This window comes from Phoenix dactylifera, chromosome 14 (assembly GCF_051530095.1).
Source record: "Phoenix dactylifera cultivar Ajwa chromosome 14, Ajwa_hap1_PhDact_Kaust_v1.1, whole genome shotgun sequence".
NCBI lineage: Eukaryota > Viridiplantae > Streptophyta > Magnoliopsida > Arecales > Arecaceae > Phoenix > Phoenix dactylifera.
In genome coordinates this window covers 22,490,702-22,634,880 of record NC_143203.1, presented here as the reverse complement: position 1 = coordinate 22,634,880, position 144,179 = coordinate 22,490,702, and the positions used below count along the sequence as shown (strand labels likewise).

Genomic DNA, 144,179 nt, shown 5'->3' with positions numbered 1-144,179 from the left:
TATATATGTATGTATGTATGTATGTATGTATATATATTGCGGACTAGAAAATATCTGATTGTGGTCCCTCCAATAAAGACGTTTACATGCATTTGAGCAGTTGAAGTCAGTGGACTGCTGCTTGTGATGCTATGATACCATGTTTAATTGCTGTCTAATTGTTCATGCATCTATGCAGGGAGTGAGATATCTTTCTTCAAGAATGGAGTCTGCCAAGGCATTGCCTTCCCAGACCTGTTTGGTGGAAGATACTACCCTGCTGCTTCTATGTACACACTCCCTAACCAGCCTAACTGTGAAGTGAGATTTAACTTTGGGCCTGATTTTGAGTTCTTTCCTCAAGATTTTGGCGAACGTCCATTACCAAGGCCGATGATTGAGGTTCCCTATCACGGATATGATGGTAAGATTGAAGGCCCTCCAGAAAATAGTGTCGCAGAGAAAACAAATTAACCATCTTTTCTTGCAGTTTTTTGTTTTACTCGTGGAAGAGAGGCTATGAGCTGAAATATGTAATCTTTAGTTCAGTACTTATGGGTGACTGAACATTAAATTAGTGCTAATATCTGTTTTTCTTTATTGTAATTAGTCAAGTTTGTTCATGAGTGTAACTTATTTTACTTGGGAAACGATGTGCGTATCTTCCATAGTGAATCCACTCCAAAAGAAGCATGAGGTATTTGCCCCGACATCTGAAACGTGCCATAACAAAGAAGGATGAGCATGTTGTGCTCACTGAGACCCATGGCCAGCACTGGACATGTTTGTCTCACTGGTTACAGTCTTTGACATGTCAAAAAAATGGGGAGCCCATATAATTCTTTCTTACTGCTTTATTACAGCTGAAGTGAGGTGGTTTACAATCTAAAAGGATTGGCTCTGGATCTGGTGTATTGGCATGTAGCAAGCCTTGAGATATGAGGTATATCTCTGCTTGGAGCATACTCAAAATTATAGTTCTCTTGCTGCAAATTACAAGCGATGGCTGCAGGACTCTGAATTCCATACCAAAGCATAAGAACAGCATGGTCAATAGTTTCCATGATCTCGAGGATTTTTTCTTAAAAAAATGATTTTTACTGTGGACGGGTATCTCCTGAAACACACAAGAGAGTTTTGCGGCTTGAGTTGATGTGGAAAGGGAAAAGAAATTGGACTTGGAATTCCCAACCAAATTGCAAATGCTGCGGTCCAGGCTGCTGAGGATGCCATGTTTTCAGCTCTAGCTCTCAGAAAGATCAAATCAATGATCAATGCAGGCTAAGCAGCAGAAGCAGCAAATGGAACTAGAACAGTGTGAAGGAATCTTAAAGAAAAATGTCATGGCTGCATATAGGAGGAGAAGGAAGACGATATAATGAAGTTGAGGATTCCAGCAGGTACTTGATGGAAGGGTCCTTGTCCAGGTTAGAGACATCTTACACCAAGAGAAGAGGCCGAGTTCTCTCCCTATCATTTTTGGAGTGCTTGTACGTTAATCAGCAGTTCTCAGGCCTTAGCTATGACAATGTTTATCTATTAGCCTTTTTACTATGCACAGATGGTCAACTAGTTACAAGTAGGATACAGCCATCCAATTGCCAATTTATCGAAAAATGTGGAGACATAAAATACAACCACCAACTAGTGAAACAAGCACATCAGCTGCTGCATGGCCCTCAAAAAATGAGATACCATTCAAGGTACCAAATGTGTATTTAATATGCGACTCCATATTAAGGCAAAAATTGTAACAATTCAGGACCGATCCAGAATAGCTAGTCGGAAAATATTATTTGGGTTACTTGATCCTGTATAAGTATTCAAGATCTACCTACTAAATAACCGATGTGAGACTAAATACATGCCTGCACGAGTTCTCAAAAAAATGTCAGTTGTTTGCCCCTATAATCTCATCCAGGTTGAACCACATGCTTCACTTAGAAACTTTAAGTAGGAGAGCATTTTTCTGGGTCTGATGATCCCTGTGTCTACCAACTAACCAACCCCCATCTTTTGGTCTGCCAATTGTTGGATGTAGAGAAAAGTCATATGATTGCTCAAGCGTATCATCTCATCCTAAGAGTTGTCAGATCATTGAGACCAATTTGTATTGATATAAATATGCCTGGCAGTTGAGAAATTGGAGCCACTTGATACCAGCTCAATATTCCTAATGTATCAGAGAAACCATGACCATAATCATAATCAAAACTATCACACAAGCAAAAAAGTCTTACTGAAATTCTGAAATGGAAACTATAACATATATACATGATGCAATGGTAGGAACTCCAATCCTAGACCCCCGAACTGTGTCTTTCTTTAACAAAAGAGTAACATATATAACACTGCAATGCAAACTAGTCACCATGAGTTTTCTATTTTTATCTTGAACTTGAATTTAGTACAATTAGATGATCAAACTTTCAAAATTTTATAATTGAAACCCAAGCTATGACTTTTGTTTGATGCCCATGACGAAGATGCTTACGTGCTGTCAAAAAAATTGCTAAAGCGGCAAAAGTGGCTATTGTGAATTTTTTTTTTTTCTTTTCTGATTTGTGGTTTTTTTTTTTCGGCACATGATCCATTCCATCACAACCACCTAACCGATATCAATTGTAAAATTTTAAAAGTTCGATGATTGGATTGTACTAAATCAAAGTTTAGAATAAAGATGGAAGACTTGCACAAGCTAAAAATTTTTGGCTTTTTTTTTTTTTTTTTGACAATAGATCTCGCATTACAAAATCAATTTATGTTGCACAATGACCCAAGAAAAGTAGTTTAAAAAAGCCATAATTATCCCAACCTAATTCTAACAGATAAGAGCACAGTCACGCAAAGCCTTGTTGGTGCGGGCCCGAAAATCCCCGGACTCAGCCCTAAACCAACCCCCGGCCCAAGAATAATGGACCGGGGCTGTATCTTTCATCCACCGTTTGATCGCGTAATGGCCGCTTCAAGAGCCGTGCATGGAGTTCGGAGTACTTTGAGATCTGTGCGGATCTCGATCCAATGGTCGACGTTGCGAAAGAACATGGATCGCCCTTTCGCGCGAAAGATGCACCCCGAACCCAAAAGTATCCGGAGGAATCCGTAAATTTGTAAGGTATCCAAAGGGATCGGTTCTGGCAACGGAGGCCCAAATTGTCGCCCTCCTGCCCGATCCCCACCAAACCTGCGTGAATCCATGGCCAACGACTCTTCATCCTCATGATGATCGCCAAAATATAATAAAACCACAGAAATACGAAGCCCACCAAACAATCTTCCCTCAGAAAACCAACGACCCACCTCCCACCAATGGCGGCCGCTGCCTCCGCCGCCGCCTCCTCCAACCTCCGCTTCCCCTCCAACCCCCACCGCTCGTCCCGCTTCCAACCCCCATCCTCCGCCGTCCGATTCCTCTCCCCCGCCATCCCTCCCCGCCTCCGGATCTCCCTGTCCCGCCCCGCCCGGCGCCCCCTCCTCGCTGGATCCGGGGGGACCGGCGGCGGCGGGCTCGGGAACACCGGCGGCGGCGGCGGCGGAGAGGATGGGGACTCGAGCGGGAAGAACCAGACGGAGGCGCTCCTCGCGCTGACGGAGCTTGGCCGGTCTCTGGACAGCCTCCCTAAGGACCTCGCGGCGGCCGTGGAGGCTGGGAGGATCCCCGGGGCGATCGTGCACCGCTTCGCCGAGCTCGAGAAGTCGCCGATCTTCCGGTGGCTGCTCCAGTTCGGGGGATTCAAGGAAAGGCTTTTGGCTGATGACCTCTTCTTGGCTAAGGTTGCCATGGAGTGCGGCGTCGGTATCTTCACCAAGGTCCTTTCTTTTTCCTCCTCTGATAGTTTGTCTCGACTTCTTCTGTTTTAGCCCCACAAATAAGATTATCACCAAGATCTTTGCGTGTGCCTTTGTCCAATTTTAGGTTGTTTTCATCTGTTAATATTCAAATGAAGGACCTCTGTCCTCGCCTATATACTTATCTAAATGGAAATCTGGCAGAAAAGCATTTTAAGATATTTTAGTCAATGCAACTTGGTCTATGGGGGTCAATGCTTGATCCAAGCATGTTGTGGCATCTTTGTGTTGTTTCTGGTGTTCTAGTGTAGTAGTAATGATGCATCTGTTGTAATATGTAGAAGAGCGGTTAATTTGCTTTTGCTTATTGTTATAACTGACCTAATGATGTGAGGGTAATCTGAACATAGATATCTTAACGATTGTGACTCATTCTTTTGCTTCTGCTGTCGTGGTCGTCTTTCTAAATTTTAAGATTTATTTGCACTATAGGTCAAGTATTTTGGAATGGAAAGAGAATATGATCTGTGTATTGGGATGTATAGATCAAGGCAAGGTTGTTAATTGCTTAATTTGTTATTTATGTAAGCACACAAAATAATAAGCACCACTGGTTCAACCCTTACATATATAGGTCCATGATGATATGAAAGATGTCGCAAAAATTGGAGCAGATTCTCTGGTGGAAAATTTGTTGTTTAGTGATAACAGCAAGGGCTTACATGTGAGCAGTCAATGGAAATGAGGGTCTGACATCTTCAGTAAATGCAATTGAAGTCATTATGCGAGACAGCCTTCTAGTCTTCTTGTCCATTTTCTTCATCAACCCACTGCCAATTACGTATGAGCCATGCAAAATACCATACTTATGCATATTTTTAATCATCATTTCACCTCATTTATATAATAATAAAAGAGTTTAAAAGGAGAGAGGACAAGCTTGAAACTTTGTAGATACGTTGATATGATAGAAAAATGTCCAACAATGGTTAAAATCCCCTTAATGATATATGTTATACCAGTCTCTTCTTTCGGAGGTAGGTACTGAAAGAGAGAGGCTGCATCAAATATAAAATGTGGCTGGAAGAGAGACTTATTCCCCTATTAAGAAATACTGATTAGTGGAAGAACATGATGTATTACAGTAAGAAGAGGTTCATTGAGGATTAAAGACAGCTTAGTTCTTACTATTCCTTTGTGTTAATTTTGAATTGTTGACTTATGTTGAATTTTGTATCACCTCATATGTATTATACATCTTCTAGATATCTAACAAAATTCAATCATGTTGGTACAGTATATACTGCAATGTGCCCTTGTATCAACTCCCATTTTGCCAATAAGTGGTTGCATCACATGTTAAATACCACCGTATGGGTGGCATGCCGAAAAGATTCCATATCGTACCATACCGATACGGTGTTAGTGTGATACTGGTACGGGATCCGGTATCGAGACGGCGAACCTTAGAGTGAATAGTAATATATGTAACACTTGATATTTGTGGACAACCAAAGTTTAATTTTGTTTTTGATCTATTTTGGCTTAGTTAGGTAATTTTTATCTCTTATGTTTTTTTTCTGGGTGATTCTCACAGGAATTGCTTTCAATACACATACAGTTCTTTTATGATATATCCCTGTAACTACTTGGATCAAGAACTCAGCATTTCTTGAGCTTTTTCTTTCTTTTTTCAGCTAACATCTTGGTGTTTTATGGGCATTTTTGTTGGCATAATCTGCTTTGTTTTTCAAGCAAATTTTCTAATGGTTAGCAGTGTTGTGAAAATGTTCAGTTTATGGAACTTTCAGAGTCCTATAGTCTGTTGTCAAAAACAGAGTGTACACTACAGTATTTTAGTTCCTAGTGAGGGAAAAATTGCTTTCCTGATTGACATGACAGAGCAGATGAAAGTTTAACTATTAATGCAACTTAACCAGTCAATGAAATATTTTTATGCCGTAATTTGGCATCTTTCTTTGATAATATGATCAACATAGATATAAGCACCACCAGTTCGGGTCCTAAGCCCAGATGCAAAAAGTGGAGGATGGACTTCAGGTTGAAAGTCAGTAATGACAAGCATGTCAACTGGATCCTATTTTGAGCTTAGGTGGATGAGGATTAATAAAGCTGACCCAAATAGTTGGGACAAAAATTTGTGGTAATGTTTATTGATGTAGATATGGCTGAAATGATAATACAATATGGATGTAACAACTTTTGGGAAATCATCTAGAATATAGAACTGTTCCTTATTCCCTTAGCTACCATGGTCCTTGACATCCTGTTCACAATGAAAAGATAGAGAGGAAAAGCTCAATTTATGTTCATGAGCAAGTTCCTCACAGAAATTAAATATATTGAGTTTCAGGTGGTAAAAAGGTTATAGAAACATGAGAGGAAAAGGAACTAAAATATTTGCAATGTGCATCATTGGAAGAGAAGTCTAGCATAGATCGTTTTCTGATACTAGCAGTGAAGACAGCATACTAGCATCTCCTGTCACATAGTTGGGTGCACTTTTATTTGTAATCTGTCCTTGGGACTTGAAAGAGGGAAGCACCGTATTCTCAAAAAGACGATTGAAGGTTGCTCCTTTATTTCTTTTGTTGCTTTTTTGTATTAGCTCTTGATTTTGCCTATCATCATGTTATAATGATAAAGAAAATTCTTGAGGTATAGTTTTGTTGCATCCATGGCTCTGGCAAGCAACAGAATTTATGATTCCACTGGAATAGGGCTGATCTGATGTACCAACTCATCCTTATCCCGACAAAGCAAATTCAAATATATTGACAATGATTACTATTTATGCGATGATTTAGTGACACTCCTATGCATTCATTAGATGCTCTGTCTTCTTGTTGATTTGAGAAAAGAGGAAATATTTGTTGAAAATATCCATTTTAGCTCTGCATAGCTTACAATCGCTTTTTAAGTTCAAATATGTTCCAAAGCTAAGTTGTAACCTCAAATAGAACTAATGATGAAAAACATGTTTGCATGATAAAAGCATGCTCTAACCTCCCCCCCCCCCCCAAACCAATAAATGCTTGATCTTCATTTTCTGGGCCACTAACTCTTAATGCATTAAGGAAATTTTTTAGGTTGAGAATCAATTTATTTGTCTTGCATATTGTTGATGTAATTTGTAACGACCCAACACCTTACTCATGCCAGCATGTGTGTAGTTCAACATCAGTTATGCCAAGGTCGGTGGAACCGGTATCAGGCACCGTACAGGCTCTCCGACAGCATGAGTCGGTACGGGCTGTGCCGGGCTTGTACCGACGGAGGAGACGACATACAGACCGTGGGAGAGAGAAAAAGAAAGAGAGAAGAGGGAGAGAGGGAGGGAGGCCAGCGAAGGGTGGCAAAAGCTGATGGAAGCCGCGGGAAGCGAGACCGCGGGAGGTTTTCTTGTTTCGAACGAAATGGGGGTCCGGCCGCGACCTTAAATTTTTTTTCGATTTTTAAGTGAAGTCGGCAACGGGGCCTTAAAAAATTCCACCAGCCCTTCGCTGGCATCCCGCCCTCTCCCTTTCCCTCCCTTCTCCGCTCGCTCTCTTTCCTTCTCCTTCTTCGGCTTCGGCAACGGGTTTCATTTTCGTTGCCAGAAACTGTACTGGTGAGCCACCGGTACGGCTCGGAACGGTCGGAACAGCTCGGTCCGGAACGGTTCCGCCGACCCTGAGTTATGCATTAGGGAGATCTTGGGCGTTTATATACGGTCAAAGAACCCCAATTTTGGCTAGTGTTTACGTGAGGGATATTGGATTGTTGCAAATAGTATCAAAGTAGACTTGGCCCACAATCCGTTTGGCCTAGGGGATATTTTAGGACGAGCCTTTTTGGAGTTGATCACAAGCCTATCATGGTGTTTGTGATTGGATTTGATCGGTTTTGGATAATTAGCATGGCAAGGATGCCGGAGGTTTAAATGGAGGGAGTATGTGAGGACCCATGCGAGCGTATATTTAGTCCTATATAGGTTGTGCGTTAGAGAGATCTTAGATGTTTATACAGCGCCAAGGAACCCAAATAATAACTTTTGTGCTAGCTTTTTTGGATGAGGTTCTTGGGTTGTTACATATGAGATCATGATATTTACTTTTATATTTCTGTGCTTATTATAATATTGTTTATTGGATCAAGAATTTCCTAGTCTAGGGTAGCAAATTATTGTGTATGGGTTAGTTCCAGGTTGGACAATACCCTAAATTATAGTTTTCTGTCAGACGGACATGGACTTGGAGAACTTATATGTTTGAAATAGCATCCAGTTATAATTTGGCTGACCTGCATCTGACCCATTTTGACTAAATTTGATCCAAACAGTGAGCACAGTATATAACGTAGAACAAATAGATTTTTTCTTTCTTGATTCAGTCGTAATTTGGGCAATCTTCCTATTCAACTTGGTTTTGAAGTTTTATGCTAACAACTTGGGTTATCCAGACTTTGATTCAGACAATGCTTTTTTTTCGGGTCTGGACAAGGTTTATAACATCTAGATTTTTTTCTTTTAGTGGGGGGGGGGGGGGTTTAGCTGAAAAAATCAAACAACAATTTTGCTTTGCTTATGTTTTATTGCATCAGCAATACAACCACCAAATCCCCCCAAATTTTTTTTAAAAAAGAGAAAAATTGTCTTTCTGTATGCAAAATGTTTAGATTGAATGAAATCTATTAGGATAAATTTTGTTTATTTTCTACAGTGGTGAGTACTTAGTATGATGGTTTTTTGTTTCCTTCATTTGTTTCTAGCCTTATAATTTTCATTAACTTGTTTTCTGGAAGTATTTATGACTGCCATGATACTGCTGATCTGTTTGGCTTACATTTTTCAGACTGCTGCAGAGTGGGAGCGTCGCAGAGAGAATTTTTTCAAAGAATTAGATTTTGTTTTTGCAGATGTGGTATGAGTTCTTCCAGAAGCATTTCCTTTATCTTACCATAAAATCAATCTTTCAACTACTGAAACATGGAGTTGCACAACAAATCATCACTTTCTACTCTTTCTTCATTCTCCTTGATCTGTCATATATTGGGAAATTGCTTTTGATTATATAAATTGATAAAAAGTCATCATGTCAAGGATAACAAATAAATCTTTCCACTAGGCCATAGTAGTAAATTAGATCCTAAAACAATTGAGCTTATATCATCGAGAATCACCTTTCCCTCCCAGTAATAATAAAAATGAAACTGGTTCTAGATCTCATGTAGTTTTCATCTATTGGAACATGAAGCTGTGTGATCCTATTACAACATGTATGTATGCATGTTGCACGTATGCATGCAAGTGTGTTCCCATTTTTCGGCTAAGCAATTTTTGGTAGGAAAGAGGCCTGATCAAGGTTTTAAATATAGGTGGGACAGTAGGGCGTCCCATCATCTCGACTATCAAGACAAGATGAGTTGGGAAATGGACCTGGACATGATGGGACATCCATTGTCCCGTGTGTTGTGACACGGGGCGTTACATTCAACAGAAAAACTAGGACGACCTTATCTCACAGTATTTAAAACCTTGAGCCTGATAAAATAGTTTTCTTAGATAATCTGTTTTGCATTAGCTGAGCCATGCCCAGGTTCTTAATATGTGGTCTTTCGCATGCTAATTAACCCTTCATTTTAGGCGATGGCCATAGTTGCTGATTTTATGCTCGTTTGGCTCCCTGCTCCAACTGTTTCTCTTCGACCACCCCTTGCATTCAGTGCTGGACCTATTGCCAAGTTCTTTTACAGCTGCCCTGAAAATGCTTTTCAGGTGAGTGATACTTGTCCATGAGCTGCTAAAATCATTTGAGATATTTGTGTAACTCTGATTTATAACTGGAAACATTTTTTAACTGTTGGAGTTCTGTTTTTCCAGGTTGCTATTGCTGGAACCTCATACTCATTCTTGCAGAGAGTTGGTGCAATTGTGGTAAATTTGCATTCATTTAGTTTGCTGTGATAAGCTATTTGTGGAAAGCTATATAACCAATTTAGTTACTACTTATTTAAATTGTAATTTTTTAAATTTTTTTGTACGTTCAGAGGAATGGGTCAAAGCTATTTGCTGTTGGGACTGGTGCATCTCTGGTACGTTAGATTCTTTTACTGATTGGGAGCTTCATGTGTCAAATTTCAGCATTTCGCTGATTTTTTTTTAAACCATGATATCATTCACATCTTCATTTCTTCTTGGCAAAGTGGGGATTACTTATGATGCTTTTGAGTTTTTCATATTTTATATTGTTCTGTAGTATTTCTCGTACCCCTTTTAATTTTTTTTTATATTTTATATTGTTCTGTAGTATTTCTCACATACCCACGTAGATGCCTAGATGCACGATTTATCTTCCTTCAAGATTCTTTTTCATTCTAGAAGGTTAAGAAATAGAATGTTTTGTGTTGAACGTATTGCAACAGTGAATTAAATCATGCCTGACTGCTTTTCATAATTGTGTCTGATAGTGACCCGACCCTTCAGTCAATTCCATCCCCATGATGTCTAAAAGGTGCCAATAATATCTACCATCTTCGTTTAACTGTTTGATAACCTGCTCTTCTTCGAAGCACCGTTCACTCCTGCAAAACTTGTACATGTGAAAGTTTTTGTAGTAAGGAAGCCTTGGTTGCATGTTACTTATCAACATTATAAAACCAAACCTACAAGCATCTTTTGCTTTTGGGAATTGCACTTCACTACTGTCTATATCATTCATGTGTTGCTTCCCCATAGGTTAATCATTAAGCATCACGGTATCGATTTGGCAATTGATCCTACCATTTCCCTGGTGGTGCCTACATTCTGATTTCACCCTTGAATTATGTTTTCGTAGCAATTTCTTGCTTTTTACTGGAGTAACATCTTTAAGGAATCGTTTATTGGTACAACTTCTTTCCAGAGGTTGTGTTTTCCAAAGGACCCAGTGTAGTTCATGCATAAATGAAAACATTTAACGGTATAGTTAAATTGTTTACTCTCAAGAGTATTTCCTTAGCATTTTGCTTTTTTTTAATTTATTCATGAGCATGTTTTCTGGATTATCAATATAAATTTGATACATGTCTGCTCTCAAAGCTTCCAAGGTTTATACCAAAAAAGTACGGCTGAAATGCTGCTCAATAAGCTAATCAGCAAATCGTATATTCATTTATTATTATTTCAGTAAATTCTTTAAGCATATTAATCATGGCAATGGATAAGTAACCAGATTAGTCATGAGCAAAAGTTTTCAGCTGTTAGCTGAACTTACTGTTTTTGCAGATTGGTGTTGGTATAACAAATGCCTTGATTAATGCCAGAAAGGCATTGGACAAGAATTTTGCGGGTGAAGCAGAGGATGTCCCTATATTGTCAACTAGTGTCGCCTACGGTGTCTATATGGCAGTGTCAAGTAACCTCAGGTATGTATACCTCTTAAGCAATCATCTTATTGAAGTTTTCTGTCAACATTTAAATGAGGTCAATATTTTGCAACTTCTAACCTTACTTATCAAAAACTTTGGATGTTGTTATTCAGTGATTGAAAAGTTCAAACAAAGGTTTTTGGTGATGTCTGGTCATCATCATTTCTGGTTAATGACCTAGGCATTTCTTTATTATCTTTTATTCAGGATCTGTTACAAGTTCACTTTTTTCATAACCTTCTTTGACATATTCTTTCTTCAATGTTATATGGTTATGGTGCATATGATAAGAATCTTGCATGTAATTCAATACACAGATCAAAATAATTCAGACTTTCAGTCTGGATTTCTGCGACATATTTCCTTGAAATCTGTCATGACCAAAGACATGAACTCACTCGAATCTTGAGTGGTGACTGTTGTAGCCGATCAAAAAGGATGCTGGATAGCAAAGATAATTTTTGACACAATTGTACAGAGCACAACTTATTGGAAAACAAACTATAAGTTCTAGACAGAATTCAATGCAACTTTAGGATAAAATCCATTAAACAGACCTTAAAGATCAAAATGAAACCAAACTATGCTAATCTATTGTTGAGTTGCGGTTGCTTTAAAGGTCACCAAATCCCCAAAATGTACCTTCCAAATTGTTTCTTTGTTGATCCCTATTTGTTCCCAAATCCAGTCCACTCTCATCATTCACTCCAAAAAGTCTAATGATAAAGATGGGAGTGAGCAACACAGCTTAATAACTAATTTCACCATAATCTAAGGAAATTAACTAGATTGAAATCAAATGATGTTTAGCATGTACTTCGTAGACCAAATTTATAAAAAATGTTCAAGTAAAAGTTCAAAGAAACCATATTAAAACAAAGTATTGAAAATGGAGTCTACCAATCAAAGATTCATGTACCGGAAAGAGATCAAAAAGCAATAGAGAAGATCTTAGCATGGTTCACATAAATCGGATTTTCTTATAAGGAAAGCAACATTCTGTTCTTTTAACCCTTGAAGCCACATAAATCGTCCTTGCCGTCACAGAGGAGGCCACATAAAATCCTCATAAGCAAGGTTCGCCGTACTGATACCGAACCCCGTATCGGTGCCGCACTAGCATAGGCGTACCGAGTGTTGGTACGGTGGGGTATGCGGTACGCCAGGCGTACCGACACTGGCGTACCGATATCGATACCCATCGGTATGGGTACGGTACGTCTGGTACCGACCGGTACAGCATATCATGTCACAAGTAAATTGGATGAGGCCATATAAATCCTCACATGCGAACATGCATTTTGGATGAGGCCGCATATACAAGGATCCAGATCAATACTCATCCAGAATTTTGGATGTGGCCACGTAGCGAGGGGTCCAAGGAAATCCCTATTGGTGATATAAATGGGACTGGAATACCTCCAGGTGAGCGGTCCACATTTATATCTTTTATGTATGATATTAATATTAAGCTTGAAAAGATTTCACACATATAACATGGAACTGTTATCTGAAAGTTCGAAATGAAAACCACAAATGTATGAGATTTTCATAATTATCCTTTTCTCAATTTCATAAACACATATATGTGCTCAAAATATCAATTAGGAGTATCAAATCAAAATTTCAGATTAGCAAGTATCCAACGACCAGCACGTAATGACCTTTGTATTAATCATAAATTTTAAATTGTGGAATACCTTTAAAATATGAAATGAACTATGGGGTCCAAAATCAAAAAAAGCCCTAACTTTTGAGTACTAACTAGTATTTTAGGCTTTCAAAACATCACTTAATTTGAATTAGGGCAATTGCTAAGTTAATTAGAGTTGGTATTCAAACACATTGGTGGCCTTTTCTCTGGTCGCAAGCATTGGAATTAGGGTAATTGCTAAGTTAATTAGAGTTGGTATTCAAACACATTGGTGGCCTTTTCTCTGGGTGCAAAAGTATCCATTTCAGCAATCAACCCAGCCCCTTAATGACTAGCTACATTCATGATCTTGTTGGAGGGATAGGACTATATGAGTTTGCATTACTTTACAATTATGAATTCTAAAAGCAGGTTAGATTGGATTTTGTTTGAACAGTTTTCACATAAACCATTATTGGTTTGTGATTCCTTAACTTTAAAATCATATGTTATCCATCACCCTTCTGTTCACTGTAACTAGTTAATCAAGGGTGAACAAAAACAGGCACGAATTAGTCATTTCTTATTAATTTTATTGATAGATCATTTCTTGTACTCAACAGGTATCAGATACTGGCCGGGTTAATAGAACAGCGGATCTTGGAGCCATTGCTACACAACCACAAACTTGTTTTAAGTGCATCATGCTTTGCAGTTCGTACTGGAAACACATTTTTGGGATCCCTAATGTGAGATTTTTAGGGTCATCTCAGAAATTTTTTTAACCATAAATTGCTTGAAGTTTCCAATATATCTTTAAATTGATACCTCCTTTTCTATTGAGCAGGTGGGTTGACTATGCTCGCTGGGTAGGAGTCCAGAAGATTCGGGAGTAGCTCATAGCAAATAGCTGAATACTGCTACTCTCCTTTCATTCTGGCATAAACATTTGCTGAAAGCTCATTTGGAGAAGGGTTCATATTTATGCTTTTTTATAAGTTTCACAACTTTGATGATCAATACGGAAGGCCATTTGCCACTGTCAAGATCAATTTATAAATTACATTTCATATTGTTGTCCTTCTTGCCTCGCAACAGTGGCAAGTTTGAATGTTTTTCCGATGGTTGCATGATAGCAAATAATTGATTTGTCGATTTATTGCAATACATTTTTTTTTTTATGGTGTGCACAATTTCATGCTGTTGTTTGTTTTGCGAGTACCATATCTAGATTAAGTCTTTGTATATAAATCAGCCCAACCTAGTTGCTTTTAGGCTATCTTTGGGGGTTTCAAACCTCATATTCCATCCTCTTCCTTCCTGTGCCAAAATATATACATGTTAGTGGAGAAATTTTATGAGGTGGGTTGTTAAGTGGGCAAAGTTAAAGCATGGAGAAGTGTTTGAGGGATAAACCCTGAACTTTTACTTGATCTAGAAATCGTAGTTAAAAACCATAATCCATAGTTAAAAAAATCGTAATATCCCAATTTCATAATTTTGGAGTACATCAAAATGCACCCTAAAAGCTTTCTATTTAAGAAATTGACATCAAGTGTCAATTTTTTGTGCTATTTTAATTGGCTACATTGCAATCCAGTGTACTAAGTGGCTACGCAGTGCTGCGAGTGGAACTTCTGGGGCATCATCTGGAAGGCAGAGGCAGTGTCAGGGTTGTGGTGGGGGCGGAAGAAGGGAGGCTGCCGGTGGCTGGCGGGCGTCCAGATCCTTAGAGGATCCTGAATTCGCCCCGAGAAAAACAACTCTAGTGTTCTCAATAATGGCTATGGGCTTCGCCATCAATCGATGTGCTCTTTTCCCTTTTACTTGTCTTCGCGGTCGCTCGCCATTCAGAGAGAGCAGATGGAAAGAATGGGAAGGGAAAAAGAAGGGCGAGTTTGGTTGTATAAGAGAATAGAGGGGTATGGGCGCATCGGTGGGATACCTGCACCGCCTGAGACGGGAGACAAATCAATGGGGTGGGGATCAGACTTCAGAGGGAGAAGGCCCTTGGTTGGTGGAGCAAGGAGAGAGGTAAAGATCGTATTTACATGATCTGTGGATCAGTTTCACACAAAAAAAATTCATTCTAAAAAATAAAATAGAAATTGACTCGACCAGGCTGATAAAGAAATAATTTCTTGAATCCAATGCTAGACTCATTTGAAAGGTAACAATATAGAATAAGAAAATTGTGAAAAAAAGCAAGGGTGTAAGTCTTCTTTTTTTTTTTTCTTTTATTAATTGCATCTTGAAATCGATTACGATCTCTCTATTCATACCAGTGAAGTTTACCGTCCCAAAATCTGGATTGGATTACTCTTCTCATTAAAAAAGAGTACAATTTTTACAAAATTATCGTGGTTAGTAGAATTAATCATGAAAAAACTGAAACTTCTTCCGAGCTAGATCTCAACTTTTATATTAACTTTATCTTCAATCGCATCCTCTAATTCCTTCCAGATTGAGGTTTAAGCTTTATCAAATTTTTTTTTTACAAAAAAAGTTTTACTTTGACAAAATCCTTCTGAGGCCCACAAGTCATTATAGGATCTGGATCTCTATCAAACGCTATAGAGGTGGATACATCCTCATAATACTCGTAGATAGCTTTGTTTTGGCACCTGACATGCTGAAAATGGATGACGGATGAGAAAGTTATGACCTCCAAAAGTTGATATTCATGATCAAATTCTAGATATAGCAGATATTGCTCTAAAACCCTGTCCAAACCTACCTAAAGGACTCGTTTGGTTTGTTGAAAAAAAGGAAAGAAAGTATGGTCAACGAAAAAAAGAAAAAAGACCTCTCGTTTGGTTGAAGTTTTCAAAGAAGAGAGATAAAAAATTAGCATTTTCATAGAAATAAGATTTTAATATTTCATGAAAAAGAAAAATTTGTGACGAATATGGAAAAGCTGCTTTCCCACCGATTGGAAATTGGAATTCTTTTTTTTTTTTAATACCCCCAAAACTACCTTTAAGCTGTCAAAATTTATGAATAAAGTCTCTCTTTATTAAGAGTATAATAGATATTTCGCATAATTTTTTCAGAAAAGTAGATGCTCAACCAAACATAAGCTACTTTGGAATGTACTCACCTTTCCATGGTCAACCAAACATGCCAAAACCATTTTTTCAAATATCATATTTCCAGAATCAGCTTTCTAGAAAAAATATTCCAATGAAAAAAAATTCTTTCCGCGTACTAAATGAGTTCAAAGTGATTGGAGTGGTATAGTAGATCTGCTAATCCTTCTGAATCAGGGCTCTCATTGTTTAGGAAATTTACGTCATGCTAAATTAAAATAAGAGATGGAAAAACTCTTACTTCCTTGTGGCTGAACTACATGGTCTTGTTAGGAAATTAACCCTTCCGACAAATCTCAAGAGGACTTAATTCTTCTGACCCTAATTTCTATGACCTTGCTCAACAATACAATCCTTGACAATGGTTTTTCCTGCTTCACCCACAAATCATTCATTGTTGGTAATATTGGTTTCTGGCCTTGGTTTTCATCTATTATGGAAGGCTTAAACAGTTTCAAGTTCTCATCAGAGTACCTCTCCATGTCAAGGTGGCAATACAAAAGACTTTTTATTCTGCATCCTTTTTAACAAACCTAGAAAAAGGAATGCATGATAGCTACTATCCATATGCGGAGAAAAGAATGAGAGAGCTCACATGTTGTTTCTCGATTCTTGTGAAATGAGTATTTTGTAAGGCTTCGGGAAGTATCTCTGACTCCATTAATTCCATCATACATATAATTTGAAATTAAAAAAAAATAGCACCAGATATGTGTCTACTCTTTGAACTTACTTATACTTTTAAATCTTTCTAGATTTGATTATTTGGTTCCATGCAATCCTAAAATAATTTCAGCACTAATGTCATTCAGATTTCTTAGTAATATAGCCTTTTATTTTAGGAGAATATGATAGTTCTTCACCGCCACCCGGTCGCTCATAATTTTCCAATTCTCACAAGCTGCCACATCAGCCATATCAGATAACTAGAATGCCATAAGTCAGTAAAATTTTCAACCCAAATGCAGCACAATCATCGTGCAAACTGTGCGGACGTTTGTTTAGACTCACATTGGTTATTCGCCGAAAAATCTTAGAAACTTATACACGATCAAGAAATCCAAAAATATCATCCGACTAGCCATTTTGGGAGAGGCCCTAAGTTGTTACAAATGGTATCAGAGAAAACTTAGCCAATAGCCTATATAAGCTAGGGGGACACTGTAGTATGGATTCACTAAGACTGACCACGGACGATCATAGACAATCGTAGTGTTTCTTATTAGATTTGAACCCTTAGCCTAATGAGGACATCGGACTTGAACAAAGAAAGTATGTGAGGACCGTGCAGGCGTATGTTTAGTTCCACATCGATTATTCGCTGAGGAAATCTGGAGCTGGCATGAAAAATGCCTTAATCTGCCTCTTTCCATGTAGCTCAAGCTATAAGTCTATAATTTAACAAAAAATGTAGACGTAAACTATGAACATTTCCCAACCCATGGAACTCACTATCCATAACCTCCATGAGTGCTCAAAGAAATCACTTCTTATAACAGGTAGATTTCACTTTCTAGGTACTCGCTTCCACTGTACTTCTAAAACATATCTATCAGTAATTTCATCGAACATATGGCGAGCAATGCAGCAATTTACTGTGTGATTCCTACTTACCTCTCTCGAGCTGCTCTTCATTGCTCTTCTTCTTGATCTCCTTCTTCTTCAGTAACCTCGGCCTGGGCTTCATGGGCTTCAAATTGGATGCCTGGAACCCGACCATCGCCCTGAGCACGGCGAGCAACCTCGCCTCGACCTCCGCCCCGGCGCCGTCCGGTTCCAGCACCCGCAACGCCCTCGCCACCGCCTCCATCGTGCTGACGCATCCCAAAAATGGCTCCTTCCTCAGCACCAGATCCGACTCGAAGGTACTCTCCCCCTCCTTCCCTTCGTCGCATCCCAGCGAGACTCGGACCGCGAACTGCGAAAGGAACGGCAAGCTCGCCGCCACCATCTCCTTCGCTTCCCTCCAGGTCCCGTCGAACACGATGAGGACGGGATTCCTCCGGTCGGCCGGCGGGGTCTCGGCGGCCCACGCGCCGAGATCGGCAGCGGGGGAGGCGGGGTCGGAGCTGGGGAAGAGGAAGAGGGCTTCGGTAGGGGAGGAGGGGGAGCGGTAGAGGGAATCGAGGAGGGGGGAGGAGCCGAGACGGAGGCGGCGGCCGGGGACGAGGTAGAGGTTGTGGAGGCATTTGGAGAGAAGGGGGAGGGTGGCGAGCTTGCGGCGGAGCTCGTGGGGATGGTGGAGGACGACGACGCGGGTGGCGGTGGGGATGGGGCAGGGCGGGAGGTGGTCGCAAACGCACACGCTCGACGGCCGGCCACAGCCGTCCCAGCACACCGCCCTCCCCTTCGTCGCCGGCGCCTCCGCCGGTGCTTCCTCCGTCTCCCCCTCGCCAGCGCCGCCGCCGCCCTCGGGGAACGGTGTCGCTTCTCCTAAGACTTGACCTGGTCGAATCGTCAGCATGGGACAGAGACTACAGAGACCGTTTGGGATACGGCGGGAAGGGTTGCGGGTAAACTTCTCCTATAAATAATGTAGAAGAAATCTTTCCCAAGTTTTTACCCTACTCTTACTCCCCAACTACTTGGTGTATTTTTTCTTTCATGTTCTAATGTTGATGTTACCTACATATATTAGCATCAGAGTTTGCCAAAAATATGCATAATGAATTATTTGATCGTATCTAGATAAGATTAGTATTTTTAATATACCGTGCAGAAAAATTTTCATATATACCATCTTTTAAAGGGTTTTGACTCATTTGGGTTACGCATGTATTTCGGAAGACGAACAATGCGGTTTACTAGACCGCCTCCTTTGCAGCACATTATATCAGAGCTTTTTTATTGAAGGGCACTGTCCCCATTCTGCAGGGCTTAGCCCATATTTTGTAGACTGTTCGAGGCGTACGTGAGATGGTGGTTTACCAAAAAAAAGAAAAAAGAAAATTTTCTTGCCATGCGGCAAGAGGGGAGTGGTGCAATTGATGATAGAGTTGTCAAACAGTAGTGTAGTTGTATGCCTGATAAACTTTTTCTCCCACAAGCATTTTTCTTGCAACTTTTCCTGTAAGAAAAGTCCGCTTTACGTTCAGAAAGGCATCCTGATGCATCTTCCTCATAAGAAAAGCCCATTTTATGCTCAGAAATGGTAAAGGTACAATTACGTCTCTATTCTGAAATGAACACAACACAATTAGCTCATATATTCGCATCACAGTAATGGATATCTAGTGATGGATGCACATACAGCATTCTCGTAATACATACGGGGATAAAGATACAGAGTAACGGTCTAGTAAAGTTTAAAATAAACCATATATCCAAAGCAAAAGGCACAAATATTAAGTAGATTTTTCTTGTAGAACTCCTCGATCATAATAAAGTGCAATAGCTTTGATACATAGAAAGGATTATTTGTCAGTATGCAATGCACCTTAAATTACCATGTAAATTACATCCTTTCATTCATTATCATAAAATTACTAGTCTAGGCAAACATCAAAGAAATATTGTAAACGGAAAACATCTGTGGAGTTATTTTAAAACACAAAATTTTTCATGTCATACTCTTCATCTTTCTGCTCATTTGTCGATCCTTATATCCTGCTATGTAACCTGCATTCAAGATCATGAGAAAATTGAAACCAATAACTCATTTTCAGGTGCTTCAATGGTGTTCCATTCTTCGTTTGTTTATGTCAGGATGATCGGATGATGGCCAACCGATTAGCTAACATGATGGTAACTCCTTGAAAGGGGGACCTGCTCAGGTACCGCATTCTCTTATCAAAGCAAAGCAATGTAGATTTATTAGGACAGCTTCTACTTATGCCAAAACTTTCCTGCAGGGTTGCACTGTTCAAGGGAGAAAACTCTTGCAATTTATTGCACCTTTTCAACCTATGGTTAATAAATCAACAAAGTTGGAAAATGCCATATCCATCAGACCAGAATACATACGCATCTAAATCTTAAACAAATTAAGCAAACCCAAGAGATGGTAAGTGACCAAATAGACATGCTGGTACAAACGAAAGAATTGCCTACAACTCTGCAAAAACAACCCATGTAATAAGTTATAGTCATCGGCATAGAGCAAGCCACTTTAACCGAGCATACTGACCACATCTCAACCCAAAAACAGCAGCATGATAAAATAAGAACTTGAGAGCTGGAAACAGCAGTATGTTAACCACATCTCAACCCAAACATAGCGGCACGATAAAATATGAACTCGAGAGATGGAAAGAGCAGTATATCCATAGACACATGCTCAAAAAAGATCCACCTTCTTTTTCTGCATGTCTTGCTTCCACTTGGGCTGTTGGTAGAATGCCTCTTTTGTCATCCCAAAAATAGTTTGGAACTCATCATCAGATAGATAAGACTACAAAAAAATAGGTAAAAATGAGGAGGGGATAAACAGATGAACATAAATGAAGTACATTGTTTTAGAAACTGTCAGCAAAATCTAGGATAACAAGCTACTAAATAAATAGAGAAATGTTTAAGCATGAACCTCTCTTCGTTTGTAATCAATTCCTCTAATAGGGTTCGTGGACTTTGATTTTAGCTGTTCATAACTGAATATATGTTCACTTCCATCCTCATCTACTGGCGAATCCTCTTTCATCTCAGAATCGGCTCCATTTTCCTCTGATCTTCTTTCCTCCATGCTTTCTCCTGCTGAAATTTCTAGGGTATCCCCCATCTCAGTGCTTGTACAATCAGTCTTATCACTATCTGTAATCAATTAAAAGTAAAATTTTATTATCAACTCAGTAATTTAAATATAGTAAAGATAAGATCCATTTCTAATTCTCATCTAAAATGTGAGATTCATCGGCCTAAAATAAGACATTTATGCTATACTCTCACAGCCTCACAGGATTTAACTGACATCATCAATACCTGCAAAAACTGTGTCTAAATTCTCATAGAGGTTCATGTGATATTAATGCAATAGGAGCATTCATTCCTTGAATAGAAGTAGAATATGATGATAATAATGCAATATTCCAAATAAGGAAAATCTTTACAAAAATACTCTACAACTCTAGTTTCACCGATCAACTTATCTCCAAACCAAAACATACCCACAGGAGTGAATGTAGATTCAGGTCTGTCCTGGACCTATCAGAAATAGACTATACACAGTCAAATATCCATAACCATAGGTCAGTCTTGAATCTCAAATTTAGATTCCTTGGACAGCTCTAGGTCTGATTAAATTGAAAGGAAATCAAACACACCCCAAGCCAACACAGCCAAAAGAGGCCTTTGTAGTCAGAACATTCCACTGAAAGTCCCATCCACTCTAGAATATTACTTTGCATGCTTACTTCCTAATAGGTTTCACGTCACTCATCAGTTTAAGCATCTTTTACTGCTACTATAATTGTTAATACTAACAAGAACCGTATCTCAATTATATTTAGAATTGATATATCCAGAAATGGAAGAAAGAAGAGCTGATTCCTTTTATCTACTAATACCTAATACTGTTGATACTGATAATGTTGAGCACTTACACATCCTAGATTTCAAAAAGCTTATTTTCCTTGCTTCATAACCAGTACTTACCGGGTTTACAAAACTAAGATATAGACCATGAAATTCAGATCTAATAATATCATGAGTCCACCTCAACTGCACCAAACCTTAAATTATTCAAAAAGTCTAAAATTAAACCTAGCCCAACTTGTAGGATCCAGACCTCAGACCCAAGGCCAATTAAGTTGGTCCAGGCCATGACAGACAAAGACCCAAAAATTCATCTTTCACACAAGGATCCCACAGTTTTGGGGTCATGCATTATGTAAATAAACAACTTAGTAAATGTCGGTCTTTTGTTGTTCCAAGGGCAAATCAGGCTAAGAAAAAAGCAGGGCAGTCACTATGATTGTAAACAAAACTTTGTTCCAAATAATTTTCTAGGATGTTTGTGAAACATAACTAGATCCTTTGATTCAACTGGGCGAACAGAAGAGTAAGGGAGGGATCAAACAGGTTGCATGCAAAGCAACCCAAGATTTTCAGGACACAACAGTCATCTTTTAAATTGATTGCATTTTCCTGTAATAGTTGTAGATCTAAAATTCAACTTAACATCTCCCATGGATATCATCATTGGGCATCCAAACATCCCTTCATCTTGAAGAAAAAGAATTAGATATGTGAACTTCTTTTACTAACTCAAAAAGCATCACATCAAATTATAGAAAAGAAAATAATAAATAAATAAAACTCTACCAGCAACTGGTGGTTCTGGGGAGGGGCTTCTGCTCCTGAATCGATTAGTGATGCCTTCAGATTGTGCTGCCTTCTGTTCAGCAGTTAGAACAGTTGATAGTGCGGCAACTGCAGCTGCTCTCTGTGATCCCTGGCTTGAACGAGACGGTTTTGGAGCTGCAGCTTTCAGCATAGAAGGATTGAATGCAGAAGATAAGGCAGCCAATGCAGATGCCCTTTGTGTAGGTCCACCATGATTTGGAGAACTAGATCTGGCACTGGACTGCAGGATATAATAAACAGTAAATTATGATATTTAATAAAAAGATAAAACCTAGTAGCATCTACTCACTAGGTCTCAATGCACATTAACATATGTATTAGCATACATTTTCAATAGTTTATTTGTTGGGTGACAAGGGACATAGACATATTGAATGAGTACAAAAAGTTTGTGAAAACATATTTGAGAAAGCAAATGATAACTGCATCCACTATGACATGGAAATAATCAAGTTATCAATCACAATGAGCTTACCTAATAGTCAACTACAAAATCTTACCATTTCTCACTTTGTTATCAATGCAATATATCATGTTATGCAATTCCCTTCAATCATCTTAGTGGCAAATTATTGACTGTTAGGCTGCATTTGGAGGTTTTGCATTTTTTGATGTTATCCTTTACCTAAATTTGAGAATTTCAGCATTTTGAAAGTTGAGATCTTTTTATATGTTTAAGAAATTCAATTGCCACTAAATGCCCAGTATAAAACGATCATGACAGGTTACGTTTAAAGACATACAAAATCATGAAATGACATGATTTTGTGGTACATGCAGACATACCCTTAACATCAGTGAAAAGCATGGTCCGTAGCTCAAACTTTGAAGGAGAATGTTAGATAACAGAAGCTTAAAAGCAAGAGAAAAGCTATACAAACTGCAGCTTCAGCAAAAACATATGTGGAGTTGAAGAATGTAGTTAAAGTATGATTCAAAGATTCTCCAAAAATATCATTCTTTTACCTTTGATCAATCACAGAAGAATCAAAAGAACATTTTTGTTGTCTTCACTAGGTCCAGAACAATGCAGACGAAATGGACATGTTTGCTTAGCATTTGCATATGTCAAGCACAATTAAAGCAAAGCAAAGCTTTTATGAGCCAAATATCGGATTATTGAATAAATAAAAATGTTGAGGAGTGCATATGCAAGCATTAAGTTAAATATAGTAAACATGAGGTCATTTAGCTGATCCATCGTCAAACCAAAGAGGATAAAATTAAGTATATTGTACAAAGCTTATGTGTCTAAATAAGGATAAAGTGATAATTTTTTTTTGAAATGAGTATCAAAACTCTAGTGAATGACAGAAAGTTGCAAAACTTTCCATCTCTAGTTGAATAATAGTGACTGCCAAGACAAATGTTTACCTCAGAAGCATGGAAGACAGTGCCAAAAAGCAGTGATAGCTTCTTCTGAAAAGAATTTCCTTGAACCTGTTATTCATTTTACGGTAATCTTCATAAAAATCATAGGAACCATGCATATCCCAGAGAAAGAAAAAAAATGACTATATCATATGCACAGAATCAATATAAAAAAATGCTTTAAGAGGAACCATGCATATCCCAGAGAAAGAAAAAAAATGACTATATCATATGCACAGAATCAATATAAAAAAAATGCTTTAAGATGACTGTCATTAATGTATGGCTTCATCATGCATTACATATCTAATTGATACATAATCCATTCAATGGTTTAAGATAATCGATTCACTTATCTAAGAAATCTTTACTCATAGCAATTCTTTAGTATTTGGTCAAGTTACCAAAAATCTAATAAGTTCACTATTACAACAATAAATTTACAAATAAATTCATTGTTAGATCTAATAGAGATATTCTCAGGAGATTTTTTTTCTAAGGAAAAAAAAAAGAATGCATGGATCATGGAGATGCCAAGATATATATGATTCAGCACATTCCGTTTTCAGAAAACAATCTCAATCAAGACTGGATGGTTGTGATTTCATGGGCAGATCTTTTTTTTTTCCTAATTGAGTGCTTCCCTGCAACCCTAAGCTTTCCCTGTTAGAGCCTTTCCTTTTAAGATGGGTTTTCCTTTACTGCATGGGTAAATACAGTTGAATGTTACAGATGACCAACATTTACCCACAGTTTGCTTTCGGTATGTATTTGAGCTAATGCATGTATTTATGCATGTAAGTGCATCTTTGGTGGGAAGGCATGTGTGTGCATGTGTTCACACAATGGTTAAGATCATCCATTCACTCATCTAAGAAATCTTTAGTCATAGCAACTCTTTAGTATTTAGTCGAGTTACCAAAAATCTAATAAGTTCACTATTTTCAACAATGAATTTACACATAAACTGAACACTGAACCAAGAACCAAAAATAATGGCCTAAGGGTGCAGAACATACAATTGCCTTTGTTCCATCCCAGGAGAAATATGTAGTGAAGAAACATGGCTCGTTTCCTTCTGTAACTTTGTAGAGTGGTACATCTGGAGATAACCCTTCCAGGGCTGCTGCAAGCTCCATGTATTTCTGGAAAGTCTCTTCAATGAAGTTAAACAAAAGAACAAAATACTAAGAACAAGAAAAATAAAGTTTCCTACCTGACCAATTTCAAAAGCCTTCTGCTTTTCCTTAGGATCCACAGACTGACCAACCCAAACAAAGACCTCCGCATGAGTGTCGAGTATCAATATGTCCTCAGTCAACAGATCGTCTTGCGAGAAATTGTGTACTTCAGTAACCTGCAACGATGATTGCGGGGGGATTCAATAGAAACATTATAACTTTACACATCAAAAACCAGAGATAAGGCAAGTTATCTAACCTCTAATTTTCCTGAGAAATCATTGTGCATGCATGAGCGAAAAAGACAGAATCAGATTCAGGTATAATTTTTCATTCAGATAAAGTAGGACAAGATAGAATGTGAAGGAAAGTGAGATCATCATAAATTAGGTAACTAGTTTTGGATGAAAGCTAACCTTTGCTAAAGGAAAAGGTGTACAAGTGAGGATCTCTAACAGTATCCTGCGCGACCTTTTTAGTAGTAAAACTTTGCTTTCCACCAAGTGCAAACCAAAATGCAGAGCTCTCTGTACCCTCCTTGGCATGTTTCAGCGTAGCACCAGGCTGTAGCATTAATTAACTCCACAATTAGTTAGGGAATTGTTTCCCATAAAATGCAAGCAAATTTGATGTTTCAGAATGTGAAAGGCATCCCAGAAAACTATATAGTAACACACCTTAGGTAAATTTGTAAAACGGCTCATTTTTCTTTGTAGACTATATAGAAATCAAATTTCTCAATGTACACAATCTTTTGCAAATAAATTCCATATGAGAATAGCATCTTCTTCTTGATCATGCAATATATAAGATCCAAATGCATATTATGTTTCCATTCTTCATTGATATATGTTTTTAAAAAAATTATGATACAGCAAGATAAGGCTCGAATTTTATATCTTTATAATATTAATATATATTTATATCCCTCTGTTATATTTAGAAAAATCCTCTAAAACTTGCCACGACTCCATAAACATTATAAACATAATTTTGAATGTAGATTTAACATTTAGTTGATTGAGAAGAGAAAATACATGATAACAGAGAGAAATTCCAGAGCATACCTTTAAAAATTCTGCAACTTTTGCAGCCCACTGCTGCTGCTCAAAGGTACTAGAACTCCCATCCCAAATGAAAACAGAATTTCCAGATTGCAACAGGAAACAGTCAGTGGAGCTAAGAGATGTTGCTACCTGAACCATAGATATTAAATGACATTGATATTGACATCCACTTCAAAAAAATACCATAGTAAGATCCTTGGCTACAACATAAAAGCCAGAATAAAATGGCAACTTTATTTGAGCAAATCAGTAAACTGATGTATCTTGACACTACAACATGACATATTGACATGTAATACCCCAGGCGTTTGTTTAATAAAAAAAGTAAATTAATTATTTGGGGCTTAGTTAACAGATTGAATTAGGCTCAGTTTGAGACTAGCCACTAGCTAATAGTCTGGGTTAGGCCCATTGGTTGAGAGTCATTGCTAGATCCTTACAGTGTTCCTAATTATATTAGGATCAGTAAGTGTGCCTATTTGGTTTAATAGTATAGGAATCTTAATAATAATGGTCGAGTAGAATTTGTGTGTACAGGAATGTGACAACTTACTTAGTGGTTGTATTTCATGTTTCAAGTGGGACGTTTTAAAGTTGTTGGGTTTAGCTAATTGCCTTGGAAGCATTAGAAATTTAGAATTTAATTCTCTTGTACAATGTTATGAGTTGAGTGCTTGTGCATTGTACCCTTGTTGAGCGTTGTCCTAACCATACAAGGATTTTGTCAGTGGAGCTAGCTGTTTAGTAAGGCCCAATGATTGAGTTAGTTCAGCTGATGTAGGACTTAGATGTGATAACAAACATGTTCATGTTTTTTGAGAATTTATAACTAAAGTAGAAACGAAATTTTGTTTTCTACTTTTAGAAATAGGAAAAATGAAATTGATGCCAAATGCAATACTGGTGAAGTATACAGAAGAGGGAACCGCAAGGAAATCTTCTACATGGATGCACAATCAGAAACATGCCCAAATCATGTAAGCATCTATTTTTCTTCAGTAAAGACACAGAATATGAAACTACCAACTAATTATTTTTTCTTGGATTTCTATATGTTTGCTTGCATCTCTTTTAAATTGTTTTTTTTTTTCGGTGGGTGGGGGGGTGGGGATTGGGGGGAGTCGATAACTAACTATTTGCAGATTATCCCTGCAAAAAAAACTATTCACGGATTATAGGATCTGCTTTCCTCTTCAGTAATAGGGCACAACCTCATTAGCGTATGCACCTATTCTGTATCAATGTTTAAGTATTAACTAAAAAGAGAATATGAATTCTTCATTTCTTTTTTTGCATAATCATCTTCCTGGCCAGGGCAAGGAGAAAGCAGGAAAGCAACGATGCTAAGTAAGAGGAACCATAAGTTCACAAGAACCATGAAAAATAAACTTCTTACTCAGTGGGTTCAGCAATTGAATTTAAGTGAGTTCAATGTGAAAATTGAATTTATGTTTTAATGCTAGCAATGTCTAGGTACGGGTACTAGGATCAAAATGTCCAATGTGGAATCAAAATAACAACTTTCCAAAGTGGGTTCAGCAACCAAGGTAGAAGTTTCCCGCAGCTAAGATCACATCCACAGGGGTACATACTTCTTTGCGAAGAAAGCATGCATCAACAGCTGCTGACAATATTTTTCAGCTTGCAGTCTCCAAACTGCTCTCTTTCTAATAAGCATGGAAAGATTGTGGGGAATGCATCAGTGAACAAAGTAAACAGAAATAATAATAGAAAATTTACATACCGCCTCAACTTGTACTGCTTTATTGTTGTGCACTGATGTATCGGATACTCGAATAAGTGCAATACCATCAGAAGCGTATGTATCATCATTTACATTCTTGTCAGCAATTAACTTTTTGTACCCAGAACTGACTCCCCCCTACATCAAAAAAAATCAATGTTAGGAAAGATCAAGGTTTAAATTACCAATATCGGTATTGGTACCTTATTGGAATGGTATGGACCAATTCCGTACATTATCATACTGAGACATAGCATGTCTCCTTGTGCTGGGACAGAATAATGGAGATGAAACACCATGTGTTTGGTACATTACCAGTGCACCACTGTACTCGGTACCGGTAACTTACCGATATGATCTGATACAGCTGGTAAAGACTGGTACATGTATATGCTTAGATCCTTGAGACAGAGTTAATTAATAGTTTCCCTAGTCTTAGCAAGGCTATTATCACAAGCATGCATTTTAAAAGTTTGGTTTATTAATCTTATGATTGTCATGTCAGCAAATGGTACCTTCAAGATAACCATAGGTTGAAAAAGTGCAATAAACTGAGGTGGTTCTTTCCCTTGAACAATGTGACCCTGCAGGAAATCTTCTAGCATAAGTAGAAGCTCTATCCTAATAAAGCAACATTGCCTTGCTTAGAATGATAAGAGAATGCAGTACCTGAACAGGTCGCCCTTTCAAGGAGTTGCACATCGTGTTAGCTAATCGATTGGCCATCATCCAATCATCCTGACATAAGTAATACTCAATGATTATGAAGAATGGAAATGAGTTAATGGTTTCAATTTTCTCATGATCTTAATTCCAAGTTACATAGCACAAGATAAGGATCAACAAATGAACAGAAAGATGAAGAGTATGGCATAAAAAATGTTTGTTTAAAATAAGTCCACAGATGTTTTCTATAAGCATGAAACAGTTAACTATAACTAGAAGATTCTAGATTGACTACAGAATTAAGAGTCTCAAAAGCATAATGCTGCACTAAAACCAAGACAAATAGTATACCTGTCAAAATATGGATACATTGCAACCTGTATAGATATACAAAATGAATACTAGTATGAATACAAAAGGACAAAATAGCTATAACAAGAACCAACAAGCCTTATCCAGTTATCTGTGTTTGCTTGATAAATCCTTGACCAGCCATAGTACAACCTTTCATCCATTGTCTTAAATCTTCCCCTCCTTGTCCTAACCAAGGTCCGCCGTACCGGTCCGGATCGGCGTACCGGTGGCCGGCCGGACCGGTACGGTACCGGTCCGGACCACTTTCTTTCCCATCAAAAAAAAAAAAAAACCACAGCGAGGCGCTGTGGCCCCCCCCCCCCCCCCAAAAAAACACCGTACCGGTGCGAACCAGCCGGTTCGCACCGGTACGAGGCCGGTACCAAGCGGTACCGACCGGTACGGTCTCCGTACCGGCCGGTTCACAGAAGAAAACCGGAAATACCGGTTTTCATCTGTGTCCGGTACCGGTCAGGGACCGGACCGGTACGTACCGGCCCGTACCGGCCGGTACGGGCCGGTACGGCATTCCTTGGTCCTAACCCTTCAATACAAATGGGAACCTTCCCTTCACCAAGGCCTTTCCTCAGTTGCTGCTTCTATGCCTCTTCCTCTAGAGAACATATTCCTCATCTTATCATTCCTAATTTTACGATACATCCAACTCAACATTTACATCGATGCTACAACTCACTTGGTCATCTTTATTGCCAAACAAGTTTAAACCATATACAATTGAAAGCCATATTGTTGTTTAATAATTTTTTTTCCATATTAATTAAGTTGTCAAGGCATGAGTTAATCATTTTAGACCCCAGAACAATTCTCTACTTATTCACCTAAAAGCAAGGTTTTAAAACTTGGTTTTGGTTTTGGTTTCGACTTTTGATCCTCTAGGTAGAGTTTCAGTTTCGGCAATTCTACTCCGAGATTCAGAGTTTCAGTCAAAGAAAGGGAAAAATCAGAAAACAAGAAAAATTAAGAAAAGATGAAGAGACATTATTTCACAACATTTTATTTGTTGAGTAATTTAGAATCATAACTTATATAGTTTAGATAATTTCAGGTTGAAACTAAACTGTTTGAATGATTAATAAATTTTTAATATACTTTCCTTTCCTTTTTTACGATTTCCCTGCACTTTTCCCTACTTTTTTTAGTTTTCCATGTTTGCTCTATGCTTTAAATTTAACTAAAATTTTGCCTGAGTACACTTCATTATATTTCATTTTAACAACCATCTAAGAAAAAAAATCATCTAAGCATATTTAATTCTATTTCATTTTAATAACTCATCTAAGCAAGAGAAAAGAACCATCTGAGCATGTTTCATTATATTCCATTTTAACAATCCACTTAAAGAAGAAAAACCCATTTAAGCATATTTCATTCTTTTTTAATTGAATAGCTCCTCTAAGGAAGAGAAAATCCATAAAAATAAAACCTATTTTTCATTTTACTATTTTATTTTAATATATCATCACATTCTAAAAAAGAGTAAAAAACTCATTTTAGTAAGAAAAAGAATCACAGGAACACATAATGCTTTCTGGTTAGCAAAGGCAACTAAGATTGCATCTTGCCCACTATAATAACAAAGCGTAGCCCAAAATAACATAGGTTAGATCATTGGAGCCCTAGATAAATATGATATTGAATAATACAAACAAATTTTAGAAAACACCAGAAAACATCAAACATATATACCTGTTAAACGTATAAAAAAAAACCAGTTTCAATCAATTTTGGTCAAAACTGCTAAAACCAGACGAAACTGAAAATTTCGGCCAATTTGAAACCAATCTCGGCTAAAGCAAATCAGTTTCAGCCAAAACTTCAAGCCTTGTCTAAAAGGATAACACTAATAATATCAACTACCTTCATCTATCTATCCATTTTTTCTATAAGGTTGACTCATAGTAATAAAACTAATCACATTGTGGCATTTCTTGGCCATTGATTTTGGCTAGAACCTCAATTCTTATATCAATGTGCATTCCATATATCTCACTTAGTCTACTAATTTCTTGGCCCTTATACTCCAAGTGTTGCCTCAAGTTTCCAATTAAATAATATAAGCTTATTCCAGTATCATCAATCACCACTATGGTATATGCAGATAACATACAAATCTTATTGAATACCAACAGTAGGTTTCTCTATGATGATGGAACATAATGAACTTAGAGGTTAGAGCCCACCATGATTGGAAATTCACCTAGCTCTGCTCATGCATAAAAATCCCCAACAATTTCAATGTACCACTTATGCATTGCTTTCTTCCTCAATGCTCATCACAGTACCTCTCATATATTCTACTGTAAGAGCTTTCACTATTTTTGTTCTAAAAACCTTTCATTATTGACCATCCTAGCAAAAACTGGAAAAAGGCTTATCTCATTTTGCTTGATCTTTGTCCCATCACTCTCTCTGGAAACTTTAAGTGCAAGTCATCGAGTTTCATTCCTCCGTAGCTAGTACAATTTTCGAAATCAACTTTATTCTTAATGATAGTTGCCTTGATACCAATCATCTGTCATTTTCTTGACATTCAAAATCCAACCAAAAAAGCAAATTAATTGGATTAATACAACTTCCTGCATGATTTCCTAAAAGTCATATTGCTAGACATTTCATCATTTTGTGTTACCCTTCAGCAACCCTGTTAAGACTCATGGCCACTTCCATTTTTAACTTAAATGATGAAACATCTAGCAATCCCTCATTATGATACTTCCAGAATCTCTACTAGAGTCCCTAGTTAACAGTTTCTAAAAGCAACTCATCCATAATTTTTCTTCGATCTGATCCTACCTAACTTATAGTTCTGATCTTCTTCTAAAGCCAATCACAAACAATAAATCATCATAAGTTACATACTGGGACTTCTTTAAAAAAATAAATCATCATAAGTCACATACTTGGTCTTCCTTACTAGCATTTTGCTTCACTTTAGCATTTATCACATTTTATTTTTTCTTTCTGTTCCTTAAAAAAATGTTCTTTTCCTCCATTATCACTCAACATTTTATTACCAAACTTTTTTACATGCAGATCAAAATCTCTAGATGAGGTTTTCATCTTGGCCAAGATAGGTCTCTACTTACATTGGGCATTACTAAAGGAAGAAAAATTATATCTTGGTCTGTTCTCTCTGCTGATATATACTGATATACCTTGATATATCAGCCAATATGATACCAAAATGTCAACCAATGTTTCCCAATCAAGATTTTACCATCTTAAACTACTATTCAATAAGTTCAAATCAGGTTCTAGAAGTAGTAACTGACTCGAGTTTACTATGTAGGCTGAGATTTTTGATATCTCAGTTGCTATAATATCTTCTGAAATTCCAGTATATCTTGTTCCTTTCCCGCTTTTTGTAAGTCTTCATTTCAACTGAGATAAACCGAGATCTTGGTCCATCAGAGTATCAGTCATCCACCAAATGGTCAAGCATTCCAATCTTAAACTTCCAGCCTCCAGACTCTGAGAATACTAGCAACTCAATTAATACAAGTTGTGATCTAATCTCACAACCCATTTGAATTAATTTTCATGTTCAACTTTCTTCTTTAACATATGTTTCTAAAAGATGTTCCATTTCACCATCTAAGCTCCACAACCTTGTCTTTGGGCATTTTATAGTTTTATTTCCTTTCTTTATAACTTCTAACTGTAAACCGAGAACAACTAGCCTATGTTGTGTGGTCAATTTTTGTCTTAGTATATCTTTCTATGGTCTTTATTTTTTCTTTCAAAAAGTATCTGATGACCCAAAGATTGATTTAAAGATTGATTTTGATGATCACAAAACCTTGAAGTATAATCACTAATATTTGTGTTGCAAGAAGAAAGATATTTATTTTGCAAGAAACATAACAAGTTGAAAGAATAGAAGAAGGCCTCCAAAGCTCTCAAGAAAAGTTGGAAGAAACCTATACTTCATTGGCCCAAGTTTCAAGTTCAAATGATTCAAGTTAGAGGAGCAAATTCAAAGAAAGATTCAAAAGAATAGTCCTCGAGTCGACTCCTGGAAGTTTAGAGTCCACTTTGGCACTCTGGAGTTTCAAGAAACAGTGCTCGAGTCGACTCCGATACTCTATGAGTCCACTCCGACTGAGAACAAACAAAAAGACAGAGAGTTGATTTTCAGCGCTACAGTGCTCGAGTCGACTCCTACTTCAGCGCTACAGTGCTCGAGTCGACTCCTATTTCAGTGCTACAGTGCTCGAGTCGACTCCTACTTTAACGCTATAGTGCGGAGTCGACTCCCAGCTACAGTGCCGACAGACTACTATTCACAAATCGACTCCTGTTTCAGCCGAGTCGACTCCTACTTCAGCCGAGTCGACTCCAGCACGCTGAGAAGCGTAACGGCTAGTTTTTTCTTGACTCCAACGGCTCTATTTTTGTCTCTAACGGCTAGATTTTTGTTCCCAAGCCATCCAAAGCTATAAAATCAAGAAAAGAGCTAGGGAAGAAGTTATGGAAGTGGGAGAGAACACTTAGGAAAGAGATCTCAAAGAAAAATCTCCCAAAAGCACAAAAGGGCCATTCAAAGCAAAATAGAGAGAAGAAGAGCATCCGAGTGAATCCCAAAGCTTCCTCTCCAACTGTGTGCTGCCTCAGTGATCCTTTACCTCGTGCCAAATCAGAAGAGGGTCAAGTAAAGAAGAAGCCGAGTTCCTTCATCTACAAATTTGTTTGAGGGCTTCTTCTCTTTACTCTACTTGTTTACATTGCTATATTTGCTTGTTTAAGAAGCTCGTATTTGTTTTAAACTCTTGTTCTAATATCTTGTAACTTGATTCAATCAAGGGATTGAATCAAGGGGTTAAGGTTTGTTGGTGAGCCAAGTATAAAACCAACATTGTAAGGTTGTGGTTGGTGAGCCTTTGGGAAAACTAACTGGGTTGATTGTGAACCCGGAAAACAATCGTTGTAAGGTTGTGGTTGGTGAGCCTTTGGGAAAACCAACTGGGTTGGATTGTAAGCCCGTGAAAACAATCGGATTGGTTCTAGTCGGTGAGCCTGTGAAAACCGACCGAGTTCGTTGTGATCTCGTGAAAACAACAAGTTAGGTTGTGAGCTTGTAAAACAACGGCTGTAATCTGAGGGATTATAGTGAAATTCCCAAGAAGTCTTGGGGAGTGAATGTAGGTGCTGGGGTGCACCGAACCACTATACATCTTTGTGTTTGTGATGCCTTATCTCTTGTGTTTCATGCCTTACATTCATACTTGATTGTGTAATATCTCTAGCTTTGTTTCCTATTGATTTATAAGTGATTGTTTAGAACTTGCTTAACTTCCACTCCATCCTTACCATTCTCATAGACTATAATTGCTCTAGCTTAATCTTCCACTACTTTACGTGTAATCGCCTAGAACTTAAGTAAATAACATCTTATTATTCCGCTGCATTCAATTCAAAGTAAAAATTAGGAAACATAATTTTTTAGAAAATCCAATTCACCCCCCCTCTTGGGTTGTCACCTTGGGCAACAGTATCTATGTCACAGTTGACCTACTTCGCAAAGTAATTAAATGCTTGATTCTCTTCTTAAGAAATATTCTTTATTACTATTCCATAAGACAGTGCAAACTCAAATTTTGAATCTCTCTTGTGTCCCTATCACTCAACCTGTCTCCCTTATATACCATTTGATATACTATCATACATCTTCCTACATGACCACTTAAGTCACTATCTATACCACTTGCAATGTTCATCCGTTCCTCCTAAAATTGCTTTTTTCTTCTTCAAACCTGCTTGTGCTGCTTAAACACCAATAAATCCTGAAATTCAACTTAATGACTACCGATCTATGACCTTCCTCAAACTGATTCATTATGACGGTCAAGAGAAATAAATATCATGACTTTCAAAAACTTCTTTGTAAAATGTCATTGTAGTCATCTGTATCTTTACATTTCGTGACTCTTGCTGAAGAAAGTGCACAAAAATTGTCTAGCTGCACTGACAAGATGAGTTGCATCCTGGATCTGTATATACACTATCAAGAATTATATTTCAGAATGAATATACATGAAGCTTAGGAAGGAGATCTCTGTTTTAGTGTTCTTGCATTCGTCGTTCCAAGTAGCATAACATAACTCCAGGAAAAAAGTAGCATTACCAAAAAAAAAAACAAAGAATAAAAGGCTCTTCAACATTTCTCAAGCAGATTAAGGACCCTAAGAAAAAGATGTTTTTAACCCTTGGAAGCAAGGTAACTCTTAATCAAACCACTTTTAGTTTATTGCATTCCTACATAACCAAAAAATCTAAAGACCTATTGTAAGCATAGTTTGGGAAGAGATTTCACTAGATTGTCGAACATGTGGTTCAGTCAACTAATTAAGGGGTTACAATGACAGGAATAATTATCGTTTGACAATGCACGATCAAGGTTGAGAGCCTTCTATTTAAAGATCATTTTAAAATCTGGGATGGATAAAATTTCGGTATTCAATGGATAAGTGGGGCAAAGAGATGGGCCTATCCTAGTATGGTTTCTATTGCTAACCTGCAGATCATGAACCAATTACAAGCAGATCTTAATTATTAGCTGATATTTACCATTAAATTTTCGTTGGATTAAGTTTGCTTCACATATGGTGTAGGCAAGGCTTAAGGAGATGGTTCTGTTGGAAGAGGATTTTGCAAAGCAAATATTATGAAGAATTATACAAAAAATGTTATTTTGATTAACAAAAAAAGAAATTGTATTTTAACAAAACAGAAGAGTTGTTTGATCATTTTTACTGAATGATATCCAAATACTTCATAGCACCATCATTCTTTAGATTGCTGATGATTTCACAAGCAACAACCTCAACATTATCTATTGCAAATAATCTGAATGTCAACAGATCACAACTCTGCAACACCTTTACTCATCATGTTTTGCTTATACAACAATCGTTGTAAGTTGTAACATTGAGTAGTATATCAATCATTAACATAAAATCTCATTTTAAGCAACTAAATTACATATAGAATCATTTACCTGAACACTGTCCTTTCCCAGCCAACAAGCTAAAAAGTATTCTTCTTTCTTCTCGCTTGAATGATATGTATAAAGAACAATATAACAATCTCCACTGTAGAATTTACCGATTTCTTCCTTAGGAACTGGGGTCTTGGCATTTCCATTGATTCGCCACACCTGAGAGAATCATAATTATGCTTTCTGATATGATACTTTTAATAAATTGGCCTGTAAACATTATATACCCTCAAATTAAGATCATCACAAACAACAAAAACTGTTAACCAAACCTCAATTTTTCCAGCCCCTTCAAGCAAAGGTGGGACTTCCTCATTAACTGGAGCACCTTTTGCCATGCCCTTTACATCAACACCCTGTTGCTTCAGCAAAGCTAACAAAACACCAGAGAGATTTTCTCAAGTCAACAAGGATATTTCAGTAACTCGTATTCCGGATTAGCTCACATGTGAAGAAATCAACAATTACCTGCTACCTTTCCTCTTCCATCCTCACCACCAGATGCTGCTGTTCCGGTACTAGCTGGCCAAGATTCAAAGTAGGACTTAAATGAACGTGTCTCAAAACCTTGAATAACTTGAGTTATGCGTGTCACCTTTGGCCTATTTTGATTAATGACAAATTCCTGAAGAGTTGGGCCAGTAAGTACACTCACTAGAATGGTCACCAAGAAGATAATGATGTCAGGTCCCTACCTCAGCAGCTTTGCTGGCAGCTTTTCTATCCTCCACTTGTGTGACCCGACCAACCCATACGAATACCTCAGCCCCACAATCCATTAAATAGCATTTGTTATTTTCTAGCATGGCTTTGGAAAGTGCACTTTCTTCTAGCTTCAACTGGTCATCATTAATACTGCAGAAAAAAGAAATTTGGCATGGCATCATGATACATGAAACTAATTTTATCTTTTCATAATAAAGTTAGGAGAAAAATTTATATTTAAGAATTGAGAAGTAACACAAACAGAGACTTATAAGCAAAAATCTCTGCCTAATAATGCATTCACATGCATTTGCAGACTTTGTGGCTCCAAAAACAATAGCTGTTTTCCTTTCTGTCATCCAGTTGACGGGTCCTGAGCAAAGACTGGAATGACTAGATTTATTTTTGAAAATTTATGATCTGTGTGGATGCATATGAAATAAAGTTCACATTTCAAACTATATTGAAGCATTATCCAATATTTTCAATTTTTCATTGAAAGGGTCAAGACAAAAGAAATAGCAAATCCTAGAAGTTAGCTTCAAAGTTGAAACTAAGTTGTTTTTTTTTCATAATTCGAGCTGGAACAATGACAGAATGGTTTAGACAGCTGAATTGTCTAGGCCAGCTGCTTCTCTCTATCATTTTGCTAGTTAAAAACAAGTATATGTTCATTCTTCTAGCCCCAGCCTACAGCTGTTAGTATGAAGTGTAGGGCATGAATTGTGGCAATATTCAATGAGCAACCCGCAGCCTTAATCCAAAATACTGCACTGAAGATATGTATATGAGCTATATAATACAGTCCATATGTAAAATGCACAACATCCACTATAATTCCTTTTGAAACAAAGACAGACCATGAACGACATCTATTTTACATTCAGCAACCAACCACTCCAACTCCAGGAGCCAAGTATTTATTTGCTTCCACACAAATGCAAGAAAAGAATGTTGAGACATGTGCTAGGATTTAAGTCATGCTATTAGGTAAATCATATTAAAATAGATCAACGGGCAGTCTAAGCAGTTTAGTTGTTACAACTATGACATTTACCTCAAATAACTACATGCATAATCTAGCCTACAGCGAACAGAATATCATGTTGTTGATATATAACAGTTTCCTTTTACATTCATTACCACAGATTTAAATAGATACCTATAAAGCTTGCCAGGAGTAGATTCCAGAGCATGGTCATCCTCAGAAACAGTTTTCTTGCCAATTGGTGCAAAGCCACCAAATAGGACCCAAAATTCACCAGAATCAGACTCTGCCTGGAGCTTTCCATCATCTGACATCATCAGAGTCAATTTTTAGATGAATAAAAAGGGCTTCAAGACATAGGCACACATGCAAACCACAGATAGGTTTCTAAAAGGATGAGTACTCTCACCAATAATTGCAACATCACACTTTCCCTCATGGTATTTATCCTTCAGATATTGTATTACTTCTAAAGCTTTAGCTCTTTCTTGAATATTAGAATTAGCACCATTGAATTGAAATATTTTGTTTTCAGTGTCCAAGATAAACACATCATCATGGTTTAGTGAAGAGCGAGCAAATGGAACCTGCACAAAAGTCATGAATTAGTATTTCTTTCGACAACACCAGTTTCAATATTAAAATTCATAAAAGTACAAGCCCCTACCTGCTTCAATCTAACAACCCGTTTTCCTCTACAGGTATAGAGACGTGTTTCGAACTTTTCCTCTTCAGGCTTTTTGAATCCAGAAGCAACACCTCCCTCTAGTGGAATAATGCATGGTTTGAAGTACGACAAAAACTTGTCGGATTCATGACCCTGGAGTTCCCTATGCTGAACTGCACGGCCTCCAAGGGCTGCATCAAGTTCAACAGTCTTGATAGCAGCAGTTCCAGCTTCATCCTAAAATGATTCATGAGATAAATCAGTTGGACATTATAGTGAAACAAGTTTCTGCAGCTGATATTAACAAGTTTAATGAAGTGTACTTGGCTAGTGTCTTTTCCAAGCCAAAAGTGAATGTCATATAGATAGGCACCTCCTTTTCCAGCAGTTGTCTGCAGCAAGTAATGCTTCTAGTTAAGTGTAAAAAAGACATAAAAATCATCTTTTATTTCAAGGCATCAAAAGTAGCACATGAACATCTTAAGAGGTGGCATAAGAGATCAGAAACAAATTTGATGTCCTGATATATAAAAAATCAAGCATGCAAACAAAGCACAATGGAACAAAAAGAAGATTACTTTCCCTCTTGAAAATAATGCTCCTTTCTGTCGCACTTTGATTGCATGCTTGTTTTTTGTATTAACAGAAAAGTAATTGACAAAAAGAAATTGCATCATGTTGTGCTTTTCTCTAAAATCCTAACTTTTAGGCCATTCTATGTGGTAAAAGAGAAATTGACAAAAGGAATTGCAACAGGAAAACACACAGATACCCTGATTATTTTCTCCATGACCTCAGTTCAAAGCATACAAGCAAAAATCCAAAATTTCTTTTTTCATCTTCTCTTTTTTCTTCCATTGAATTTTCTTTACTTTTTTCCTTTTTTCCTTTTTTCCTGGAAGTCAAACAGAGCTTCAAGGGACTCCATATGATTCTCTCCCATTAATATTTCACTTCTTTTTAATAGAAATAATGATGCATATGGATAGAACCAGAACAAAGATGATTATATCTGCACTATATACAATTTAAACAAATACATATACATCCAACCTTTTCTTCATGAGTTTCAATTTCAAAATTCCACTAATTCCCAGCTCTTTCAAACAGTCGCATCTTTCAGTATAGCCCCATGCATTCGACAATTTAATGAAGCAATTCAAGCATAGACTTGAGCATGAACTTTTCAAGCGACATATTCTAAGTAATTCAGATTATGCAAGATCTTGATCATAATAGCCAGTTTTGCTAAAAAAATTGACTAATAAAACCAAAGGATTACACATGGCTCAAATTATAAAAAACAAATAAAAGTGAAGAAAAGAAAGTCAAAAAAATATAAGCCTTTTCAAAGAGATTAGGACCTCTAGTAGTCACAACAATGAGTAGTTAGCTTCTTTTCATAAAAGTTTTTACTTTAATATTCCAAAAGTAGGGTTACAAATTCATTTTAGTCAAGAATCCTAATTAGAGATCTACTAATTAGGTAGATCTTGATAAAACATCCATGACAAACCACTGCATTACAAAATATGAGACCCCGGAAAAGATAAATTAACTCTTATTCATCCATTAAAAAAAACTATCACTGAAAACAGGGAATCAAATGCTAATCTCAAGTTGAAGGAAATCCAATTAAATGCATAAGATGATAAAAAGTTATAACAAATAAAAACCAGAATAGACACTCCCAGAAAAGCACTGAATGTACTTTCAATTTTACATATAAACCAATCTGCAGATGTAATAATTCTAGATTAGGATGCAAAAATTTTGTTCCCTAAAGATATTGGGACTAGAATTCCTTTATCCAAAACAATGTAAGAGTCCCCTGGTGGGAGGAAAATCTAAGAAGCAAGAAATGTGATATCTTGATTACCTGTAAAACAATATAAGAGTCTCCTGAGTAGAATTTTCCGTAATCAGCTTTCGACAGAGGAACTGGCTGAAAGTTCTCGATCCGCCAGATCTCTGTCCCCCTATGTTATGTTAAGAAATGGTATAGGATATTCAACAGCATGCCACTTTAAATGCTACTGTTATAACAGTAGCTAGAATCTTTTCATAGGTAAAAAATTAGCAAATAGAGGAAAGAAAAGTAAAGGCATCCAATAGAATTTAGTATAAGGATACACTTTTTGGCCAACTCCCTGAAATGCAGGATCAAGATTTTTTGTAGAGCTAGCCATCATGCAGTAACTTTCACTAACCCTTCTCAGGAAACCAAAAGTAGAAAAGCCGCCTTCACAGACTCAATAAGCTACACTAATAGGATCACTCATTTACTAAACCACCTGTCACTGCCAGCAACAAGACATTAATAATATAAAATTGATAAAAAATGGTCAAGAATCATGCACGGTTTTAACTAAAAAGATGACAATATGATAGCTAAGAGCAACCAAATTAGAAGATATTAGTAAGTCTTACTCTTTCGAAAAAGAAAAGAAAAGGTGAAAGATGTGTCACTAAGCAAGAACACCTAAAATAATACCCTATATGCAAAATGATCAAAAATAAAATTACAACTTAGCAGCCATATTATTTCTGAGAGATTAGAACTCATTAAAATAACATAGACTAAAACTAATAAAGATGTAACAGTGTCAATCCATATTGCATGTTGCCAAATGAAGATCTACTGCATCATATAACTATGGTTAAGCACTGATTCAACAATGCAAAGATACACTATAATGCAGGCTGATATAGTCAAATCTTTTTTAGATTACATGTCATTCAAGCCATTTCAGTTCTAGTTTTTTCCCCTCTTCAAATCCTTCAAGACTTCAACAACTTCTATTTATTTTTTTTTTCAAAAAAAAAGTCTAGTCATGCTGTACTAGATTGTGTCTTGACCTTTTTCATTGGTAAATGCACATGTCCAGAAACTACTGTATCCATGATCTGCATGAAATTTTGGTTTGGCTGATGATCCTCATATTATGGTATGGTTTATGCTCCTAAGTTTACTTGGATGGGTTAATTTTCATCTCTAAGTGTTGAAAATGTGCTCACTACTACTAAAAGCAATAAAAACAGACTACATGAAATGGGGTAAATCTTTTCTGTAGCTCATAATTGTCATTCTAATTATGTATCTACTGAAAAGATTGTGCAAGTTAAGCTGTAACTTCAATAACACACCAGGCTCTGACGAGCCTAGGCATAACTCTTTGTTCTACTGCAAATGGGTACTAAAGAGAAATTACATTAAATTGGTCAATGTTATGCAGCATATAAACTCACGGTGGAATATAAATTTGGCCAGCACTCAATCTGAATGCTTGTTTAGGGGGTATGAGGGATGAAAAAGACACTCACAAACAGTGCTGGCCCAAATGACTCCTCTAAAAGAACAGGTTCCTCAGAGATAGACTCCTCTAACGGTAATTATTGCATAAGTCTCAACTACCTAGATAGGGATCCTAAACATTTTATGGTTTCAAATAAAAAATGAAATATGCATATGAAATACTCTCAACCTAATGGAACTGGTCATGGGATACTCTCAACCTAATGGAACTGGTCATGTTAAACACGATCCCAAAGATGGGACCTTCTCATGGGAGGTAGAAGAAGGTAATCTAAAAATGGGGGTTCTTACATATCACCCATGATAAAAGAATGATGATCATAATTTAATGCCATGATGATATTTTTGCAACTTGTAAAGGCTCACAAGTACAAGCAAGGTACCACACGAAGAGTGAGTAATATCTTCAACACCAAGTATATGCCCTGATGTCAAAATCCAGACTTGAAAAGTGAAAGTACTACAGAGAATGGGATAGTATAGCACACTTTTATGTCTATATAATCTATATATAGCATTTAAGGTTTTCATAATATAATTCTTCTATGTTATCTTCAAAAATTGTAGGAAAACATAATAACGTAATGCAAGTTGATTCCCTCTGCCGATCGCTCCTCAAAATTTTCTAATCTTCAACATATCAGAAATCGAGATGATAGAACCCGATATACCGATCATAAAGCATAGAAGTAAACCTTTCAAATAATAACAAAAAAAACATAGAAGTCAGCCTCAAAAGCCACCCAAGAAGAAAAGTTAATGGCACATATCCATTCTCCGCTCCCTTAAAGTCCAAGATGCCACCTTTTTCTTAAACCAAATCAATCCAATAACTTGCATCGATCCTATGTAGCATAATTCAGTCAGGATCATGTCACAAAACCAATAATCAACACAAAACTCCGGAATCCCAGAGCAGATCCCAACAGCAAAGATGGTACAAAAAAAAATAAAAAATCTAATAATAAAACTTCCACTTCTACTGTTCTACACCTGATCCACATAAAATTAAATCAAACAAACACTTCCATTAAACGAAAGCCAGAAATCGAGGGATTTAACGCTCGGATCAGAATGAACACATATAACAACATATGGGATCTGAGAGAGAGAGAGAGAGTGTGTGTGTGAGTGCGAGAGAGAGAGAGAGAGAGAGAGAGAGAGCAGAATCTGACTGAAAATCGGGCACGAGAATCGATCTATATGAATCGACAAAGGAAAAGCAATGGAATCCATGGAGAATTTATCAGAGGGGATCGGTACCTCAGAAGAAGATCCGAGAGCGACGTCGGAGAAGGATGGGGGCCGGAGAAAAGGTGGTGGAAATGGGAGGTAAGGAATAGAAGTAACGAGGCCTCGAAAGGTGGCGATGATTTCTCTCTCTTTGTTTCGCCCCGCCCATCGCCTCTCCGTTTTTTTAGCCTTCCCAAAATTTAACTTTTTTTAAAAAAATTTGGTTGTATGGAATGGGAGTAGGATTCGATTTTTTTTAAGCAATAAAAAATAATAATTCAGAAATGGTTAGAGAGAGAAAGCGAGGGGGAACGAAGAGGGTCGAGAAGGGAGGAAAAGATCCGGTCAGCGTCGGACCCACACCGACCGACCATCGGATTAGATTAAATTGGAAGGACGTCATTGGGTCATGGCCAACAATAACGACGCCTTCAAGAATCTGCCATCTTTTTTTTTTTTAACTTGTTCAACAAGAGGGCTCCCAATCCCATAGACCTTGATTCTGTGCGGTGTACACGCCTTACATGAACGGCTATGATTCCATCACAGGACCCACTAAAAGAATATGAAGATGTGAGAAAACAAGGTTTTGTTTTTGTGTTCCAACGGTGCAGTGGGATCATGGCATGCAAGAAAAAGAAACGGTAGGATGCATGTAATTTTTTTAAAATTATTTTACATAAATATCTCTTTAAATATTAAATTTTACATTAATATTCTCTCAAATTAATATTTACATATATATTCTCGTAAAATACTTACTATTTTATTAATTTTTTATTCTTATTTTTTCATATAGACTCATGCTATCTAACGTCATTAAAAAATTAACAATTTTAAATTAAAATGACTAATATCTTTAATAGGTAGATGTGCTAAAAAAAATTATAAGATGATCATAGTACACAAAGTAATTTCAATTTTTTTGTTTTATTTTTTAATTAAAATAAATATAATTTTATTAACGGTGTTAGAAGAACCATTATGTTAGGGTAATTTGTGCAAAAACAATATTTTATGAGGATAAAAAATAAATATAGATTTAAGAGGATATTCACGTAAATTTAAATTTTAAAAGAATAGTCATACAAAAATCCTTTTTTGTTGTTCAATATGCCAAAATTTATATATTTTTGCAACTGTTTAGACAGGATGGGTTAGATCAACCTTCAAAATCTTACCATATAGATAGTAAGATAACGATGAACATTTAAACTGTTTTTTAGTTATAACCATCATTATGTAACAAGAATAATTGGTATATTATTTAATAGTTATTATATTGTTTATCCACTAAAATAATGTTTTACATATGTATATTTGTTCTACCTAAAAACAATGTATTTAATACTTAATAAAATATTATTTATTAATGATGAGGTGCACAATATTATTTATTCACACACAATGTTGATCATCCAAAAATTATTGTTATTTAAATAAAAAATAATTTCAATGTAATAAATGCAATCCGACAATTTGGATGGTTTAAGAGCTGTTATAATCATCATTACTTATTGTATGAGTTCGATACATTTCCAAATATCTAGCTCTGAAAAATTTACTAGAATAAGCTCTCTTTTTTTTTGTTTTCTTTTGTCTCGACCATTTATAATTATTATTGAAACCTTTTTTCAAGAATAGGAGTAGAGACCCCTAAAAACATGTTAGATACGCATAAAAGAACAACGTGGCAATAAACTCTTGGGCATGTGATGATGTGAAAGAGGGCCAGGAGCAAGTTATTTTGATGTTCACATGACTTCCAGCAAACGGCAGGCATTGCAATTAGTAGTCCCTCTCTGGTCAACATCAAGCTCTTGAAATATTGTCATATTGTGTCCGTATGAATCATCCATTTTAACACACACACAAAAAAAAAAACCGTGCTGTCACAGGCTTTTTAGCTTTTAACTTACCTTTCGATCTCCCAAGCTGGCTTGGAAGACGATTGGAAATATGAGGCCGGCCGACCTCCAATAATGAGCCCCACCTTTTTTCACCTTTTCTTTATTCTAATTCTCTCAGTAGCTTATCATTTAATTCAGACTCTTTTGTTTAATCTAGAATTCCAGGATGCTAATCTCTACTATAATGCTGATCACATTCTTGCATAACTTTGTGATCTTTTTGTCCAGGATGTATATTTTTGTCTGATACTTGCCTAGCACATGTAGAACTCTAGTTGAGTAATGATATACGTTTCTTCCAAAATAATATTATTGATTTAAAAATAATAATGTAGCTGAGAGTGCCCCGGTAGAAATTATAGCCATAGGTCATATCAGTGCACTTTGCTTGATTTGATTCTGAGATCAGAGGGTGATAGAAATATTTATGCTACAAGAATAATTATTCCACAAATTATTGATGGTCTTGTTTGAGTAAAATTTCCAGAACTCTAGGCTAAAGGTATAATTTTCCCATCCAGGATAACCAAGATAAAAAAAGGGGCTTATTCCAAAATATATTTTATTCCTAATATGTTTCCAAAACCAAGTTAAAAGGGTAGCCACTCAAGAGCTTATCAATACCTGTATGTATCTGAAAGTCCAAGTTTTCACTTGTAGATCATAAAATGAGTCCCACATCAAAATAAACTCAAGCACATAGTAACTCAGGAGAACAGAAATTAAAATTAAGATTCAATTCATTTTATATTAGAAAATGTAAGTTAATGTTATTGATTTTTTACTATCCACATGACCACCTTCAGATCCATTTACCTTTCCAGGCAACTATATTCAGCCATTCATCCACCACGCCATTTTCATTACTGGCAATAGATAATGCACCATCCATCAATACATAGTGGAAACATATAAAGAAAACAGATGAATGAAGGTAAATATCATTCATGACAGACAGCTGATAACTCCACATTCATTCAGCAATCATCCACCTAACAAAATCTATCAGGGGCGGCATATGAGAAAGAAAAACAAAAAAAACTTTTGGGTTTTATCAGAAAGAACATCATCATTGATTTATTTTAATACAAAATACACAACCTAGTTTCACATGACCCAAGAAGTCATCCTTCCAACTTGTTCAGATTCAGTATGTTAATCCATTATCGCCTCCATGCCATGAAAAAGCATTAAAAGAAAAGGAAAAGATAAACCATAAAATTTCAATGAAGGAAAGTCACAGGTAGGACATTATCCCCCAAGATTATCCTTCAGCATACAGATGATGATGCCAGGCTAGTCTCCAAACTCAAGAAAATGATGATATTACACCAGATCGAAATCAAGGATAGTGTCCTTGGCCAAGATCAAAAGAAGCAACTTGAAATATATTAAAACCCATTTTCGGGTGACCTCCTGGTGAACATAATCCAGAAAAATCTCCTTAAAAAACCCATATATCTGCCAGTATACTGAGAAAATCAGTATGGAAGTAGTCGCTGCAGATTTTGACACAAGAAGCAGTGCTGGTATGAGAGCATAAGTAATTTTTTGCGAAAGCTCCATTCTATTTATCTTCGAGTTTTCATTCCCCAGTCCACTTTTTCGTTCTTTTATAAGGGTCCCCTCCAATGGGCTGAAAGCAATAACATTCGAACAATCTCCCTCCCTTCCAGTACATGTAGTCTGCAAAAGCTTTTCACAAAATGATGGTTTGATCAAATCAATAAAAAATAAAAGCAAATGTCAGAGAAACTCCAATCCAATATCACTCAAAACTACAAAAGCAGATCTGGTAGAATTGCATACATTCTTTTCAGTTGAATTAGAAAGCTGAGAGATGATTTTGTTTGACAGATGTGTCACAGTTCCATCATGCGCCGTCTCAGAAAACCGACGAGGTAAACCTTGTGTACCAGCATGCACCAATTTGATTGGGTGGCTCTGAGGGATTTGTTCATAGGCCCAAAGCTGCATAAACAGTGAACTGCATGAAACATTGATAACAATAGCAGAAAATAATGGAAGTGATATTTAATTGAGCCTCTTCAGAGTAACATCACAAGCACATCTATTAATACCATTAGGAGCTTGCCCCTGCCTTATCAATATTATGGGCATAATTATGGAGGGTGGTTTATATTTTACTCAAACACTTTCGTGTACAATGATCTGGCAGAATCCTCATAAAGAAAGGATGAGGGTAAACCAGTCTTTATACAAAAAATATCTTGGCTTTTGCATATTTTTGATCCACTAGAGTTAAGGCTCTTATCTTCCTCTCATTCTTTCCGACAATATATCAAGAAAAATATAGGGATTCTTTAATATGAGGTTGTTGATATAAGCATTTGAGTTGTTGACTTCAACTGCATTATAACTTTTATTGCAGTGGCAATTACGAGACTCTCAAAACACCAAACAGTACATAACGGAAGTTAAATTAACTGAGCTAAATAATTGCCTTAGGAGTGGTATCCGAAGCAGACTTATTAAATGTTTTTGGAAGATTGCCTATATCTTACTTAAGATTCTGGACATAATTATGAAGGGTGGTGTATCTTTCACTCACACAATCTGCTGATGCAGTAATTTGGCAAACTTCCTCAAACGGGAGGTAGGGGAAAAACTTTTTTTGTAATAAAAAAATATCTTAGCTTCTGCATCTCTTCAGCCCACTTGAGTGAAAGCAAATATCTTCCTCTCCTTCCTTTCCAACAATATATTACAAAAAATTAATACATTTAAATAATTGACTTCAAATGCATTATGACTGTTGGTGCAGCAGCACTTAAGAGGAGGGAAAGGGAAAGATGAGGACTCAGTTGGGTACTCGCCTAAAGTCTAATATTTTCTTGGCTCCAAAAAAACACCAACCTTTTGGTGTCATAATACAACTACCATCCAGGTAATTTGATCAATATGCTTTTTCAACCATTACATTGTTTCTAGTTTCCCGTGCATAACATGCCACCTGTCCCTGATCAGACTCAAGCTCAGGATTAGCAAATCTCCAGAAGCCATTAGAAAAACTCGTGAACTCTAAAGAAATTAAATTTATTCATATAAAAAAAAAGTACATAAAAAGGACAACACTCTAGCTCTAAAACAGCAAAGTGTCATAAATCTCTAGAACTTAAAGCGAATCAGCTCCATACTAATGATCCAGTTCTCTACAAGAAAAAGTAGACACCAAAGAACAAAAAGAGAGTAGACTAAATGCCATACAACTCCAGCACAACAAATGAATGTTTGTGAGGAATTAGGACAGCGAACACATGCTTTTAGAGAAACTAGGCGAGCAATTTGAAAAGAATTTAAAAGAATGGCAACTTAAGATAAATCAAAAACGAAAACAGAAGCAGAAGTTGTCAGCAAATAAGATCCAGGACGATTAGCTATCATGCCACTTTGTTTTTGACAAAAGAATTCCATCATCTCAAAATAATAAATTTAAAATTTTCAGTCTAAAGTCTAAATAAGAACAATCTTTATCAATAAAAAAGGAAAATCAAAGGTTGATTTATGTTAGGACTTCAACGAGTGCATGTCTCAAGTTTCAGTTCTAGATAAGTATGATCAAAATTAAAATACGAAGCAGGTTTAAAGGACAACAAAACAGGAAAAAAGGTTAGGCCCTCAAAGAACGATAAGAAAATTTTGTGTTATAAGGTTGAAATGGTACTTGACAGTTCCATTTTCTTTAAGAGTGCTTATCCCATTGTTTGTAGATATGGTCAATCATGCAAGTGTCCAAGTAAAGAAGTTAATATGGAAGAAGCAAAGAAAGATTGGTAGCAGAATACTGTGTGTGTGTGTGTGAGAGAGAGAGAGAGAGAGGGAGAGAGAAGGAAGATGAAAAAAACACAGAAGGGAAGAAGAAACAAAAGAAGATGATGAAATGGAAAAGGAAGGGACTAAGAAACAAGTAAAAAAAAAGAAAAGAAAAGAGATAATTGTAAGAGTTGAGAAGAGCAGAAGAAGAAGAAGAAGAAGAAGAAGGGGAAAAAGGGAAAGATTAGAGATGCAGACTAGAAGTGCCAACGAGCAGAGACAATAACAGAAATAGAGAGAAAAAAAGATTACAGTTTAATCATGTGAAATAAAACTGAATCGATTAGCATAAGAGATTATCCTTCCACAAGATCTAGGGACAAAACATTTAATCTAATGACATAATAATCACGAGAAGTAATCCGTTCTATCCAGACTACCAAATAATCAGCTAAGAATTGCTATATTGACTGAGTGAGGTCTATTACTTTTGAGAATCAAAAGTAAAAAAATTCAGTACAACATATGAATCATCCGATCAGAAGATCAACTCAAGAGAACTTTATTTTTCTTATTGCATATAACAGTCATGAATACAGATTTAACAGCAGGAAAACCTATATTATCAAAGGACTAAAATAATATTGGTGCTAATTTGCCATGTACAAGTGTCTTATCAGTTCGCACAACTAACAGTTAATTTCTGGACAGGTCTAGGATGCTTGTACTATGTCAAAAATATTTCTACAAGTGCACATGAGAGTGCTTATGAGGTTTTCAAGAAAATAGAAGGTCCATCCAACTGCCGTGATTGGCACTCTAGTAGACATGACTAAGATTCTTGTACAGCTTTTCTGGAATTTTATTTAAGTGTCATGCAAAGGTATCGACAATTCCATGATGCTGTTATAACAAACCCCCAGAGGTTACTGTTATAGGGCATGACAGCGGCCAGAATTTTCTTCTCCAGATTTTGATGAATACTCCAAGGATAGAACAGTTGTTGTCAAAATAGCTGTTATAGTCATTATAAAACAGCAGCAGCAACAACAAAAGATTAACGGTGCCACTTGATAAAATAACATTTCATACTTCACAATTTGTGGGAGCCTCTGCTGGTGTGTGTTTAGTCCCACATATGTTGTACATTAGGAAGATCTTGGGTACCTATCGGGCTAAGAAATCCAAACAATACCTTCCGGTTAGTCTTTTTCTGTGAGATCTTGGGTTGCTATAATGACATGAAAGCAAATGCATCCCATGACCCATATAGACTAGGAGACATTACGGCATGATTCTTTTTGGAGCTGATCATGAGCCAATCATGGAGTTTGTGGTTGGATTTGGAGTATGTGAGATCCCGTGCCGGCATGTGTTTAGTAGGTGGGGACTTGTGTTATTACACAGTTTCATAATGATATATTTTTGTTAATGCATTTACATATAAAAGTACTGATGCAGAATGACAATTTATTTTTTATAAGAGTGAAAAGATCAAAAGAAGAAAGAAATAGCCGCTATTTAAAATCCCACCACATATACATGCACACCAAATGGGGACCTCTTCTCGATTACAATGATTCTAAACCATGGTGCCAGAATATTGTTGTGCAATTAATTAATAGCCTCGTAGAATAATCCTTTTCCTCTGCAGTATAATCAGCGAATGTAAGATTATGAAACTCTATTCACCAGGAATTTTTCCCCATCAATCTTTGTCCCTGTAGAGAAACACTAATAAACTTTTCATCTCTTACAGAGCCAACAGCCTAATACTATCAGGAGTTCGACAGAACGGCAGATCAGATAGCACTGAAACCTAAGCCTATAGAGAAGAAGAAGATGAAGAGGAAGGAGGAAAAGGGGCAAATCGCACCTTTCTGGAGCCAAGGAGGGCGTTATAGCGGGGAGCAGTAACCGAATGGGGCACGGGGGCGGCGGGGGCCGATCCAGCGGCGGCGGATCTGCAATCGGGCGGCGGCGGGGCTCGGCCGAGATCTAGAGGGGGGCTGAGGAGCGACGGAGAAGCGAGGGAGTGGAGAGCTCGGAGGAATTGGGAGGACGAGGAGGGAAAGGCGTCGATCGGGGAGGAGGAGGGGTGGAGGAGGCGACATAGGTTTGGGGTTTTGGATCGGGTCAGGAGGAGGGCAGCCATGGCCGTCGCCGCTCTCGGCAGAGGAGAATGGAAGTGAAGAGGGAGAAAAAGGAAAGCAGCAAAAAAAAAGGAAAGCAGCAACCCAACAGATGAATTACCTTTTGTGCTGCACCTGCACGTGCTTTTCAATCGCAAGCTGCGCGTGGAAGAAGCGTGCTTTCCTTCTGCTCGCGTCCGAGCGAGCAAATGCTTTGGGCCGCCCGTTAAGGGTACAAATCTCGGGCCCACTAACGCTCAGTTGGTAACCTATGTAGTCCCGTGACTCGGTGCACGAATAGACGCCCGGCTTTAGTGCAAAAAAATGATGGGTTAAGAGTTACTGCCGTGGTAATGAATCTACCCTTTCTAAAGAACCAGAAAAAGTTTATTTCTGAAGGACGAAGGAAGTTTATTGGAGAACAGGCAAGAGCAGATATTCTATGATAGAGACGCAAGATAACCAACTTCTTGTAGCACCTCAAAAAATTGATAAGAAATGCACCAAGCAGTAGGCAACCAAGCCCCGAGTGACATACATGATCAAATCAAATAAAGAGACATCCAGCGTGGTAAAGCCGGCTCATAAGGCAGAAATATGTAAATGATCGAAGCAGTGGAGCTCAGCATATCTATGGCCAATCCAAATTGGTCTATCGCCTAGAAGTGTAACAACAAGAGATTGTTGTTATGGTTCATGAAATGATTAAGTAAAAGATCATTGTTTTGAAGAAGAGGACAAATGTCAGAGCAGAAAAGGCTGGAGGTACCGGAGGAGAGGACATATTGAATAGAAAGAACGAAAGCGGCGTATATACTCTACTTCCTTATTTCTTGCTTTTTAACCTTCTCTTATTGGTGCACTCTTTCTCCCAATTCACCAATGGAGAAGAAAGAGATAAGGGACTAGACCAATTGATAGCTCCATTTGTGCCAGGGCCGGACACCTTGAAAAAGATTGGATAGGCGAATCATTTGCTGCACAATCTGAATCATTACCAGCAGGCCCCCTCAAAAGTCCAGAAGAGAGGTGCATAGGAGTTATACAAGATTAAGTTGCAGCCCGAAATCGAATGAATTCCTTAAACCTCCTTTATTTGCTTCCCCTGCATTCAGTTCGCCGGAAGCACAGGAACTGAAGTCACCATCCGGGTATGCAGAGCGATTACCAGGAGAACCAATTTAGAAACGAGAAAGAAAGAAAGAATAGGAGATTTCGGCAGCTTATTCATTCCCCTCTTACAATTTTTTGGTTTCCAAATTCCACCGAGGAGATATACATTACTCCAAAAATAATATGAATAATAATAATAATAAAAGTCCTATAAGCGATCGCCACTCCGACAGTAAGTAGATGCCGGTTACACGAGGCGGGGGCTATCCAGAGACTTGTCACATCAGCACCAATCCAACGCAACACCAAGAAAAATTCAAGTCGGCCGACCGGCCTAAAGCATCTTCCCAAGCACCATAAAAACCAAAATCCACAGCTAAATCATTAGTTGTTAAACTAGAACTGAAATAGCGCCAACAGTCGAGCGGTGGAAACATGCTAGTCCCAGGCAGCCGTCTGCGGTTTAATAGATAAGAGACGGTTTGAGTCCGCTAATTGCGGAGGAGGTTATCATAAGCCATGTCCAAGGGAAATGTTTCAACTTCCAAATGTAGGATCGAATATAAATGCCACAGGGTAACGATGATATAGCTCCATGCGTAATAAAAAAGGCTCTCATCCCTAGCACATAAGACATGCTATTATGGAAATCAGAGACAAGAAAACCAGCTCCCCAAAAATCAAGGTATCCCAACAAAACTGAATAGATACAAGAATAAACGGGAAAAAAAAGAGCTAGCACATGAAACATGGTATATGGAAGTCAAGAGGCATGAACACCAACTTCTCAAAATCGAGATACCTGAATAAAACTGAATAGTTATGAGAATTAACAAAAAAAAAAAGCCTGCAGTGTAGAGGTAACCCTTATGCACCCAAAAAAAAAACTAAAAAGCTTTCCATCATAAAAGGCTCAAAGCAACAGCATTTAACATTTCAAAAACTGATCTAGGAAGCCAACAACTTGAGGCAGCAAGAACTTTGCTCAGGCCTTGATGGAAGCTAGTGACAACTGTACATCTTAAAAGAACTAAAGGATGACGGAGGATAGTTCCAAAAAATAGCAACCCTAGAACTGCTGCTGCTGTTTTTGCCAAGCTGGTTTGAGGCACCAACGGAGATCCTCAGGTTGATGTATTCTTCCTAGCTGCATAAACCCTGTAAGCAGCCAGTCCCACAACTGCCACAGCAGCTCCAACTGCAACGGCAAACCACCAACAAAATTTCAATAGAGGTAGCATCCAGAAAAGAAAATAAGTACAACTAGAGAAGAAAGCCCTCACAAAAAGAAAAATGGCAACAGAATACAAACTGCTTTATTGGAGACATCAATCAGCTGATAAATTAAATTATAAGGAGGTTCAACTTTTTAAATGGTAAATAAATTTACTTTTTCCTCACGGAAACTACCAACTATTGGTAACAAGTAGACATGAAAAGGAGACTGTTTCTTAATTCTACATATGAATGATTATCACTGCTATGTAAACATGGGACTAGGCATGGTTTATTGACATCAAGAAACAGGTCTCTAATCCTATCTGATTCACATAGGATAATGGCTTAGTTTTATCATTCCTTCTTATTATCAAAATCTCCTAATCTCAAACCACTTTAGCATGCTAAAAATCCCATAGATGGTGGCCAGCATACCACAGGAAAGTTAATCTTCACCAGAGATACCTAGCTCTCATATGCTTACATTCAGTCTCGTATTCAATGTCAAGGGATGACAAATCAAAGTTCTAGAAATGAGAAAGAGGAAAACATGTTTTTAAATTATAAACTAATTCATAAGTGGATATTGATCACAGCTTCCCATTGCATGTGATAAGATCTAATGGAATAATTTGTACAGATAACTGTAGATATATATGGTGAAGAAACTCAGAAATTTCCAACAAAACACATCCCCCCCCCCAAAAAAAAAAAAAAGACTCTGCAGTACTTGTCACTTTCAATCATGGAGTCAGCATCTTGGGAGGTAAAGAGATAGACTCTTTTAATATAATAAGGCCCTGTTTGGTGTAGCAGTTGGAGAGCCAAAAGCTCTTTTGGATGATTTCAAAGTTTTTGGTAAAAATTTTGGAACAACTTTCTACCCCCTCCAAAAACTTAAAAAAAAGTCTACTAGGGGAGGCTTCAATTTGGAGCTCTTAGGCAAAAGCTCTAATTGAAAAAACCTGAGAAGCTGTTTCCATTTCAGTGAAGATTCTACAGAAACAGAGATTAATCTTTTATGATATGATATGATATAATATAATATAATATAAAGTTATAATAATATAATATTATTAATTATTATAACATTTTGCATCGTAATACAAAAAGAAACATAAATATGTTTGACGAGCGATTTACAAGAAATATATAGAAAACAAAACAAGGTTTGAAATACCCATACCAATATGGTACAAACAGGTACAGCATAGTACCATGTTCAGACATGGTGTGCCAATTGATGCTAATATAGCATTAGGAAGTTATATACCATATGTTTGTATGGACTAGTACTAAGGGGTTTGCTAGTATCGATACCCTGCTAGTACGGCCAGTATGCACCAATATTTAAATCCCGTGAACAAACTCTAATGATCAACAAAACTAGTAACAAGAACCATACTGACACATTACTAGTCTGAAATGGTACGATCGGTGTGGTAAGGGATGCATCATGAACAACAGGCCCCCAACACTTTTTCTCACTCTCAACCACGAAATCGCCCAATTCTCGGTACAACATCGATTTGGTATGGTACGACCAGGTACAATGAAGTACACATCCCGTATAACAAGCTTCCAATACTTCTTCTCACTCCCAGCCACGGTACCACATGAAACCAGGCAGCATGATATGCTGAACCGGCCAATTCAGCACGTCCCATATTGATCCGGACCCTGACCGATACGGCGGAATCGTGGAAACCGGTACATGGCCCGTAGATGCCGAACCTAGCCGGAGCCGGGGAAGAAGAAGAGAAGGAGAGAGCGAGCGGGGGAGGGAGAAGGAGAGGCCTCCGCCGCCCGCGGAGGACTGCAGGGGGCCGACGGAGGCCGAGGGGGGCCGGCGGAGCCCGCAAGCGCGCGGCGGAAGCCAAGAACGTGTCCCTTGTTTTAAAAGAAATAGGGGACACGGCCGTGGCCTTGGCCTCCGCCGCGCCCCCGCGGGCTCCCCCCCCCCCCCCAAACACTGCATGCTCCCCCGCCCCTCCGTGGGCGATAGAGGACTCTCCTCCCTCCCTCCCCCACTCGCTCTCTCCTTCTCTTCTTCTCCGGCTCCAATTGGGCGCACCCGCTTCCGCGGAAAGGAGCTGGCCGGTCTGGTACCGGTTTAAACCGGTCCAAACCGAAACCGTACCGGTCCAGTAGGCGACCGGTACGCCCACTAGTACCGGTATGACATACCTTGCCAGGACCAGTACAAACCAATTTAGATTATATACCAAACCATCAGTACCTTACTTGTACAGTACGGTCAATACAGGATGTTATGGGTCAGTAACCTTGGTCTAGATTTTTTATTAATTCAAAAGGTTGATTGGCATTTATCTAGTCGACAAAGACTAATGAGTTTAGGCGGTGAAGTATGGCCAACTACTATAGAGGAAATTGTTTTCCATTACATGCAGCAAAAGATCAAGATGGACATGAAGGATACATGGAAATGGATATAAAGAGTAAACGTATAAAACACAAAATAATTGCTATTTATAGCATAACGAGTTGTTTACATTTTCAGGTATTTCATCAATTTGGGAATGAAATTAACTGATAATGAATCCAGTTCTAAAAGGAGCCACTATTAAGGACCATATGAAACATCATACATATTTATAACACCAGAAGAAATCAACCAACGATGACTATAAATTTATATCCTGAACAAATAAACTTATATCCTGAACAGATAAATTTATATTAGAAAAGAATTCCAAAAGAATAAACAATCATCTGCCAAATGTAAAATTTCCTTCAGTACAAGGAACCAGATGTGGGACAGAAACTTGGGCAGCAAATGTGGCATTACCTTTTCGGGGACACGACATCAACTGGGCCCTACAGAAAATTCCTAGGTTTCATGGAAGCGATAATAATATTGTTTTGTTCAGGGTCCAAAAATTTCTGTCACATAAATCGTCAAGTCACATGAATTCTATGGCTAACTTATTAATAAGTTAGGCATCTGAAGAATATAACTAATACCAACAGATCTATCACCAATTTTTTGTCCTGATATAACACACTCAGAGAATTTTAGTAGATGTGATTGTGCATAACCAAACGTTACCATGCAAAATGAATATTTCCTAGCCATGGTAGGCGTTGCCATGAAGAAAACAATACCTGAAACAAACATGAGGGAACGATTCACAAGCCGGCGATAGTGCTTGCGGTTTCTTCCAGCTTCAGTTTCAGGAATGCTCAGATGAGGATGCTGTGCAGCAGTAACTATCCTAAGGAATACATTATTGAAATCTCTTAACTTTATGCTGATAGGTATAGGTGTCTCTATTCCCATGTCCTGGCTTACCTGAAGCAAAATAAGTGAAAAAAAGTGTCTTTAGCAGATCAACAAAATGCACATACCCCAGAACGCAAGACAATTGGTCACTTACTAAAGGTGCACAATTAAGTAAACAGACAACAGTAAGATCAGTGAGATATACCAACATGAGAGCTTCCAGTGCACAATTCAAAAGTTAATAGAAAAAAAAAGTTGGAACAAAAATGAAGCATATTAAATGTTAGTAACAATCAATGATATCAAAATCACAACCATGTGCATGGTCATGTGGTGGATATACAAATAATCCCTTAGTCTGTATAATATAAGGCAAACATTCTACAGGTCATGGAATGCCGTACTGGCCCGTACCGGCCGGTACGGGCCGGTACGTACCGGTCCGGCCGTGGACCGGTACCGGAACGGATAAAAAACCGGTATTTTCCGGTTTTTTATCCGAACCGGCCGGTACGGGTGCGTACCGGCCGGTTCGGGCCCGTACCGGCCGGTTCGGGCCCGTACCGGCCGGTTCGGAGCCCGTACCGGCCGATACTGGCCTCGTACGATTTTTTTTTTTTTTAGAACCACAGCGCCGCGCGCTGTGGTTTTTGAAACCACCGCGTACCGGCCGGTACGGGACCGGTACCAGCCGGTACGTAACAGACCGGACCGGTACCGTACCGGTTCGATCGGCCACCGGTACGCCGACCGGTACCGGTACGGCGGACCTTGCTACAGGTAATATTTTAATACTAGTTTAACAACAACACACTATGGCCTTGAGAATAAATATGGATAAAGTTGTGATTTTCCACATAAGAAGGTGGAATAAGAACAAGATTTCAAGATATAGTCACAAATTACAAATGTCAAAGGCAGCAAGAAACATAACATACCCTTGTCGAATCCTGTATGGCCAGGGGATATGGATCAAGATCATCCTTAGCAGAAACAATAAGGCAAGGAACCTCAAAGCCGGTATTTTCTCCATGACTAGCAACTTGCACAAGCAAATCTTTGGCTTTCCTCCATGAGATCTCATCCGAACTGCAGAAACAAAAAAACATACATCATAAGCATGCCTTGCTACAAATGGAATCGCAAGAAATAGAATGATTCAATAATTACTAGAAAAGAAATAACTGGGAATTTAATGTTGAAAACCTAGGTCTCGAGGCAAAAATGATACCTTAATATTAGTTTAAGCATGCAGAAATTAAGTCAGGGCATATGTTGACAATAACAGCAATATATGCCACATGATGTAGCAAGAGAACTCTCTGAAGTTTTTGAACCATACAGGCATGAAATGGGCAACAAGAAATACTTATTGTAGAATATATAATAGTCTGTAGCGGTGACTCAGTGTCCCAAACTTTTGTTTTAGTGATCCCTCGACAAGAAATAAATCCAGCATAAGATTGGTCGCTCATATACAGTCAAACAGTGCATGCACACACATGAAAACATGAAGGTACACCCAGACAAGCTTGCAAACTTCCTGAGAAGTAATCACTTCTGTCTTCTCCTCGATGAAGTGACAATCTTCTTCATTGTGAATACTTCTCCAATGAACAATGGGATATATTTGCAATACATACAGCTTGATTATTACAATGCAAACTCCAGTGATTTTTTAACCATGACCTTTAACTCTGCTAGAAGTGATTAAACATGAACAGCTCCCACAATAAGTTGCCATCGCAAGATATTTGGATTCTACAGTCTACATTAAAATTAATTGAACGCTATTTCTTGCTTCTTGATAATACCAACCATAGTTCTCTATCAATAAAGAGCTGAATTTGCATCAGGAAATACCTCGACACGATGATTTTGCCATATAATGTGCCTTGAAATGGAGCTTTCTTTCAATACAGAGGATATGCATCATTTCATCAATATATTCTTGCATGGCAAGGCCACCTTTGGACATCGTAAAGTAAAAATGAAGTGCTCATATAAAAAGATGTCACATAGATCATATCCATATCCATTTAAAAAACAAGAAAGAAATGGTGGTAACTGAGTAAGGTTTACTGGCAACCTCAAACATTTAGGAAGGAATCTCAATAAAGAGGTTAGAGTAAAAATATGAAGAGATCGGCCTTATGAAATACTTCAGGACGAAGTGGAACCTTAAAGTCCTCATAGTTAACAGTCCACTACTTATCAAATTGAGTTTTGCTTTGGTTTAGAAAAATGGGTTTCAGTTTCAGTATCTTAGGTTGTTTAAGTTGAAATTGTAAACTAAGGAACAACTAAAATTAAGAACAAAGGAATAAGAAATAAAAATAAATTTACTCAAGAAAAACAGATATAACTAAAACAATAATAATATATCATTTGGGACCTTAAGATGTATAATTTAGCAGTAGTGAACTAGGACAATCATATAAAGTAATCCGTAAACTATAATGTCAAAGACAATCATGTTTAGACTGAAATCTATCATTTCACTTTGGATGGCCATTGAACATATTAAAATCTAGATGCCCATAACATCTGAAGTTAGAGTGGAGAAAGCAACACAAAAAAATTCACTCATAAATCTCTTTGGGCATTGCAATGCTTCCAAGTTTTTCAAAAAATTGCAAAATTGTATGTTTAATCTAGATAAAATACTTCATTTGAAAAATGAAGAAAAGGCAAAAATATGGCATAAAAAGGTCATGAATACAATGTTTTTGGCCATATAAGTTAGTTCCGGCTGAAACTCCAAAACCAACTCCAAGTTGGCCACAACCTCAATCTATGCTACATAAGACTGATGGCTTCAACTTATCATCAATAAGTTGTTGCCTAGTAAACCTACAGCAAGGTTGTCCTTAAAAATATGAAGGCGTACAAAAATGAGAGAAAACATGAGAAATAATGAAACATGTTTATGGATTCATGAAGAGTGTTTTAAAAGAATAATGGTGGTGGAAGAGAGAAGCAGAGATAAGAAAAGAAAGGGAAATTCCCAACCTAACAGGCCGAAATATGATGACTCTAATCTAGTTAAAGTAACCAGCTGACAAGTTTTGCTTATTATAGTGGCTTTTGACCAGCAACCTGTTAAACCATGTAAATAGATCCAAAACCAATCCAGTAGAGCCCAATTCCCAACAATAGAAAAGAAAAAGGAAAAAAGAAAAAAAATATCATTACTTAGTAGCTCGTCATCATGTGAAATGGCATAAAGCAATCCATTCCCATGCACAAAAATAGTCTGCCCAGAAGCAATCTATAACAACCCAGGATCTCACCCAAAAAGACTAGCCAGAAGGTGTTGTTTAGATTCTTAACCCTATATAAGTATCCAAAATCTACCCAAGTATAGCCGATGAAAGACTAAACATATACTCGCACAGGATCTCACATACTCTCCCAGTTCAAGCCCCAACGATCTTACCAAGCTAAGGGACTAAATCCATTCATATCTGATCACAAATATTATAAATCTAGTCACAAAAACCACAATCAGCTCATAGTCAATCCAAATAAACCTGCGTTGTATTGTCTCATAATCCATATGGACCATGAACTAGATCCAATCTGATATCATTGTAACAATCCAGGACCTCACCCAAAAAGGCTAGTCGAAAGGTATTGTATGAGTTCCTTGTCCCTGTATAAGTGTCCCAAATCTACCCAGTGCATGGCCAATATAGGACTAAACACACGCCCACACAAATCCTTACACAATCATTATAGATGAACGGATACCCATTAACAGCCACGGAATGACCACCTAGGCATGCATTATTTGACTAACGATGGAAAAAACAAACGAGATGAGTGGGAACTTAATTATGAGAGTAGATTGGTTTATTATTCTCTATATCTTTCTAAATCATCCAAAGGGGAACCTTTGTTGCAAGCTTAAAATTGGGACAAATCTAATACTGTCTAATCAGAAACCAGTATTGCAAACACTTACATAGCACAAGCTCGCCACTTTAGAGTTAATATATGGAAATTAGTCAATCAAACATACCACATGAAAAACATACAGTAAGATGGGCAGGTTTAGTACCTGTCATGAACAAATACAGCTATGTCACAAGCTGCTAAGGACTCCTTATTAGACAGCACCATTTTGACTTCATCTTCTGGTACCTCCCGCATTACTAGTGTCTTTTTTATTCCCTTAAAAATGATACCATATCATGTAATTAGATAGAGAACAGAACAAAAACTCCCCTACTGCAGTGGAATGACATGCAAGGACTCTTTAATGCAACCATTATATTACAATGTATTCCATATGCTATTCTTTATGCGGTGAAAAAGATTCAGTCATGGACTTCAAGCATCTCACTACCAGAAACCATATCATCATATAACATATCAAACAGCAACTCCAAGGGCAGGATCAAGTAAACAGATCATATGGGCTATTAAAGTTTTCGTGTACATACAAAGAAAACTGGCTTCATGGGCTCCATCTGCATGAATAGTAAGACAATAGAATGCTGAAAACCAGGAAGAATTAAGCTAGTGATATCATCTCTAACGTAGACCAAAGTCAACTAGTGATAGTCAAAACCTCTTAACAGTTTAAACAGTTAATCTACATAGGAAACTCATCTACAGTTCTAAACTAACAATACATTCTAAGTCACCTATAGCATTTAAATTGACATTACTAGAATGCACTAATATGTATCTTTACTCATAAATACACATCAAATATAATGTAATTAATACAATAGAATATGCTAATCTTGAAAGTAAGATAATAAGAATTTGTGAAGTGCGTAGGCGCTAACATGCTCCATCCATCAAGGCAGAAAACTTAATCTTATGACTCAACAGATACTATAACAACATATGGAGATTTGCAGTGACATCATATTTAAAGCCATACAATTAACAAAACAGTTTAATATTTTAATTAAAAAAAATTGCATTAGCTTATCTAATATTTTAATATTAATATTTACAATAACTGTACAGAGAAATGAAATTAGTAACAAGTTATCTTGGATAATATTTCCAGCTACTGGGCTTGATAACATCAATCACAACTACTGTCCAAACCGAATTTTTCATGTTTTAAAGGAGCATCTGATTAAATTTTTTGAAACATATCTATATCTAAAAAGGTTTCAAGAAATCTAGTCCATTTTAAAATCCCTGAAGTCTTAATTTATTTTTTTATACCCATGATTATGAGTCCATTATTATGTAACCAAGGTAATTCAATCAAAAATAATGAAAACTTAGACTACAAATAAAAATTCAAAAAAAAATTTATGTGCAAACTATTGATTAAACCTACACAATGCTATGGATTATACCTTATGTATACAGTGTATGCTTCAATATGATGAGAAATTCAGATACAGGATGTGCAGAGGTTACAAGGTTTTTTCCATAGGACACTATCGCCGAATGTACATAGCAACATGTTGGACAAACACATAACCAAAAGAACATTGGACACCTCCCACGGTATGCAATTCATATTAAAAAACAAACTTTGTACTCGATGCATTATATCAGATCTGTTCATACAATACAAACATAATTTTTAACCTTTGTGCAAGCCATCATTGCACTGGCTTAAAAGCCAAGAGGTTTACCCAATTTTCTTTGATAAGCATATAACAGAAAGCAGGTAAAGTACATATAAGTGTGGTGGCAGTGCAAATGTATGCTCAGGTCAAGAAAGAAGTAAACTAATGTGCCATTTTCAGTATGCATCCTTATGCAAAAAGCTAATGGTTAATGAGATTATAAGTATCTTGGAATATTACAGGACAAAATTATGGCATATGAAAAACAAAGTATAATATGAAATGGAGTAGCTAAACAAGATGCTAATCTATGATTCTTGAAACAGAGAGCATATTGGAAGAATGGTTCCAATTTTGAAACCAGGTTGGATTGAAAATATCTTCTATCTAGGAAAGGCCCCAAATAGTTAAGCACTTGACCTAACCTACTCTCATCAGTGAGGAAGAATCCATGATAAATGTTGGAAAACTAAGAGCAAGTTTATCTCCATTTCATGGCAGTTTCCAATGCAGTTTCAATAATTACTATTTTGTGTTGGTACTAATAATAAGATCTCAGCGGGCTTGGTACTGAGATATCTCACACTACTACGTGTTTTACAATATCACCGACAAATAAATCATATTTGTAGAATAATATATGTTTTATTTAAATAGAAATTTTTCTATGTTTCCTCAGTTTTTTTAAAAAATTTCCTTTATTTTTAGTGATTTTAAAATATTTTTTAGATTTATTTTTTATACTTTCAGATTTAACGCATATAATCATTTGGGCTTGTGCTTAAAGACAAATACCAAAATCACTTCTGAAAAAAGATAAGCATATGTCTTCGACAACAGTTCTAAATGGTTATGCAATGCATCATGCATAAGAATTATCTGTCTGCAATATGAAAATGCAAGAATAGAAGTGGCCTCAGCAATTTAATATGTGGGGTTAGAAATATACACATAAAAATTAGCATATCTGTGATGGTATCATAACCATTTTAGAGCACCATCCAAAAAAAACTGTTCTTGTAAATTTGATGTTCAAGAATTAAGTTACTCAAATATAGAGCATGAGTTATGTAACATGTTTGGGCGGAGGGAAAAGAGAAATAAGGTTGGTTGAGAAGTTGCAGGTGACATGTCTACGATAATTTGGGGAAATATCAATGCTTCTGCACCAAGTCATACTTACTCCTGGCAGTTCTACAATATTTGCCGCAAAGCGCTCGCTGGTTGTTGGTGTGTCCTTCTCAGGGAATGTTCTAAACATAAAAAGTAGAAGTCATAAGCAATTACAGAATAGACAAATGCCTGAATAGATAGAAGTTATTAAACTTGATATAATTTTTGAAGAGTACAAAATGAAGACAGATCAAACTAGAGAGAATCTGAAAGAAGCTTACCTCCCAACCAATGCATTTAACAATGCAGATTTTCCAGCATTTTTAGGACCAAAGACAAAGCATTGAATAACATTCCTCTGGGATTGTTGCCGTTTACGGTCTAATCTCCTTTTTCTGGTTATATGAAATGCTGAAGCAGCATCACCAGGGTATCCAATGTATATCAGATTCGCCAGACTACCTGCTGGGTCTAGAAGTGTCATGAGGGCCCACTGCAATTACAAGGATTTTAGTTAATAAACGAGCGACAGAACAGAAACTTTCAAAGATCAAGTTTTAATGGGAAAAATTTACCAGACAATAATAAGGTAAGCGTATAAACAAAATGAAAGCACTTTTATGGCATACAATACAACCATTAGCAGTACTAAGTACAGCTAAACTTCGATTAGGCTTATCATGTAGTTTAGCAGCGCCAGAAACAAATGAAACTATAAATTAATAAAAAAACAGAAACCACTTTACCCTCTGACTGTATTAAATCTATTTATATATGGTTCCAGGCATTTAAAAGTTTAATTAAGTAGAAATATTCATGCCTGTGATTACAGATATAAGTTTGATTACCATACAGCATCTTGACAATATTTAAATTAAAATTTGCCAAACAGATTAAAAAAATGAATATACAGTAAACAATACATAGTTAATTCAAGGTCCAGGATAAAAGATTTGGAAGTCAAATGAAGCACAGTAAGACATTTAGCTGAAAGTCCACACCAAGGGTCCAAATCTCAGTACCAGGCCTCATCTCAGTTGCTCCTGATACAGTACAGAATCGGGATGGGACAATACTGTTGGAACAGACTGAAACTTATTAACAGCAAGGAAACAAATTAAAAAAAATGTTTCACAGACCATCCCAACTGTCCCCATGCATCCTAAGAGTTGGGATGAAACTGGGATAGTGGGGACATCTTGATTCAAGAGGGACCAGTGTCTTGCATCCATCCCAAGTATTGCTATCTTCCTGGAACAGTACGCTACTGGCAGGATGCGTCGGTTCCATAGGGACATGAATCCGTAGTCCAAACAAAAAGAGTTTCACCCTTGACCAAGACCAATCCAAAGATACAATGGGCCTTAGACATTCACTTGAAAATGGTTTATAATGCATAAAGAATGGTACACATGGGTAATTTCTCTGTCCTCTTTGAACATATTCAAATTCCCAAAAGTTCCTCTTAAAGCTTAAACCTAGATGGCTTATAATGTGATAATAATTGTACATATAGGTAGTTTCTCGGTCCTCTCTCAACTTATATGAATTCCCAAAGTTTTTCCTAAACATTTAACCTAGATTTTAAAAGTCCAGAAAATTCAGAAGCACTTGGACAATTGGTTCCAAAAAATAAAGAAGTAACTTGCTGACATGGTTTTGGCTATTCTACAACTCAAGTTATAGAGCAAAGGTCGGCGGAACCGGTACCGGGCACCGTACGGGTTCTCCGGTGGCACGAGTCCATGCCAGGCCGTACCAATGGAGGAGACGGCACACAAACCGTGGGAGAGAGAAAAAAAGAGAGAGAGAGAGAAGGGGGAGAGAGGGAGAGAGAGAGAGGAGGAGGTTTCTTTTTCGTTGCCGGAACCATATCAGTGAGCCACTGGTACGGCTCGGGACGGCCGGAACCGCTTGGTTCGGGATGGTTCCGCCAACTTTGTTATAGACATTTAAGTTGCCCTGTGTTACATTGTCAAAAAACAAAAATAAAAGATGTTTATACTCTAAATTATAGAAATCATTTTCTAACTATTTCATTGAAAATATATAATATTTTATTATTTCATCAGGAAAACACTGAAAGGATAAACCAAATATCCCAAAGACACGAATATATTTTTGATGCCTAAATGCCTAATTTATTTTCTTGACTTACTTTATTTACCTTTTCTGATTTTTTGTAGGTCATGATTGGCTCAGCCAATAGCCATAAGAGAAACTGAAGCTAAGTTTTCAAGCCTCGGATGGAAAAACTCAATAAGAATGAAGCTATTGGAGAAAGAATGGGCATATGTGGTAGTAAAAGAGCTTCCAAGCTTCCAGTATGTAACATGAATATGATGTGCTGAATGCAGTACCAGAACATTACCAGCATATGAAACACAAATATATTCAATGTTAATGTGGACCTACAGCCAGATTATGTGTTATGTGCTACATATTTATTTAATATATTTGTCCTGTCAAAGACACATTAAATAAATATGGTACTAAAGATACATTAAATCAATGAAACAAAGTTGAATCTGAACGGACATCAAGCGATATGACTAGTATGATCAAACACAGTAGATGCTTCCTTTTGTGACAAGTCAAAGCATCATTACAAATGCATACCTTTCCTACATACTAATTTATCAGCTAGTCTGAAAGTCCATAAAAACATCTAAAGGTTTGTTAAAAAGAAGGATTCATCTGGGATTGTGATAATTCAAAACATTCCATTTTTTACTAAGCTGGAGAGTTAACACTTTATTTAGAACAATGCATATTAATTAACACATAAAGCACTCAACCGCCAAACTTGCTGAGTAGAAGAGCATAAAGAAAATGCATAAACTAAACCACCAGACATACAAGAAGTACCATGCTTTTTCATAGTTTTCACAGTAGATTACAGCTTATTTTTTAGAAGATTTTCACTGGATTTGCAAAAAAGCTGCATCAATTAACAAAAAATCTATTAAAAAGACAAATGTTCGGGATTTCAAGCTTATCATAAAACCAGTAAAAAATTACATCACCACGACAGGAACTATGGAAGAATGAAACAAAAACTGACGTTCAACTTAGGCTATAAAGACATTTTACGTGCATTATAATGTCAATGGTAATCAATGGTGAGCACCTCAGAAAGAAATCCTTCAAGTGACAATCCTCCTAGCACGTTCTTTTCTGCAGCATCCTTGTAAGGAGCTTCAGACCAAGGGCTGTAGCAGAGAAAATTGTAAGAAAACAACAATCAAGGATACATAGAGTTGGATAACTAAAATCAAGAATATATAGAGTTGGTTAAAAATTATACATGCCAACAGTCACTTCAAACAGTAAACCAGATTTTTTTCACGATTTTAAAGCCAATATGTTTCAACTGACTTCTAAGTATAGCAATTTTTACACCAATTACTGCTGCGGTCATCAATTGTATGAATAGATCATAACAAATGGAAAAACAAGTTGCTTCTATATGAGAAGTTCCTACAACCATAAATACAAGGTGCAAGATAATTAGCAGCAAATACACCCTGCAATGTGGCTTCTTCTAGTCAAATATTAACGAACTGTTAGGTAATGAATGCTTGTAGACAGTGACTTGCTTACAGTAAACAATGAAAGCAGTCCTTACAAAGCAAAAGGAATAATAATAATAAATTAGCTTCTATTTCTTCTTTTTTTTGAGAGAGAGAGAGAACAATATTTACCTCTCTGGTGCAGTTGAAAACAGATCATCAAGTTCAGCAGGTTGCAGAGCCCCATCCTGTTAGCAAAAAATACAAGCAACCAGAACAGGAAACTATTAGGCACAGCATAAAAGGCCCATGGACTTCTGCAGCTTAGTAAGATCAGATTAACCCCCCCCCCCCCAACCTCCACCAAAAGAGACAGGCATGCATATGCACAAATACTAAAACAACAAAACAAGCAAGGGATTGCTAAAATCCAACCTTAATGAGAAATGCAACTGTTAAGCATAAGAAAGACAAAAAGTTCTTGAAAAGCCAGAACCACACAAAGCGCTGAAATTATTGGCCCGTAAAAAAAAACTGCCATTTTTCAAGCTTTAATTTGAAACAATTATCTCAATTGATCTCTTCCAATTATTAATTTAAAAGAGGGCAAAAAAAATCAGGGCTTCTTATATACAGGAAACCAATAAACACGTGAGAATTTAGAGCTTCATGTTACTGCCTAGAGTGCAAATGTTCTTTGACAAGTGGTGGCCAGAAAGATCTTTATGGGTTGAAAAGATAAAACAGTCAAAGGTTCACAAAATTGTCAGTGAGAGGAGCAGCAGATGTTCAAGTTTCTTTCTTCCATTTGTAGATTTGGAATGTAATACAATTACCAAAAATAAATAACTTTTGAAACATTACAGAAGCAGTCAATTCAGCACTTTTGACAAAGCATAATGACAAGATTTATCCAAATCCTTTCCACGAATTGTGTAGGAAATAATTCATTAGAATTGGAAGATGGCATTACCTCACAGCAAATAAGCAACAGAGAAGGGTCGAAGCCTAGATGCAAAGCTGATGAGAAAAAAAGTTTATGTAGAAGATTGCTTATATAAGATATGATGGATATATAAACGGGTTCATGCAACTTGGAATATTAGAGGAATGGGAAAGGATTAGATGGAGAAGCTATCAAGATAAATATGTCAAGTCCAGAGTTTACCTTGGAGGTTTGTGTTAACTATTAAAGAAACCATGCAATTCTACAATATAATAGTTATCAAGTTAATTGCTAACAATTGAGAAAGTAAGTTTACTTGGTTGACTTCAGCAATTCACAAGTATGGCACAAGAAAAAAAAAACATATATGGTGGTCCATCAACCTCTAAAGGAACAGAAGCATACAACTGCAAGGAATCAATAACTATAAGATCTAGAAGAAGATCTCAATTGTCCTATTTTACTGCCAAGGGAGAAAATTAAAACATGATTACCTGACGTTTTGAATTATATCAATGATAAACTGATCGATGCTCCTCTAAAAGACCAACTTTCTGCCTAGACACTGTGATATCTAGACACTCACATCCACATGATCAGACACTTGGATACTTAATAAAGTTTTGTTGATCCAACAATCAATTTAATCCCCTATTTTGATGTTAGGAGTGAGTATTTATTCATTTTAGATCAAGTAGGTAGTGAAACAAGTTTGCAAAATATTAAGTTTGTAAAATATTATTTTTCTTATGTCCTTTATTCAATTGAGATATTTGAATAAGAAACATGTAAGTTGAAAGATCTTAACAAATAATATATTTTTAGTATCTCTTTTTAATGTTTAAACAAACAAATATGCAAAGGTGGACATGTGTATATATATATATATAATTTAGTTAAAATTATATGTTAATCTAAATATCCCAGTATCATCCTTCCTCCCTCTCATCGAGTCAGACACTTGAATACGCATCCAAATTCGATTCTCGTATCTGTGTCCATGCAAAACTACCTCGACAAATCTGAGGAATACTTCATCCTCATTCAAATGCAGAGGTTCTTGATCATGATCCACTAAATTGAAGTTATTCTTATTTTTTCAGATCCTGATAAGATAGGTGTTTTTTTATCATGCCTTCACTATCCAACTGACAAAAAGATACGAGCATGCACCTTTAAGATCGAGAACATGTGATTCATTTTGGTAATTTTTATGGAACAATAGAAGATTGGGGGTGCACCAATCAAACTGGCAGAATTTGATCAAGACAGGAAAAATAAATCTTGTTTATTGAAAATTATGGTATGAGTGCAGTGAACATAATTTGGGTCAGTCAAGCTAGAGTTATGGAAGCCATTTTCTAGGATACAAAGCCAAGAACATGATGAGGAAATTTCTCTAACATGAGAAACAAAGCATATTGCTACATGATTAAGTTGTAAAACACTATAGCTTTGACTTGTTAAGCAGATAACTACATCATTATCCGACAAATCAATATAGAACTGAAAGCATGCATATTTGCCAACAAAATTCTTTAAACTATGAGAGAAATTATGAAACTTTTGGTAAAATTTTTAAATTAAGCAGTAAATCATGTAACTTTTGGAGAAGGAGATAAATATCACAAGATAATTGAGCAGGGAGAAACTTTTGGTATTATCTAGGAAAGAGAAAGTAAAGCAAATCATACTTTGTCAATATCAAACATGAAGAAAATTCCTTTCAAGAACTCCACAGCTTCATTTGTCAGCTCCACACTCTACAAAAAGATACAAAATAGAAAATGAGCATCTGTCCCATGAAATCCTATGCACATTTATCAGTAATAAGAGCAACTATTTTCCTCCCTTCTTTTCAGGAATTTCAACAAGTAAGGCCAAAGATTCACCCCACAAGGGCCTGAGTATGATATTTGACCTTATTTCAGAATCAATGTTTTGTTTTCTATTTTAAAACTAGCATATTAAATCAATATGTATCTTTTTTAAACTATGCAAAAATATTCGAGAAGCATAGAATTTAAAATAAAAAAATTTAACCAGGAAAAAACTAACAGTTTCTCAAACTGACAATGCGTAATAACTTTTGAAAAGAAAGTAATATAACTCCAACTTGGCAGGTTGTAATGAAGTGAGTCCAATTGTATATATCTTATTTTATTCTAGAATTACTAATCATCATTGTCATCAAATAACTTGAAAATAAGCTGTCATGTCACCATTGCAAAGTACTAGCCTGGTTATTTTTACAAAGTAATTGTGCCTTCCCACAATGACCTATGTCACAACCTCAGTTTAAAATAATAAAATAATATTCAAACATGTGTTCTCAACTTAAATAAAAGTTTAACGGCACATTAATAATCAACAAGATTACCTGATCAGGGGCTCGTTTAAATGCTAATGGAAGGAGATCATCCCTAAGCTTAATATCATTGTCATATCCAAATTTTCTCAACACTGTCCATGTTGTTTCAAGACGGCCTTTTTCTATAAAAAGCGCATGAAGGAAGAGAAACCCAGTCAACGTAAGACCATGCTCATTAACCCCTTCAGGCATCTTCTCTTGCACAACTTTCTTGACACCCACAATTTCAATAGGCTGCAGAGGAGAGTTAAAACATCTAACCTGAACAAATATTACAAGCTATACATTTCAAAAGCGGACCAAGGGAGATATTCGGCAAGAAACAGTTAGCTGGTAAGTAGTCTATAATCCTAAAGAAGAACAACCAAATGCAAATCATGATGTAAACCAACCTGAAATTCATTCAACTCTGAATCACTGAGAGCTCCATCTCTATCATGGTCACAGAGAATGAATATCCGTTTCAAAGCCCTCACACATCGAGGCTTCAATGATTGCATCTCTTGATCAAAAAGTGGGGCAGTCGGATGAAGCACTGCCTTCTGAGCATAATAGAAAACCTCAGGAACCTGCAGAAAGACAGCCTCAGCATTCCAGGAACCTCGATCCACAGGCATGAGTTACAGAAGAAATCGGACCAAACATAACAAACAAAATCATTCACCAATTAAAGTATGATACCTCAACAAAACCACAAACAAAGATATCCTCTGATCAAAAACTGAGCAAGCATGACTGAAAAGAATTGCTTGATACTGAGCAAGAACTACTGAGAAGAATTGCAAACACTAATGTAGCAGATTGTCAACACAGCATAAGCGAGCATCTTTTGCTTAAGTGGGAACTGGCTACACATAAAGATTAATTCTCGACAAGGTATAAATCACAGAAAATAGCATTCCTGCTTGTAATACCACGTCCCTGATTACAGTTCAGGGGCAGACACGCCAAATAAACAAATAGAGACGATAAAGATGGGTGGTGCACCTGAATCTGCCGGAGGGCGGAGCATTCGATGCAAGTCTCGATCTCCCGAAACTGCTGCATGATCGGCGACATGATCTGCTCCAGGCTCATCTGCTGCTCGTCCCGCAGATCCAGCTTGCAGCCAACAACGATCACGGGCACCTTAACCTGCCCATCCAAATCAAGAACAAGAAGTCTATAATCTAGCAAGGTTCTTCTGAAAAGAAAACCAAAAAGGAGGCCACTTGATGCACAAGGGAGGCCAAGAACCTCAAGGCGGCGGAGCTCCGGGAGCCAGTAGGTGCTGAGGCGGTCAAGGGTGGAGGGTCGGTCGCAGGCGTAGGTGAGCACGATGGCGTCGGCCATCTGGCACTCGCTGATCAGCTTGGTCTTGTTCTCCGGGCTGCAAGATCGAGTTTCCAAGATCAAGAACCCAAAATCAGGTCACGAGACGGGAGGTAAGGGGATCGAGAAAGCGACCTGGAGGAGGTGTCGATGATGGTGATGGGGACGCGATCGGGGTAATAGTCGGCGGGGAGGCGGGTAGGAGGCATGACGTGGGGGACGTTCTCGGGGAAGGTCTCGGTGGCTACGGAGACGATGAGGCTGGACTTGCCGGTGCCAGGGTCGCCGATGACGACGACGCGGACGCTGGTGCGACCGCCGACGGTCGCGGGGTTGGTCGCCATGGAAGGAGGAGGAGAAGGGGGCGGCGATCGCCTGCGCCGCGGTGGAGGGGAGGGGAGGACGGTTTAAAGAGAGCGGGGCTCCGTCACCAGGGAATTACGCGGCGGTGGGTGCCCTAATTCGCGTGCTTGGGAAAGATGGAAGAAGGGGAGGAAGAAATGAGGAGGAGAGTGCGCGTTCCGTGGACCCAACTTTCGCACGTGCGATCATATAGTCCCAGAGTACGTTTGAATTATTCGTAAATATTGTAATTTCCGGTCGCAACTCGCACGTGCGGCTGGTTAAGTAGTTTTGCTGCTTGGAGGAGCATCGCATAGCATCGATGTGCTTTATTCTAATATATTAATTGATATTTTTTAGGTATTTTGCCGTATTTGAGTACATGTAGTGAAAAAGGAATAATCTAAATTATTGAATATAGTTATGGCACGAGAATGAGCGGTGTTAAATGCGATAGCATTAATTTTAGTTTATATTATATGGATATTTTGAATATTTTTATGCTGTTCAAAATATTCTGATCCTTCCGAAGACCTACTTTGACTGAAGATGAATTTTTAGTTAGGCATATAAACTATGCTTCCATGAAAATTATGTTCTTGGATGAAAGTATTGATATGTTTTTATATTGATAGGCTGATTTAAAATGATAACCCTTTTGCTTATCTTACTGCTATTGTTGATGATGAAGGTATAAAGATTCTTAAATTTTAAATTATGAATAAGATAAGTCAGAAAATTGGAAAAAAAATCGGCCAGAAGATGTTATTTAGGTTTGCGCATACTTTTTCCTAACATCCCCAACAAACTAGAGATTACAAAAAAAAAAAAAAAGCCCATATTACAATATTTTCTAATCCACATAAGCTGTGTGCATGATTTGTTTGATATTATTTTTAACAATTCAGCATCTTATAATAAAGACTAATCAAAAGATGTTATGTAAATTTTTTTGGCTAAGTACCTAAAGTCTTTCCAGTACACAACCAAGATAAAAATTCATAAATTGTAGATGAACTATATACATGCTTTTTTAAACTCTTAATATTCAATCAAATTAGTTTTTGATTCTCTATATTGAGGGAAGGAAAAAGCCATCATTTTTTCACATTATTTTATTAAAAAAATTCGAGCTTTCTAAAATTGGTAAAATATAATTTAAGATAAGCAGATTTTTTGAGAAGTATAAAAACTTACAAAGAACTAGGACTCACCGAATTTTGGTAAGAATTCAACCTCTCTTTCTCTCTCTCTCCCTCCCTCCCTCCCTCCCTCTATATATATATATATATATATAAGTGTGACCGCTTGAAATAATGACTCTTTTAAAAATGCCAAGTGCTGAATTGTACCGAAAACTAATGTATCTTCAAGACAAATTTGTAAGACATTCTTTCCGAACTTTTGGATTTTAACAATATTTTGATAATAATCAAATTTATTATATCTTAAGATTTAAGAAATGATCCAACCAAATCCGTTTGACCATAGGAACCTGCTCCCCATAAGTAGCTGAGTCACCTATTGCGCCCACTAAGGCACTAACCTACTTAATTAGTCAACCTACCCTGCCTATAAATAGAGGCAGGGGGGCAGCAGCCAAGGAAAAGCATGCCTATAACCAGGGGCTGGAGAGAGGGGAAGAAGAGGGAGGAGGATAGATGTACAAACGTAAGGCTTGGGAGTTTTAAGTAATTCTTTCCATGTCTTTGAATAAGACCGACATTTACCGATAACGCCACTTAATCGAAAAAGTAATGCCAAAATCCTCACATAACAAATTCCTTTGAAGCCGTTATTTTTAAAAAATGGATTTTGCCTTTAAAAAATTATCTAGTTATTGGTTTTTAAGAAAAGGTTGGATTTGCTCTCTTTTTTTGCTTGGAGTTGGATTTGCTTTTTCGCATAGAACAATAGGCATTGAGAATATGAAGATATTTATATAACCTCCAAGAAAAAAATTTCCCCATTTGTGTTACCATAAGAAGTCACTACGTGATCGTCATGCACAAGAGATCAATCCCTTTCAGGTATTCGGCCAATATTCAGCGTGAGTGATGTCAATGAAATGGAATTGTAGATCTATCATTACCTTCAAATGATGTACTTCCCTGTTTCCAAACTTTCCATCTCTATCAATAATAAGGGGCACCAAGAAAAAGTTTATATTTCACAGGATATAGCATGCTTAAAATGAGCCTAACTTGGGAGCAGCTCAGAGGCTTTTGTATCATGACATAGAAATATACTGCTGCACAAGTTGCAAGGAATCTAAATCTTATAGGCCTACTTTTACTAGAGGGCTCATGAATAATATCATGTATTTTGTCGAAGTGCAGATGGAGTTGGCATCATTACAGGACTTGCTCCTCCCTTTAAGAAAACAATGTCATGTTCGCACGTTGAAAAGGTAGCCACTATAATAACTTACACTTTATACTATCCCATTTCACCTATGTTTTGTCATGGGCAGAGCCATTGTGATACCTGCAGTTGGCTTCATTTGTTTCTGATTCTGTTCTCTCATCAGTTTCTTGGAGGAAAAAAAGCGATCCTGATGAGAATTATGATGGTTTGTTTGGTGATGGATCAGATGTAGATAACTCAGCATACATATTTGCAATTGCCTTTGCAAAATAAGCCTTTGCTTGAGGTCTCTTGACCTGGGAACAGATAGAAATTAAGATTACAGTAAATCTTCTTTCAACTATGATTCTTAGATGAAAGAGTATTAGGTTGGAGGGACATGCCTTGAATGTTGGAGTAAGAAGGCCATTTTCCAAAGTGAATGGTTCTAATGTCAAAGTAACAGCTTTGGCAAATTCAAAACCTCTCAGCTGTCACAGTTGGAGTACAAAATGTCAAGACCACTAACACTCCGGAAAGGTAGGCTAAGTTATGTGAGGTAGGGGGTATGGAGTTACCTGAGCCTGCTTTCCAACAGCATCCATCTCGGCAAGGACAGCAGCCTTTGCTCTTGAATCGGCACATAGTTCTCTTAGATCTTCATACTGCAAAGAATATATAAAATAACTATTTATAATGTTCATAGACACAGGCAATAAAAATGTGCACTCCACAGAAGTCAAGTGCTGATGCTCATGCATGTCAAAGTCATTTACGGTTCATAAATCAAAATCTGAGTTTATTGGTTGACTCAGTAGAATACATGGAATAATGATCTTCTAGCAGGAAACAGATAGTCACCGGCTGTATAGATGAATTCTTAGATAAGAAATAAAAATTTGCTATTGGCTTGCTGGTGTATATATCAGCTAGGGTTCAAATATTAAGGAACTAGAATTAACTATGATGCATAGTTGCATATGCAAGAAGTTTCTTCATCATCATCTAGGAAACCTTCCCATAGGGAATAATGTTCATCTTTACTGTGCAAATTATTGGCAAAAAAATCAAATTCAAAAACAATCCAAAATTCAAGGTAAAAAATTTTGCTAGCAGTTAGCAATACCTATGCAATTAAGCAATAACACAAGATACTATTGAATGTTATTGGTATGACCATTAGTAGGTTTCTATATGCATAAATTAAGTTGCAAAGAAGCCATAAATGGAACCCCTAATCTGTAGTCATGAATTGAGAGAAATATATAGAAGAGCGTCCATACAATCTGATGATTTTGTCAAACAAGTTGCTCATAGGAATGATATCATGTAGAAATTAGAAAATTGTCGTTCCTTGTCCAAAACATGGAGGGCAGCATGCCTAGACATACTATGAAAGTTTCTTTATAGACTTATTACTTTGCCACAAATACTACTATTTACCCTTAATGCGCGATTAGGTTCACCTCCATTGTAAGCTTCCATATTTTTTTATATTTGTAAATCCACAAATGCTGACTTTAATTTTGTGTTTGAATACTTCTAAGAATCTATGCTCCACATAATTACCATTGCTTCCTTGTCTTTCAGATTCCCTTGGATCAAGGTTCGCCGTACCGGTGCCGCACTAGCATAGGCGTACCGAGTGTCGGTACGGTATGGTACGTGGTACGCTAGGCGTACCAACACTGGCGTACCGATATCGGTACCCATCGGTATGGGTACGGTACGTCCGGTACCGACCGGTACAGCATACCATGCCTTGGATTAATGTTGTAGACTTGTTGTTGCTACTTTTTTATTGAAACGGTCATGTTATCTTCCATAGTGGTTGTATCTGCAAGAAGCCAAGAACCCTCTCAACGTGAAATTCATTTTAAACTTTTCAACATGGGGGATTTCGATTTTGAATCCAAATTTTTTTTCTTCAAACCTTGACCTGAGTATTTTTCTAAACACTTCGATTCCCAGCAAAATGCTCCTTAATATCCTTATTTTCTTTCAAATTAATCCTTCTTGAGATTAAGTAGAAGCATGCTCAATCGATGAGCAAAAATGGCAAGCTTAGCATCTTATAACTTCAAAGAATAGATCTTACTGCATACCAAAATTTAATCTCAACAAAAAGCACCTAAAATGTAGCTTTCATACCATTCAGTAGTCTATCCAAGTGTTTTGAATTGGGTTGATATTACATCGGGACATGCTTGCAAATAGAAGCTCAAATACCTTGTACATGAAGACTTCAGAATGAAAATTGATAATATAAAATCCTATTTCCCAAGTCCTCTCATGCTTAGGGTGTACGTGCCTCTATTTTCACTTAAGGAAATTTTCATGCGATGTGGTGTTGTTCAGAACACTAAATAGGTAGAGACTCCATGGTCAAGAAGGAAAGGATGAGTTCTGTTACAGTAAACTTAAAGCAGGTGAAAAGAGATCCACCTTGATTCCTTCAGATGCAGCCCAAGCCTTCAATACATCTGGCTCAACTGAGACTATTGCAACCAGACAAGAGTTTAAGCTGTCACCTTTAAAAATAAACAACAATTAATGCGCACATATTGTGAAGCTATAAATAAGCTGACAACATTCAGATGGTTACCATAAACAAAACACTGAGAAATGAAGTTGCACTTAGCATAAGCATTCTCGATCTTCTCAGGGGCTATGTACTCGCCCTGGGCCAACTTAAAGATATTCTTTTTCCTATCATAATTTCAAAAAGTGCAGATGTAGAGTATCAACCATAAAGTTTGTATACAGCATAGTAGCAAACTAACTAAAGATAAAGTAAATATCATATGCATGAAGACCAGCACAAAAACATACAAATATACACAAGCTCTGCATGTAGACATAAATAAAAGCACGCAGATACATACAAGGATGTGTACATATTTAGCCATGAATACATAAAGATATAGAAAATTCAAGAGATATACACGTAAGATAACAAAGAGTTTGAAAAGAGAAGTCCTGAATTTGTATTTTTGTACATTACCATACAATTTAATGTGGAAGCCTCAATTTTTTATGCCTACACACACCTGTCTATACATTAACAACAGCCTTCTGCCTCATATCTAGTCCTTCAAACTCCAGATGGCATGGAAACAAAATGCAAACAATTTTTACCTGCTACTGGAAATGGGTAAAGAAAACAATGCATGAGTCATATGCAGGACAAATATGTTAAAGAAAATGTCCCAGATGGTAGAAAGGAAGCTTAATGTCATTATTCTTTTTTTTTCTTCCCAAATGAACTTTTACAGTTTTCTTAGGTTGTTCTTTGTGACCACACTCCACTTATAGCAGTGATTTCATACCCCACGTTAAGTGTTATGTGACTAGCATACTACCTTTTTAGTGCCTTAAGTAATTAGAAGTTCAGACTATTTCTGGACAAGTTTAGGTAAAATCAGTGGATTTCATTTTTAAGATAATTTAAAAGATAAATCTCCTATTTAATGGAGCCAGGTCATATGAAAACTCAAATAAGGATTTGTTAGTTATTCTCCCTCTTTTACTTCCTCTTTCTCTTCATCTTTCTCTCTTTGTTTTCCTTTCATATTCTTTTTCTGCTCACTCCTTTCTGCTAACAGCAGCAAACCCCTCATCTTTCTTTCTTCTTTAGCTATTCTTCTTCCAGCCTTCTTTTCTACCTTTTCCCCTTTTCCTAACATCTTTAAGAAAGTAACCATCGCCTTCCATTTCTCTTTCTTCATTCAATGTTAACAGCAGACAACCCTTTCTCCTATTACTAACTCCACATACACTGCACTGCGTATGACTGCAAATTGATCTAAATAGATGCCACGGCAGTTGAAGCAATCACCTGAAGTCCAGTTAGGGATTAGCTAAAGGAGAGACAGACCACAGAATGGAACAATCTGTTGCATATATTGAAGCAGTAAAAACAATCCATGTTAGCTACCAGCAGAGTTTCTTTGTAATCTTGAGTGTCGTGAACGATTATGGAAGGTAAACTTTGGTTTAAAAAAAAAACTAATTTAATTTCCAACTATAAATCTTCATCACTGAGGTCCACAAGTCAGTGGCCTAGTCGACCAAGATGAAAGCTTCTATAGCGGCAATATCCTGACAGTGGATCCCTCCAAAGCCATTATAGACCACTATATGGAAATAACAACTGTAATTTGTCCAGTCAAACTTCTGAATGGATTTTCTGGGATAAAACAGGGCCTGTTATAATGGCTTTTTTTCTAGAAAAAGATTGGGCAAGCCAATTCAATGTTATACTGACCATTATCAGCCATTATAAAATGATATAGCATGATGATAGGAAAAATAATGGCATTATTTGCTTAAGACACTTTTCATTTTTAAAGGATATCTCTTGGAACTATTTAGCAGTATATATGTTTTTGAACTGGTAAAAATATGATTATTTTTTTCTGACGAATTAAGTTAAATGACAGCCATTTTTTATGCTGTATAATGACTGTTATAACAGACAATGGGTAAATAACAGATATTATTAAGCCCTCAAAATTTATAAGGGCCTGAAACCTATATAATGGCTGTTATAGCATTATTTTCCACTGGTACATTAAACCATGCCATAAACTTATCCCTGTAAATTAAACAGTCATCTCAAATGTGGATGAAACCTGTTAGGAGGCATGCAAACTATAAGGAAATTAGAAACGAAGAAGTTTGCATCGGTTTCCTCCTTTTCCTTGGCAGCTGTTGTCTGTTGGTGGTTTTTCTATTTCTTTTCTTTTTCCTAGTTTTAGCTTTTTCTCTCTGACAGGCTATCAATCTAATGTCCAATGTCTGGCCAGCATTCAAAGAGGTACCTACATAGTTGGGACCAGGTATCACGTTTTCAATATAAATGCGATTCCTAATAATAGGATCTGAAAATGCAGCTATTATCACAAGAAAGAAATTGACAAACAAGATGCCAGGATTAGCAAGTTGAGGTAAGTAGCTGAATTCAGCTACAGCTGAAGCAAGCTTGGCATTCAAATTTAAACTCGAACGGGGCCACCATGTGTTGGCTTTATAGTTCCACAAAATGAGGTTAAATTCTATAGATAAAGAATCCAGGTCCCAATCAACATTTCTTTCTTTTTTAAAAACGGATCAGAAAAATGTGTAAGAGAATAAACGTTGCTTATTTCAGAACAGTGAAGAAAAGTTGATTATAGCAAAATGCTGGACCATGGGTCATGCATCAAATACCAAAAGCAATTAGCAATAAAATGTATGTATTAAGAACTCTCTATGAGTAAATATCTGCTGGAGTCCTCTAAAACGATGGCATTAATAAATTAGGTCAGGCATTTGTCCTAGAATATTAGAATCGGTATCAGTTTCCTACCACAGCTTTGATAACAGCATCAACAACTGACATAGTTGAGGAATCATAAATTTGCTCCATCATGTTTTATATGCATAAACTTGTTTTCTAAAACCAACTTTGCTCACTCTTTTAAGAAGCCTTATAGAACAAGCACCAAACAAGCAAGAAGGATATATTAAGATGAAAAGAAATGACAAATCAGAGAAAACTACAAGAACAGAGTAAAGTTACTTGTCTTTTATCTGATAAAGGAGTGTAACAATATATCTCTACCCTGAAGAAACAAAATCGATGACTTTAGAACAGAAGAGATGGATCTGTAAAAAAGGGAAACTGTTGATTGTCCCTTATTTTAAGGTACTTGCCTCAAAATACTATGATTTTTTTTCTGTGCCAATAGCAGTTTTTGGGCAGTCTATTTTGCACACTCTAAGTAATTGTTAAAATTATTGTCAGGATGTTTTATCAAATGCTTCAGATAACATGTCATTTGCTTACATGAAGGCATTATTGTCAAATCACAACAAGATAAAAATTTATCTTCTATCAGACCAACAAGAGGAGAGAAATCCATAAATAGTGAACAGAAACCTTCTTCACCATGCATAAGACCTATAGGATGGTTTCATCATACCAAAATATCCTTCAGTGATGGAATTTTTTTACATATGCAATTTTTAATGTTTTTTTAAAAAATAAAACTAATTCAAATTCCATCACCACAGAAGACCGAGCCATCTGCCCAAGTTTTCCAATATGTGGTTATCATTTAGCCCATTGAGGCTGATAATATAATAAATGTGCATACTAAGAAATCTTTTTGCACATGAATATAAAGTAAGACAAGAAATGAAAAGGAATTCTGAGAGTTTTTCTATCTACTTAAGTTATCACAAATAAACTATGCAAGTCTACCTGTCTATGATCTTTAGACGTCCTCCGGGCAACCACATACCTATGTCTCCAGTATGCAGCCAGCCGTCTTCATCAATTACCTCTTTCCTGTCCAATTAGTTAAGCTTTTAATGAAACTAACTTTTATAGACTTTGTGCACAGATACGAGGATGAAATGGACCAATGTAATTACGTCTGAACATCATCTTTGTAATAGCCTTGAAAAATTATAGGACCCCTGACACAAATTTCTCCACGTGGATATGGTTGGTCATCAGATGTGTAGCTCATTTCAGGAACATCTACAAGTTTGATCTCTGGGAAATAAACAAAATCCAAAATAAGAAAAAGGACCCATACAAACTATCACAACAGCAGGAGCTCTAGGAATAAGATACCCTGAATTCATCATCTCTTAGTTTATCAGAAGCATCCAAAACTCAATAGTCAATACCATAAACAAACAACTATTTAAGTAAAATAATGTCAAGAAAAATAAAGTCACAGAAAAAAGCATGGTATACTGTAAAGCATTAGCATCACACTTGCAACTCATATAATCCAGGATACAATCTACAACTGGGCTTTGAAACTTGATGCAGAACTTATGATACACTTCATTGACAACACATGCATGCACTATAGTCTTACAAAATATACCTTAATCTTACAAAAAATAATTTTCTTATAATAAAAAAAATTCAGCAATTGAACTTTACATAGTACCAGTCTCCAAATATGATGTTTTGTACCCTAAAAACTAGCAATTTCCACTTTGCACAAGATTAGAGATGATGGGGACTCATATCCTAATAAAACATTTAAAAACACAACTTCTACATCTGAATCTCAAATTATGAAACACTCAAGTTACATTTTTTTGTGACAGCTTTCCCCTGTAAAAATACATGACTAAAGGAGACAACCTTACATCATTTCTGCCATGAACCGAGATTTGAAATCTTTTAAAACTCGAAGTGTGACCATCAAAGCCAATCAAAGTACCGAAATATTTAACATTCTCAAAAGAATCCATATGATCGAACTAATTTCAAGCAAATAAAATATATTATTATCAATATTTCTTAGATAAAATCCACTGAAAAAAAATAAACAGTCGAACATATAATACTGAACCTTCATAGACACAAGCAACAAAAAACAAAATGAGACATTGTCAACAATACATCCACAATCACAAAGTCTGAAAAGGAAACTGCAAAATGTTGAGTCCACTCCATTTAATAAGTCTCCCAGACCTCTCAATATTCACTCTAAGAAATTATATAATAAAAGAAATGAGCTACAAAGCTCCATAAGTAGACTCTTAGCATGATGAAAGAACCAAAGGGTGCACTTGAAAACCTATGACTTGAAAAAGATTTGCCATACCGGTCAATGTCGGTACATATACTGACCAATCCGTACCGGTACCAAATCAGTACGCAGTACGAAAGATATTCCGACACTCGGTATACCAAACTAGCTCCCATACTAAGTGTACCAAGTAACTACCAACACTGTAATAAAATGATACCGGCATGGTATGCTGTACCGGTCGGTACCGAGCATACCGTACCCGTACCGATGGATACCGGTATCAATACGCCAATATCGGTACGCCTGGCGTACCGCATACCATACCGTACCGACACTCGGTACGCCTATACTAGTGCGGCACCGGTACGGAGTTCGGTACCGGTACGGCGAACCTTGGATACTGGTATAGGGTTCTGTACTGAGACGGCTAATCTTGCTTGAAACAAAACACATGATCACATTACACATCCTTCATGTTGAAAATTGGGCTTTATTGAGATAAAAGTATGGAACAAAATGACACAAAATAACCCCATGATATGGAGGAAGACTAAGAAAAACTAAATTTGAAACTTCCAAATTATAAGAATTGGATAAATATAAATATAAATATAATTATTTGACACACATTAAATAAGAAGTACAAGTGAAAAAAAAATTTGTGTTATAGTAACATCAACAATGTGAACTATCCTACTAAGTGAATATATAATTTTAAAATTAAAGTAAGACTCATGTAAGTCAAAATGTTAAGTTCTATTATGTATATGGTAAAAAATGAACATATTTAAAAAAACCTAAAACATATGAGAGGTAGCTATTAAATAAATATGACAAATAAAATATGATAAGCAAGAAAATTCCGTATGCTAACTGAAAAAAGCCAAAACAAGTAGCTAATAAAGTGTGTTTTATATACACAAACTTTGAAACAAAAAAGGATGGATATAGTTGTACTTTGGTAATATTTAAGCTTCTTGAATCACTTCACTTATATGCCATCACACAATATCAAATTACTCATACAGAATGATGAACCATGATTAATCACACATAGCAAATCTGAGAAAATGTAAAATTAGATGACTAATTAAAGTTATTCAAAAGAAAATGAATAACTTAAACATCGAAATTTATAAAAATAAATAAGGCTTACAATATTTAACAAATATGAGGATTCTAATTTTCAAAAAATGAAAGTTGAGAATTATCAAGTAAACAAGCAACATGAATTACATTAACCAACACTGTTCCCATATATCTGCACTACATAGCTTATCTTCCTTCCTCCCTAATGCCGTTAAAACATTCTTTTTCATTACCCACCAATCAATCGCCTTCTCACCTCCAGATGTAGAGCCATGATATATATGCAGTCTAAACCTGTACCCTCTTCTTCTCTTTCAAGCAAATCTGAAAACTAATTTTTTTAATATTGAGTTCAAATCTTAAAACCTGCATGGTCTAAATTCCAAAAGAAAACATATGAAAAGAATAAAAGAAAAAAAAAATCACTAGAAGTAAAATATTAAAAAAAAACCATTGATTCACCCCTTTTTAGATGCTCCTTTAACTTGATCAAAACTAATCCCTCCATTTTATTAGTTTTTTACCCCTATTTCGCTTAGCTCTAACATGGCCAATTATAAAGAGAAAATCCATAGGCATGCTCAGCCCAGGCGTTTGCAAAATTAAACAGCCCTGCCCATCAACCAATTTTTTAAAGGATCCTTTGTTCATTGTTATACCAACAACAGAACTTTAAGATATACCTTTTTCATTAAATATCCATCATTGTTTCAGCAAAATACGATATACAATTTAGTTTTTGTAGGCATATTGAATAACTTATTAGTTATAAATTATCTTAATATGATTTTGAAGCAAGCATGAAGCACAATCATTTTATTCTAAAACCAAAACTAAAATTTGTAATCCATTCCAAGAAATTAGCGTCCTAAATAATTCGCATTAATAGAATACAGCGTAAGGAAGCTCAGGTAACTTTTAAGCTAATTTCAATTTCTAAGACCTACACTCATATTGATAAAATAATTTGAACCATTTTGCATTTTCCATTCAACATTATTAAGAAACTTCATCTATTCTGATTTCATATAATTCTTTCATGTTGAACTCAAATAAATACTGTAATCCATCCCTTGTTTAGTTAACCAGCTCCCCCCCCCCCCAAAACACACACACACAAAAAAAAACACTGTAGTTTTTAAACTTGTTAGAAAAAAATATTACACTTTTCACACATGATCAGCTTTCTGGACTTATGCATGATCGATGCATTAAAATTTGTGTTATTTATGAGATGATGCCACTACAAACACATGAAGGGTCAGAATTCCAAAGTGGAAAAAACTAAAGGAATGAAATAGAAGATCTTCGAAAATGTTCCAGCTAATATGTTGCTATCCAAGCATCTTGGCAGTCCTTTTTACTTTGACTATTACTAAAATGCAGCCTAGCATAACATATTACTGGAGAATAATAATCAATGAAGAAAATATGCAGTTTAACACATTCAGAAGCAAAAAACTATCAGAAATGCATATAAGCTGGATTAGCAGCATTAGCTATAGCGTAATATTTTTTCCTTTCAATTCATGAAACGAAGCTCACCACAAGCAGGATTTGGAGAGCCAACATGACCAGTAAGCCTGTCACCTTCATCCATTGCACTTATGACACAGGCTGTCTCTGTCATTCCATAACCTTCTAAAATCATACCACCAAAACATCTGGAAGATTGCAAACCTTTTATTTCTAAGGAACAATCTACTAACTTTAAGTCATATAAGAAAGATTTGCTAATATATCGTTATATAAACAGATGAAAACTTGAGATATGGCGAATTAGCTTACATTCTCAAAAACTCTATGACATCTGGTGACACTGGAGAGGCACCTGAAGTCATAATCCGGACCCGTCCTCCAAGCTTCTCTTTTATTTTGTTAAAAACTAGTTTATCCCACATTGGATATGGATTCTTGCCTGAAGGTATAGAATGCAAGCATGACTTAATATGTAACAAAGAATCAGCGGACAAACGAAACTGAATGGTATATATAAAGAACGATTGAACACACATTCTAGAACTGACAAGTACTGGTTGTACAATTAATAGCTATGCTTTTGTTAGTCCTTCAAGATAAGGTGATGCACGACCATATTTTGAATAATATTTTACAAGGAAACCTACTGACCTGAAGGCATAAGGACAGCTCTAGGTTACCACCCATAAGCCCATCCAGCACACCTCCCACCCCCTCCCCCCAAACCAGCAACACACTAAATAAAAATAAAACTCTTCTTAAAAATATTAACAACTCAGTTCTCTGTCAATCGTTTCACTTCTGATTGGATTGTTATATGCAATATATAATACAATCTGATTGAGAACATATGTCATCAAGATTCCAGAGTACTAACAACAAAATCTTGCCTTACAGTTGAACCATCGATATCATAAAACCCAATATCCTGTGGTGATTTGTCATAGCAATAATTTGATTAAGACCACGGAGCTGCACCACTTTCTTGACAAGTATATTTAATCAGAAAGAGCTAGAGATATTTTTACATCGTTCTTGACTTGATTTCTTTTGCTGCAATCCACATACAACATGCTCGACCTTTGTCAAGTGTCAACCCCAAGGTTCGCCGAACACACTTCCCCACCGGAGCCAGGAAAGAAGAAGAGAACGAGAGAGTGAGCGGGGGAGGGAGGGAGGGAGAAGAGGAAAGGCCGCCTGCGGAGGTCCGCGGGAGGGCGGCGGAGGCCAGGGAAGGCGCAGCGGAGCCCGCAGGGGTGCGGCAGAGGCCGCGGCTGCCTTTCCTGTTTCGAAAGAAACAGGGGACGGAGCCGCAGTTTTTTAATTTGAGGATTTTTAAGTGAAGTCGACAACGGATTTGCCAACTTCACTTACAAATTCCTAAATTTTTTCTGCGGCCGCATCCCCTGCAAAACAGGGGACGCAGCCGCGGCCTCGGCCTCCGACGCGCCCCCGCAAGCTCCGCAGCCCCCCATGGCCCTCCGTGGGAGGTGGAGGCCTCTCCTCCCTCCCTCTCTTCCCCGCTCTCTCTCTCTCCTTCTCTTCATCTTCTCCGGCTCCGGCTGGGTTTGGCCCGTACCGGTTTCCACTGCTCCGGCGTACCGGTTACAGGCCAGACCGGTCTGAACCGGCCAGTACGAGCCGATTTATCAAACCATGGTCAACCCATTTATTTAAATCAGGGTCAACGGAACCGTCCCGAACCAAGCGGTTTCGGCCATTCCAAGCCGTCTCGGCAGCTCACCGGAACGGTTCCGGTAGCGAAAACAAAAACTGTTGCCGGAGGCGGAAAAGGAAAAGAAAAGACAAAAAAAGAGAGTGAGTAGGGGAGGGAGGGAGAGGGAAAGGGAGAGGGAGAGGAAGGGAGGCCTGCGGAGGGACAGCAGGCGGAGGCCGCGACTGCTTTCCTGTTTCGTTTGAAACGGGGTCCAGCCACTAAAATTTTTTAAAATATTTAAGTGAAGTCGACAAGCGAGTCGGCAACGAAAACGAAAACCGTTGCCAGAGACGAAGAAGAAAAAGGAAAGAGAGGAAAAGAGAGAGCGAGCGGGGAAGGGAGGGAGGTCGGCGGAGGCCGTTCTTTTGTTTCGTTTGAAACAGAAGTCCGGCCGCTAAAAAATTTCAAGATTTTTGAGTGAAATTGGCAAATCGCTTGCTGACTTCACTTGAAAAACGCAAAATTTTTTAGTTGTCGGACCCCTGTTTCGAACGAAACAAGTGAACGGCCTCGGCCTCCACTGCTGCCTAGCTGCAGGCCTCTAACAGCCCTCAGCTGGCCTCCGCCGACCTCCCTCTCTCCGCCTTCTCTCTCTCTCTTTTCCTCTACTATTCGTCCTCTCCCCCACCTTTTCTACTGTGCGCGGGCCTGTACCAACTCGTCTAGTCGGGCTACTAGTACGGTGCCCGATACCGGTTCCATCAATGGTGATTTAAATGTTTATTGAGGTGCAGTACATTATGATAATAGTAGGTACATGTGAAATTTGGAGTATCTATGTCGGACATTTGAAAGAGTTACCAAAGCCGCCACTTTGCTAGGGCTTTATCTGTATGTGTATCCATAAGATTTACAATTTCATTAGGACTATCAATAAATATAAATAGGCATTGCTGCCCAAATATTCTACATCCTAGACATATAATGTCAAGCTTCTCTTTGTCCTACCTTTGGTATCCAAGTCCTAGATAGAAAATACAAATCTAACCTTGAATCCTATTATAGGATCAACATCCATCTAGTGTGGAGTTGTTTTAAGGTCTGTTGCAGGCTAACTATGAATTATTTGGATATATGCATTCTAAAAACCTTGTAAGGACTATGTAGTTAGGTTGTCAATTTCCAGCCATGATGGATCTTCGATGAACGCAAGCATTTTGATTTGTAATATAACCTCAAATTAATGCATGGTTTCCACTATGAGGATCCAAAAGGTGGATGCACATCAATACTTGTCATTGGTTGAGATGGATTTGATCGCAATACAAGGTCCAGATGGTCCGACTTGGGGCTGGTTCAAATAAGAAAAATTAAAACCAAAATAGGGGTACTGACTATTGAGCTGCCTGGGGCCATATAGGGTTGGTAGATGCTCATGAAATCCAACTCGCCAACCCACAGTATGTAGCTGCATGGAGAGTTGGTCATTTATACTCTTCTCTTCGGACACAGCCTTCGATAAGGTTGGCCTCGAGCCCAAGGATTTTGGCCTTTAGAACCTTGTGTAAGTTAGAAAACCTCATCAATATGGATCTTGCAACCACTAGAGAGGAAGTCTCCTCTTCAAAATGTTACAGAAGTCTTAATCATCTGGGGCATAAGTTAGAATTCTGCTAATGTATCAGGTTTTAGCAATTGGTAAGTAGTGTATCAAAAAACATCATCTATTTAAAAAAATAATTTAGCATTATAAGATACTTTTATTTGCACAAATAAAGCAGAATACGTTCTGTCCAAGCTATAAAGGAATGAAAATCTCAATCTGTTTTCATGAACTAATGAGAAGCTGAAGAGAATGAAGTCAAAACCAAAAATTGAGCTATGTGGTCTAATTTCTATGACAAAGTAGCCAGGCATGAGTTGGTAATAACAAATCCAAGAACGATGACAAACAAGAATCCCCAGAAGAATCCAAAGATGACCTTGGGCAATAAACTTTCAAAAACTTATTCCTCATGGCTGCACCTCTGGATCATTAGTAATAACCAACACTAGGCCAAGACTTGGAGCCTGTCATTATTTCTATTGCACGCTTTAGTTCAATATAGCTTTTCGTAAATCACATACGGGGCTTATGCTCGTTTGCTTGACCAAGCCATTATTGCTTAATCAAACTTCATTTGCAATAGCTTCTTTAGTTCAAAAGTTACATTTTCATGGGCAGTACAATTTCTTACCCAGTTTGTCTGCACATGCACATGCCCTTGTCCTCGTGTTGTGTGCATTAATACATGCATATCTATGTATAAACACATTTATAAGCATGTGCAAATGCATGTATATGTTGTTCGCATGTATTAATGCATTTACAAATGTCTGTCTGTAGTATGTGTGTAGACAGACAGACATGTAGATGGATATATTGATGTATACGCATGTGAGAGTGCGACCATTTTTAGCAAAGCTTAAGACAGTGTTTGTCATCTCAGATGTTGTATTGTAGTGTTTTATTGTATTAGCAACAAGATATACAAGGGATTTGATCTAATATGGAACCAAACCAACTTCTTTCTTACACATCTTACCATTTGCTATTGCTTGCTTCTTGGCATTGTAGGCAGCATTGAATAATCTCTCCCTTAGACCCCCAGATGTCTTTACAGCATTTATAATTCTGTAGTAAATTATAAGCTACAAATTAATACAAAGGTAAACGACTCTTGAAAGTAGTGCCACAATTAAATGAAATGCAGCACACAACCATCAGATTACCCAGCATATATCCTGTTGTACAATCGAGGAACACTGGAAAATATTGTGGGTCTCAGAGCTGCAATGTCATCCATTAATTTCAAATTGTCCTGGAAGCAGATGACGAAGATTAATAGATAAGACAAATTCAACAAAATATAGTGTGTATCTACATACATATGTATACGTGCATGTACATGTCTGCATGTGTGTACATATGAATTTCTAAAATATCACATGGCAAAGTGATGAGGCGGGAAAATAGTAATGCTTATTAACTGTGCAGTACACAAACCTAAATTGAACTTAAACAATATTGCTAGCATCATGGTACGCCATATCGTACCGAACCGAGCAGTACGGAGAGTATCGTACCAACACTCGATATGCCGAACCAGCCTCCGTATTGGGCGTAATGACACAGTGACTGGGTGGCACCAGTATAGGGCCCGATACCGAGACAGTATACCTTAGCAGTATTCTTGATTTATAATATTATATTTTACTAGACAAAGTACTAAAAAAATATCATGGTTGGAATCTCGGTCATAGGCCTCAGAGTGACACTATCAAAGTTTAACTTGATATCTATGGTAAAACAGTTTCAGCATGCGGGTTCAAAAAATAGTCATTACTAAGCTCTTCCTGACAAAAGAATATTTTAGGTAAACTAAAGTATCAGCTTATTTAATGGTTTTCATCAAACAAAATTCTTGAAATCTCAGTTCAGGTGGGTATAGGTTCAGTCAAATGTATTACCAGTAGCAATAGCAGGTGTCAGGAAGAGGAAGCAAGTTAGTTCTGCAACAGCATGTGGAACCAAAAATATAAGGCCTTTGTTTGCAAGCATGACATATCTTTCTTTATTTTTCGAAAAAATAGATATCATGCATCTTAGCCCTCACAAGAGGACAGAATAGTAACGAGTAGTCTGATATCGAAGGCCAAAATCAAGGTGCTGTATTGGAAAGATGTGCAAGTAAATTTCAATTTTCTTCTTGTGCTCATTGCATATGATCAAGATGATTTATTTAAGGGGTATAACTCAGCATATCTACATATCCATTTAGGAATACATATTACTCTATTAGAGGTGCAATCATATGGTAATGTTACATCTAACTGTCTACCTTGCATGAGCCCACAACTTTTTCTTGATCTATACGACTAGCATCATCCATGCTAGAGAGACACATCCAAGATATGCATGACAGCGTTCAACAAGTTTATAAATACTTTACAGAGCTTTAGAAACAATGTGAAACAACTTGAAATAGATGAAGAGTCATAAAGTTTTATACCCCTTGATAGAAACCAACTGCAGCCCCAAAATGTGCCAATGAGATTTGGCTGGCCCGCTCATATATGTGTGCCAAAGGAAGATAAGATATATAGCTACAGAAAATCAATAGAACACTTCAAAGATGTATTCATGAGAGGCAAACTGGTGCAACAAAAAGATTAATTCAAAAAACTCAGTAAAGAAAATAAAAGATCAAAAAAGCTCACATATCTGAAGGATAGAATTTGAGACTTAGTGCAATGAAAATATTAATTCAAAAAAGCTCAGTAAAGAGAATAAAAGATCAAAAAAGCTCACATATCTGAAGGACAGAATTTGATACTTAGGCTAGCTCCAGCAACATTTGCAATCAAGTTCTCATGAGCCAATACAGCTCCCTGAAGATCAAAGCTTCTCCAATTTCAATCAACCAACAAACAAAGGAAAAACAAACAAAACAACTAATTTGGAGTGCCACAAAAACTCGCCGAAATGTGATTTACCAATACCTTTGGTGTGCCTGTTGTACCACTTGTATAGCATATGGTTGCAACATCTTCAGGTTTAGGAGGGCGAAATGGTTGAAGATTGCAATGACCCTAAAAATTGCAGCCAAATCCCACAGGTCAGAGGAAAGCAACTAGAGATATTAAATAACTGCAGATGGAATAAATAATAGAAAAGTATATTCTAAGAAAAGGCAAAAGCTGAAAATATCTCCAATTCTCCATGCATTAACATGTATTCAAACATTCCAAAAAGGTCCTAAAGAGGCAGCACAACACCAATTACTAATATCCAGCCATGCAAATGGCACATAACTAAGTGTGATGACTAGTCCAATAAGCAGAGAATAGGCATAATGAAAACACATTTTAACTAAAAAAAGGGCTTGCTTGTGATACTAAGGGTGACATGCTATCGATATTGAAATTAGGCCCAGCCCTACCAGTACAATACAGAGATGGCTAACATGTACTTCCTTCCAGGCTTGAAAATGGGTTGGATCCATGGTATGCTGTACCGATCGGTACAGGTCGGTACCGAGCGTACCGTACCCGTACCGATGGATACCGGCATCGATACGCCAGTGTCGGTACGCCTGACGTACCGCATACCGTACCGTACCGACATTCGGTACGCTTATGCTAGTGCGGCACCGGTACGGGGTTCGGTACCGGTACGGCGAACCTTGGTTGGATCAACCTAGTCCAACCTGATTAGGCCCAGCCCACCCAGTTTTTTAGACCCCTGGATCAGGTGGGACTGAAATATGACCCACTTGAAATACTGGATTTGGTGTGGATCACATTTTTCCTGGTAGGCCTATATACCAACTAGGTCTAGAATGGGTCAAGCAACAGATGACCAGATCCAACCAATCCCACTCAATTGAAAAGCCCATGAGTTTGAAATCTGTAACCCCTCCATCACTCACCCCATTGCCTTATTTCAGTCTGTACTTAGGGTACTAAAGACTATTTATTTGTGGGTTGAAGGATCAATTGAGTTTGAACAGTTCCCATGTTAAGGACATTAGTGGTAGCATTCCAATCTAACACCTTTTATTTATTATTAACACTCATTCTAGACATAGAAAGAATAGTGTGCTAATCCTGGATTGGACCTAACCGAATCCCAACCCTACTGGACTAGAACTCAAATGCACTGAGTTGGGTTTGGCTCTTCATTGACCCGATCAGGCTTGAATGACGTGATGGATCTAAAAAAAATTCTGCAGGTCCAATCAAACTGGTCAATGAATTGGGTCCAAGTCCAAAATCCTGACCCTAAATAAAAGAAATCAGGTCTGAGTCATGCTTGACCTGGTCCAAATGAGCCTGTTTGTAGGTCTACGACCAACTTTCATTATATCCCCTTGAATCCTTCCAACCTCATTTTACACTACATCAAATTTCATATTTTGCATGCAAAAACACAAAAGAACGCTTCCATTCCATATCAGGTTACAATCTTCAATTTTCTCTATCATTTTCATAAAAATAAGAAAATATAAACATCAAATTTTTTGAACAATTCATGTTAAAACCTAGTGGAACTATGTTTACATGTTAGCACAAGCTTTAACTAGAGATCTAGTGATCTTGTGCAAAACTCTCAACTTTTACCTTTAATTTTTGCAGAAGGAAAAAAGGAAGAAAGAAAATGTTAAAAAACTCAACCAAAATCGTGGACCTAAACATGCAAAACCAATGTGTAAATGCATACTTAATTAAGAACTCAAAATAAAAACAAAGTGTATGCAAGTTTTCCAAGCAAAGTCTCTTCACTCTCAATCTGATTTCTTATCTAAAGAGATCCTAAATCTGCCAATCGTGGAGCTTGTCTCACCTCTCCTTTCCAACAAAAGAAAAAAAAAACTTGAAACAATTAGAATTATAATGTCTTTAGGTTTTGTCGTCACCACAACCAAATGTAGTCTGACATATGTCACATGGACTCAAGTACAAATGTTGGGCATCAATGGGTGTCCATGTGTTGGATTCTTCTAATCTTTAACAATTTCTATTTGGATCCATACATCAGCCATACTCATATCAATGCCTAAATGTCAGGTGCAGGTAGTTTGAGGAAAATCAAAGAGCTTGGTAACATAAGATCTGACATGTCTGAAACAGTTTGTTCTCCTCAAAAGGTGGAGGGAGGATTGACATTACGTTGACAGTGAACCACAAAAAAGACATGTCAAATTATGACGAAATATATTTAAATTGGCGACCTTAAATAGAAATTTCAATGAATGAGGATCCATAAATCTGAACCCAGATAGTTGGGATAAGATTTGATGGTTATGGTAGTAATAAAATACTTGTTGAATTATATATCTTACAATTTCAAAAAGCAATTTTTCTGAAGTTGAGTAAGTTTGGAAAATGACTCCTTTATATTTTGATTGCAGACTTGATTCTATCCATGCTATTCATCATAAATAGCTGTGGGAGAGCAATGAATATTGGATAAGCTTCAGAATATTTTGAAGACTTACTTGATTGTGTAGTTTTGAGTAAGTAATAATCTCCACTCCAGTTGTTGAAGGAACTGATGGCATGCTTTCATCAATCCCGCCTACTACCTAGATAGTGAACAAAAAATAGAAACTGAAAATTTTGGAGCCAACAAATCCCTATCGATCGGTATAGACAAGCAACCATAAATGCTGTGAGTCTTCTTACCACTATCAGACGTACACAATGAATCTGAGATACGAAACTTAATAACTGCAAAACAGACCAAGTAACATAAGAGAAGCATCACCAATAGGGCCTTAATAATGATGTGAGGATTTTAATGTATATACAATCTAAAGGAAAACAAAGCAACATGTAAAATAAATATAGAACTTGTTAAAAATTATAGCATGTATTTCAAAAATAGTGCAGAACTCATTACAAAACAGTACACAATAATTCAAAAATTTGTACATGTCAGTTTCAGCTTATACAAAAATATCAATATCATAGACTTAGTAACTTACAACACTGCTTATGCAATCCTCCTCTATTAGTTGCAATGTACATTCTTAACCATAACTTCTGTTAAAATGCTCGATATTGCAGTTTTTAGATAACAAGACAGCCTGAAGTTTCGGCTGAAACTGAAACCAAAAGGTTTCATTTCAGCATGTTGGTTGAAATTTTTCTAAGCTGCCTTATGTAAAACAAATTTGTTATACATATAGCCAAGGCCTGCTGTACCGGTACCGGTTAGAGGTGGGCATTGGGCCGGGCCGCCCATGGCCCGGCACGAAGCGGGCCGTGCCAGGCACGGCCCGCTTGCTACAGTACCGGGCCGTGCTAGGCACGGCTCATGAAAGGGGGCCGGGCTGGGTTAAAGATTTCTGGCCCACGGGCCGAGCCCGGCACGGCCCATAAGGGCTTGGGTTGGCACGATTCGTGGGAGGAAAGGGGTATTTATAGGACTCCAATTTTTTTCCCAAAATACCCTTCAAATTAGCCGTTTTATGGCTGTTGGGAAGGGCAAAATGAGTAAAAAGCCACAAATAGCCGTTATGGGCCAAAAAAATAGCTGTTATGGGCCACCCATAACGGCTATTTTTTTTGGACAGATGGGCCGTGCCTGGCACGGCCAGTCTCGTGCCTGGCATGGCCCGTCTTGTGCCTAGCACGGCCCGCCACCCCACGGGCCTAGGGTCGTGCCGGGCTTAGCCTTTAGGTTAAGCGGGCCGTGCCTGTTTAGTAACAGGCCGGGCCAGGCACGGCCCATTTGGTCTATGGCCCGGTGGGCCTAGGCCGGGCCCGGCACGGCCCAATGCCCATTTCTAGTACCGGTAGGCGTACCAGTCGTCTACCAAACCGGTACGGTTCGGTTCGTACCAGAACCGAATTGGTACGAACCGGATAAGCTCTTTTTTTATCTTACGGTTTTCACGTCCGCGCGCGGACTCTTTTTTTTATCTTACGGTTTTCGCGTCCGCACGCGAGCGTCCGCACGCGGACGCATGGGATAAATGCCACAGAGTAGCATTAATGAGCCCGCATGGGCGCGCAGGCTGGAGAAACACGCAGACAGGGGAAATGCCCTCAGTGCGGGGAATCGCGCGCAGACATGGTTCCCCAGTGCGCGAAACCGCACGCAGGCGGAAAATCGCGTGCCCGCACATGGGCATGCGGCGCTCTGCTCGAGCGCATGGCCGAAAGGGCCACGCACGCTTTTCCAAAAAAAAGTACCGATGCGAATCGGCCGGTTCGCACCGGTACACAACCGATATGCATGCGTACCGGTCGAGATCGGTTCGAAAACAGCTGGAACTGGTTTCCACGCTGTCCGGATACCAGTTTCAGGCCGGACCGGTCTGTACCGGGCCGAACCGGCCGGTATGGTCCAGTTTGGCAAACCATGCATATGGCAATATGCAAAGCTATTTTTCATTCCTTCATTCTTTTAAATTCTCAAATTCATTTTTTCAAGATTAAACTTCAAAAATGGTACGTTTTGAGAAGAAAAATGTTTTGGTATTGGGCTCACAAGTAATTTAGAGAAACAAATGTATCAGTAGACTTGGCTACCCTAAAGCTTAAACTTCATAGTCATTTAGATTGTATCAAAGTTCAAAATACTGAGGATTGATGCTGTATCAAAAAAAAAAGTGGATACAACACATGCCGATGAAGGATAATACTAACAAAGGGTATTAACAGATACACCCCAAACACCCTTGGTAGAGACTTTCTTGGCCTCCAAACTTTGTTTTATGTTTTTATCATGTTTTCTAGTCTAAATACTGTGTTTTCACAAGAAAAGATAGGAGTATCGAGTTAAATGCCATAATCAAGGTTTTCTGTGTGTTTAACATGCATAAATATCACATAACATCATGTAACCTGTAATCTAAAATATATTTAAAAGATATACAAGTTAAAATTAGTGATTGGAATAAAAATAAATAAAGAAACAATCTATCTATAACATCATTTAACAGATATTAGCATCTGCAAGCCAAAATCATACAAAGTAGATTAAAAATAGTGAGGCCAACTCACTATAAATGGTTAAATGTCTAGGTCAACAGCCTTTGTTTGCTTTAGAACTTTGCAATCAAGATATTTTGCATGATGAGCATCATCTTCTCACACCTTTCTTGCCTTTTAAGCTGTTTCAGCCTCTCAAGGTTCAGCAGACTTGAGTAATATTGTGACATCTCAAATTTACAACAATCTTTTAGGGTCCAAATTACCCACCAACTGCTTTGCCCTACCACTTAGAACTTTATCTATGTACCAACTAATTCACCCCAGTGGACATCATTAATTCAGTCTACTTTGTCAATCCCCTTCATCGACCTAATGAGTCAGCTTCCACCAATAGCATACCTTCATCACCTTTGAAACTTGCACAGTTAAAAACATGCTTTGTGTAGCTCTCATAGAAGCTGCCTCTTTTCAAATGCTGGGCATACACTGTTGCACATCATAACTTCACGATTACATTCATTAACCTTGTCCTGATGCACGTGACTTCTTATAAGCGGTTGTGAGCCATCAAGTATCATCACACCTACTGCTTTAGTCTCAGTGCCTTGGCACTTCTTGTCCAGTAATCCTCTAATCCATGCTATCATCCAGACACCATCATTTCTTTCATATCCATTTAACCAAGGTAGCATGACCTTATGGTCAGCTATCATAGGCAATTTCCATATGAACACATGATTCTATAACTTTAAATGTCCTGCAATTTCCATATGGTACCAACTGGTAAGGCAAATCTTACTTATGAGAAATGGCTTGATGCCAAAATAACTGGTCTAAGAGATTGCCAAGCTCTAATTGTATAACATGGTTATGGGCCATACATACAAAAACAAAGTTTATAATCATTTTCCAAAATGACTCCAATTACAGATGATTTTGAAGAAAAGGTTAAATGAACTGCCAGCTCAAGTCTTTCTCCCTTACAAGTTTATGTCCAACTTACATATTCATGATGATGATTTACATAGTTTTTGGCTATTTGCACCTTGATTGGAAATCTAATACTAGATATTTCAGCACTAGGAAAAAAAACAGCTCATAAATCCATTCTTTTCTAACTCTAAATTAAGAGCCCATATGAGCATAGCCTAAACACATGACAAGCATCAATATTTTAAGTAAATAATGTTCTAATGGAAATACTGCAAGCAACTTTGCTAACTGTTACTCAACAAGCCTAAGCATGCCTTAAATATCCGAGAAAATAAATAGGGCAAAGATGAGGATTGGAACTCACAGTGCTTAGTGTTTGTGGTACACAAAAAATAACCTGTACAGCAGCATGATTCACAATATACTGAACAGCATCTGGTCCTGAAGAAATTATAATGCCCACACTCATTGTCACAGCAAGCATACATGTAATAGGTAATTTATATTATTCACCAAACAAAACCATACCAAGGGTATCATAAAGTGGCACAGATATGTAAGAGTATGCTGAGCAAGCATGGTCCACAATAATCCATTCTGGTCTGTTGATAAAATATAGTCCAACAGATGCACCCTGCTCCAAAAAAAAACAATTAAGACAATTCATTTAAGAGTGATTAGATGTGCTATAGTTAACATTTTAGTAGAAATGCCTTTGACAGCTTGATATTATATAGCTACTAATAAGACAAGTGTGAAGATCCATGAAATTGGCATATGCTTCTAGATTATGGAATCTAAATGACTCACTTTGGGTATACCATGATATACTAGGCCGGAACCTATTGCTGACCTTGAAGTACCAGCTTCTCCATAGGTCATCCATTTGTACCTTCAAAGATAGAGAATTTAAAGAATAAACCAAACGACATAAAGTTGGCACAAAGAAAAAGCAAGAAAATTAAAAATACTCACTCTCCAACCGTTCCATCTACACGAACCCTTGTCCCCAAATACTTGTAATCTCGAAAAGTTTCAACTGCATACCTAATATTAGGAAAAAAACATCATCTGACCAAAAAAAGAACATCCTTTTGTCCACAAAGTTCATCTCTGCTCATCAATGATAAATGTGATGAAGCTATAAAGATTATGATAAAAATACTTACTCAATTTACATTATTGAAATGATTTGAGAAGCGAAGCAAAATACACACACATACATATACAAGAGTTTAAAGGATTATTGGAATGTCAACTGATAGATTAGTTGGGAAATCTCTAAGAACTTTGCAGGAGCTTGGAGTTAATATCTTGCTTAGAAAGCCTGGAATGTAAAAGATGCTTACTCAAAGTTATCATGTAATGTTCCAATATCAGGATGCTCTGAGAATCTAGTCACTAGCTTCAAAGGTGAGCGTGCAGATCTGCCAAGGTGGAACAAATTTTAGACAGAAGCTACAAGATAATGTGTCATTGAATAAATCAAGATTTTAAATCTCGTGCGACAGGGTTGTCCCAAATTTTCCATGGGATGGGACATGCCGCCATCCCGCCCTGTCCCAACACTTGGGACAAGGGATGTCCGAAGATGTGCCGATCGGGACGCTAGGACAATGGTGAGATGGTCTTGTCCCGACATATGGGATGGTACCCCATCCCGGTATCCCGCGGGACATGCTGCCGGAACTTGAATCTTTGGAATAAATAACTACCATACCTGTATACATTCCACTTCCCAGTTTGCAACTTTTCAGGAAGAACAACACTGTAGCCCTGCTCTGCACCGAGTTGAACAATCAAAAATATTCTCCATGCTAAATTGTGAAAGCATGATTAATTGAAACTTTAAGAGAATAGAGGCCGGGGACCCCACTTATTACATGTTATAACAATAAGCCACATAAAGTTGGAGTTGGTGCCTGAACAAGATCATGATTTCATGTGTGAGATACCATATGAGACATTGATGATACATAATTATTTCCTTTTGCATGCACATAGGTGTTACTTGTGTTGGAATGAGATGTTTGGCATTGTATAAGATACTTAAGATCCATAGAGATTGTAAGGAACCAAGTTGGAGGTTGAGGGCCGTAGAGGGAGAATTGAGGTTAACATATAGTATTTCATAAAATTGGTATAGCTATTTCTAGCTAACTCATTTATTTGGCTGTCAATTTTGTATGATAAGGTCATGGCAACTTTTCACAATTACTGGAGTTCTGACTATGCATTAGTACTTGGAGGTGTCATTACATATTGACTAGCTAGCATATAATCATGTCCAGTTTAAATCACACTATTAGGATAGACTGTGTGCGCTCGACATGATGATTTTTGGATGTCCAGAAACCATGGTATTCACATATACTACAATCTATCCGATGACCAAACTGCTTACACCATGCCACAAGTTTACATTCAATGGTCAATTGATGTACATAATGGTTATGGAAATGTGAATTGTTCAACAAGGAATCTATTATCCAATAAAGAAGAATAACTCATTTGGGTGATGAGGATTGATCAAACAATTTGTTGAAATAGCTCTAGATGAAACAAGATACTTAGGGCTCACAACGGAGAAGAACAAAGTGATTTAAGAAGATAGAGAGAAGGAAAAACACAGCAAGCACAGATTTACATGGTTCGACCATAAGCCTATGTCCATGGGTGAGGATGGAGCAGAGATTCCACTATAATCAAAAAGATTGGAGTACAAAATAGAGCTGCCTCTCAACAAACCCTAATCCCCAATACACCTGTCTCACCTTCCTTCCTAAAAGAGGCAAAAGAAGATGTCTATCAAAATCAGTGGGTTCCTTACCACGAGGGTGGAGCCCCCGCACCCGGATGATGTCTGTGGTGGTTCTCCAAATTTGTTGAACTGAATCACAGAGCATGGTGGATCAAGAATTCAAGGCATACTTAACACAATTTAAATCCAATGTTAATAATTTTTCAAAAGTTTTTCAAATAAAAATGAATATAAAGTTCTATCAAGTGTTTTCAGAAGAAGTGTTTCTCCGATATCTAACCAAACCAATGAACTCGGTCGTGAAAATGCAAATTGGATAAGTGTTGGGAAGTATCACATATTTAATCCCAAAGATCAATATGGGTTGTTGCTATAATGAAGGGGTCTATGTGGAAATGGTTTCACCATTACATGAAGGGATACGTATTGTGATATTCTGGCTCCTAAAAAGTTTGTTGTCGTGTTGTTTCCCTGAACCACTCACAACTTAAGCATAAGGACCACACAAGATCTGAGTAATTAATTAAGTGTTAACTGATAATACACTAAATAAACCATAAGTCAAAATCTCAATCTTAGACTATTGGGATGGTCCATTGAGCTAATGACCTTTCCAATGATTGGACATTTCAGATATCAAAGTAAGAATAAAAGAATAACACTTAACCTGTCCAAATAATAGACCTAACTGATGCATACACATTAAGTGGATAACAAAGACCTAGAATTGTATCATAGACACAAGTTGACTGCAATCTGAGATTTGAGTCTGATTAGCCCTATGTTATACACAGACCACTTGCATTATCAACCCCCCCCCCCCCCCCCAACCCCCAATTTTCATACTTGCAAATCCAAGGTGCAGAGGGCCAAGGAGACTTGCCTTCGGTCTAATCAAAATTGGACAGTTCAACTTGGGTTCCATGAATACATAATTATGCTTACACCCTTTTTATATTTTATTCCCATCTTAACTTGCACTATTCTGTGCAAGTTTGATGATATCATCAGCATTACATATAATAAAGTTACTTCAAAATAAGGATGATGGACACGTGTACATTTTATTAGGTGCAGCAATTCCACAAATTAAGAATAATGTAGCACTTGATTAAGTAAAATAGTATTGGTGCGAGCAAACAAATTCTAAAGAGACCTCAACTAGGAGAGGAGCATAGATTTGGGAGCAAGAGTTGTAATGATAAGGAAAATATCTGAGATATAAATTATATAACTATTTTGAAAAGAATACAAACAGCAAGCAAAACCTTGGTCCTTAGTAGGAGAAATGGTAAAGACAGTCAATGAGACCAACCCTAGCATTTTATTTGTTATAATTATGAATATAGTATGTCAAGTTATAATCATGTAACAAACATTTATTATATTTTGTTGTCCCATTAAGTTTTACATATCAAAACCAAATCCGGACATCACTCACATTTGGTTTTTCTCTAAATTATATATGACATATGGTCAAGGAAACATGGTTATGGCTCAACCCAAACTAATCACTAATAAGAAAATTAAAAGTGATTATTTTAAAAGGCCAATCGATTCAATACATGCATTTCCAAGTCAAAATCAAAAACATGATGTGAAGAGAAGCAAGTCTTCCAAGGGGGTATACTCCTAAGAATATTGATCTTTGCACATATTGTTACACCTCAATCTAATATCCTATTGTTAATTTCCTCAGCACATATCATTTCAAGAACTTCTCAAAATATGCAAGTCCATTTTATGCTAGCAACTCCATTTTATGCTAGCAACTCCATGGCACAGTAGTCAGTAAATACCAATAGAGAGGATGAGTCTTGGCACAACGGTATGGTTGCTCCACTATGACCAAGAGTCACAGGTTCAAAACACAGAAATAGCTTCTCTGCATGCGCAGGGGTAAAGCTACACACATCTGACCCTTCCTAACCCCGCAATAGTAGGAGCCTTGGATCGCCCTCTATCAGATGTGCCAATACTTAAAACCATGGGTACCGCAGCTCTAGGAATCTAGAGCATACTCTCATCAAGCCAGCATCTTAGAATTGCTTGCAGGCAATGCTCTATTTATATCAGATAGTAATCTGAACCACCTTTATAGCTTGCTATAAAAATGAATGGTTCGGTCACACCAAAATGGATAACTCGAACCGCTCCAACATCCATCATGCACATGGACAAAAGAAAAAGGGGACTTTTTTCCCATGCTTATTCTTTCCCATAAAATAGCTTCATTAAGGTCTAGTTTGATATCTCCTGCTTTGCTAGAAACCGCTGCATCCATAAGAAACATCTTTATGTCCCTAAAAGCATTGTCAAAAAGAAAAAGTAACCAACGCACGAACCCAAAACAGAACCAAGAATCATCGTGGGGAGTCACATTAGAAACAAAAAAAAAGGGCAAATCAAGAGATCCCTAAAAGGAGAACCTATAAATCAATATTTATCATCAGAAACATTGGTTCTTGCATTATGCCGGCCCACCTGAAAAGCGATCTTCTTGGAGAATGAAAGGGAAAAAATGGAGGGCCCACAACAAAATCCATTACAAAATTCTTGAGAAGATTTAATCTTCCAACGAAAATATCAAAGAATAAATTTGATTCAGAATAATCTGAGTTTCATCCAGCTGACCCACAAGAAAAGTTCCTAACCACCATTAAAAAGAACTGCAAGAGGCGGGAAAAAAAATAAACCAACCCGAGGGGAAGGAAATCTAAAAAGCGAGGCAGATCGGGAGCGAGAGAAGTACCGGAGACGAACTCGCCGGCGGTGGCGTTGGTGCCGAGTTGGGAGCTCCGGTCACGATCCCGATCGCCGGCCGGCCGGAGATGGCCGGAGATGGCTCTCAGTCGGCGTTGAGCGGCAGAGGAATCCATGGCGTCCCTTTCTTCCCCGTTACGCCTCGACCCCGCCTCAGCCATGATATCTATATTTCTTTAATCAAAGGTCTCTTCGTAACGAATCTCTTTCCCTCTTCTGCGGCTCCCTTTCCCGATCTCCTTTTAAAACTATTTTGTGCAATGGAGACTAATCTAATAAATCCTTGCTTTATGGGGATGGGAAAGTCAATTACCCTAAATCCTTTCCCTTTCCAGCAAAAAAATAAATAAATAAATCCTTTCCCTTCTCCCGTCCATGATTGGGGCCCCCTGGTGGGACCCAGAGGAGTACCAATTGGAGTCGAACACGCCATGATAATTGGAGAGAGGAGGAAGGGCTACTAGATTTCATGCCTACTACCATTACTATCCCAAACTGGCCCTAGTTCATGTGGCGTGAGGTGATTGGATACTTTATCTGGTTATATTCAGGACGGCCAATTGTTTCATGACGCGTTGCAATGGAACTTCTGGGATTTATTTTGGGGTGTTTCGCTTTGCAGATGAGGGCCCGCGAGATCGGGGCCAAAAATATTAGAATATTCGCGTTTGTGGTAGGGATAAGGTTGGAAGTTAGAGGGCTTGTCACGGAAACAGTGAAGTGGATAGCGACGAGCCTCGTTGGCCCGGGCTTGTCACATCTTCAACGGCTAATCCGATAGGCACGGTTTGTCGCGTGCTCGATTCACATGCGGGGCTGCTCCATTAGTGGGGACTCACCGCAATCCACGTGCCTGCAGTTTTTTAAATTTTCTATAAAATTAAATTAAAAATTTTATAAAATTTATAGATTAGACCAGCAACAAAATTAGACCAGTACCCGCATGAATCTCATTAAGAGAAATAAAAGACTTGATAAATTTTTTTTCTTCTAAATTAGATTTGGATCAATACAATATTTTTGAAACATCGACTACTAACCCTGCATGGGCATGGCCAATAGAATCAAAAAATAAAAAAATAAAATAAACAACTCAATGACAAAAGAATATTAGCCTATCAAGTTCAGAGAATCTCGTCGAAGTATTGGATAGCATGGAAGGTGATATAGTCACCAAATCAATCTATGGAAAATTATTTCCAGATATGTCCAAACCAGCATATAATTTTGCTTGTATATAAATTTTATAAAATTTTCAGTCTAATTCTTAAAAAAAAAGTTTAGATCCTCTTTATTTCTTCAAGGCAAACAAAAAGGATCCACAAGATAATAACTAAAAAATATTTCAAAATTATGATATTTTTTGGATAGGTAATATGCATTTCTATGTAAAAAAGGTACAGAGCAATGCAATTTTTTTAATTATAATATTTATATCGCCGAGATGGTAGCACGGTTAGGACGAGGCTAAGATTTCATTGAAGTGGCCTAAGTTCGAAATACGCGGGTGTCGATTAAATGCAGAGAGCGGATGCCTTCCGCTTAGTTTGTCTGATGGAGTCGCCATCTGATCTACCGGTACTTAGGTGGTGCTAGTGTGATGTACTCCACATGAAAATGACTGCCACGTTGGTGGAGCACCCTCCGGTACTTAGGTGGTGCTAGTGTAATATACTCACACGTGGAAGAAGATGCCACATTGGTGGAGCTCCTCCAAGAGGGAGAGAGTATGAACAAAATTTGTCTGTCCATATCGAACATGCTTCAGTGAAAGTTGCTATATGAGTGAGATTCTTCTTATTTCTTTTTTTTTTAATATATATATATATAATATTTGTTGTAAATTTACCTTGCAAATTTATTTGTGTGCGCGTGCTTGGGTCAGTGTGCTTGTCCAAAGCAAGCTCCATTATAAAGTGGCTAATTATGTTGTCCAACCTCCCAACCTTAAATTTTTCTCTCCTTTCTCTCTCTTCTTTAAAAGAGAAAGGTGGATAAACTTTTCTCTTTCCCTTCCCTCTCCTTTCTCTCTCTTCTTTAACTGACAAATAAATGAACGGTGGAATATCTCACTTTTGAATTGACGGAATGGTTACCTATATTTAATATGATACTATGGCCGCCGGTGCTTCCTCCTGCATGAATTCCATGTGTAAAAGAACTAATTTTGTTAATAAATTACTCAAAAAGGCCAATTCAAAGGTTTTACTAGGTGGTCGAGAAAATTTGATATTTTTATTTTTGATCTTGGTAAGAAAATCAGAAAAAAATAATTGAGAAAATGATTGAGATGTGATTAAAATAATTTAAACCACTCGCATGCTTATTATTTTCTCTCAAAGTCCCTAGGTAAGATATGATTGTAGCTCATACCACTGGCCTGCTTATCATTTTTAGTCAAAACCCTTAGGGCTCGTTTGTTTCGCGGGAAGCATTTTTACTCCTACAAATATGATTTCTGTGAAGCAGATTCCTATAAAGAGAATATCTAAAAAAGTACTTTTGGCATGTTTGATTGACCATGAGAAAGTGACATATTTCCAGAGTACTTATATTTGGTTGACCATCTACTTTTCTATAAAAGTTACATGTAATTCCTATTATACCCTTAATAAAAATTAGGTCTTTAATGCCTCTTTAATGCTGAATGGCCTTTTTGAAAAAAAATAAAAATGGAGTGATTTCCTGTTTATGGAAAAATAACTTTCCCATGTTTCTCATAGAAAAGACTTTTCCATGAAATGTGGGAATCATATTCCCATGGGAATACAACTTTCTCATTTCTCTCTTTTGAAAATTTCAATAAAATAAGAGGCATTTCATTATTTTTCCGTTGACCACACTTTTTTCCCTTCTTTTTCCGCGAACCAAACGAGCCCTTATGCTTTGGAGAAAAAAACTTTTATGTTTTGGAGGAGGTATTTATAGTTTAGGTTCATGGTCAACGATTAATATAGCAAGATTATAGTTCAAATAATGTGACTAAAAACAAATTATAAATAGTTTGTTTAAGGCCCATAACATTTTTTTAACTATAATTGCTCAACTGTAGATTCAAGAGTTAATATTAGATTTCATATATACTATGAGCTCCATTCCCTCTCCCAAATGAAGTAGCAATGATAGTGATGATGATATGAGCTATCACTGATACTAAGATACCTATTCAACCACAAAAATATGAAAACTATAAGCCAATGCTTAGTCTCATTTATCGGTGCATTACATCGCATCACCATGGATAGCATTTGTTTATGCTCCCTAATTACTCTTTATTTTCATAGAATTTGGCAAAAATTTGGAATCCAAACACTTCAACTACCCTCCTTACATGCATGAGCCCCCTCATTATATCCTATCATATCTCAAACCATATGATACAGAAGATATACTTCAAAAAAAAAAAAAAAAATCAACTATATGTAGTCTCGTTAAGCGCCTACTAACTGCAGTTAAAAACTTTATGCAAATCTTAACTATCATGCATAAATTTGTAATTGAAACTCTCGTGCATAGGTGCATTCTCTTTCTAGGCTCAGTACTCTTGGGAACAGGACCCCTGAGAAGCAAGTCTAGTTCAAGGATCGCACAAATATGTGAATAGGACCAATGCTTAAGCCTCTTCCACTCCATGTCATTGACATACATATTATCCTCATTTAATCTGCTCTTAGGAAGACCTTGGCTGCATAAAAATATGACTATATCATCAACAACTCTTCAATGTGAAAAATTCTTATACCAGAATGAGTAAAGAGTGACAATTCATGGACTCGGTGAAGACCAATCCGATAGGGCCATATGTCTGTTCTTTTTTATAGAGAAGTCCACTCAGTGGTAACATGAAGAGCGGATAACCAAGGTAGGAATACTGGGGATTTGACCCTCAGAAATGATAGGTGCATTCTCTTTTCAATGACAGCTTACATGTTTTGATGGCATATCAAAATTCTTAAATGCCAAATTTGCAACTATGAATATTCGCATGGTGGTTATTGTACAATCCATGCGAATGATTATCTGAAAAAAAAAATTGTGACATTCGCATTTCTTGCTAGAGAGGAAAATCCATATCTTCTCAAAGGTATGGCTCTTTGCTCTTTCTCGACATATGTATTGAAGGAAGAAATTTCTTTATTTTTTGTATTAGAGATTAGTATAGTTCGAGCAGACATATGTCATGGCATAAATAAGCCAGAGAGAGGGCATTAAGAATTAGTTTGGTTTCATATAAAATTGAAGCACAAATATAGAAAGAAACAAATTAAAATCCAGTTCACTGTCGTGAAGTTGCATATTCGTTTTTTGAAAAATTAACAAAAAAGGCTCAATATCATTTGCTTGAGCTAATATCATTATATATTAGGTTATAAATATTCATATCAGGTTTATTACTGAATCCATGCGAATGACACCAAAAAAAGAAAAAAAAGTTTGAAGCTAGCATTTCTTGTTAGAAAGTAATATTACGAGATGCCTTTGCTAATTTGTGATAGAGACTGAGATTTTTATTTTTCTTTTTAACATCATACTATTCATATGCATAGTTATGACATTTGCATCTCAGTGGATTGGGTAGATTGTAATAAGACCTAACCTACTTATTGTCTTGATTCCAATGATTAAATTGTCATATGGCCTCAAACTGCAAACCCGGCCCTTGCCTCCGATAATGTCCAAGGGCCAATTTTGGCCTAGCTAGAATTCTTGCAGCTATGATTGGCTTATGATTTTGATTGAAGGGTCCCAGTCTTATGACAACAAAGTGATTCCAAGAATATTAGAGCTGCAGCCTTAGTTTGTTGGATTTTTGGATAAAACTATCGAAGCCTTTTTCATATGAAGAATATTACAGCTGCAATATTGACATGCTCTGTAATCATAGTTCATCGGACAACTTCGATTTGTGTTTACATTTTTTGGTAAGCTTGTCAGTGGAGTCTTCGTCTCACAAGAGTTGGGGGCAAACTCATGGATTTGGTAAGCTTTTTCTGAATTCAAGCTTATCAGAATTATTATCCAATGACCAATGCACCTCACCATATTTTTCTGATGAACAGGGTGGAGGAAGTAATGGAACAAAGACTTGAGGTGGTGGTGGACGCGGTTGGCTTGGCCATGGATCTGAAACCGGTGTTTTAAGCTTCTGAGGCGATCTTTTAAAGCTAATAAAAAAAAATATCCTCTTGAATGCTCTGACATTTATGATTTCCCTGATCTAACTCATTTATAATCGAACTAAATCTGAGCTTCTTCGCATGGTGTCATATTCTATGTCCAGAATCAAACATTGCGCCACAAAACTCTGATGAAAGCAGTTCATAAAATAGAGCCATTCAAATCCATTCACTATGTTCACCATGAGACCTTCAAACAAATATTGGCAGCTTCTCAGAACAAACACTCAAGAACCAGGAGGGAAAAGTTAATTACCTTACCATTTTCACTTTTCCTAATCTACTCTCATGCATTATGAAGTTATTATGGTGGAGACTATTGTCGTCATGATCAAAGGGACAGTAACTGTTGTGATATTCCTGTATTATTTGAGCCACAAATTGGAAGCAAAAGAATAAAATTTAGGATAAATGATGCCCTAGAGGGTTTCACGTGGGTCACCGTTTGTGACTCCTAGCTTCTTTAATAATTTGAAAGGGATGATGTTAGCATGTTATGATTCAAATACAATTTGATTCAGAAAAGTTTGGCATGAAATTTGAATACAGTTTGATTCAAGTTCTCCACATTCTCTTCTACTGGCAGTTTCAATCCGTTCTCGTATAGCCAGTATGCACTTATGTATTTCTATCATATTAACTTTTAATCTTAGAAAAAAAACCCTTCTATCATAATTTCTTGTAAAGCAAAAAGCGTTTGACCTCAAATGGATCGATTGTTTGTAATCTATTAAATTTGATAAACATACATACTTTGCCTTTTCCTTATGTGATCCTTTTTTTGTAATATAATGCTCATTATACATGTTCATTATATATCCTTTGTTCATTGTATCTGATCATGACTTGGAAGGTGGTTTACATCTCATTCTATCCTATGGTTGGCAATTAAATTCGGCTAACCACTATAATATGGCGAGCAACCACTAATATAATATGTTGGTAAAGGACTACAAAGATTCAAGAATTATGAGATTAAAAAAGCAAAGATCAGAAGTTTAGCATTCTTTTCTCCAATGCCACATATTTTACAAATGCTGATGGATATACGTGAACATCCTCGACACCCCAAGCAGTGAGTTTAGACCTTCATGGACAGATGGGTTGCAAGAGCCCTCAACAAAATCACCAAGCTATTTTCCTTAAAGCAAGGCCTTAATCATCATATAATAAGAGAACAAATTTTCTGCATCACTATACAGTCTGGACAGGATTTAATGGTTATGGCTTGGGCAACGTTTTAGGGGTACAAAGTCTACCTCATGACATGAAATTTAATGTTAAAACAATGATAAAAAAAAAAATACGAACAAAGAATTGAAACACAGATGAATTGCAGTTCAACCACAGATACGTCCGAGGGAAGTATAAAATCATAAAACCAAGAACTGGATACTAATACAACTCAGCTAGTTCATACCCCACTTGTAACGAAAACCACTTGGATGAGGCCGCGGATTGATGCATTTTACCATTGTAATTCTTAAGGAAAAAGTTTGTTGCTTTTTTTTTTTTTTGAAAAAAAGAATGAATTGGACACTAGAGGCAACAAAGTACAAATACAGATTTGGATATAAATAGAATAAATCTCATCAAAATATAATACAGTATAGTTTGTATGTATATATATAATAGCATGTTATCGAAAACAAAGTTCATATTTTGTACGATAGCATCAACATCCACAAACCATATCATCTAATCATCCTTCAAAGCCATAAATTACAGCCAACAGTTCTGACAATAATGTCAACATCATAAACTCTTAAATTAATCATTTACCATTAAAAAACTTAAAGATCATGAAAAAGAAAAAGAAATAAAAAATGAACCCTCCCCTCTCATTATTGGAGGCCATGGTTCACTATACTCGACCATACCGTCTAGTACCGGTATCATATTATTAGCAAATCAATACTTGCTATAGGAGACTACCAAATGTCTGAAGTATAAACCGACCATTACCAACACTGTACAGGCATGGTATCAATACATGCATCAAAACTGATGCCGCGAGTCATACTGAAGATATTAGAAAACTATCTTGCATGTACGTAAGAAATATCATTTTTTTAAAAATAGAAAATAGAATAATTTGAAATAATATATGGTATATTTATAGCAACATCCAACAAGCATCAATATTCAATAGTTATCCAATACAAACACTGGATGCAATTTGAAGCATTTGCGCTTCTAGCTGATAGGATCCATCATTTTAGAAGTATGCGAACGGGACATGTACTAATTGGTGAGAAGGCTAAAGTCCCAAATACATTTGTTCTCATCCAACACATCATTCAGAGACCACTGCAATAAGCTAATTGGTACCAGCCTTTGGCAGTCTATAACAGCTGATACCCGTTTGTTGTAACATGAATATTATCCTGCCTATAAACACAAGCAAGTCATATCCAATCTTGTTAGACCAGTCAACAAGACTCCTGCTTTGCCATTCAATTATATAACCAGGGTAATGCCATATGTCAAAAACTTGTCAGGGCTAATACCAGCAGATTCTTTTAATTTCATGGGTGCAAAATGGACAACTTCTAGTCACTGATTCAGCAGAAATGTATATTAACCATGTCCATAACATTAAATCACCCAAATTCCTGTTTCACCGTTCACTCTAAGTAGATTAATTTCTCAATGTGTAGGCACCATTGGAGCACCAGTTAACAACAAGATGCATAGCACCTTTGTTCCCTCACAAGGCCAGGAGAAAGATTAGTAGAACCAAGAAGTCAATATGTGGCAATTGTAGATCAACTTTTAGTAAAACTATGAATGTCCAACAGCTATGTTAAAGGTTGTTAATAGGCACAAATAGTACCATAAGCAGCTTAAGCCTTAAGAATAAAAAAGCTTCCACAGATTAAAAATTATAGGAAGCATTATGCAGATATTTAGCTGACACATTCACATGATAGCACCTTGAGATCCTTATATTTAAAATATTTTATCCAATATAAATATGGCGCATAACAAACCTTTAGTAAAACATGTAAGAGTACTGGTGTGTCATTAGAAGAGTTCCATCAACTGTTGCACGACATCTGCAAAGCAAACAGTTAAATTGAAAAATGATGCTTACAATGGCATCTATAAAGATGATCAATGAGGCTCTCAAACTACAGAAAATAACTCCACTACCTTGAAGAATAGATGATGCTGTCTGGAATTCATGCCAAAAACTCGGGTGAAAAGCAAGATCATAATTTAGGAATTTGGCAGCAAGAAATGCAGCCCCAGCAGCAATATGATGGGGCTTAAACTGAAGCCAAAGTGAGCTCCTTAGTCTGAAAAAATATACAAACATTGAAAGAGATAAATCAAATTCTAAAGCCAAGCACCAATCAAACTGAAGAAAACAAACTAATAGGCAAACCATCATTTGGCATGTACAGAAAAGCTTAAAGTTGTTTCTTTGGTAAGTCTAAGTCTTGTGTGATTTCCACATCAACATAAAAGCCACATCAGTTCAAATGCAACAAAGATTAAAACAGCAGAATGATTTCACATAACAAGAAGCTAAACAAGCCATCATGCCAATGTATCCTTACCAACTACAAAGCAGCCATCCAGGTGATATACTATCTGAGAATCTTCTGTAGAAATGCTGTCATAGTGCTAATCTATAGCAGTATGATGTGCCTTTGGGAATTATGCATCAAGGACTGGACCCAAGAATGCTCCAGGGGCAATTGCCCTTCCCGAATCCAAAAACAATATTCAATCAGAAAAAGTAAGTGAGATTTGTGACACAGAGGAGAGAATAAAAGCTTCTCCCATGGATGCTTCTAGCTTCTGCTTATCAATGATATTTCACAAATGACTAATAAGATATCCAGCACCATGCCAAGATAGTGACCATGCGCATGCTTTCCCGAACTGCTATTACATTTTCAAACATGATTAGGTTGAAATGCGAATGGGTATCACGTGCTTTCTGAAAATGATAAAGAGATTTCCTTTCCATACTCTGTGTTGCGCCTAGGAAGTTGGAGATAAGTATATAGGGTTCAACTACTTGGTTGAGGCAAGGTGCAATTTGGAACTATAAAACAAAGAACCACACAGGTCATAGAAGACTGAATGATGTATAGAAGTCTCACTCACTTCCTCACCCCAAATTTCATAATTTACAAACCAGTAGGAGATAAGCCATGTTGTACAGATTGACAAATGAAATCTTTTGATTAAATGGAAACAATAATAATAACATAATAGCTGCAATCTAGTAACAAAATATGTTTTACTGTTGGAGTTTTTCATGTAACATAGCACATATTTCATTGTGTTATATGTACATCCAACTAACAAAATTTAGAAAACATTGTCTCATTAGTAGGGCAGCTGGCAGCTTGTCACCTACAAGAATCCTCTTAAATGGATCGGAAGATAAATTTATTCAGCTACCTCATCGTTATCATACTGGGAGGTTAAGAAGGTAGCAGCAATCGATCTGGAAAACTGTATCATCAAATAATTCATGCATTGATGATTCTTAGGGTTTATCTTTCATTTTATTTTTTTAAGTTAAGTTAATATATTCAAGTTATGATAGAGATTTTTTTTTTGCCTAGGGATTTTCATGTGTTGCATGCATGCACGATGCAAAATAGAGAGAACTGATGTACTTGCATGTATGCTCCATTGCTTGGAAATTAGGAGACAGGTATTGACTAAAAAAGAAGCGAAACCAAGACAAAAGTGTATATTGAAACTTCATCCATTTAATGTAAGTTTCACCCAGACTCTGAATTGGGGGGAAAAATGTCATTGGTTGGCTTTGCAAGGCAGATATGCTGAACCACCAAAAAGTAAATATAAAAATTAGGTTTGCAGAGATTATTGAACAAATAAGAAATATGGGACAAGAAAATAAAATTGGAATATGACATGAGTGAGGCAAAGAGGTTTAGATAAAACTCAAAGATAAATGGAAGGCAAACTTCATGAGCCAGATGGTGAAACTCAAGGAGAAATGACCCTAAAAGTATCAGATATCACGAATCAAGGAGGAAGAATGAACAGAATTGCACTACAAGTGAAACATGTTCTGAAGATCTATCAGTCATTAATAATAACCAACTGGATAATCGATTTGAGATTTTCCATGCAATCATGTCCAAATTGCACTATTGCTCAACTTCAAATGCATAAAAAGAAAAAAAAGGCTTTCCATGAACAGCATATGAATGCTCCAGCTAAGAATATCACACAGGTGAGCACATGATTCTCGTGAAGAATGACCCTGCAATTTATGCCATATCAAAAGATCAATATGCCATACTAGGCAAAAACAATGTATAAAATAAATAGTTTCTTGGCAAAAACATGGCAATATTTGGAACGACTAAAAATGTAACGAAAAATATATAACTATTTCCTTAGCTAATAAAAAAGGATGTCCTAGCGCATAAGGCTCCCACCGCCACATAGTCTGTGGAGGGTTAGAACTAAGCAACCTTACCCCTGCATGTGGAGAGGCTGTCTCTGTGCTCTGAATTCGTGACACCCCAGTGACAATGGAGCAACTTTATCGTTGCACCAAGGCCTGCCCTCTAAATCTCCCACAGTTAATTGCAAGAAAAATAACACATTCAAGACTTACAACAACTCAAAGTATATAACACATGTAAAAGGAAACATCAAGTACCTTGATGTTTTATTTGTCTGGAATCTGGAAGTTCATCTAAAGACCCAGAAGAAGTGATTGAAAATGCTCTCTTTTTTTTTTTTTTGAATGATATACCCTTATTTACAGGTTTTACAAAAATACCATCTTAGTGAAAGACAAATCTCGAAAATAAGAGATAGGACAGGAAAAGAGTGGGCTCAAAACATTCACCAGTACCTGAATTTCTCCCTTAAAAATCAGAGGAATCTGAACATCATAGATTCATAGTGGACTCCTTAAGCAAAAGCAGAAGAAGCAGAAGAACAAGGAGGACAAGAAGTGTCTGCCTAGCAATTTTATACACTAAATATTTAGACCAAGTAACGAAATACTCCCCTATACTGCCGAGTCACTACTTCATGTGTACAATAAATAGATGACATATTCAGTAGTATGTCTGATGATAACTATCCGCCAATGCTGTTGCAATTCTTTCAAGGTGGCATTTTCACATGTTATCATGTCACTGGCAGGTGGCCTGTGATGCGCAGGCACTTAATGGCACCAAACCAGATGACATCTAAAGTTGCATGGATAAGGTGATCATCATGACATGGCTCCACAAAATATCCTTTAGAAGTGAAACATAGAAATAAGAACACCTCCTTTGCCTACTACCCAAATCTCAGAATAGATCACCGAACTTTAATTTAGATACACTAAACTGCTGCTTCTATATGAAAGTCCAACTTTTATATTTAAATTTGGAAGCTGGAGACATCTACCTAAGATGCCACATCTGCTTCAGAATCTATCCACACATATTCTAATGCTTCCATCACTTCCTAAAATATCTTTGATTTTCAATCAATTTTTTAGATCATAACATTTTGTGTTTTTTGAGTGTAATAGCCAAAAGGTAGAGACCAGTAATCTCTCTCTCTCTCTCTCTCCCTCTCTCACACACACAGAATTCTAAATGGATGAATCCTAGGCACTTTCACACCTAAAACCTAATGAAGTCATGCTCCCCCACCCAAATGCACTCCACTACCACTCCAAATTCAGGTATTGACCTTGATTCTGTCAGAATGTTTCTTAGCACAAAAGAGCATAAAGGTATGCCTCTAGAGTATATTGAAAAGAAACGTTATTATATTTCAGAATATTCTCATATAGATTCAGTCTGTCAACTTTTTGCACAAAGATACCCTTAGCTTAATTCAAAATGTCTCCCAATCTCCAAGAAATAATAAAAATAGATAATTAGATTAGGAAGAAATATAATCAAATATATAATTCTCCCATTTATAGTATATTAGGAAAGAAAAATATAATCAAATTTTGTAATATATTACAAAAGATGGTGCAATTAATATCTTAATATATTAGGAAAGAAGATGTAACCAGATGTCCCAATCAAAATAATATATAAGGAAGGGAGATGTAATTAAATATCTAAATATGTTCGGAAAGAAAATTGAATCGGATATCTCAATCAGTTTCTTATTTTTTTGGATTTTTTTATTTTATTTTATATTGTACTTATTTTTTCAATTATTTATATTTTGTTTCCCTGGTAAGAGAACTAAAAATCACAAAAATGTCATATTGATTATTTTTTCTAAAACATGCATTGCACACGCCTAACTGCTAATACAGTCATAAATCAATGAGCTCTCAAGCAGCATAGATATGTGTAGTGACAGAGACATTTGTTGGTGAGGGATCAACCATATACTGATGATCGGGAATTGCAATAAGCAAGCTAACCAAAACTCCGCAACTATTGTAAAAATTCTAGGTGTGAGCACCAAAAGGCTTGGTTGTCCTACAATATCCAAAACAAATTATTTAAGCATTCTCTGCTGTGAACCTTGGGTTTTAAGCATCAAATACCATGATGTGTTAATTAGAATGAATGCATAGCTCAAATTAAAAACAAAGAAAGATCCTCCAGTAAATGCTTTACTGTGTACTAGCATATAAAGGAAGGAAACCAACTCTAGCTGTTACTTAGGGGGGTTGTAGATTTGCATCGTCTACCTTTCACATGCTCTTCCACCTTATCAAAAAAGTAAAGAAGCATAAACCATAGAATATTAGAAAAAAGGAGCAAATGTTAAAGTGATGTTTGACGATCAACAATGACAATATTAACCTTTTTGATGACACAAAGCCAAAGGTTGATTGCTTCAAGACCATCTGAGTTATAATATAGCATTTCTCCATTTGAGGTATAACGTAATACAATGTTTACCGTCTCGGTACCGGACACCGTACCGGTGCCACATTAGCACAGTGTCGATACGGTATGGTATAAATTTTTTTGGCGTACCGACACTTAGTACACCACCCATACCAGATACCAGTACCGAACTGGTACGGTACAGTACGCCCCATATCGCACGGTTCGGGCTGGTACGACGTACCATGATGTAGTATTTCTTGTTCCCATAATTTAGCAGCACATACAAGAATAGGAACTTCATAATAATTTTTTATTTTTATTGGCCTATCGCCAGAAAGTAATAAAATGTATAGCAGCAGATAATAAGGGAAACCGTTGGCTGTGGTATGGAAATATCCCATAGGAACACCAAAAGCAACAATCCAAAACAAAAAACAAAGAAATAGATTTAAGTCCTGTGCATTATTACAAACAGAAAACAAGGACCGAATGTTTTAAATTTTTGTTCACGCCAAGAAAATTTGGAACTTCTACTAAATTGCATTTCATAAGAAACCAATAAAATGAAACCAGCACAACAAAGAACATGCGGCAACTAGAATGATTACCCTTCATTAACCAAGTTCCAGGCGACATTAAGAAGAAGAGTTTGTGAAAGTCCTAGCTTGTCAAGAACAGATCTAAGTGGAGCATAAGGGTGCTGCACATCAAGTTCAAAATCCAGGGTTGTCAATATCATTTGTTCAGCCTCAATAACCTTCTCACGATATTGTTCAAACCAGTCCTGCTAAACAGCAAAAAAAAATTAATAAGTTAAAATCAGCATTTCTGACATATGGGTGAATGCATTTCAGTTAGCTTCTCTGTGACAAATAAATATCTTCTGGGTGAAACAATATGCATATAGAACAGGCAATTCATAACTAGTCATCAGTAAGAAAGAGAAGTACGACAAAATGATAGTACAAAGGAAACAATACTAATATAACACCAGCTATATTTAAAAAATTGATATATCGGATTTTATCTAAAAAGGGCAAGGTTCAAAATTAGAAACTTTTAAATTTCTGCATAAGACCAAACAAAAATGCAAGGATATAGTCCTTTAAGTAGCAGAAAGCGTGAAAAATATCTGATGTTTAGAAGAATGCTAACAAGTTGTATCATATATTGTGATGGTAGTATTTTCCTTCTCTTGAAAGGCAAAACTTGACAAATTAAAATAGGAAAAAATTTTAGACATATGTTATTATAGAATGTGCATAAACAAGTCGGGGTTATAACTTACACAACAACAACTACAATTTGCAGAAGGAACTTGGCTATTCATGCATTGCCAATATCTGGTATAATGACTATTATACCAAAATCAAACTTCAAGCAAGCTAAGAACCCTTGCATTAAACCTCTCTTTCCATGAGCAAATTGCTGGTGTCTCCTCAGGACCCGCATACCTAACTTGCAAGGGATAAGAAGTTTAATGATATTAATCATCTTCAAAGTCATGAACTCCAACCAGGTCTTCTACCTAGCAGTTATAAGTCATTTCTCCTCGCTGAAAATCTTTAGTTCTCTAAACAAAGTAAAGAGACATTTCTGTGTTATGTACTTCACTTATACGTAAAACATTATGGAAAATATTCCTTGATATAATATCAAACTCTGTCTTAATAGTTTGATGAGCTGTAAGGTAGTATATGTGTTAGAATCTGAGGTGTTTGCCCTTTTCCATGCAACATACAGTCCCACATTTCCACATACTGGTAAGTTTCACAAGACAGACATCTTACATCATATATTTAAGAATGTCTTTAGAAATTTATTTTAAACAGACATATATGTATACAAGACACATACATAATTCAGCTATTATTAGAACTTTGATATAAAAGCATTCACAAGTTATCTAAAAAGTACAGTCAAATATATAAAGGTCATACAGATAATATGATGCAGCAAAAAGAAGTCCCCACTAAAAGAACCAGTAGCAATGTAAGTTCAAATAGAAATACTTGTTGACATATCCAAATGCAAAAATGGACTGGATTCATATCAATACTATCAAACTATGTGCAAATAGGCAGCAGAGTAGCAGACAAACCATGCATTACACATCTGAAGCCAAGGATAAATATTTGTTGAATTAAAAAGTAAAAAAAATCTTCTAGCTCTTGCTGAGACTACCATAATAATAATGTTACAAAGACACAAGGAAAAACATTGGAAAAATTATATATCCTGCTTGTGGCAAGTTCTGCAAGACATTATAGACTGATAGTATCAGAACACTGAATAAAGCCTACTGACACTTACACTGTGCAGCAAATATGGAAAGAAAGCAAATTCCTGTTTCTGAGAAATTTCAAAGGATGCCCTTAGCACACAGTTCAGTAGGCATGGTGTTTCCTCAGACTTTGCTGCTAGGAACAGAGCTGCTGTAGCAATCAACTGCACAAAAAGCCGGATTGTTAACAGACAAACTAATGAATTAGTAATTTGGGAGAAACACAAACAACAATCTGCCATTAGCAAGAGCAGATCTCAAGTCGAATCCATGAAATCAATGAGGTCTGCTGATGTACAGGAGGTAACCACTCCGGCTAAGCAGTTACAAGAATGATATCGAAGCTTCGCAATAATGTAACATAGATCTTTATTTGTTGTTCAAGGTAAAAGCATTAACTAAGTAGTCAAGTACAAAGTATCTAAGTTTTCTCTTCACGCAGCCAAAGTTTAACAATTTTTTTTCCTTTTGACCTTGTTACTATTCCTTATTACTTTGTAAGCATTTGGACTTCCATCTATAATTATCATTCTATGAGACACATATGATAGCACAAGAATTGTGTTAAAAATCAGTTGGAGGTGGTGGGATCTCTAAACCTCAAGAAGGAGGATGTATCATAGAGTTGTTTGCATCAGCAAGTATTTTACATAGAAAAATACAACATCAGTCAATGAGAAGAGAGTCTAAAAGGCCCATATGTTTACTTTTCTAATATTTGGTATTGGAAATTCATGGTTGTATTTCATTAAGTAAATTGAATTGAATCCTAGTTTCTTAGGGAAGGGTAACTATAACTGGCAACTGATCAATCGGAACTTCGATGGGTAAAAAAAGAAAAAGCCTATTTAGTATCCACTTTCCATGACACAAATTTTTTTTTGATATCACATGATTCGAATAATATTAAGATCAAAGCTTAAATGTGAAAAAGAGCAACATTTCAATTTGTTACAACCAAACCCTGATGGGAAACTAATATTAAAAAGAAAGACTCTCAATCTTCTTAAGTCTGCTTGTCCAATTTAAAATTAGTATATAACACACAAAGAGAACCATGAAAAAAACAGCTAGAATAAATGAATGTTCATTTAAGCATGTCTTCTTTAGCCAAATGGCCAGCATTCAAGTTTCAAAAGCAGATCTTACATAGTCCAATTTCACAAGTATCATTGTTATCAATGGAAAAGTTTATAAAAGATATACTATTAGCTCATTGGTGAGCAAATTGTTTTCAAGATTTCTGTTGAGACGCAAGACTGGTTTGAAAAAGCTTGGCCAAGACATTTCTACTCAAGTAATTTGATCTTGTTGAATTCAATCTAACCGGTTAGTCCAAAACATTGAGGGGTACGATTGGCGATTAGTTTAATTGAAGACAAATTTAAACTGGTCTAGCCAACAGCCCAGCCCCATTGGGTCAGTATGTAATAGCTTGATCAAGCCAGATGATGTAGGTAATTCTTATTCCATTTTATTCTTGTACCTTAGGTTATATGCCATCTCAACAAAACAGGTCCATAGGACCAGGTATCAATAATTCAGTTGAGACATGACCACATTTCATTAAAATAAGAAATTAGATTAGGCAAGAGGCCTGAGCAGGTAAATCTTCATTCCATGAAGACCTATAAAACCCCTCAACATAGGTTTAAAAAAGATGATGGCAATAACTCTACCTCCTTTCCTATGCCCCCAATACCTCATAGCACTATAGTGCCATAGCCTTCATTGACACAACCAAATGAACCCCAGCATTTGTAGACAGCCAGTTATTGTTCTAGCAGCAAGCAACATCGATGACCTAGTGGGAAGAGTTTTTCATTTTTTGTTTGAATCATAATAACCCTTTTCCTTTTCTATCTTCTATTTTTCTCCATCCTAATCTCATGAATTGAGAAAGGATAGAACAGATGGACGGGAATGATGGATAGGTGGGGAGTGGTGGTGCAATGTGGATGTAGTTGATGGCTTGGGTTAGGTGATTGCAGTGCTCTTACTTCTAGAGGGTGCTAAAAAAGGAAAATGGAAGAGTTGGACATAGGTGCTCACAAAGAGCCAGTGAGGAAGATAGGAAGAGGTTGGGTAAGGCAAGAACCAACAGGCCAAGGGGCATTACTATTTATAAGAGCATTACAAATAAATTGTTGTGATAAGTTGTGTAATAGGAATTAGGGCTGAAACCAGATTGGATATCAATGAATCCATATGCATATTTGTTTTTATTTGGCAAGTACGAATACTAATACAGATATTAATTGGATACTAAATTTGTATCCACATTTGTTATAAATAAACTCAGATATGAATCAAAAGATATTGACAAATATGAGTATAAATGCTGATACAACTCAGATAGTTAAATTTTACAGAAAAAAATATTATTCCATTTTATATTTCACTCGTTCTAAATATGTAAACCTCCCAATTTTTTTTTTTAGAAAAAAACAAATGATCTCATAGAAAAAGCAATAAGATATAATTGCACCCAAATGATCATCTAGCTGCTTTAGTGGATCCCAATAATTCTGCTAAGTTACATTTTTGAATTAAAAATTCATTCCTAAGGATGAAATCCACCAAATCAAAGATGTCACTACGTAAAAATAAGATTAAACCAAAGATATATTTATTTGTCACTTACTTTACTTTGAGTTTATGATAGCTATATAAAAATAACCAAAACCAGAGATGGAATTGGATATTGGATACGGATCGGATATTACTAAATCCATATCCATATGAGTGTTTCTCAGATGAACACAAATACGAATAGGGATATTAGTCATATGCTATAATTTGTACGCATATCTAGATAGATTCATATATGAAAATGAATCTGAAAAATAATATCTAATCCATCATTATAAGGGAGGCACATTTTAGCAATTAATTTCCAATGTTTTCACATGATCAGATTTATTCAGGCTTCTATATAATTCTATGGTGATGGTAAACATTAAAAACTATTGCCCATTGAAAAAAATACCTACATCTAAGAAGGATGAAGCAGCGTTTTATCATTTAAGGATAAACATGAAGACTAAAGGTACTAAAAAGGAACATTTCGACTATTAAACTCACGAAATTCTCAAAGATTGTTCAAGATCAAATGGAGGATAGAGCAATTTCTTATGAATTTCTTACAAATCAAGAGTTTCTTAGTGATAAAGTGAGTGATAAAAGGTTATGATAGGTCCAGATTGAGTCTACATGCACAAGAGGAGATGCTAGACACTGCCTACAGTACTGACATGGTTCAAGGACGTCCGATTGTGGGTTTGATCTTGCAGATATCATCAGATTCATGCAGATTTTAGTCTTCTCATTATTCAACTCATGCAGATTAGCCGTTTGATTCACAATTAGTTGATTGCTTAGAAAGTAACTATGTTATATTCGTGACTTGAGCAATGTATGAGAGATCTAATTCCCCATATTTTTAGATGTTTGATAGTGTTAAAAAATTGGTTTTTCATTGTGAATTATAATAACATGGTCTATTGGATGCACTAGGATTGTCCACAACGATAAGAGACAAATCAAGGTTATATACAAAAGAATCGCAAGTTGAAAGGTGTTCGTAAGCACATTAGCTAAATTACGAAGCTATGCAAAAGAAGTTCAAAGGTTTTACTAGAAGAAAACCATAAAAATGCAAAAAGCGAAATAACTCCCATTGGTTCGTGCACTAAAAAGCTTTCCAAATTCCAACAGACTTTTGATAAACTCAAAGCAGAGTTCATGCAATAATGTTGTGGCCTCCTTTATGAAGGAGCTGCTTTTGAAGAGAGCAACAGTGCAGGAGCACCTTTTTACATTCAAATATTAAATTTTGAGCGCCGAATTGTAATACTATTCTTACTTGTTCTGTTAGAAAGTTAGCTACCTTGGAGCAGAAGTGAACAGAGATTTTTTTTATAAACATAACTAAGAGTTAAATACAGTCTTTTTTATGTCTATATTGGACGAGTGAACTTTTCACATATGATATTGGGTTCTACAAGAAAGCACAAAAAATAATTAAAGAAGGGAGACAATAGAAAGCAGGCCACAATGATTGAAAGCCACAATATTGGAAAGGCATCAAAAAAGGAATCATGAAGTCACAACCAAACATCGGATGTGAACACTTGAGTTCTAATTAATTATTTAAAATGCAATGCATTGATCTGACAAACACTAGCTACGATGTATCCTGCTTGCACAAATAATTATATTCTCAGTTATTTATCCACCAATTTGAAGGGCAGTCATCAGATAAAAAAGCCCTCACACTCACAAATCTATCATGACAAGCATGAGATCTACGAAGAAAGAATCGGTGGCAGAGCACCATAGCAGTTCCGATTGTAGTTTGAGGCCTGAAATCCAACAAATCAAAATTCTTCATCAAAATATTTTAGATAGAAATAAGACCTAATGACCAATTGCAATTCTAACATGCAGATCATCATAAAAAGATCACAGAAGGATCAGCAGCTTACAGCTCGAGCCTCATCCCAAGGCTCTGAAGATACGAGCAGTACGAGTACCGCAGGTGCGTTTCAAGAACAGGATCTATTCCATCCTTTCTCGATGGCGAGCACCTCTCGATCTCATCCCTCGACATGAACGCCACATCCTCCTCCACTTTTGCCGGCTCCGCCTGCCTGCGCGCCGGAACAGCACCAACATCATGCCTCCTCGGCTGCAGAAAAGAAACGTGACTCGTCGACAGGGCATTGCCGCCGGCAACCCCATTGCAGTACCGATTACCGGCATGATCGTCCCGCATGGAGACGTCGGACCTCCTCCTCTTTAGAGGAGGCGGCGCGCCAGGGTAGGCGGCGGCATGGTTGGAGGCGTAATCTTGGTGGTTTCTGTAGGCGTAATCTCTATGAGGGTAATGGGTGAGGCTGGGGACGGCGGCGGCTTCGTATGCGGGGCGAGTGAAGGCCGATCGGTGGTAATTGTGGTGGTAGCCGCCGGCGTCGGCGGCGGGAGCGCGGCAAGGTTGGGAGAAGGGCATGGTTTGGATCCAATTTGATTGTTACAGAACCGTGGTTGATCTTTTAGCAATATAAAGAGGGAACTGGATGGAGAAAAGAGAAGAATTGATATCAAACTTCTCGATCGATCGATCGATCGAACGAAGGATGATCGAATTGGAGGGCGATTGGTGGGAGAAGAGATATGGGTCGATGGGGATTTAGAGGGCAAACCTGAGATCAGGGAACGGGGAAGGGACGGCAAGGGTGATGACGGCTGTTCAGCGAGGGAAAGAGGGTCCGAAGAGAGAGAGAGAGGAGACGGAAGGATGGTATCCGACCAAAACCGTCTTCCTAGATTTTTTTTTTTCAGGACACATATTTAGTGTCGATTGGCCGCTTTGGGCTCGATCAGTTGGGATAATATCAAGGTCATTGCGTACAACTTCTAGTAAAAATATATTTGACTTGGTCTCCTCGCATCCTCTAATTGAAGCTCAAGAAAGTCGTGGAACCCTTCAATAGGGTTGACGAGGTGTTCTCAAAATCTAAAAATAAGTTCAAAAAGCAAACTCTTGAAGCTTAGAAATTGGGGTTTAGCTGCCATCGAATCTCATCAGATCATGATAGCTCTTCCATTAAATGCCCTGATATACATGTTTGAGTCCGATTCAGCTCCATGATCTTCAATCAATAATAGTCTACTAAATATGGAGCCTTACTTCCAACCAAGTGGTTCAGTATTCGAAATGCACAAGCGTCGATTAAATTGTGGAGACCAGATACTTTCTGCTCAGACACGAGGATTGGAAGAGCTACTGGTTCGCTGGCAGCTTCGGTGGTGCCAGATGTGACGTACTTACACGAAGGGTTCGTGCCGGAGCCCAGAAAGGTATCTGAGCCGGGCCCACAGGTGAGGAGGGTATGAGGAAATCGACCAGGATGCCCAACACACGGTCATTTCTGCCTACATCGAACATTCTCTTGGCGGGGTGGGGATCCAATAGGAGCTGCTACGTGGGGATGGGCTCGTCCCTTCCTCCCCCTTCCCCTTTTCTTAAGCCCAAAAAAAAGGAGAGTCCATTTTGAATTTGGTTAGTTTCTTTGAAAGCTAATCCAAATATTATAGTAAAATAATAAAAAAATTTAAATCCTGCCATACGCTGCCATAAATTTTGAAGACTCGACAAGCAAATGATTTGTATGGATTGCCAATGTTTGGATGCTTTCATGCCTCAAACACATGCAATGTATGTGAAAAGAAGCACACATAATTTTGATCCCTTTCTGGTCAAAGCTTGTTCTTTATTATTTAACGAGTGTATATTGAAAAATGCTTGCTAAAAAAATATGGATTGTAAAGAAAGAGTGCAAGAAAAGAATAACAGACGGTGAAATGCCCATCTTTACTTTTTTTTAACGAGAATAGCTCAATTGCACTAGAAACAATCTTATGCAGTGGAATTGAAAATAATGTGGCAAATATAATTATATTTAGTTATTGATAGATATTGACTTCAGAGAATATACAGATTTTTTAAAGATAGATCATAAACACAATCTCAAATGCAATCACAATTATTTTAAAGAGAGAGATTGACTCTAAAGAAGATATGAGGTTGCTTGAAGATAGATGCAAATACTCTATAGTAATTAAAAAACATCAAGCAATCACTTAATAGACTCAATAAGAAACGCAGCTAAGAATAAACATCAATAAATAATATAGCATTTCAAATAAAGATACAAAAGTTGGATTAAAAAGAACAATGTGCAAATCTTCAAGCTTATGAATGCTGATGATAGTTATTTCTTGCAAGGAGAGCAATCCTTTGGAAGCACGGGTATGTGTTATGTTACAGGGATGAAGTTAGCAGATTTGAATGAACTCAGCTGCAAAGGTTACGTATGCATTTGTTGAGGTTCTTATGATAAGCTCCATATTTATCTATCTAGCTATACATACATACATATACATACATACATACACACACACACATATATATATATATATAGGGATTGATAACCTACTTTTTATTATGGTAGGTTATCAATCTACTCATTTTTTATTAGACAAAAAATACCCTTACTTTTTATAACTCTTAAGGGTATTTTATTTCTTTTTATAATCCCACATTAAAAAGATATAAAATACCCTTGAGAGTTATAAAAAGTAAGAATATTTTTTATCCATGGAAAAATAGGTCGATTGATAACCTACCATAACAGAGAGTAGATTATCAATCCTCATATATATATATATATATGTATGTATATGTATGTACATGTATATGTATATGTATATGTATATGTATATGTATAGCTATAGCTAGATAGATAAATATGGACCTTGATTATTTTTATTATGTCTTTTTTGTTGTTCTTCCTTCTTTTTATTTCCTTATCTTATTTCTCATAAATTTTCTATTCAAGTTAGATCTTCCTCAAACAATTTCTTAGAAAAAAAGAGTGTAATCTCTCAAGTTTTGAACCTTGATCTGCTATAAAGCAAGAGGGTCTATGACTAAGCCATAAGCTCAAGAAGAAAACCACATTCATCTTTAAAGGGTTGTTTAGAGCCCTGTAGTTGGAGCTCCACTGCCGCTCAAGTTGCATTGACGTGAATTTGGGGCGGGGGGCGGGGGAGAAAAAGAAAGATGGCGAGGATGAGAGAGGAAAAAGACAACAAAGAGATGGAAAGGCATGATACCGTTGGGGGGGCTTGAAGACTCGAGCCGTTGGAGTTTATCCCACAGCAATTTTTACTGTAAATTTATTTATTACAAGATAACTCTAAGGTGCAGTCTAAACGACCATTCAATTACTGTGCAACTTAAAGTTGCATGTATTCAAACAAACGTGCTCGTTCATGCGGCTTTATTTATAGGACTCCAAACGGTTCCTAATGTAAGGTGATAAACAAATAAATTTGATTGTCCAAATCCTTGAGAACAAAGATCAAATTATATCATATTAATCTCAATAATAATAAAAAAATAAATTGACAGAGATTTTTTTGACAAGAGAGGGGTGGAGAGTTGTAGTAGGGACTACGGAAGCGGCACGCAATGGTCTCCCACAGACTCTTTCAACATCTGGGCTTTGGTTCGGTCGTCATCGAGGGACGCGGGGCAGCCAAAAAGCTGCTTCTTTTTGGCCTCCATCCGAACCTTTTTCGCGTACCCAGCGGCCCCACCCAACTCCTTTTGGAGATAGCATTTATTTTTTACTATTATTATTAATTTCTTAACATTTTTAACGATCTCCGTATCTGCGTCTAATCTTCTCTCCTTCCCCTCGTCACCCTTCTTTTTTTAGCTTCGGAGTTCCCTTCTTCTACCGTCGCCGTTGCCGCTGCATTGGCCAAAGGGTTGAGATAATGGGGCGAATCTCCGGGATGGCGAGAGGAGAAGAGTGAACAGGGATAGATATCTTCGCTTGCTTCGAAGAAGGAAAGAAGGATAAGGAGAGCGAGGGGGTGGGGGTAAGAAGGGAGAAGAGTATGTGTGATTTGGTGGCCCGCACGGGTCGACATCAGCAGCGATACGAGGCCGGTTGTCGCCTTGTTGCCGGGTCCCTCCCTCTCCCCCATTCATCTCCCGGTTCCTATATATACATATATTTTAAAATTTTTCTGCTTTCTGACTTTTTTTTTTCATGTTTCTTTTCAATGCATACATGCAAGAACGATTTTATTGGTTACGTTTTTTTTAATTAATGTTTTTGTCTTTTTTTTTGAATAAATTGATTGTTTTTGCTGCTGCTGCTGCTGCTGCTGCTGCTGTTGTTGTCGTGGTTGCAACATGATGATCTTCGTCATCGTCACTTTCGCTGTCGATTCTTCTTTTCAAAGGCGACATTACATATGATTCGAAGATTGTTTGATTGATTGTTTGTTTATGCTTGATTCTTTACATTCCACAGTTTTGCTGATTCTTATTATATATTTTTTTCTTTAATTATCGTTGTTACCTTTTAATTTTATGTATCCTGTTTTTTATTGGATGAGCGTTGAGTCTGGGTGAATTATGTAAGATTTCAGTTGACGAATTTTGGATCCTGTTTCATTGTCATGATTTAATGATATGGTTTGGTGAAGGAGAAAAAATTAGGGAGTTGGGATTTAAACCATAATCTGATATGGATATCTCGTCCCTTTTGTGTTGAAGCCCTCTTCGATTAGTTTTAAGATGATTGGTCAAGTGGAAAGCCTAGGATGAGTCTAGAGTTTGGGTGGAAAGCAACTTCAAGAAGGAATGCGTGCAAGATCTAATTAACTATAGGTCGAATGGAACCTCATCATGTGTCCAAAACAATCTTTAGTTTGTAGCATCAGGTGGCTGTTTTTAGCATTCTAGCTATTCTGCAAAAATCACTGAGGCAGATGGTGGTGTTGCTGATTGATGAATTAGTTAGTCTATGTAGGGTATTATATGGCACTGCATGTCAGCAAGGCATAAAGTTTTGCTTGATACTAGTAATGCAACGTATAATTGAGCCCAAATATGGTGGATCCAGAGACGTTCTCAATGCTGGAGAATCCGTGTAAAATGTGAAAATTATCTTGGAGGTAGACCCAAATTTCTGGAAACAGCTTATGATTGTGCTTGTGGTAATAATTGTGGTACCATGTCGAGATGGTGGACATTTACATCACCATGATGAGGTTCTCATGTTGAACTTGCATTGGCACAATATTGTTGCAAAACTAGTCAGGTCTTGATAATATTATGTGCACAAAAAAATGTAATAACTCTTACAATTTTGTAGAGATGTTTTTCTGTGCACATTGAACAAAGTGGCTACAAATGATGTGTTTTTATATTATGCTCAAGTGCTTTGGTTTGTAGGTGATGCGTGACAAAATTTTTTAATAAATTTGCACGTTGTTATGAACTAAATCTCTTGAAATTTTAATTTATACTGCTATATATAGCTTTGCTAATATATTTTCTAACACATTTCTGCAGGTGTATACCATTCAAACATAGAAAGTGTGATGAAAGTTGTGGCTCTAAGCCCAAGAAGATTGTTGAGGTTCTTATGATAAGCTCACAAAGTGGACCAGGCCTTTTGTTTCCAAAGGTGCGATAATCCCGCTCTACATTGTTATCATCACAACGAATAATTAGAAAGGAGGAAGGTAGACAAAGAAGTAGAAAAGAAACTGAATTGTTTTAGACAAATGATCGGGTTATATACATGCCTATGTGCATCTATACTTATGTTTTTATGAGTATACTAATATTCCCTTCAAGGTGGAACATGGACGTGAACATAGAAGAAATAGGTTGATGTTTTAATCACCTGAGAGCATCTGTAAGGATACCATGTATCCTGAAATGAGGCATGATTTTTTTCACAATGTTACCTTTCCTTTTAAGTGGCAGCATAATTTAATATGCTTCGTCCTCTCGGTGAGCATTTAATTGTTTACAACTAGTTTGTTAATTATCACAAAGTACTTCACAAGGTTACCAAAAACTAAATTCTTCTTTATTCTCCAAGATCTGTAATGCAGTGTCCTTGTCTTTCCCTTGCTTTAATGCAGCGACTGTGCCAAATATGAAGAAATTCTAGAAATATAAATTGAGGTTGGTGGGGTGGTGAGGATCTCCATGCATTTAGCATTTTTTTTCACTTATGCATTGCAGAGAAAAGAGCATTGTATCTTCTTCTTTTTTTTTTACTGAAAGAGTCTTTTCTAAGTTTCATCAACATGCATGATTATTTTGGGCAATTGGGATACACAAATTGAATTCAAAACACTCCCTTGATCACCTGCACTCTTGATTTCAACGCAGAAGATCGTAACAAGTCAGATATTCTTTCTGTCTTGCCATATTCTGTAAACCTTTCGTTTTCTTATTGTATTCATGCAAATGTAGGGATGTGATCTCTAGTCCAACTTAACCCTATGTCATTATATTTTAGATCTACAATTTGAATCTCAAATTAACCCACTTGCTTTTCTTGTCAGTTATCATGTTTGGTTTGTATGTGTTCCTAAGCTATATAATTTTGTTGGCTCAAGGCTGGTTTGGTCCAGTGAGCTGGATATGAGCTTCACCAGACTGCAGTCTAAGCTATGCAGGTCTCCTGAGACCCAACTTGATTGGCCCTAAAATTGGTTCGCATCTGGTCAAAATTGTGTTGGTTCTGGTCTGACTCATTGGTACCTTATCTTGTCCATAAAATAACATTCTAGAATGCAACAACTTTTGCAACCTTCACAAATAAGTGATTGAGAGCAGATGCAAATCCTTTATCTGTCTCTTGAATAATTAGGTTTGATGGAGGGAGGGGAAATTGCTTAAGTGTCATATCCTTAACAACTTGATGTTATGTACAATTATTCCCACAAACTATTTTGTAGCTTGCATCCTGAAGTATTATCTTCCATATTTTTTTTTCTAGGGATCATTCAACATGGGTTGGAATGGGTGGTACAGAGTACTAATATCTTCTGGTCTAGTTACTTGACTAACTTGCAACTAGTTTTGCATGTGATATATATGTACCAGAGATTCTTATACATCTTTAGCATATGACTATCTATCATTCATTTATGAAGAAAATATTTTCTGTATTAACTTGAAGTTGTGATGATATTTCAACATGTGATATTGGCTATTGGTTTTACCCTGTGGTAGTCAAAAAAAGAGCTACTACCATGACATTTTGTAAGTTTCTGACTATAACATTTTAGCATATCAGGAATTTCTGAGATTCAGCATTTCGTACATATTACATGTATTAAATTGTTGTTGTTTTGCAAATACGGTTTCATGTGATATGATTAGTTTATCATTTTAAAATTTGAAGGGATCAAAACTGTTGCTTATGCTTGCAGTTCACGGTGATTTTTGATTACAATGAACAAGATTTTGAGTTTCAGCCAAAGCCAATATGTTTTTGCCGAGGCTGAACCAAAATTGACTCTTGGTTTCGGGTTGTGGTCAGTTTTGGCAGTTTCGGTGAGTTTTGGTCCAGTTTTAGTGGTTTCAACTATTTTCTGCCAAAACTCACCGAAACCGACTATAGATTATTTTTCTGTCTTTTATTGTTGTTTAACATATGCAACTGCATTAAGTGTACTCCAGGCTTTATACATTTGTGAAGTAATTTGTTTGAAATCGATGCAATGAGCTATTTCCTGCAAGCAGTGGACACCGCTATTGTTCTTTGCTCTTGATGTTTTCAGTGTACATTTCAGTTTATCGGGCAAAATAGCTGTAAATATTCAAGTGTCATTATATTACTGGAATAAATTTACTTAGGGCTGTTTGGATATGTGACTACCGCATCCTTATGGTATCTTATACATCAGCATGGAATCTGTGGAGGTGAGGAGATGGGGGAGAGTGAAGTCTAAGGGATTGGATAGGCCCTTGATACCAGAAATCACCTTTTTGATGGTTTCTGGTATCTTGGAAATATGGAATGCAGAGTGGGTAGCTTTCTCATTACCATTTACTTCTCCCTTTCCCTGTTTCATATTTGCAAATTCTCACTCTAATGGGAGATCGCATATTTTTTTTGGTAACCATGCACCCAAAGTGACCTCTAAGGTATCTATTTTCATTTGCTATTTTACTTTCATTCACTTGCTTTCTTTTAAATTCTTTGGTTTCCTTAATTGTTCTTCTTCATTCTCCACACAACTACTTTCTAAATTCAGCCCAATCATTTTCAAAAATATACCCTGACTGCGGGATCTCTTTTTTTATTCATATGTTTTTTGTTCCATTTCTAACTTTTGGTGCAATGTGGCAAATATCCTTAGCAAACAGACATTAAAGTGACCTACTTAAGTTTAGGATCAATGTAGCTGGAAGGAGCATGCTAGAACACCTTTAAAATTTTTCTCAAGAGCATGGATCATAATGTCCACATTACATATTTTGTACTAATGGGTTTCTTGTAAAACTGGACTCTACAAGTCAATCTGGAATTAATTGCAGAAGCTGAGGTGCTCTGGCTTCTTTGTTGAGTCTCTATTTTGAGATGGCAAATGAGTTTTTTGGACTCAATTTAGCTGGAAGGAGCATGCTAAAGCTCCATTAAAATTTTCCTGAACAGTTATAAATCATAAATGACCACCTTACATATTTTGTACTAATGGGTTCATGACTTCATGTAAAACTGGACTCTACAAGTCATGTTGGAATGATTTGCTGTAGTCAAGGTGCTCTGACTTGCTTGTTGAGTCTCTATTTCGGGATGCCTAATGGGTTACTTGGACTTCTTAGGATCTTGTTAAAGCTGCGAACATTTGGGCATATCCTTGGTTGGCTGTGATTTATGAAGCAGGCTAGTTCATGAAAATCTAGAGAATTATGTAAGCAAGTTTTGAAGTGATGTCAGAGGACTGGTGCTCCATTATTGGGCAAATATATTTTTTTTAGTTTTTAGAAAGAAAATATCTGCTGGTAATAGTGTGATTTATATGAGGGAGGCTTGTACAAGGATTTGTTGGCTAAGGAATGTTGTACTCTAAATCACAATATGAATGGGTAGACTATTAAGTACTCAAGGAACTATAGTGGCATCTTGAGGATTATTTAACAGCAGTGTTGTAATAGCATGATGGAAAGTTATGTTGTGTAGGTTAGGTTCTTATTCAATGAATAAAGGCAATCACTTAAATGAGTATCATAGATAATAAAATGCCTAGGTGGATTCATGCATCTGGATTAATGTCATTATAAAACAAATGATTTTGTATTATCTCTTTGAGGGATTGATGCTGCACAATAATTTCATAATTGCCATTTGACTGAGTTAGAGGAGTTGCTTCAAACCATAATGTTATTTGTCCTATAATCCATTCAAAATGAAGTTTTTGATTCATTTTTTTCCTATTAGTGATCATACTGCATACTCTTTTTAGTTGCCATCATCTTTTAGAACATCTATGCCATTCTGTTCTGATTGTCAATTTACATCTCTTGTCAATATAGACTCCTTAACAAGTTTTCTTTCCCCTCATTGCATTTTCCCCAGACTGTGGAATTTATGAATATCTAGTACTATTTACTTTAGAAAATGATGCACAACCGACAAATTTTGGAAGACAGATGAGTAATATATGTGTAATCCTAGTTTGAGTTTTAACATGCTTTGGTGGATCACTGCTCTAAAAGTTCTTTTATTGTCTTCTAGTCTAGAGGAAAATAATAAGGATAGAAAAGCTAGATCTTTAGCAAGATATAATCTGCAACCTTAGGTATCTGGGCCTTTTCATGAATGCCTCCAGCATCGTTTGTCTTATCTTAGCAACATCTCTCTCTTAATATCCATAGCGATGATGATCTTTTGCTTTTGTATTCAATGAACATTCAAGAGGACGGTTTCAAAAGTGATAAAGTTAGAAACTTGAGATAGATAGGTGAGCAGAAGAAATTGAAGTTGGAAATGTTTTAGTATCCATCAGAAAATCCTTTTAGCTCCAACAATTATTTTCCATCCACTGAATGAATTGCTAATCACCATGGTCGACCATAAGGAGGAGGTTACATTAGCATAAGCTTGACACACCTAACTGTTTCCTTATATAACATTTGAAACCAATTTAAGTGTAGAGTTTGTTAGCTAAAGAGTAAACCACAAAGTCCTAGTTGGAGATTAGAGAAAGTTTCGGAAGGCACTAGTATCATTTCTAAGCCAAACCAACTATGAGAAGAATCACTTGCAACTAAAATATCTAAAAGATCACTATTGGCATGGAATGAAGAGCAGGCCCATGCCAGGCTATTGGGTTTTCTACTTGGCGTCAAGTAGTGGTGACCTGTATCAACCCATGCCAGTCCAACACTGGTTGATATGGCTAGGTACCAAGTCAAGAGTCTGTTATGACTTTTTTCCCTCCTTTTTTACATCTCAGCATGGCATGGCATGGCAAAAGCTTTTTTGGCATTGGTCCATGCCAGTGGCACTTAAATCCTTGTTTTGCTTGACTAGATTGACCTGCTTTTGATCCGTAACCAACCCAAACATAGCCCGGTCCAATTTGAACTGAAATTAGTTGGACTAGGCTTAGGAAAACAGAACCTGTTTCAAATATGGATAGAATTTGGATCACCAAGTCACCCATTCTGTACCTAAACTGACCTGAAACTAATATTATATATTCTACACAATCTTCCTTAATTTAAGTAACCATTTTTCTTTTAGTAATAAGCTATTTGTTTTTTAATTGTTGTATTCTTGTATAATATATTTATGATATAATTAAACAACCAAACATAGCCCGGTCCAATTTAAACAGAAATTAGTTGGACTAGGCTTAGGAAAACAGAACCTGTTTCAAATATGGATAGAATTTGGATCACCAAGTCACCCATTCTGTACCTAAGCTGACCTGAAACTAATATTATATATTCTACAATCTGCACAATCTTCCTTGAATTTAAGTAACGAATTTTCTTTTAGCAATAAGCTATTTGTTGTTTAATTGTTGTGTTCTTGTATAATATATTTATGATATAATTAAACAACCAATGTGTAGATTAATAAAATAAATATTAAACCTTACCCTACCTGACCCATACAGGTATGAATTAGGCTTGCATTCAAATTCTTGTTGTGATTCTTATATGGATTGGGTGCAACAACTGATCCAACATGAACCTTTTGCAGGCCTACTTTGTGGTTGGTACATATCTCTGTGATTCTTAGATTTTTAATTGCTGGCTTCAGCATAATAACTATGTGAAATCACTGTTCCATCATATAGACTCCAATTATGGTGATAGAAGCAAACATTTTTGATTGTTCTTCTCTATGAGATTGGCGTAAATTATGATTCCTGCTGCCGGTGGAGGTTGGTCGACCTAAACCTTAATTTAAATGATGACCAATCTATTGCTTTTGAACTTTGAAACCTCGTTAATTTTTGACTGCCATTTGTTTTAGAACAAGAACGAAACTTAGCTTCCAAAACTCGACTTTCGTACCTTCATGTTGCTATTTCCTGGGCTTCCATTTTCCTGTCATCTTTATGAGCCATGGTTTGGGCTCCATCACCAAGTGAAAACAGATTATCAAATTTTCTGGCCAACTCCTGAGTGGTGGTAGACGAAGTCCTAAATAGTGGTAGATGAAGTATAATGTCTACAGTGACCTAGAAGCAGCTAAAGATAAGAGAAAGGGAGATATTTTTTTCACTTCAATATATTCTATGACATATTTCCTTTCTGTCAATTTTGATGCTCCCACAATCTTGTGTTTAATTTTTTTGGCAGATTCTTGCCTGCTAACTGTTCTTTGTTTTTTGCTAAGTCCCAATATTTGTAAGGGCCTTTTTACATGTGGTTTGTGGTGTGGTAATTTTATTCTGGACTCCTATAAAATTGTTATCACTATGTTTCTCATCCTTATGTACTTGTCATTCCCATGCATGGGTATTTCTTTTTGGTTTCTTGTTTTGATTTTTCTTACTTATGAGGATGCTCTAATTTTATATTCTAATTATCTTGTCTTCACAGGGAGGATGGGAAAATGATGAAACAGTTGAAGAGGCTGCTGCAAGAGAAGCTCTTGAAGAAGCAGGAGTTCGAGGGGATATAATGGTATCAATGTTATTGCTATTCTTTCTTCCTGGAATGCGCCTTAATTGATCTAGTTGTATTAATCGTTACATATGTGAAAATAGATATAATGATTTTAATTATTTTACATGAATGTTGCTCACTATACATGTGACACTAACATGTTACAAATTATTAGGTTTAATTAGCTCAACAATGAAATTTACCAAGGAAGCCTAGATAGAATTTTTTTTTTTTAATTTCCCTGCAGGTTAATTTTAGTGAAGTTTTAATAATGAAAATTCAAAGCCAAGTGATTTTTTTTTTTTTTTGAAATTTGAAGGCATATAAATTTTTAAGCATATTCCTGTGATATGTAGAGCCTTTGGATATATAATGGAGTACACCATCATGAGGCACTCATATAGTGGTATGCTTGTAACACAATCAAATTATAGTGTTTGTTCTTCATAATATTTTAGGATTTTTCAAAGTATTTTATCAATTTTGGCTTGAATGGAGACACTATTCAGCAAACTTGTATTAGCCCAGCTGATCAACCAATGTGTTAAACCAGACCCGAATATTTAATATTTGATTACACTGTGATATACACATTTTCATTGAAGGACATTGTGAAAAAATTTCAACTTTTAGTAAATGGAATGTAGTATACAGTTTGGCATGTTTGTATGGCACAATTCTCTATTGCAATCATGCAATAAATTCTTCTAAATTTGCTGACTTTTCAATTTAATACTAACCTATATCATTTGTTCTAAGAGTGTAATGAAATCGACTACTTTAGTTAATCTTGAAGTTTCAAATGTCATGTGTCATTATCATATCACCAATATCCAGTGCAGTTGTGCCATGTGTGGAGTGTAGACGCTTGGCCCAGTTAAATGTGCTTACTTCTGAACAAAAAAAGCTAGAAATTTTACAAGATTGTACACTAGGAAAACTTTTTCTCCATGGTCTTGACCATGGTCTGCCGTACCGGTCCGTACCGGCCGGTACGTACCGGTCCGTACCGGCCGGTACGTACCGGTCCGTACCGGCCGGTACGTACCGGTCCGGCCTGGGACCGGTACCGGATCAGCGTAAAATCCGGTACCGGTAATTTATTGTTGAAGAACCGGTACGGGACCGGTACGGATCGGTACGCCATCGGTTCGGATCGGTACGGGACCGGTTCGGACCGGTACAGACCGGTACGCCACCGGTACGGACCGGTTCGGCCCGGTACGGACCGGTACGGGACCGGTTTCGTACCGGTCTGGGCCGCCACCGGTACGCCGACCGGTATCGGTACGGCGGACCTTGGTCTTGACTATTAAAAAGATCTATAGATGAAAAACCATGTGAGTCTTGAAAATTTGCATTAAATTTTTATAAAGAAATTGTACATTATGAATTCTCTTTAATAGCCATATCTTATCACTTGTAAAGATCATGGCAAACACACTGCATAATATTAACAAAAATTTATTGTACAACTTAGTCAAGTTGCACATGGCACACAATATGAATTATGCTAAAAAATAGCAAGTCAATACATGGCCAAAGATATAAAAGGCATGTGCCATGCTAGTGAGGCATGGCATGTAGAGGAGGCAATTGCTGGGTATGAGTCATACTTTATGTGGATTTGAAACTGAATATGAATAGATATGGCAGGCCCTATGTGTGATTTGATATCTACAAATAAAAGGTGGCTCGGTGCAGGAGGCCTCCACAATTGAGGGGTCTGAGGACAATCAAATGTATGCAGCTTTACTCCTACTTGTGCAGAGGCTATTTTCATATTTTGAACCTGGAAGCTCTAGGTCGCAATGAAGCAACCTTACTGTTTCGCCTAGGCTCACCCTTGTGATACGATATCTATAAATGCCCTCATAATATCTAATCCAACTTCAATAATATTTGGGTTTTCATTTTCAGTTTTGGATCCTAACTGTCCATGAGTAAATACAAGGTGGAGGGATGCAGGGTAGGACTGTTGGAGGCAAAGGGGTGGCAAAGGGAGACCAAGGTCGATAATTTTTGGAGGATAGTGGATTCCGGAGCAAGGTGGTGGGTCGATGCATGGTACACGAGCTTTATTTTTCTCTAGGTAGGGTCAATGTTTTTAGTTTAGGGTAGAGCATTTGGGTGGAGGCGGTTAGGAGAGTTTCTTTGGGGGGAGGGGGGGTGGATAGGAGTGTGTATGAGTTCATATGGTAACCAGAAACTAGAAATTTTACAGAGTAAACATCTATAAGGTGCTTCTATAGATGCACATTGTAAGTCCAAAGTTGTATTCTTGTAAATGGGGAGAAACTATGCCAGTAGAATTTGCTTGTATGTACTCTTTTCATTCTCTCGGTGTAAGAACAAAGAGATACTTGTGAATTGATCAATTGCAGATAGGAGAAAAATTAATAATAGAGAAAGTGAGAAACACTAGAGGTTGAAGGTCTGTAATCCTTTGTTTAGGAGCTTTTACCTGGCACAATCTATTTCCGACCATATGGGGGTGGCTGCCAATGACATGGTTGCTTCTTGCAGGCTTCCACTGAAGATGTTGAAGAATTTTCAGAACCTTTAGAAGAAACATTAGAGGCAGGGTGGACAGAGTGGAGTTGTGGCTAGGCCTATAAATGGATCTGATTTTGAATCAAATATAGAAGGGGGTGTTGGAGCTGGTAACCTCACAATGATCTGGTAGCGGACTGCATTTGGATTGGAGTTGACTATATCTCTATGATGACCCAATCTAATTTGATCAAGACTAAACACTGGCATACCATATTCATATAAACCATCTTACTTCCCGACCTAAGCTTCAGTCTGTCGCTCTCCCTCTGTCTTCCTCCAAACCTTGGGTCCTGCACCAGCCACCACCATTGTCCACCACCATGTCCCAAGTATGCTTCCTAATTCCTCCCCATTTTCTGACTCCTTTAACCCTCCTATGCCCGATCCTTCCATCATCCTTCAAACCCTAACCAAAAGAAGAGGGATTACATTGGGTATCCAGTTCTTTACATTTCTTGATCAAGGTTGAACTTAAGCTGAACGTCTGGATTGTCAGATGGGGTAAATCAGATTTTTTGGGTTGATTGTTCAGACTTGGATTGCCTCTGATCTGGTTTGAACCTGATGGAATATGTTCAAAATTAAGGGGAAAATTTTAACAACATTAAAAAGGCCCAAATAATTATTTGCACATTAAAATGTTGGCATATTAATGAGTTTTAGTGACCATTGTTTTGCAGTGCTAAGTACTTTGAGGCACAGTAAAATTTAAGGTCAAACATAAAGGAGCAACAAGGGTAAGCATGTGTTACACTAGTTGAGATGGTTCAGAGATTACTGAAAATTTGAGGATCTTGAGTATTAGAGAGCAGTTTTGATCTCTTTTAGAAGATCAAGAATAAGAAGGATGGAGCATGTGGAGGGACCAAATGTAGATGGAAGTTTCAAGGAAGGAGTTTTTATGAAAGCTTAACCCAAAGTGGCAGTACCCCAAGAACCTATATTATCGTTGAGTTATAAAGACTGAAGAGAGTTAATAAATCGGTTCTAATAATGCTTGTTGGTTTTTCTTATGTTTACTTGTTACTGAGTCATAGTATATTAGATAAAGGGATGATGGCTGCTAGCTGTTTACTTAACTAAATATAAAGCTATTTACTTGAGCAAGAGCTTGGGAAGAAATTACAACGAAGTGTTAAATAGTCCTTCCTTTTAATGATTGAAATACATAGATTTAATGATGTTCAACTCAAAATTTTGTGACAAGGCTTTGCTGATTCTTCTCTTTTTGTCACCATAAAGAAGGCTTTATGTTTGTTACTGATGTTTTCTTTCATGCATTGCCCAAGTTTTGTTTATTTGGTTCTACAAACTACCTTATTTATTCTTGAAGGGATTCTACAAACTCTTGTTCCTTTTATTGTTTGAGTTGCAAACTGGTTCGTGCTTCCATCTCAGGAATTTTTGGGATTCTATTACTTCAAAAGCAAAAGTCATCAAGATGAGTTCTGCCCAGAAGGCTTGTGCAAAGCTGCAATGTTTGCTATGCATGTCAAGGAGGAGCTTGGCTCATGGCCAGAACAGAGCACACGCCATCGGAGATGGCTTACCATTCCTGAAGCTGTGGAGCAATGTAGGCATCCATGGATGCGGGAAGCCCTTCTTGAAGGATTCTCAAAGTGGCATGCCAATAACATGATGAGTGCTGAAGAGGATCATCCTGGCCCCATCAGTTCGACCTCAGCAAGATGACCCAGCTCTGAGTCCTAGGCTTTTTTTTGCCTTTTGTTTCATGAAGATACAACAACAACACCAATCTCCAGATGCTTTTCAACCTCTTCTTATTTGAATATGTACTGCTGACTCTGGATGTATTTGCACATTTTTTTTCTTTTTTGTTTCAAGAAGATCCAGAGACAAACGCGAGTGCTCTTCTGATGTTTAGCTGTTGACATCATGCTACTTGGGCTTGCTCTGCCTGGCTTTTGATGTTTTTGCATTTAGTTTACAAATATGCTTTTTTAACTCCAGTAAACCTGCTTGGCTGTGGGAAGCCGGCCATCCGCCTCCTTCCTTTAGATTACTAGTTGTACTCCTGCTCGTGTCTGGTCTGATGATTCTCATGATAAAATTGTTCCTCTCTTGCACAAGCTTTGTCATTTGATCCAAAAAAATGTTGGAAATATCTTTAACCAATTTATTTCTGCATGTCTTGATCATGTGTCTGTCTCTCCCAGTTGAGTACAGTTTTCAGTGTTTGGAGAATTTAGTTTGTATGACCATATGATTTACTTACGAAGTAGGGTGTGTATTTGCAAGCTTGCAAGAATGTAACAACAGGAGCAGCGGCGCCAATAAGTTTACTGTCCAAGTGGAAATTAAGCAAACCTTTGGAATTCTTCTTGTATAGGTCAGTGTATATCATCCACCAGCCGGAGATTTAGTTGCCCGCATGCTGGAGTAAATCTAAATTTTCGTCCTAAAACTGGAATTGCTGTCTTGATGCATGCCTATGATCATTAATGTATAGTTAATCTTGATATTCTGATTTCTGAATAATCTCATTCCTACAGAAAAATGAACAGATTAACTATATGTGGTTCCAGATTAACTATATTTGGTTCCAAAACTTATACGGATCCAGTTATTCAGCCTCATATATACTCAGGTCTATAGTAGAAACTTCAGACTGGACAAGATTATGCTAGGCTAAGTTCATGTAAGCATCTGTTTACAGTGATCCAAGTTTTTGAATTTCTGATATAATGAAGAAGTGACATCAAGTTAACTTGAATGATCCTGTATTAGCAATCCTAATCAATACCTTTATTCCTATTTTAATTGAAGCTAGAATGGTTTAAAATGATCTAGCAAACACATTATTGGCCATCTGGTTTTCCACTAAATGATATGACATAATACAAGAAAAATAAATATGACTTGCTAGAGTCATCCAAAATTAGATTTACTATAGAACTAAATGTGGATATGGCTTGTAGAAATGTAACAACCATACACATCAGTCTATTTGTAAGCAACTTTGGTTAGGTCTGGCTTGGTCTCAGGTTGTTGGCATTATGACTGATGCAAATCTGAGCCTAAATAGAAAATTGTGTCTAGATTTAGACCCAATTCAATCAGTCAAATGAGGTCTCCGTTGATTTTTAGGAAGAAGGGAATTTTTTGCAACCTTAGTCTGTATTTGCAAGTGGAATAAAGAGGAATAAAAGTTTCATAATTCATTTTTTCCAACTCTTTTGAGCCAGTCATTTGTGCACATAGAACAAATCACTTTTTCCGATGGGCAGAATGGATATAATATGCTAATCATGCTCAAGCTAGAGAATTTTGCACGTTACTCAGAAAAATAGCAGATATCTATATACCTAATCTAATAAAAAACACAATTGAATAAAGTACAAAAGCAAATATAACAACTTCAAACCACACTAGTTTATTTTTTATTCCCTGAATCCTCTTCAAATCATGTTTTAACAAAAACAAGTGAAGGAGAAACTCATCGTTGCAAAATGTGATCTATATTCATCAATGTTTATGGAAATACATAATAAGGATATAATGGCCGACATCTATTGGTGGTGGATCACAATGAGAATCTAAAAAAAATGTAGTTTGACATGGACCCTATAAGTTTTCTAATGTTAGGTTCTTTCTATATGGTAAAGAGGCTTTGCAACTTATACCAATAGAAACAAATCTTTGCAGCAAACCAATGGTCTAAAAGGACATATTCATTAGATTCAACATTTTTAAAAAAAAAATTCACACCGCTATAATTCATTGTAACAAATGTGGGCTATAGAAAGCTTCATGATCCATCCATTGCTCTGGCATTCATTGTAAAAGGTAAAAAAACCAAGTACAAACCTTTGCATGAAGCTTTGGATAGAACGACAGTGATTCCAAGGAAACATAAGAAAACCAAACAAAATAATGATAATAATATGAACAAGAAGATTCAGAAGACCACCTCTACATTCTATTTACCTTCGGTTATCTACCAAATCCTTGACCTAGTTAAGAAAAGATCTCATATCCTTCAAGAGTGTCGACGCCAGTGGAAAAGTCGACCATTGTTTGATTCCAGCCAGCTCGCGCCACTTTAAGGTGGTAATCAATTTCCAAATCTTAATGCATAAAGTTCGAGTTGTATGGCTTCAAGTTGCTCATCAATACACTGTATGGTATTTATTATTTGTGAAGAAAAGCCCAGAACGTGCTTTGGTCGACATTCAATGTTTTCCTAATATGATAATCACATAAAAAAACTTGCATCAAAAATAAAAAAGATAATCACATAAAAATCAAAAAAATAAAAAAAATAGTATGCTTTAACATAATCTATTATCTTAGAATTCCTCATAGAATCCTAACTTGTAGATGCCAAATTCTCACTGGCCCATACGTTAGGGGAGATTTATAGTGTGGGTCTTGTTCCTACAATCAATAATTCTAAAAGCAAACAATTATCAAGCATTCCTGAAAAGGTGGTGCATTTTAGCATTTGTATGGTTCACTCGTCGAGAATTTGAAATCTAGGTGAAGCCATCTATTCATGTTAATACATCTAAAGCTATTCTAGACATGGTTGAATTATGAAACTTATATACCATGCTTGGTGCTATCAGGGAAATATTAGTTTCAAAAGCACACAGCCACCCTATCAGGCATTCTTGAAAATGCAAGGCATCATGTTACCTTTAGTATTTGGTTCTATTGACATCCAAAAGGAGGTGCTCCAAGTTAATTTTGATGAGGTTTTTAGAATTGGCACCTCCTTCTTAAGATAATGAAAGGGGGCTAAGGTTTGGTGTACATGCCATAAGACGAGGCAAGGTCAAGGAGACTACTATGAAAAGTTCCAGCACTCCAAAGTAGCTTGACAATCAAGCTCGCCCCCTACTTGCCCAAGAAGCTGGAGGATGTCAACTGTGGACACCTATTTTCATTCCAAGTTTGAAAAAAGCCACTTTAAATTTGTTCCATTGGTGGTCATTTTGTGAGAACTAATTGAGACGCCAAGCTTTGAGCCATACTTCATAAATATTTCACCTCCTAAACTTGGATGTTGACAAATTTAAAGGTATTCTAATGAAAGTCAACTTATGGAATGTCATGCTTATTGCCATGTTCCAAAAATCGGCATACTGGAGGTCATAGACGATCTTAATAAGACTTTGAGTCATGATAACTGAAAATAACGGTTTCGAAAATCTAAGGTACCAAAATATTTAAAGCCATTCCAAAGAGAGTTCGTGTCAACTAGGTTCAACTTATGCTCGATGTCGTGTTCAAGTCCCGGAAAGGCACCAATCACCTAGTGTGATGCAATCATGTTCCATTTATTTTATTAATCATTGAAATTTTTTTAGAAAATTAGGATAATGGGAGTTCCCACCAAAATCCGGTTAAAGGCTAGATTTTTATCCAGATATTGATAACCGAGCATAGCAATTTTACCAACCGAAGTAGTTGTCATACAACTATAATTTTGATTTTAAATCATAATAAAATCCAAGGCATGCTCAGTGGTTAACATTTTAAGATAACAAATCCAACTATTCCCGATCTTCTATTCCGCTTCTAAACACAGCCTTAAGCCCTTAAAGAATATGCAACCAGTGTTTTCTTGGAGTGCCCCAATGGTTAGAGGATTTGTTATTATAATTTCTAGACATCCATATCCTCATCAAATTTGTAAGAATTTGGAAAACAAATTATAGTGCCTTTTGACAAAATTCTACATTTTCAGCTTGTTTCTATCCTGATCACTTGACCATCCCGTGTCTAGTTGCTTCCATGAAGTACTCCTTCCAACACTAATCATGGCTTCCATTTTTCATTGAAAAATTCACAAGCTTTAAGAGGAAAGCATTTTGGAAACCAATTGATATCCTCCATTCATGTCACTCCCCAAAAACAACGCTGCTTGAAAGATTTCAACAGACAGGAACACAATCTCATTTATGCTTTTCCAAAGCTGAGTGACTTGCACACCTTTCCTTTGTCTCATTATGCTGCTCGCTTTATTGGCTCTTGGAAATACTGTAGGGATATAAAAATGGCCTCCTGAAGATGAATTATGTCGCAAGATTTAAGATATAAATGATTGCAAATGTCAATGAAAAGTTGGAAGTACAAGCAATTTGATCTGCCAAAACCAGATACCTCGGTTCTTATTGTTCTGCTTCCCTGAAGAGGACATGTGTTCAAGTAAGAACTGAATACATCATGAACACTTTTTCCCTGCAACAAGTTTCACCAAAAGAGGACTTATAAGTGGCAATATTATATATGTAAGCTTTACATTGAAGAAAATAAAATTATATTATTGACAGCCTCAAATTTAGGAAATAATACTTCTCAAGCTATCTTTGCAACTATTTGCCAGGTACTTGAAGATAAAAACATTGTGTCCAGTGAGCAAAGGATGCATGCATAATGTGCCATGCCTCCAGTCCCACTAACTAATCATCTTTACCCAAAAAAATGTTAATGAGAATTCAATGCATAGAAATATCTGCTCGATAACAGCTATTAAATATATCAAATCTAAGGTCGTTTTTGGGAACTTCAAACGATCAGCAAGTTCAACAATATGGTACAGGTCTAACTGGCACTAGTTTGATGAATGTGAAATTTCTCCTTTTCACTCTAACTCTGATGTGGAGGGATCACATTTCGGTTTCACAGAATACTTGAAAATGTTATGGTTCCTCTAAGAGAAACAAAAGATTTGTGTTCCTTTTTACAATGTCTATGATAACACTGCAAAAATTTTATAATCTAAGGCATGCTAAATTGAAAACTCTCTCAAATTTGCAACATTGTTGGCAAAAAACTCCATATGATAATTGTAAATTTGTCTATACATAAGATAAAGCGACTTGTCCCTTGTACAGTAATTGGCATTCTCATGTCAATAAATTAATTATAGAAGTTTCATTAGTTAAATACAGATAGATAGAAGCAAGGCTTGTTATTCGTAGTGATCTTCATTAATAGGCCAAATCCATGGCAGCAACTACTCCTAAGACAGGCTTGTTATTCGTAGTGATCTTCTGAAAAAGTATACCCTTAGGTTCAAAAAAGCAACAAGGCAAGCTTACACTATGCAAGTGATAAGGTACTCGCTAGTTATGTTTAAGGTCTGGTCTTGTATCCATCTGCTGAGCCATTTCTTTTGAGCAATATCATATCAGAGATAATTTTTCTTATCATAATTGAAAGAGCATGAAGCATTTCTTGAAAAAGTTCAAAGGAAAATCTTAATTATATTTAGTATAATTAAAACTCTACTATTTCATCAATGCAAACATCCTAAATCTGGTTTTAAAAGTTAATGACTTTATCTACACCTTCAAATTACCATCTTCTTCTATGCTCTCTTCCAAACCTCCAAGTCCACCAAAGGAAATCAAAAGGTGCCTGCAAAATTAAGCATTCAATTAAAAGAAAAGGAAATCAACAAAAAAAAGCAAAAACTGAGATTAAGAAACTCAAAAAATTTTAGCTGTTGGAAGGTCCATTAATATAATTAACATATTACATAGTATTACTAAGTATGAATCAGCTAACAAGATCAAATGTAGTTCCCTATAGAGTTTAATCCACAAAATCAGGAAAAAAAAATTAAATGTCCATGAGGCATTGTATAGAAGCTAGACATATCAACATCTAGCAGTAACCGGTTATCATGAAAATTCAAATGTAATTAAAGAACTAAAAAGACAAACCCACATGATCAACTAGCAAGGTCATCAACATGATCACTCAGCAAACAGGACTTGTAACATCAATCTATATGCAGCCTTTTTTTTTTAAAGATATGCCAACATGATTTATCTAAGCTTTTGTTTATCTATTTTGAAGTGGGTTTATATATCAATTAATTATTAGTTACTTTTCATGTCCATTACAGATACTTCCTCAAGTTAAATAACACCAATTTCTTCTGCCACTCAACTCTAAAATTCGCGACCCAAATCAGAGAACTCTTGTTTTTGAGGTCGTCATGGTTGTACAGTAATTGGATATCCAAATTCTTGATCCAATGACTCATCCATGCAGCAATAGGCTACTTTTAAATGCTTTGAAGTAGTGGGAAGTAGATAAGTTCTAAACAGACAAAAATTGGCCTTTTCTTGCAGCATGTTAGGCCAAATTAAGTCAAGTTAAAGACATTTTCATTGCCATGTATCAAACATTTTAAAGAAACTAACACAAACTATCATAATATGGAATTGGAGAATCCAAGACTAAGACAAGGAGCTCACCTTTTGAATTGAGAATTTACTTGTTTTACCAATTATAACAATTTTTTACAAAATAATTATAATGAACATTCAGATTAAATTTCATTTTCCTCATGAGACCAACCCATGAATATAATTATAATCCATGAATGCAAGTTGCATTAGAGGGAGGTAGAAAATCTCACTAGCTCACATCTTAATGTACTAGTGTTGTCAAAAGCAGCTGCCTAGGCACCTAGGTGGGCACCGGAGTGCTTAATTTGACTGGGCTGCCTGGGTCAAGCCTGCTTAAACCCTATTGCTTGAAGGTTTTCTTTTCACATTTTTCTTTTCCTATATGAGCCATACAGGAAATGGAAGAGGACAGTGAAGGTTACTACCAACCTTGTAACTAGCAGCTGACCAATGGCTATCGATAGGTCAGCAGTAGCCATGCAATACAATAACGGCTGTAATGACCAGCACTAGTGCCAAGTTTGTGTATATTTTTTCCTTTCTTCTTCT

General features: G+C 36.9%; 10 protein-coding genes across 22 annotated transcripts in view; 3 read left to right on the top strand and 7 right to left on the bottom strand.

Annotated features, from left to right (window-relative positions):
* Positions 1–585, top strand: part of LOC103705084 (protein TRAUCO-like) — a 4,792-nt gene extending 4,207 nt beyond the window's left edge. The window contains exon 2 of the mRNA XM_008788685.6: positions 179–585. Coding sequence (XP_008786907.4) covers positions 179–453 — 275 coding nt within the window. The 3' untranslated portion in view covers positions 454–585. The remainder of the gene's footprint in view (positions 1–178) is intronic.
* Positions 586–3,134: 2,549 nt separating this feature from the next.
* Positions 3,135–13,975, top strand: LOC103705085 (protein RETICULATA-RELATED 4, chloroplastic-like). The gene is made up of 8 exons (XM_008788686.5): positions 3,135–3,789; positions 8,622–8,690; positions 9,413–9,544; positions 9,650–9,703; positions 9,817–9,861; positions 11,033–11,172; positions 13,432–13,557; positions 13,656–13,975. The coding sequence occupies exons 1-8, from the start codon at positions 3,289–3,291 to the stop codon at positions 13,702–13,704; spliced, it is 1,116 nt and encodes a 371-aa protein (XP_008786908.1). The 5' UTR covers positions 3,135–3,288; the 3' UTR covers positions 13,705–13,975.
* A 3,393-nt stretch (positions 13,976–17,368) lies between these two features.
* Positions 17,369–18,490, bottom strand: LOC103705086 (DTW domain-containing protein). Its single transcript, XM_008788687.5, has one exon. The coding sequence runs from the start codon at positions 18,359–18,361 to the stop codon at positions 17,504–17,506; it is 858 nt and encodes a 285-aa protein (XP_008786909.2). The 5' UTR covers positions 18,362–18,490; the 3' UTR covers positions 17,369–17,503.
* A 1,274-nt stretch (positions 18,491–19,764) lies between these two features.
* On the bottom strand, positions 19,765–42,863 carry LOC103705087 (villin-2-like). Of its 2 annotated transcripts, none has more exons than XM_008788689.5 (23): positions 42,535–42,863; positions 40,089–40,255; positions 39,835–39,934; positions 38,279–38,347; positions 37,956–38,192; positions 37,698–37,875; positions 37,463–37,595; positions 36,291–36,450; positions 36,064–36,220; positions 35,868–35,968; positions 35,596–35,754; positions 28,227–28,295; positions 28,073–28,141; positions 27,558–27,695; positions 25,814–25,942; positions 25,163–25,310; positions 25,006–25,016; positions 24,782–24,922; positions 24,585–24,710; positions 23,569–23,634; positions 22,153–22,414; positions 20,420–20,643; positions 19,765–20,287 (listed from the first exon to the last, which is right to left on the bottom strand). In XM_008788689.5, the coding sequence occupies exons 2-23, from the start codon at positions 40,145–40,147 to the stop codon at positions 20,174–20,176; spliced, it is 2,850 nt and encodes a 949-aa protein (XP_008786911.4). In that variant the 5' UTR covers positions 40,148–40,255; positions 42,535–42,863; the 3' UTR covers positions 19,765–20,173. The 2 variants fall into 2 exon arrangements, with proteins under 2 accessions (XP_008786911.4, XP_089783274.1); XM_089927148.1 differs by having other exon boundaries at positions 40,089–40,249; positions 42,535–42,730.
* Positions 42,864–45,456: 2,593 nt separating this feature from the next.
* LOC103705089 (succinate dehydrogenase subunit 4, mitochondrial-like) lies at positions 45,457–50,454 on the bottom strand. 2 transcript variants are annotated; one of them, XM_008788691.6, is made up of 3 exons: positions 50,065–50,454; positions 46,224–46,385; positions 45,457–46,109 (listed from the first exon to the last, which is right to left on the bottom strand). In XM_008788691.6, exons 1-3 carry the CDS (start codon positions 50,341–50,343, stop codon positions 45,741–45,743), a joined length of 810 nt encoding a protein of 269 aa, XP_008786913.4. In that variant the 5' UTR covers positions 50,344–50,454; the 3' UTR covers positions 45,457–45,740. The 2 variants fall into 2 exon arrangements, with proteins under 2 accessions (XP_008786913.4, XP_008786914.4); XM_008788692.6 differs by having other exon boundaries at positions 45,457–46,100; positions 50,065–50,452.
* Positions 50,455–52,217: 1,763 nt separating this feature from the next.
* Positions 52,218–71,247, bottom strand: LOC103705090 (mitochondrial Rho GTPase 1-like). Of its 2 annotated transcripts, none has more exons than XM_008788693.6 (14): positions 70,833–71,247; positions 70,623–70,755; positions 70,374–70,520; positions 69,779–69,955; positions 69,396–69,647; positions 68,710–68,778; positions 66,262–66,317; positions 65,688–65,769; positions 62,839–63,050; positions 62,628–62,697; positions 59,959–60,071; positions 56,834–56,984; positions 55,778–55,964; positions 52,218–52,631 (listed from the first exon to the last, which is right to left on the bottom strand). In XM_008788693.6, the coding sequence occupies exons 1-14, from the start codon at positions 71,039–71,041 to the stop codon at positions 52,558–52,560; spliced, it is 1,932 nt and encodes a 643-aa protein (XP_008786915.1). In that variant the 5' UTR covers positions 71,042–71,247; the 3' UTR covers positions 52,218–52,557. The 2 variants fall into 2 exon arrangements, with proteins under 2 accessions (XP_008786915.1, XP_008786917.1); XM_008788695.6 differs by having other exon boundaries at positions 69,396–69,620.
* A 1,938-nt stretch (positions 71,248–73,185) lies between these two features.
* Positions 73,186–101,385, bottom strand: LOC103705091 (long chain acyl-CoA synthetase 6, peroxisomal-like). Of its 2 annotated transcripts, none has more exons than XM_017842266.5 (23): positions 101,090–101,385; positions 97,297–97,352; positions 96,926–97,003; positions 96,552–96,623; positions 96,387–96,468; positions 96,105–96,210; positions 95,941–96,017; positions 92,385–92,429; positions 92,198–92,284; positions 89,700–89,789; positions 89,509–89,588; positions 89,210–89,303; positions 87,930–88,018; positions 87,743–87,831; positions 83,810–83,939; positions 83,567–83,685; positions 79,806–79,929; positions 79,633–79,719; positions 75,991–76,094; positions 75,831–75,916; positions 73,964–74,050; positions 73,790–73,876; positions 73,186–73,702 (listed from the first exon to the last, which is right to left on the bottom strand). In XM_017842266.5, the coding sequence occupies exons 5-23, from the start codon at positions 96,456–96,458 to the stop codon at positions 73,604–73,606; spliced, it is 1,752 nt and encodes a 583-aa protein (XP_017697755.1). In that variant the 5' UTR covers positions 96,459–96,468; positions 96,552–96,623; positions 96,926–97,003; positions 97,297–97,352; positions 101,090–101,385; the 3' UTR covers positions 73,186–73,603. The 2 variants fall into 2 exon arrangements, with proteins under 2 accessions (XP_017697755.1, XP_008786918.4); XM_008788696.6 differs by having other exon boundaries at positions 97,297–97,357; positions 101,090–101,380.
* Positions 101,386–101,934: 549 nt separating this feature from the next.
* LOC103705092 (cyclin-T1-3-like) lies at positions 101,935–121,746 on the bottom strand. 9 transcript variants are annotated; one of them, XR_015973097.1, is made up of 8 exons: positions 121,583–121,742; positions 120,866–121,452; positions 120,661–120,742; positions 116,408–116,542; positions 114,703–114,878; positions 109,844–111,537; positions 109,434–109,579; positions 109,031–109,336 (listed from the first exon to the last, which is right to left on the bottom strand). XR_015973097.1 is itself a non-coding variant. In XM_088710644.1 (7 exons), exons 1-6 carry the CDS (start codon positions 121,387–121,389, stop codon positions 109,305–109,307), a joined length of 1,098 nt encoding a protein of 365 aa, XP_088566770.1. In that variant the 5' UTR covers positions 121,390–121,746; the 3' UTR covers positions 101,935–101,953; positions 109,271–109,304. The 9 variants fall into 9 exon arrangements, 6 of the variants coding, with proteins under 6 accessions (XP_088566770.1, XP_088566771.1, XP_088566773.1 ...); XR_015973096.1 differs by having other exon boundaries at positions 114,703–114,881; positions 121,583–121,720; XM_088710644.1 differs by lacking the exon at positions 109,844–111,537 and adding an exon at positions 101,935–101,953 and having other exon boundaries at positions 109,271–109,336; positions 114,703–114,881; positions 120,866–121,746.
* Positions 121,747–124,650: 2,904 nt separating this feature from the next.
* LOC103695747 (nudix hydrolase 16, mitochondrial) lies at positions 124,651–137,388 on the top strand. Its single transcript, XM_008777152.5, has 4 exons — positions 124,651–124,921; positions 126,319–126,433; positions 132,838–132,921; positions 136,858–137,388. The coding sequence occupies exons 1-4, from the start codon at positions 124,851–124,853 to the stop codon at positions 137,149–137,151; spliced, it is 564 nt and encodes a 187-aa protein (XP_008775374.4). The 5' UTR covers positions 124,651–124,850; the 3' UTR covers positions 137,152–137,388.
* Positions 137,389–141,044: 3,656 nt separating this feature from the next.
* The window catches only part of LOC103695746 (methyltransferase C9orf114 protein), a 13,329-nt gene continuing 10,194 nt past the window's right edge, over positions 141,045–144,179 (bottom strand). The window contains exons 9-11 of the mRNA XM_008777151.5: positions 142,779–142,848; positions 141,589–141,666; positions 141,045–141,489 (exon numbers count right to left, since the gene is read on the bottom strand). Coding sequence (XP_008775373.3) covers positions 141,433–141,489; positions 141,589–141,666; positions 142,779–142,848 — 205 coding nt within the window. The 3' untranslated portion in view covers positions 141,045–141,432. The remainder of the gene's footprint in view (positions 141,490–141,588; positions 141,667–142,778; positions 142,849–144,179) is intronic.

Coding starts and splice junctions, on each gene's coding strand:
- LOC103705085 (XM_008788686.5), top strand. CDS start 3,289: ATGGCGGCCGCTGCCTCCGCCGCCGCCTCCTCCAACCTCCGCTTCCCC. Junction 9,545..9,649: donor GCCCTGAAAATGCTTTTCAG/GTGAGTGATACT, acceptor CTGTTTTTCCAG/GTTGCTATTGCTGGAACCTC. Junction 9,862..11,032: donor TTGGGACTGGTGCATCTCTG/GTACGTTAGATT, acceptor CTGTTTTTGCAG/ATTGGTGTTGGTATAACAAA.
- LOC103705086 (XM_008788687.5), bottom strand. CDS start 18,361: ATGCTGACGATTCGACCAGGTCAAGTCTTAGGAGAAGCGACACCGTTC.
- LOC103705087 (XM_008788689.5), bottom strand. CDS start 40,147: ATGATGGCTAGCTCTACAAAAAATCTTGATCCTGCATTTCAGGGAGTT. Junction 37,876..37,955: donor GGGTTGTTAGATTGAAGCAG/GTAGGGGCTTGT, acceptor ACTTTTGTGCAG/GTTCCATTTGCTCGCTCTTC. Junction 37,596..37,697: donor GTGTGATGTTGCAATTATTG/GTGAGAGTACTC, acceptor TGATGATGTCAG/ATGATGGAAAGCTCCAGGCA.
- LOC103705089 (XM_008788691.6), bottom strand. CDS start 50,343: ATGGCTGCCCTCCTCCTGACCCGATCCAAAACCCCAAACCTATGTCGC. Junction 46,386..50,064: donor CCCTCCTTGGCTCCAGAAAG/GTGCGATTTGCC, acceptor CTGTTTATGCAG/CTTTGGGCCTATGAACAAAT. Junction 46,110..46,223: donor CTAATTCAACTGAAAAGAAT/GTATGCAATTCT, acceptor TTTTGTGAAAAG/CTTTTGCAGACTACATGTAC.
- LOC103705090 (XM_008788693.6), bottom strand. CDS start 71,041: ATGGCGACCAACCCCGCGACCGTCGGCGGTCGCACCAGCGTCCGCGTC. Junction 65,770..66,261: donor TTTTCAACTGCACCAGAGAG/GTAAATATTGTT, acceptor TCTCTGCTACAG/CCCTTGGTCTGAAGCTCCTT. Junction 62,698..62,838: donor TTAAATGCATTGGTTGGGAG/GTAAGCTTCTTT, acceptor TTTTATGTTTAG/AACATTCCCTGAGAAGGACA.
- LOC103705091 (XM_008788696.6), bottom strand. CDS start 101,261: ATGGCTGAGGCGGGGTCGAGGCGTAACGGGGAAGAAAGGGACGCCATG. Junction 96,624..96,925: donor ACATTACATGATAACTTTGA/GTAAGCATCTTT, acceptor TCCTAATATTAG/GTATGCAGTTGAAACTTTTC. Junction 79,720..79,805: donor TACAAAGATGATGTTCAGAC/GTAATTACATTG, acceptor CTAATTGGACAG/GAAAGAGGTAATTGATGAAG.
- LOC103705092 (XM_088710644.1), bottom strand. CDS start 121,389: ATGCCCTTCTCCCAACCTTGCCGCGCTCCCGCCGCCGACGCCGGCGGC. Junction 120,743..120,865: donor CTTGGGATGAGGCTCGAGCT/GTAAGCTGCTGA, acceptor GTTGGATTTCAG/GCCTCAAACTACAATCGGAA. Junction 109,337..109,433: donor AGCATCATCTATTCTTCAAG/GTAGTGGAGTTA, acceptor TTTGCTTTGCAG/ATGTCGTGCAACAGTTGATG.
- LOC103695747 (XM_008777152.5), top strand. CDS start 124,851: ATGTGTGATTTGGTGGCCCGCACGGGTCGACATCAGCAGCGATACGAG. Junction 126,434..132,837: donor CAGGCCTTTTGTTTCCAAAG/GTGCGATAATCC, acceptor TTGTCTTCACAG/GGAGGATGGGAAAATGATGA. Junction 132,922..136,857: donor GAGTTCGAGGGGATATAATG/GTATCAATGTTA, acceptor CTTCCATCTCAG/GAATTTTTGGGATTCTATTA.